This window comes from Dama dama, chromosome 20 (genome assembly GCF_033118175.1).
Source record: "Dama dama isolate Ldn47 chromosome 20, ASM3311817v1, whole genome shotgun sequence".
NCBI classification, from domain to species: domain Eukaryota; kingdom Metazoa; phylum Chordata; class Mammalia; order Artiodactyla; family Cervidae; genus Dama; species Dama dama.
In genome coordinates this window covers 83194199-83304011 of record NC_083700.1, presented here as the reverse complement: position 1 = coordinate 83304011, position 109813 = coordinate 83194199, and the positions used below count along the sequence as shown (strand labels likewise).

At 41.0% G+C, this 109813-nt stretch overlaps 1 protein-coding gene and 2 pseudogenes across 1 annotated transcript; all 3 read right to left on the bottom strand.

Moving 5' to 3' along the window:
- Positions 1 to 10431: 10431 nt before the first annotated feature.
- LOC133039982 (cytochrome P450 2J2-like) lies at positions 10432 to 57418 on the bottom strand (annotated as a pseudogene).
- On the bottom strand, positions 56947 to 98348 carry LOC133040293 (cytochrome P450 2J2-like). The gene is made up of 11 exons (XM_061120017.1): positions 98120 to 98348; positions 94328 to 94490; positions 91436 to 91585; positions 91052 to 91212; positions 86735 to 86911; positions 84208 to 84349; positions 83669 to 83856; positions 77494 to 77632; positions 72854 to 73224; positions 57394 to 57603; positions 56947 to 57038 (listed from the first exon to the last, which is right to left on the bottom strand). The coding sequence occupies exons 1-9, from the start codon at positions 98327 to 98329 to the stop codon at positions 73046 to 73048; spliced, it is 1509 nt and encodes a 502-aa protein (XP_060976000.1). The 5' UTR covers positions 98330 to 98348; the 3' UTR covers positions 56947 to 57038; positions 57394 to 57603; positions 72854 to 73045.
- LOC133041904 (U4 spliceosomal RNA) lies at positions 57869 to 57990 on the bottom strand (annotated as a pseudogene).
- Positions 98349 to 109813: the final 11465 nt, after the last annotated feature.

Here is a 109813-nt window from a genome sequence, read left to right as displayed (position 1 = left end):
GGGCCAGTATCCTGTGTCACCACGTCCTGAGTTTTCTCAGGGCTCAACATAGGGAGCGGCTGCAGTCTGATGGCTCCTAGGTGGCAAGTATTCTTTCTTTCCTGAGTTCCCTCAAGGATCATCAGCTCACCATCTGCAGTTACTGCAATCGCTGATGACTTTGACATACTTTGTTTACTAATACAACAGGAAATATTCCAATTCTCATTTGTTGTTTTGTTTATTGTTTTGCTCTATTTAGACAGTCTGTCATTCTGAGACCAAGGGTGTACTAAGGTTTATGGTTTCATTGCATCTCAGAGAGCTCCACAGACACTTGAGCTTTGTGTTTTTCAGTCACCTTCTCACCAAAGGATTGGAGCCCAGCCAACAACGGAACCGGACATTTCTTGTGAGGTACTCTCTAACAAGGGACTGAACTCTTCTCTTTATATAAATTACTTCAGTGACAAAATTATGCAGATGCATTTTTTGTTCCATTTAGCAATTAAGGAGAAGTAAACACCTTTTCAAACAAAGTTTGAAGGAATTTGTTGCTAGTTCAGTTCAGTTCAGTTCAGTTGCTCAGTCGTGTCCGACTCTTTGCAACCCCATGAATCGCAGCACACCAGGCCTCCCTGTCCATCACCAACTCCCGGACTTTACTCAAACTCATGTCTATCGAGTCGGTGATGCCATCCAGCTATCACATTCTCTGTCGTCCCCTTCTCCTCCTGCCCCCAATCCCTCCCAGCATCAGGGTCTTTTCCAATGAGTCAACTCTTTGCATGAGGTGGCCAAGTATTGGAGTTTCAGCTTCAGCATCAGTCCTTCCAATGAACACCCAGGACTGATCTCCTTCAGGATGGACTGGTTGGATCTCCTTGCAGTCCAAAGGACTCTCAAGAGTCTTCTCCAACACCACAGTTCAAAAGCATCAATTTTTCAGTGCTCAGCTTTCTTCACAATCCAACTCTCACATCCTTACATTACCACTGGAAAAACCATAGCCTTGACTAGATGGATCTTTGTTGCTAGTAGAACTGCCTTAATAATGTTTAAGGTCTTCAGAAAGAAAGATATATAGGTCAGAAACACAAATACAAATAAAGAACGTTAGAGAAACAAGTAAAGCATATTGAGTCTTACTTGCTTTTTCTTAATTTAGCTGATAATAAAAGTTTGTTCAAAAAATAGCAAGAATTTGGTGATTTTAGCATATAGATAGGTAATATGAAAGATGCAATGTTGGTTGGAGAGAAGGAAGGAATTAGGAAAATTCTGCTATAAGGTACTTGAACTTCTAAATAAGCAGTGTAATATTATTTGAAGGTGGATTTGAATTAGTTGGAAATGTATACTGTGAACTATAGGGCAACCACGGAAGTTTTAAAAAAGAAATATAACTGACTGTATGCTCAGACAGAAGAGAAAATGGATTTATACAAAATACTCTGTTAAACCCAAAGGAGAGAGTAAAAGAGTGAAAGACAAAAAAGAAACACAAATCAAAAGCAATGAATAAAAAAAAAATGACTATGATAGATAATAATCTGTATCAGTAACCACATTAAATATTTATATTCTGAACACACTTGTTAAAAGACTGTCAGAGTCCATTAAAAAAAACAGAAAGACTCCTTTCAGATGGTTCATTATTAAGATACAGAAACATGACTGATTTTTGTAGGTTTTGGATCCTGAGACTTTGCTGAATTCATTTATTATTTGTAACAGTTTTTGTATGTGTATAATCATTAGAGTTTTCTCGATACTAAGATGGGCTTCCCAGGTGGCACAGAGGTAAAGAATAGCCTGCCAATGTAGGAGATGCAAAGAGACCCAGGTCAGTCTCAGGGTCTGGAAGATCTCCTGGACCTAACGTTCCAGGTTCCAATGCAATATTGCTCTTTACAGCATTGAACCTTGCTTCTATCACCAGTCCCATTCACAACTGGGTGTTGTTTTTGCTTTGGCCTCATCCCTTTATTCTTTCTGGAGTTATTTCTCCACTGATCTCCAGTGGCATATTGGGCACCTACCGACCTGGGGAGTTCATCTTTCTGTGTCCTATCTTTTTGCCTTTTCACACTGTTCATGGGGTCAATAGATACAGCAAGTCAATAGATGCAGAAAAAGTATTTGACAAATTCCAACATACATTCATGATAAAAACTCTTATCAAATGAAAAATAGAGGGAAACTTCCTCAACTTAGAAAAGAATATCTATAAAAAACTCATGGTTAGATTCCTGTGTTGGGCAATTCACCTAGAGAAGGAGATGGCAAGTCACTCCAGTATTCCTGCCTGGAAAATACCATGGACAGAGGAGCCTGGTGCGCTACAGTCCATGGAGTTGCAAGACATGACTTAGCGACTAAAGTACCACCACCAACATCATAGTCAAATCTGAGAAGCCAGGTGTTTTCTCCATAAGATCAGTAAAAAGATATGATGGCCTCTTTCACCACCTTATTCAACATTGTACCTGTAGTTCTAGCTAATACCCTATGTCAAAGACAAGGAAACAAAAGCTATATTTAGATTACAAAGAAAGGAACAAAATGTCTATGTAGAGAATTACAAAGAATTAACGAAATGTCTCCTGAAAATAGTGAGCAATGATAGCAAGGTTGTAAGACAGAATATTGGATTATACTATAAAAGTACTAATTAAAAAAATGATTAACACAAAAAAGACAATTTCTTTTTTAAGTATCAGCAATGAATAATTGGAGTTTGAAATTAAAAACTTACTATTCAATACAAAATATTAAGAGTAAGAGAAGAATGTATGGGAACTAGTGAAAGGGTATATGGGAACTTTCTACTTTTCACTTGTTTTTTCTGTAAATTTGTTAAACAAAATTGACAATCTGATTCTAAAGTTTATTTAGAATAACCCAGAATAGTAAACACAAAATTGAAGGAGAAGAACAACATTGGGAGACTGACACCATCTGACTTCAAGACTTACTATAAAGCTGCATCTATCAGGGCATGTGGTACTGGTGGAAGAATAGACACATAGATCATTAGAAAAGAATAAAACCCCCAGAAATAGACTCATAAAAATATAGTCCTTTGACAAAGGAACAAATGCTGTTCAATGGAAAAAGGGTAATATTCATAACATGTGATGCTGGAACAACTGGATATGCCCATGCAAAAATGAATCTTGACACATACCTTACACTTTTCACAAAAGTTGACTCAAAATGGATCACAGACTTATGTGTAAAATTAAAAACAGAAACTCCTAGGAGATAACATAGGAAAATATCAAGATGACATGCAGCACTTGTCAATGATTTTCAATAAATACCAAATGCATGTTCTATGAAACAAAAAAATAATTTATACTTCATTAAGATTTAAAAAATCCTACTTATCTGCAAGTGCACTTTTGAATATTGAAGGAAGTGTATGCCATATTTCCTTCAGAGAGTAACTGTTCAGATAACTGTGGTTAAGACCTCCATTTCCTGTGGTCTATAGGAAGGACAGTAATTGCTCTGTGAACCCAGTGAGGAAGAGATAAAATGGCATAGAAGAAAGGTATAAAAATAACTAAATGCTAAGTCTGAGACAGTATTACAGCATTACAATTACACTTTATTTACTTTTTAAATTTGTTTATTTATTTATTTTCCCTCCCCATCCCGCCCCCTCAAGGTTGATACAGAGCTCCTGATCGAGTTTTCTGAGCATACAGCAGATTCCCGTTGGCTCTCTATTTTACATATAGTAATGTAAGTTTCCATATTACTCTTCCCATACATCTCACCCTCTCCTCCCCTCTCCCCATGCCCATAAGTCTATTCTCTATGTCTGTTTCTCCATTGCTGCCCTGTAAATATATTCTTCAGTACCATTTTTCTAGATTCCATATATATGTGTTATAATACGATATTTATCTTTCTCTTTCTGACTCACTTCACTCTGTATAATAGGTTCTAGGTTCATCCACCTCATCAGAACTGACTAAACGTGTTCCTTTCTATGGCTGAGTAATATTCCATTGTGTATATGTAGCACAACTTCTTTATCCATTCATCTGCCAATGGACATCTTGGTGCTTCCATGTTCTAGCTATTGTAAATAGTGCTACAATGAACAATGGTATACAGGTGTCTTCTTCAATTTTGATTTCCTCAAGGTATATGCCCAAGAGTAGGATTGCTGGGTCATGGTGTTTTTACTCCTAGTTTTTTTTAAGGACTCTCCACACGGTCTTCCATAGTGGCTATATCAATTTACATTCCCACCAACAATGCAAGAGTGTTCCCTTTTCTCCACACTCTCTTCAGCAATTATTGTTTATAGACTTTTTGTTGATGGCCATTCTGACTGGTGAGGTGGTATCTCATTGTGGTTTTGATTTGCATTTCTCTAATAATCAGCGATGTTGAGCATCTTTTCATGTGCTTGTTAGCCATCTGTATGTCTTCTTTGGAGAAATGTCTGTTTAGGTCTTTTTCCTGCTTTTTGACTGGGTTGTTTGTTTTTCTGGCTTTGAGTTGTATGACCTGCTTGTATATTTTGGAAAGTAATTCTTTGTCAGCTGCTTCATTTGCTATTATTTTCTCCCATTCTGAGGGTTGTCTTTTCACCTTGCTAATAGTTTCCTTTTCTGTGCAAAAGTTTTAAATTTAATCAGGTCCCACTTGTTTACTTTTGTTTTTATTTCTGTTATTCTAGGAGGTGGGTCCTAGAGGATCTTGCTTTGATTTATGTCATTGAGTGTTCTGCATATATTTTCCTCTAAGAGTTTTATAGTTTCTGGTATTACATTTAGGTCTTTAATCCATTTTGAGTTTATCTTGGTGTATGGTGTTAGGAAGTGTTCTGATTTCATTCTTTTACATGTAGCTGTCCAGTTTTCACAGCACCATTTATTGAAGAGGCTGTCTTTGCCCCATTGTATATTCTTGCCTCCTTTGTCAAAAATAAGGTACCCATAGGTGCATGGGTTTATTTCTGGGCTTTTGATCTTGTTGCATTGGTCTATATTTCTGCTTTTGTGGCAGTACCATACTGTCTTGATGACTGTAGCTTTATAGTATAATCTGAAGTCAGGAAGGCTGATTCCTCCAGCTCCATTCTTCATTCAGTCTTTCTCAAAACTGCTTTGGCTATTCAGGGTCTTTTGTGTTTCCATGTGAATTGTGAAATTTTTTGTTCTAGTTCTGTGAAAAATGGCATTGGTAATTTGATAAGGATCGCATTGAATTTGTAGATTGCATTTGGTAATACAGATATTTTCACAGTATTAATTATTCCTACCCAGGAAAATGGAATATCTCTCCATCTGTTTATGTCATCTTTGATTTCTTTCATTAGTGTCTTATAATTTTCTGTGTACAGTTCTTTTGTCTGCTTAGGTAAGTTTATTCCTAGATATTTAATTGTTTTTGTTGCAATGGTGAGTGGGATTGATTCCTTAATTTCTCTTTCTGATTTTTCACTTTTATTATATAGAAATGCAAGTGATTTCTGTATATTGGTTTTGTATCCTGCGACTTTGCTAAATTCACTGATTAGCTCTAGTAATTTTCTGATACTACCTTTAGGGTTTTCTATGTACAGTATCATGTCATCTGTAGTGAAAGCTTGGCTTCTTCTTTTCCAAAATGGATTCCCTTTATTTCTTCTTCTTCTCTGATTGGTGTAGCTAGGACTTCCAGAACTATGTTGATTAATAGTGGTGGAAGTGGACACCATTGTCTTGTTCCTAATCTTAGGGGGACTGCTTTCATTCTCAAACCATTGAGAATAATGTTTGTTGTAGGCTTATCATATATGAGCTTTTACTATGTTGAGGTAAGTTCCTTCTATGCCCATTTTTTGAAGAGTTTTAATCATAAATGGGTGCTGGATTTTGTCAAAGGTTTTTCTCTGCATCTTTTGAAATGATCATATGGCTTTTACCTTTCAATTTGTTAATATGGTGTATCACATTGATTTGTGTATATTGAAGAATCTTTGCATTCCTGGAATAAACCCAACTTGATCGTGATGTAGGAGCTTTTTGATATGTTGCTGAATTCTGTTTGCTAAAATTTTGTTGAGAATTTTTGCATCTATGTTCATCAGTGATATTGGCCTGTCATTTTCTTTTTTGTGTGTTTTCTTTGTCTGGTTTTGGTATCAGGGTGATGGTGGCCTCATAGAATGCATTTGGAAGTGTTCCTTTCTCTGCAATTTTTTGGAAGAGTTTTATAAGGACAGGCATTAGGTCTTCTCTAAATGTTTGATAGACTTCTTCTGTGAAGCCATCTGGTCCTGGGCTTTTGTTTTTGGGGAGATTTTTGGTCACAACTTCAATTTCAGTGCTTGTAATTGGGTTGTTCATAATTTCTATTTCTTGCTGATTTAGTCTTGGAAGATTGAACTTTTCTAAGAATCTGTCCATTTCTTCCAGGTTATCTATTTTATTGCCATTTAGTTGTTCATAATAGTCTCTTCTAATCTTTTGTATTTCTGCATTGTCTGTTGAAACCTCTCCTTTTTCATTTCTAATTTTATTGATTTGATTCTTCTCTTTTTCTTGATGAGTCTGCCTAAAGGCTTGTCAATTTTGTTTATCTTCTCAAATAACCAGCTTTTAGTTTTATTAATCTTTACTATTGTTTCTTTCATTTCTTTTTCATTTATTTCTGCTCAGATCTTTGTGATTTCTTTCCTAAATTTATTTTTAACTAGATAATTGCTTTAAAAGGTCGTGTTGGTTTATGTCAGACAACAGCATGTATCAACTATGATTATACATATATCCTCTTCCTCTTGGGCCTCCCTCCTGCATCTCACCCCTCTAGGGTTGTAACAGAGCACTGGCTGAGCTCCCTGCATTATACAGCATCTTCCCAGTAACTATTTGGGAAGCTATATTACACATGGTAGTGTATATATATCAATGCTACTCTCAGTTTGTCCCACTCTTCCCTTCCCCAGCTGTGTCCACAAGTCTGTTCCCTATATCTGTGTCTCTATTCCTGTCCTGCAAATAGGTTTAGCCACACCGTTTTCATAGATTCCATATGTATGCATTAATATACAATATTTGTTTTTCTCTTTGTGATTTACTGCACTCTATATAACAGCCTTCAGATTCATCCACCTCATTTCAATGGAATCAAATTATTCCTTTTATGGCTGAGTAATATTACATTGTATATATGTACTGCAACTTCTTTACCATTCATCTGTTGATGGACATCTAGATTGTTTCCATGGCCTATTGTAAATAGTGTTGCAATGAACGTTATGGTACATGTGTCTTATTGAATTATGTTTTTTTCAGGGTATATGCCCAGGAGCAGGATTGCTGGGTTATTGTTGCTGCTCAGTCACTAAGTCTTGTCTAACTCTCTGCAACCTGATGGGCTGCAGCATACCGGGTTTCCCTGTCCTTTGCTATCTCCCAGAATTTTCTCAAACTCATGTCCATTGAGTCGATGATGCCATCCAACCTTCTCATCCTCTGTCACCCCTTTCTCTTCCTGCCCACAATCTTTCCCACCATCAGGGTCTTTTCCAATGAATCAGCTCTTCACATCAGGTGGCCAAAGTATTGGAGCTTTAGCTTCGTGATCAGTCCTTCCAATGAATATTCAGGATTGATTTCCAGGATTGACTAAAGGAAATACTTTAGTCAGACTAAAGGAGATCCTTTTTGAGCTCCTTGCTGTCCAGTGGATTCTCAAGAATCTTCTCCAGCACTGCAGTCTTAAAGAATCAATTCTTCAGTGCTCAGCCATTTTTATGGTCCGATTCTCAAATCCATACATGACTACTGGAAAAACCATAGCTTTGACTATATGAACATTTGTCAGCAAAATGATGTCTCTGCTTCCTAATATACCATCTAGGTTTATCATAGCTTTTCTTCCCAGGAACAAGCATCTTTTAATTTCATGGCTGCAGTCACTGTCTTCAGTAATTTTGGAGCCCAAGAAAATGAAGTGTGTCACTGCTTCCATTTTCCCCTTGTCTATTTGCCATGAAGTGATGGGACTGGATGCCACGATCTTAGTGTTTCCAATGTTGAGTTTTAAGTCATATGGTAGTTTTATTCCTAGTTTTTTTTTTTTTTTTTCCCCCCTAAGGAATCTCCATATTGTGCTCCTTAGTGGTTGTATTATTTACATTCCCACCAGCAATGCCAGAGGGTTCCCTTTTCTCCACATCCTCTTCAGCATTTATTGTTTGTAGATTTTTTTGATGATGGCCATTCTGACCAGTGTTAGTTGATACCTCATTGTAGTTTTGATTTGCATTTCTCTAGTAACAAGCAATGTTGAGCATTATTTTCATGTGTTTATTTGCCATTTGTGTGTCTCCTTAGGAGAAATGTCTGCTTAGGTCTTCTGTCCATTTTTTGATTGGATTGTTTGTTTCCCTGATATTGGGTTGCCTGAGCTGCTTGTATATTTTGGAGATTAATCCTTTGACAGTTGCTTCATTTGTAATCATTTTCTCCCATTCTGGGGGTTGTCTTTCATCTTATTTATAACTTCCTTTATTGTGCAAAGGCTTTCAGGTTTAATTAGGTTCCATTTGTTTACTTTTGTTTCTATTTCCACTACTCTATAAGGTGGGTCAAAGAGGATCTTGCTGCTCTTTATGTCAAAGAGTGTTCTATGTTTTCCTCTAGGAATTTCATAGTTTCTGTCCTTACATTTAGATCTTTAATTCACTTTGAATTTATTTTTGTGTATGGTGTTAGTACGTGTTCTACTTCCATCCTTTTACATGTAGCTGTACAGTTTTACTAGCACCACTTATTAAAGAAGCTGCCTTTTCTCCATTGTATATTCTTGCCTCATTTGTCAAAGATAAGGTGATCATAGGTATGTGGGTTTATCTCTGAGCATTCTATCTTGTTCATTGAGGTACAGTTCTATTTTTATGCCATAGTATCTTGATGACTGTAGTTTTGTAGGATAGCCTAAAGTCACGGAACCTGATTCCTCCAGTTCAATTTTTCTTTCTCAAAATTGCTTTAGGTATTTGGAGTCTCTGTGTTTCCACACAAATGATAAAATTGTATTCTAGTTCTGTGGAAAATGCCATTGATAATTTGATAGGGATTGCATTGAATCTGTAGATTGCTTTGGGTAGTATAGTCATTTTCACAATACTGATTCTTTCAACCCAAGAATATGCTACATCTTCCCATCTGTTTATGTAATCACTGATTTCTTTCATCAATGTCTTATAATTTTCAGCATACAGGTCTCTTTTCTCCTTAGGTATATTACTAGGTATTTTATTAGGATTGTTTCCTCAATTTTTCTTTCTGATTTTTCATTTTTAGTGTATAGGAATGCAAGGGATTTCTCTGTGTTAATTTTGTATCCTGCAGTGTTACTAAATTCATTGATCAGTTCTCGTAATTTTCTGATGGCATCTTTAGAGTTTTCTTTGTATAGCATCATGTCATCTGCAACCAGTTAGTTTTACTTCTTCTTTTTCAATCTGCATTCATTTTATATCTTTTTCTTCTCTGATTCCTATGGCTAGGGCTTCCGAATCTATACTTAATAACAGTGGTGAGAGTGGGCAACCTTGTCTTATTCCTGATCTTAGAGGAAACGTTTCCAGTTTTTCACCTTTGAGAATAATGTTTGCTGTAGGTTTGTCATATAGGGACTTTATTAAGTTGAGGTAGTTTCCTTCTATGCCCATTTTCTGGAGAGTTTTTTTAATCACAAGTGGATTTTGAATTTTGTCAAATGCTTTTTCTGCATCTGTTGAAATTATTATATGGTTTTTACCATTCAGTTTCTTAATATGGTATATCACATTGATTGATTTTTATATTTTGAAGAATCCTTGCATCTCTGGGATAAACCCCAACTGATCATGGTATATGATCCTTTTAATGTGTTGTTGGATTCTGTTTGCTAGTATTTTATTGAAGATTTTTGACATATGTTTATCAGTAACATTGGCCTATAATTTTCTTTTTTGGTGGTATCATTGTCTTGTTTTGGTATCAGGGTGATCATGGTCTCATATTAATTGAATGAGTTTTGGAGTATTCCTCCCTCTGCAATTTTTTGGAAGAGTTTGAGCAGAATATATGTTAGCTCTTCTCTAAACATTTGATAGAATTTGCCTGTGAAGCAATCTGGCCTTGAATTTTTGTTTTCTGGAAGATTTTTGATTGCAGTTTCAATTCCAGTGCTTATGATTGGTCTGTATATAATTTCTATTTCTTTCTGGTTCATACTTGGTGGGTTGTACTTTTCTAAGACGACAACTACACTTTAGTGTATTATATGCAAAGTAAACTGTTACTTGATTTAATATAGATATATTACATATATATTTATACTACAAAAAAGTTTATATAATATATAATTTATTTCTAATATATATTATATATATAAATATTTATTAAACAAAATATGTTAAATATGAACCATAAGGGGCTCCCTGGAAGACTGACTTGAATCCTTTACAAGAATGAAAGAATTTGCAACATAGTAATGTCATCTTGCTAAGAAGAGAAAATACATTGGAATTTGGGATGATTGACATGGACCAATGTCCCTGGACACTCATCCTCAGTGCCTGCCTCCTTTCTTTGTGGTAGCTTAGCCATAAGCAAGTTTGAGTTAGATCACAGGGAGAAGAGCTTGTCATGGACATAGGCTCTCAGGTTCCCAGGGCAAACATAGAAACTCACCTAGGACACTGGCCTTGTTTCTTAGTCATCTGCCAGCTCCTGCCTCCTGTCTGTAAACACACAGGGGCCTGGGAAGTGGCTCCTCTGCTGGAATCCCTCTCTGGTGCATGTCCTCCAGTCTTGCCTGACCTGAATATGTTTCTATGCAACTCAGGGTAACCTGAGTGCCCTGCTCCTCGTCTCCTTGTAAAAGGCCAGCCTCCAACCTGACTTTAAATAACACAGCAGCCTGTGCATGTCAGTGTCTCTAAGGGAGGACAAGGGTGAAGGGAATATTCACAGCCTGGGTGCTTTCCAGTAAAATCTGCATCTCATCCACGATGTCACAGAACATGTCCTATGCTGGCGCACTAGGTGTCAGATACAGACACAAAGGAAGAGGGAAAGATGACCTGGAGCTTCCAAAATAGATGAGAATAAGAGAGCTACAAAAGGACAGAAAACAAAATCCTCATGTAATGCTTTTACAGTAGAGAATTCATATTTAATGGTCTCTGAAATATGAGCTTTGAGGAAAAAAGGAGACATTTTGCAAGTTCAGAAATTCAGCTACTCCCAGCCCTGTGTCCTGTAGCTTTCTGGTTAATTGTGATCACATGTTACTTGGGTCTGGGTCCCACTGCCTCTATTAGGGCAGGATGAGTGTCCAGGAGTTTTCCATTGATTCCATAGGGAGTAGGTAAATGTCTGCCCTACTGACTCTAGTAAACATGATTATAGTAAATCATGCAACATGCACAGCAGAGCATGAATGGACCTTGGAGATGACTCAACAGAGTTCATTTAACAGTTGAGGAGACTGAGTAGATAAGCGAAAGTATTTTGGCCAATTTTCAGTCTCCTATGAGGATGATCTGACAGCAGAAAAACAGAGTGGATGACAAGGGCTCAGATGCTCAGCAAGTTCAAGGTCTGGTTTGATTGGTTTCATTTCAGAAATATCATTTAGGGTGTTTTCTAGAGATGCAACTTTTCAAGAGGATACAGAGAAAGTGCACTCTGGTGGGCAGCTGGGGTTCTCATTTTCTACCCTAGAGCAAATCATCTCCCTGCCCTTCAGGACACGCAACCATTTCTCCCAGACTTACTCTTGACTCTTGACAGGCTCAGGCTAGCTCCAGCCAGACTCTCTCACTCCTTCTCTTGCCTTCTCTTCCTGATTCCCTTTGTAATGGTGCCATGATTTAGCTTTTCTCTAAATCCCAAGCAACAGGGGTGAAAAGGCCCATGTTCTCAAGTGCCATTTTGTTCTGAGATATTTAAATTTCTTAATTCTAACACGAGAAAAATAAACTAAAAGGTTTAGTCCAGTTTACCAGGTTTGCTGGTGTTTGTCTGCATGGGGATTGGCATCAAAACCCCATGGACCCTCAGTGGGACCTGGCCTTCCCGTTGATGCCATTTTTGCCCCTCAGTGACCACATACAGGAGGGCTATCAGGATTCTGGCATTTCTGTTTCCTTCTATACTATACTTTACCAGAGCTCATCAGTTGTGTTTAGGCTGGGAATATTTGTCAGTCAAAAGCTGACAATCAATAGATAAGAAAAGATCACAACTACCATGTTGTTAATACCAATAAGGGGGTTAGGAATAAATGCATGAGAGGATTTAAGGTAAGGAGGCACAATATAATTACAAAATATTTCCACATTTGTTTCTCCATAAATTGATTTCCATGTTTGGTTATATGTAGTGATGTCCTTCTTGGCTCTGGTTTCCAAAGCCAAGGCAGTGTATTCTTAGGTAAACCAGTGAAACTGCTTCTCCATAGAAACCTGCCTATAAATCAAGACTCTTCCTGCCCTACTGATTTTCCAGGGGCCAGTCTGAAGCAGAAGCAGGATAAGTTTGCCCAGTGCTACCAAGTGTGAGAGCCTTTCTGATTGACCTCCGTGGCTGCCCCAGGGCCCAACTTGAAACTCATATCCATCATTTGGCACCTCTTTGACCCAGGCCATCTCAACAGGCCAGAAGCAAATTTTCCTCTCAGGAAGGGCACAGAAAAGCAGATCATAACTTTTATGATGTGCTTTACAATTTACAAACCACTTAAAGTTCATTATTTTCCCTGATCTATTTTTTTTAATTGGAGCAAAATTGCTTTACAATGTCATGTTGGTTTCTGCTATACAACAGTGTGAATCAGACATGAACACACACACACACACACACAGATATATACGGCTTCCCTGGTTGCTCAGATGGTAAAGAATCTGCCTGAAATGTAGGAGGCCTGGGTTTGACCCCTGGGTCAGGAAGATCCCCTGAAGAATGGAATGGCTACCCACTCCAGTATTCTTGCCCAGGAAGTCCCAAGGATATACATATATCCACTCCCTCTTGAGCTTCAATCCTCCCACCCCGTCCCACCCCTCTAGGTGGTCACAGAACACCAGCTGAGCTCCCTGTGTTATACAGCATCTTCCCAATATCTATTTTTCACATGGTCGTGTACATATGGCAATGCTACTTCCTCAATTAGTTCTACCCTCTCTTTCCCCTCCTTTCTCCATAAGTCTCCTACTTACTCCTTTGATCTTAACAGCAGTTTTTTGTTTAGCTAAGGAATTGTTGTCCACTTCAAATCTCCTAGTTGTTGTTATTCGTTGTTCAGTCACTCAGTTGTGTCTGACTCTTTGAGACCCCATGGATTGCAGCACGCCAGACTTCCCTGTCCCTTACCATCTCTCAGAGTTTGCTCAAGTTCATGTCCATTGAATCAGTGATGCCATCCAACCATTTCATCCTCTGTCGCCCTCTTCTCCTCCTGCCCTGACTCTTTCCCAGCATCAGGGTCTTTTCCAATGACCAATTAATCAGTCGTTGGCATCAGGTGGCCAGAGTACTGGAGCTTCAGTTTCAGCATCAGTCCTTCTAAAGAGTGCTCAAGATTGATTAAATCTCCTAGATGAAATGGCAAATCACTCAAAAGTAACTGATTTCCTAAGCCTCCACTGAAGATGACAAAGCTGGGGTTTGGATCCAGTTCCTTCTGAGTCCAGCTCCCGTGACCTGTCCTAGAGGCACTGGATGCTGCTCCCTCACTTCTGAGCAGGCCCCCTGCCTTGGGGGGACACGCCCATTCTTCCTGCCTTCCTCCCCCTCTCTCTCCCCCTCCAGACAACTTCACGCCCTAGGAACAGCACAGAGGCGGTGGCTGACTGGGGAGAGGGTCATGCTCATTCTGAACTTCAGGCTCAGCTTCTCATTCTCTGGAGGCCTGAAAGTAAATTTTTGCAGAAGTGAAGTAAAGAAAATAAACAATTCAGTCCTGGCCAACTGTTCTCCAAGGCACATCCGCTTTCCTAAAAGACAAAAATATAAGATGAGTTACCCCCTCAGATGGTATCTGTGCCCCGAAAGGATGGAAATCTTCCACCACATCTTGTAAAACCTGAGCAAGGTGAGGGCCTGCCTGGGGCTTTATGCACTGTTTATTTGAGCATAACCACCTGGTGTATCCTAAGTCCAGGGAGTTCATTCCACAATCACACACTCCAGTGCCTTCAGGGGTCAGACTGGTGAGGCACAGGATGAAGGTACAGGGTGTGGATAAAACAAGTGAGGGGTTGGGTCGACCTACAAATGTTGTCAAGTCAAAAGTCTTTCAAAAATCCATTAGCAAATGATAAGGACAAAAGCAGACAAAAAGCAAAATTTTGCATTTTTTTTTTCAATTTTCAAAAGAAGACTGATGAAAAGTATAAGCAAATGAATGTCTTAAGTTTCTCAAGCAGGAGGCCCCTTCTCCCTCTGGCAGGTTTCCTGCCTTAATAACTGGAATCTCACTGTCATAGGACCCCACTCCCGCTGCCCATAGGACAAAAGTGAGACTCCGTCTCATCCCACCTGTGTTCATCTGCTCCAGGCTTCCCTCACCCACCCCCTCCCTTCATGATGTTTTCCTCCCTGACTTGGGCTACAACACCCCAAACAGGGCTCTACCACCATCTCTCTTGTGGGTGTTTTAATAACTTACTTTCTCCCTAAGTAATGCATGTTTACTGCAAAAATGAAGAAAATGTGTGAAAAATAGAAATAAAAGATGTCTGTAATCCTATAATCCAGACAAAACCCTTGTTAACATTTTGACATATTGCTTGGCTGTCTTTGAAAAGATTCTGCTGTACACCTTCACTGGCATTACTCTCTGTAGTTAATTCTGGGTGCTGCTTTTTCGTGTTTCCTCAACTAATGAAGTATTCTTGGAAAGCAGTAATGTAGCTTGCTTCCATTGTGTCCTCTGCCTGAAACCACTTGTTGAGGATATAAAATTAGAGAGTAGCTGCAAAAGTGTTTAATAAACCAAAATATGCTTCAGAATTATGCCATTTTTATATAATTCTGTTTCTATATTTCCCACCAGCACATGTCTAATCATTTCTGTTCCTCTCATTCTGATTTCTTTATCCATCACTAGTGGAACAGTGAAGAAATTGGTTCAAATGATACCAAATCAGTTGTATTGTAAATACCTAAGATTTTCCTAGAAGAATCCAGATATTGTGACAAAATTGGACCCACAGAGTCAGGAACCAGGGTTACAGTACTGGTTCCATCAGTACCCAGCTCTGGGCTATGAGTAAATCGTTTATTCTCACCAACATAAACGATTCTCACTTGTCAAACTTGTGAAGTAATCTTTCTCCTAACCACAGTATGTGGCTGGGAAAGGATACCAGTAAGACAGGAGACATGATTTATAAATAATGAAAAGTAGGGCTACTTTACTTCAAGTCTTCATCCTGGACTACGGGAAACATAGATCTTCTCCTTGGTGCTTCCACCAGCTGGCCATCACTAACCAGGTCAATTGCCTCACTAGGAATGAGAGAACTGGCCTAGGGCTTTCGAAAAAAGATCTTTCTAATCTTATCTCCTATGATCCAGTTATTTCTTTTTTGAAAATGAGGATTCAGTCTCTTGCTTTTCAAGAAGTTGTTTGCTGTTTTGTTGGATCAAAGGGGAAAACCTTACATGAAGAAAATACAAGTCTGCAATAATAGTTTTGGCATCTGCCCCTGACTGTGCATACATCCTAATTCCACACCTGATCATCTTTCCAAGAGAAAGGAAGGAGCTTTCCACATCCCATTCCTTCAAGGAAGTTTTCTTTACAAAGTGCTGGATCAAAAATGAGGCAAGGCAACAGTGCCCCGAAGACGGGAGTGTGGTGGGAAAAAACCAGACGCTGTGTTGAGTTTTTGAGTCAGTGTATTTGTCAGGTTTCTATATCCTGTTGTGTTTGGCCAGCCCTCATTCTGTAATAGCTGAGAGTATCCCCCAAATGCTTGCCTATTTCTGGATTTGACTTTTAGGCAGAAAGAGAGCTTGTGGGAACTCTTCATTGCAACACCGGCTCCAAGTTCCACCCTCTCCCTATACCCCCATCATTTGCAATGTGATTTCATAGCCCTTTCCCTCAAATTGTGTCGTTTTCCCCTTTCCTTTGACCTGGGGCTATAACCTGCATGGGCACCAGAAGGCAGTGGGGGTGATGGTCTCCAGTTCCCAGCGAGGCCTTTTGGAGGCACTGTGCTTCTGTTCTCCCACCTGTGGTCAGATCTTCCACAAGTACACCAGCTGGGCTAACATGCTAGAGGAAAAAACCTGGAAAAGAGCCCTGTTGTCCCAGCTGGGGTCATCTTAGAACAGCCTTCAGCCAGCTGATCTCCCAAACAGGCAAAAAAGCCCAGTAAGATCAATCGAGCTCCCAAGCTCAATTGTAGACTTGGGAGCAATAATACATATTATTTTAAGTAACTGAATTCTTGACTTTGTTATGTAGTAATATAATGATCAATACATATAAATATGAACTCAGTGAATCTTAAAATGGAAGTTACTTTAGGAATATAAGTAACGTTCTAATTGTGTTAGCAAGAGCACTAGATTAGAACTTAAATATAACCAACAAGGACCTACGGTATAGCACAGGGAACTACACTCAATATTTTGTAATAACCAGTAAGGGGAAAAAAAGGTATACATGTATGTATAACGGAACCACTTTGCTATACACTTGAAACTAATACAATATTGTAAATCAACTATACATCAATAAAAATTTAAAAAGAAACCAGAAACTTGAGTCTTTTGCCCTTTTCTGCCAGTTCCTTGGGCAGACGACCTTGGATGAGAAACAACTTTCTCTGAATCCTAATTTCCTTACATTGAGAGTTAGATACTGATCCCTTTATGTTTAACTGCTAATAATTGGGTTTTTGTAAGTAGCAAGTAAAACAATTTGCTTGCCAATGAAATCTATAATTAGAAGGGTGTGGTACAACTTTGAATAAAAACAACAATAACAACAAAACCAGTGAGGCGAGAATAATTTTATACTTAAATAAAGCACCTGCAGCTTTGTACTATAATAGGAATTCGGAAGCTCTTGCAGACAGGAAGACTGAAAGGTTTTCCCACATCTCATGTCTGCTTTCATGTTAGAAAGTGACTTGTCAAAGTGAGCAACGGTAGCATAGAATGAGAGTAAGAAAGACATAGAAGATCTAATCAGAATCAGTCTAGATACACGCAGGACAGAGTCCTACAGCAGGAAACCTGGGCTCTGCATCACGTCTATGTGGGTTCAAATTCCAGTCCCTCCCTTATTGTGCCTTTGCGTCATGATAAGCAAAATTATACTGTTGCAGATAATCAATCTATATTTACTTTAAATTACTGATTAGAAAACTACTATGAATTTCAGAGTGTTAACTCACTAGCATTTAGTTACTTTTTAAAGAAGACACTGCTAGGAAGAGCACAGGCTTCAGTATTTGATAAACATGTTCAACACTGAGTTCTAGCTCTGCTTCTATGAGTTTTATTACTGTAGATACCACAGCTGGCCCTTCTAAGCTTCAGTTTCCTTCCTTATCCCCAGTGTGGTGATAGGAATTTGAACCATGTAAGGTTATACTACAACATGTGGTCCATGAGAGTTGCGTTGTTTTTTCCCCCTACCTAGTTATCGTCATATCTTCCAGGCTGAATGTTTGACACAAAATAGGCGCTCAGGAAATATTTATCGAATTAAGGATTTGGGAAATTATTTGAAATGATTTCAGCAGCATACTTAACTTGTTATCTGGTATATATGGTGAATTTTGTTACTCATTTCACATTGTTATGAGTTAAAACACCCTTTTCTAACAGGCAGGCTGGGAAACATGAAAGAAAGAGTTTTCTCTGCAATCTCTTTCGTACATTTTAAGTTGTGCACCATGTAAATGTATTAACTAGATTTTTAAAGGGTTATTAGAATTTTAAAAGTCAAAGGGACCTCATCAGACAATGGATAGAGTAGAACCTCATCTACTTAAGTCCATGGCACCTAGAGTCACTTGTGATACCCATAATGATAAGGAAGCAGCCCCTTTACTGGAACCTCCTCCACCCCTTTCTTAGGAAATAGCTTTATTTTTATGTGAGTGGGCAGCCCTAAAAGGATCATGGAACACTTGTAGCTCTATGAAGATGGTGAGGTTCCAACCTTCTTTGTGGGTAACAGGCAGAGGCTAAGCTTCTGTCTCCAGTGTTCTGGGGACAGAACATCTTGATGCTGAAATTTCCATCAAGTCAAGCCAGGGCTTAGGAAGTAAGGGCATGAGTCCTGGTGATGCTCCACCCAGGGAATCCTAAGATGCAACCACAGCAAGAGTGAGCCACGCTGGGCAGGGTGATCTAGAGACATTCCAACTAAAGCAAAGCCTCACAAGGAGAAGAGTAGGGAAGGGTAAAGAGAGAGACTCTGGGTTCCCGCACTCCTGTTTTATGCTACTCACCTATTGAAAAAGGCAGAAAGGATTCCTGTTTTTTAAACTGTCCATCCTCCAGAAAATGCTCTGGATTGAACGTGTCAGGGGTGGCCCACTCTGCGGGGTCCCTGTGCAGTGCAGTCAGGTTGGTCGTGACCATGGTGCCCTGGAGAAGGCAGAAAAGACTCGTGCAAGACATGACACACACAACACATGTGTGCAACGGGGCCGCAGCCCCCCAGGCTCCTACATTAATGTTGATAGCACCCCAAATTCCCTCAAACTCTCCAACCAAGTAACTTCAGAGTCCAATCCCTACGACCCAGCTCTTTGCCATGAGTCAGCTTAAAACTGTGGACTGGAATTGTCTGTTGGGAATTTGATCAGGGAGGTATGACTACTCTTAGTGTAGAATGTATCTCTGCAGGGACGTGTCAGTGTTGAACTTGGGAGGGAACACATATGAATCAATGAACATGTATGCAACATGTATGAATCATGTGACAGTGGGCAGGCAGTTCTGGATCAAAATCAACCCAGCTGCTCAGTGAAGTGGTAACTATGGCAGTTTGCATAACAAAAAAATGTCTCATTCATCTAAGTTTCTCCCTCCATTCTCTTCCCTCCATTATCTAGCACATTCCACAGAAGGTTTAATGATAGGTCACCCAGTGGAAGGGACCACTATCTTTTTTAGTATACAGCAAGAAACCCATGAGTCCTCCTTAATGCCCCCCCTTTTCCTCATTTTGCCTTCATCCAGTCCTTCAGGCAGGCTGGTTAATTTTACTTGAAATTTCTCTTGATTCTGTCACCTGCATTATGCCCCCCACTGCCAGGTCCAAGGACAACCTTGGTTGTCCACACATTCCTACAGTAGCTCTGACTACAACTCTATATCCTCTCTTCCCTTCACTGTTCTCAACACAATGAAAGCAGAGTTAGCTTTGGACATGATTTAATCATGTTAGTCCTTTCCACCCACCACACCTGGCACTTGACAGATAGCCTTCAAGAGCTCCCATCACTCTTAGACTAAGGACACATCACCTGCCCCTGTTTGAGCCACCATCCTTCTACCTGCTCTCCCACTGCATCAAGACTCTTTCAGTTTCTCAATCTGTCATTTGTCCCTACTCCTTTCCATGCCATTTTGCATGGCAGCCTCAGGGTGTCTTCATGCCAATGAGTACGTGCTGGAGTTACCAGTGTGTTTGTCCCTGCTATGAGCCACAGCTGGCCCCTGCCTTTCCAGGAGACTCTCCAATACTAGCAGGTAGGTCTGGTCCAGCCTCTTACGAGGTCACTGCTTCTTCCCCCTGGGTCCTGGTGTGCACACCACCTTGTGTGTGCCCTCCAAGAGTGGAGCTTCTGTTACCCCCAGTCCTGTGGAATTCCAGCAATCAAACCCTGCTGGACTTCAAAGCTAGATTCTGTGGGGGCACTTCCTCCTGTTGTCAGACCCCCAGGCTGGGGCACTTGACATGGGGCTCGGGACTTCCACTTCTGTGGCAGAATTTCTGTGATGTAATTGTCTTCCTGTTTGTGCACTGTCCACCCAGTGAGTATGGGAGTTGACTTTATCCCAATTGCGCCACTCCTGCCATCTTGCTGTGGCTTCTTCATCTTTGGATGTAGGGTATCTTTTTTTGGTAGGTTTCCTTTTTATTTTTTTTTGGTCAATGGTTGTTCAGAAGATATCTGTGGTTTTTGTGTTTGCATAAGAGGGTTAAGTTCAAGTCCTTCTACTCCACCATCGTGAGCTAATCAACCAAGACCTAGCTTTCTGTGACCTAAGTTTTACCCAATTCGAGGAGCATTCTCATTGTGTATCCTTCAGCAAGTACCTGCCTTTCCTCAGCACCCAATTCTTTTCCTCTGCATTTAGTCTAGTATCACTTTCTCATAGAGGGTTGCATGTGGAGGCCTGGAAGCCAGCACTTCAGAACTCCTCAGCTTGGGGCTATGTGGAGAAGCACTGCACATGACATCCCTCAGGATGACTATTCGAGCTGCTATTAAAAATCGGTTTTACTTGGCTCCCTGGGCCTGCAGAATACTACATCAGAAAAGAAAACTTGTTATAACCAGTCTATTGACTTAGCATGGTTATTGGGAGCTAAATTAATTGCTATGAATATACAAAGATATCCTGTGAAGTCATTTAGACTTCAGATTTCACCCACAAAATGGTCAGTCAGCAAGAAAATGGTAAACACAATCATTGCAGGAATAGCTGCTTTTCCCAGCTCTGTAGGATGGGGACAAAGGGGTACGCAGTGGGGAAGTTCCTACTGTTCTGCCTTGATATCAGCCCCAGGTTCCACACACAGAGAAACTCAGACAAACTTCAGTGGATCCACAGAGATGGACCAAGGGGTGAGAAAGGAAAGAACTGTGAATGTGCAGTATGCAGAGAGGACACTCGGAGGCACAGGAGAGCTGTCTGCTGAGATCCTAAGAGTGGTGGGCAGAATGAGAGCAGAATTGTCTTTGTGAGGACAGGGCCCCACAGAGAACAATTGCAGGGAGTCTTTTTTTAAAGGCAAAATAAAGTAACCCCTGAGGAGAGAGCTTTGTGTAGAACAGAAAAAGATGAGCCTGGGAATCAGAAACACTCTGTTTCTGGAACCCAACTGTGGTCATTTTGTAGTTGCGAACTCTTTAAAAGACTAGTAACTCTCTCAGCCTGAAGTTAAAATTTGTAAAATGAGGATAACAAAATTATTCTGAGGACCGATAAAGATATTTTGAGAGAACCTAAACAGTCAATGGCACATAGTGCATGCACGTTAGTTGCTCAGTTGTGTCCAGTTCTTTGCAACCCCCATGGACTGTAGCCTGCCAGGCTCCTCTCTCCATGGAATTCTCCAGGCAAGAATACTGAAGTCGGCTGTCATTCCCTTCTCCAGGGGATTTTCCCGACCCAGGGATCAAACCCGGGTCTCCTGCATTGCAGGCAGATTCTTTACAGTCTGAGCTACCAGGGAAGACCAATGGCACATAATCACTGTTTCAAAAGCACTGGTTCCTTTCTCTCCTTTTCTGATATTTAGTACTGCACGGACTTGGATTGTTTTCCCCTGTGAAGCAGTCCCATCAAAGGGGTGTATATCAAAGCTGGAACAATACATTTGGGGATATTACGCTAGAAACATCACTTTAATGTGATTTTGGCTCAGATGGTCTCAAATATTTATTCATATTTCAATATTCTAAACCACCAGGATTGTGAAGCAGAATTTTCCAACGTAAGTGTGGCAGGTCCCTATCCTGTGAGAAGTTCTCCCAAGGCAAAGAAAAGGACCTCATGGCAAAGTCTGACTGAGAATTGCTGCCTGCTGTATCCCCACAGGAATTAACAATACACATCATGTATTAAAACACTGAGACATCTTAAATTTAAAACAGCGAGTCTTTGCCTAAATATGTTTGACCTAGGAATCCCCTTATTTTCCCACAACACCTATTAAAATTTTCTTGAACTAACATTCTAAAAACCCCACAGGAAGAAAAAATTCTATGACATCAGCAATAATATTAATATATCTCTCTCCCTATTTAAGTGTTTTCCTAAGACAAGAAAACACGTCACATTTCCCAATGAGACTCCAACCATTTACAAATATGAACTTGGGAGACCTGAGGCTATGAGAGAGGCCCTAATTACCTTGGGCAGGTGGTATCCGGCCAGGGTGGTGTCCACTGCCACCTCCCGGGGCACGTTCAGAGGGAGGATGTTCCCCATTCGCAGCACCTCGTGGATGACAGCGTTGGTGTAGGGCATGGACTCTCGCGCGGCTGTGCTTGGCTGTTGTGATTGGCCGAGCACCCTGTCAATCTCAGCTTGGACTTTTTCTGGAAAATAAGAGGAGGTTGTATTATTCTAATATTCCACAATTTTTCTTAAGCCTGGTTAAGCTAAGGAATGGAACAACCAGGATCAAAATGGCTATGTTAGGTTATCCAGACTAGCTCTTCAGGGAGGTTATGTGAGTAGGAAGTAGGCCCTGGTCTGAGACAAATCTGGTGGCAAATTCTTGCTCAACAACATTCCTGCTGTGAGTTTCTGAAGCTCTTAGAGTCTCAGGTTCCTCTTCTTAATAGTGAGGATAAATCAAATAGCACCCTTTAGAAATACTGAGATTTACATGAACTAATTTAGGGAAGTATTCTGACCTGAACCAGGCCTACCCCGTGATGTGCTCACCTTGGATTTCAGGGTACAAGGCCATGTAGAGCAGACCCCAGGGCAAGGTGGTTGAAGTTGTTTCTGCTCCAGCGAAGAAGAGGTCCAGGGTATTGTAGATAAGGTTTTCTTCATGGAAACATGAAGCAGCATTGCCCTTATGCTAGAAAGCACAGTGATTATTGGTTTATTGAGACTGTTCTTAGTTGTCACAACACAGGGGGCTTCATCCCAGACAGAACATGGGAGGAGAGACCTTCCCTGTCGATTTTCCACTGAGGTGCCAGAGGGACCCTTTAATAGTTTAATAAATCATATCACTGCGTATTCCTCAATACTTCACTGACTTTCCATGACATTTAGACAAGTTCTACATCCTTCTTCTGATCTGGAGCTCCACATGAGCTGGCCTCTCACCCTCTCTTTTGGAAAGATTACCCTGGATTATCCCAGTGTTCCAATTATAATTCCAAGAGTCTCTATAAGAGGAGGCAAGAACATAAAGAGACCATATGAGGATGGCGGCAGAGAAGAGGATACATCAATGGTTTGGAAGATGGAGGAAGGGGCCTTGAGTCGTGGAGTACAAGCAGCCTCTAGGTGCTGGAGAAGTGCTTCAACAGATTCTGCCCTAGAGCCACTGAAGGAGCCAGGCCTGCCAACACCTTACCTTGATAAATGTGGGTCTATTTAAGCCCCTGAAGTTTGATTTGTTACAGCAGCATAGGAAACCAGAATCCTTTCACTTGTTCTTTAAGAACACTACTCAGGAAACCACTTAGGTTCTCTCACCTTTTCTATTTCCTGGAGATAAGCATCAATGAAGTCTCTTGCTTCAGCAGGATTCCAGTTTCTCTTGTGGTTTTCAATCACATTAGCAACAAACATTTTAAGTTTCTCCCATTTACTAAAGAGTGTTTGCTGGGGACCCGGAAGGAAATTCATTATCCTTGGAAAGACATTGTAGAGCTGATGGAGAAAACAAAGCAGTCATGAAGACAAGAGGGTGCCAGTTTTTCATTCTTGAAGACTAAGAAACCATCGTATCTTTATTTATATTTTCTTTGCTTACACTTAACCCTTTGAGCCACCCTTGATTCATCTTCTCTGTCTCAATCCTCTTCTTTTCTCTTGGCAAAGTATTCTAGCACTTCTTCCAAAATATAACCAATTTCAGACCACTTCTCACTACTCCATGTATTTGTCATTCTAGTACTAAGCACCAACATTTCTCACCTGGATGCTGTACACCTGGAGTCTTTACAAAGACTCCATCATTTTCCTTGATTCTCCCCTTAACCCCCTTCCCAGTCGATTTTCCACTGAGGTGCCAGAGGGACCCTTTAACAGTTTAATAAATCATATCACTGCTTATCCCTCAATACTTCACTGACTTTCCATGACATTTAGACAAGCTCTACATCCTTCTTCTGATCTGGAGCTCCACATGAGCTGGCCTCTCACCCTCCTGTCCCCTCTTCTGCTATCACTTGCTGCCATCTTACTCTCTCTTTGTCTTTCTAGTCTAGCCCCATTGGTCTCTGTGATAACCTCAAGGACGATAATGTTTAGTCCTTTGCATTGGCTATTCATACAATCAGATAGGTCTTCCTACAAAATCTGTACAACACTAGCCTTATACTTCATTCATGTCTGCCGGAAGCCGTTATAGGGGGTCCCGCCCATGACGAGGTCATGAAGAAAATACCGGGCAGGCAAGGCCGTCCGGGACCCCATCCATGACGAGGTCACGAGGAAAAAACCTGACAGGCAAGGCTGTCTAGGATAAGGGACCCTCCAGGTTGGCCTCGGCCTCTACCCCACCCTGTATCCTCCCCCCTTTTCTGCTGTTGTTCTTGTTTACCCTGCTGCGGATTCTTCTGTTGCCTGCCGAGAGCTCTCCTGCTGCTCTTTCACTGAATGAGGACCAACTTAAAAGCTAATTAATAAATCTCCTGGACGCTGGTACCCTATGAAGGGGCCAGGGATGAAGGAAATGCTTCCATTCAAACATTTTGCTGGCATTCTGGCTTGTTTGATAAATGTGTGATCTCATTGCACAAAATGCTCTTGACTGTTCTAAACATCCTAAACACAGGGGCCTATTACGGGCCTAAAAATAGGGGCCTATAAAGCATAGGCCCCTTCGCGGGGTGAGAAAAGCTCCACAAATATGATAGCCACAAATGTGCCTAACAGAAAATACTTTAGATAGAGATTAGCTGGCAACTTCTTGCAGGTGGTTAACTTTTAGACTAAGAGCCTGTTTTGTGCCATATCTGCTGTTTTTGCAGTCCTTCGCATTTCTGTTCTGTAAAAATGTAATCCTATCTAGTTCCCATAGAGATGATGCTTATTAAAAAGAAAATAGATTAATTATAAGAAAAACAGGGTCGGCTATTGAAGTTGCTTAAATCACACCAGGTGCAAGCCATAAAATGTTAGCAGGCCTGAAGGCCAAATGATAAGAAAGACTCTTGTGAACGAAAAAGTATGTGGGTGACATCCAGTTTCTGTTGAAGGTCAAGTTGCTGTAATGTTTTGAGATGACCTGTGTGTAAGCAATCTGCACTTCCCCCAAAGATGTTGTTAAGGATATAAAGGGGCAATGCAAAAATAAACTTCAGACTTAGCCCCGAGCTTTGTCTCACTCTCTCTCTCATTCACCGACGCTGTTCATCCTGAGGGTTCCCCTGGATCCTGCTGGGGCTGGACCCCAGCACATGTCCACATAAGTGTCACTTACTTGGACCTGTCTTACCTGGTATCCTCTAACTAGCAGCACCCCTGGGACCCTCTTCCTATTCCCTTATATTGTTTTATTATTTTGTTCATGGCAATTGTCTCGTGTGTGTGTGTGTGTGTGTGTGTGTGTATCTTTGAGTGTGCATAAAACAAGAATATTCATGGCAGCTTTATTCATAATATCCCTCAAATTAGAAATCCCTCTAATTAGAAATGTGTTTATTAATCCCCCAAGCCATTATTCAAGAGAATAACAATCAGTGTCACATTCATGAAGTGGAAAACTATGCAGAATAAAATGAAGAACTAACAAATGAGTCAAAGCAATGTGCTGAGGGGGAGTCAGGCACAGAAACACACATCTGAGGATCATGGAGGTGTGGAGCTAGGAAGGAACGTGGAAAGGAGAGACTCAAAAGTGATGGCAATACTGTTTTTTAAGGAAAAGGATGTAAGTGCATATGTGTATATCATAAAAAGTTCTGTACTTTAAATGAACGTAAGAAATGTTTTTTATCAACAGTAAATATTTAATGTGTGTGTGTGTTAGTCGCTCAGTTGTGTCTGACTCTTTGCGATCCCTTGGACTATAGGTCTTCAGGTTTCTCTGTCCATGAATTCTCCAGGCAAGAATACTGGAGTGGGTTGCCGTTCCCTTCTCCAGGGGATCTTCCCAACCCCGGGATTGAACCTAGGTCTTCCACATTGCAGGTAGATTTTTTTACCATCTCCAGGGACAAAAACACTAAAGTCAACAGAGTGGTTGTAAACAAGTTTGTGGTGAAGTCAATTTCAAAGGTTGCATTTTAGCCTAAAACAAAAGGAAGACCATCTCATCTGTATCTGACATTAGCCCAAAGTCTTTATCCAAGACAGGAAGTGAGAAGAGGCTTACCTGGCACCACACTGATGTCCTCAGATACATGACCTCATCGAACAGCCTCAGCATCTCCTGGAACTGATCATCCTGGTAGTCAAATCATTCCCCAAAGGTGATGGAGCAAATAATATTGGAAACTGCATTGTTGATTGTGAAGTGAGGGTTGAAAAGCTGTCCTGGAGGCAGAAGAAGAGATGGAGCCTTCAGATAGGTTTCTATTTTCCAGAGAGTCTACTCTATGTGACATATGACACATCGACTTCAGAACCACATCTGAGACCGTGTCCACAGCCCTCTACACAGGGTCTGACACACAGCAAGTACTTAGTCAATGTCTGGGAAGTCAAAGTGATGACCAGGATTTAAAACCAATAATAAGTTTAATACCCATCTTCTTCTTCTTCTTCATTCTTGACCCCCACGAGGGCAGGTCATGGTTAGCTGTTCACTGTCATTCCCTCAGTGGCCCACACAGTGCCGGGCACAGAACAGGCACATAGGCTCTAACTGAGCATCTGATTAGTGAATGAATAAACCATAGTCAGTGCACCTGTCCTAGGACCTGATTACCGTTCTCCTCTCCTATTTCCTGGATGAGGTAGGCAGCCTCCTCCTGAATGCGTTCCTCTAAGCTCTTCTTTCCTAAACCAAAGTTCCTCAGAGTTGTCAGGGCAAATCTCCTTTGTTCTTTCCATACATGGCCATTGGACATGATCAATCCTGGGAAAAGAAAGCTAATGTTAAAAAAAGCCAACAAGACCCATTCAGGATAAGGTACCAGATGGAGGAAAGGAGAAGGGCTTTAAGGTGCTTGAAAACTATTTAGAGAAATAATTCCAAAGCAATAGATATAATCACTTGAATTTACTGATTGTCCGTCCTGATGGATATGTTAGTATTTCTAATGCATTGTGTAATTTAGTGTTCACAGAAACTCTCTGAGGTAGGTACAATCATTACTGCCAAACCAGCCGCCTAACTTTGATGATGAGAAAAATGAGGCATGGGAGATAAAAGTAAACTCTGCAAGGTCACAGAGTGAGTAAGCAGCTGAACAGGCATTCAAATTCAAGTCTGCTTGACTCCAAAGCCTGTCGTTTGATTACTTGTCTCATAAGAATATTTAATTACTGGTTATGCCACATACCAAGTATGAACTAATGGATTAGAAGGAGTCAATACTCATAAGTAGAAAAGATCTTAAATATCTTAAAAAGATAAATGAATCATGCTAGATAACAAACTGTGGACACTGTGCAGAAAGAACACCACAGGCAAAGGAAAACAATATGTATGATGTGTGTAATAGAACTTCAGTGATTTTATAACACAGGAGAGGCCAACATCCTCCCATTTCTTCATTCCAGGGCACTCTTCAACTCCTTCTAATGTCTCCTTCCACACTGTCACCACTTTAGGGAAATGGCCCTCCCTCAATTCAGGATCCTTTTCAACCCCATCCAGTCAGCAGCATGAGATCCTTTCTTTCTGAAACATTCTCTGCCAATGGAGCCCAGGACACCACACTCTCCATAATTTTCTGGTAATTCTATGACTTCAGAGAAATTATCATACCTTAGGTTAACTATCTTCTATTAGGTCTGAAGCCTCCTCTCTTTACCCTATCCTCCATTTCTAGGAAATCTCAATTTCTAAAATTTCAAATCACATCTACTGACAGTAAACACATATTTTCTGCCTCTCAGCTCCAGACACATGTACAATTCTCTGCTTGACTCTCTTGGCTTCACACTCAGCATATTCATGACTAAATTCATGGTTTGCTCTATACAACTCCCTACCCAGGCCAGACAACACCTTGTCCTCCTCCATGTCTTCCCTCCTTCTTTACCTACCCACTTGGGTGTCTACCTCAGCACCTCATTCTCCCTCTGTCTAGGTCATCATGTCCTATTGGAGTTGCCTCCTGAGTAGCTTAAACCCATGTATCTTCACCACTCTCCTGGTCTAAGCTACTGGACTGACGTTTCTTTCCACTCTCCTCTTCCAGGCCACCACCTCCTCTAATCTAAAAGTCTACAATAGTCTCTTGTTTCCTTTATTCCATTCTTGACACTGCAGCTTAGAGAAGTCTTTAAAATGTACCATATAAATATGGTGATTCCTTCCTCTACTTAAACCATTCAGAACCTCCATTGTTATTAGGATAAAAAGCAACACCCTTAAAAAGAACTTGCATGAACTATTTCTGGCCAAACTCAGAAGCTTCATCTTCATTTAATTATCTCCATTTCATCCCTGTGCTTCCTGCACTGGCCACCTTTCAATTCCTCAGTTCACTGTCCGTCTTCCCAACTTGGAAACTTTTACATTTTATTCCCTCTGCTGCATTGCTTCATCACTTTATTAAATGTCATTTACTTACGTAAGTTTTTCCTGAGTCTCAGGACTAGATTAGATATCCGTAATAAGTGAACCCTGCTCTTATCTTCATAACACTGAGGTCTTAAATTATTAGTGTAATTGACACTGTTTTTCTTAATAGTATGTAAGTTATAGGACAATCAAGGATTTTGTATGTTCTCCTCACTGTTCTGTCACTGGTGCCTAGCACTAGGTACACCTGGCTTTCATGGAGTGAATGGATGTAGAGTTAATAGATTAAATGTTTCAAAGAGAAACTGGGAACCATCTGGAAAAACATGGCTTCTCCCAAATCCCTGACATTAGGGCTGACCCTGACAGGTTCCCATAGTGGGTGCCTTCAGCAGGGAAATGTGGGGACTCAGCTTCCTAGAGGGGCAGGAATATGATGGGCCTGGTTCTTGGGAGTGTTGGAGACCCTTTCACAGACCACAGGAATATCAAACATACATTGTTCAAGAAACTTACCTTTATTGTTAAAGATACATATTTCAATAGGCATCAAGGGGCGGTTGGCAAAGTTTTGGTCTTGGTGGACAAGGGCTTCTTTGATTAAGGGCAATCCAGTTATAAGAACAGAAGGAAATGTACCAAAATCCATGCTAAAAATGTTCCCATATTTCATCACAAACTGAAAAATAGAAGAGTCACAGTTGAATATGCATATGTCTCTGAATCCTGGAATGGAGGGTGCATGGGGCTGGCGGGAGGCTTGTATTGAGGGGAGTCTGTTTGTCTGTCTGTGTACCTTGAGCTGTAGGAAATATGTCTACCTGTTTCCATTTTTCCTGCTCTTAACTAGACTACACTATAGGACATAGACATTCATTATACACATTCATATGCTCAATGTACTTGAATTGGGTGAGCACATGTGTCCTGAGAATAAGGCATAAAGATTAAATAAACAAGGTCTCTAACCTCAAGCCTCTTAGAGTCTAGTGAAAAGAGAGAATTCAGCCCCATGTGACTCACCAGAGTAGGCAGAGAGATGTTTAGTGAATTCTGGGGCAGGGAACAGGGACTTCCTAGTAAATCAAATCTACTATACCAGGAGAGAATGTCCCCTTACTCAGCAGGCTGTAGGTGACAGAAGTTTCGTTATAGGGATTATGGAGAGGAGCACACTAGCTGTGGAGACATGTGGAAATCTTAACTCTGTGGTTGACTAGCTGTGAGCACTTAGGAAAGCTACTTCCCTTTTTTATGAGCCTCACCTTCCCAGCTATAAAAGGTAAAAAACTGTTCTTCCCTCAAAGCTTATGTAAGGGGGAATCCCCTGGTGGTTCAGTGGTCGGGACATCAGGACTCAGGCCTTCACTGCTAAGGACCTAGTTTTGATGCCAGGACAGGGAACAAAAGTCCCACAAGCAGCACTGTGTGCTCCCTCCCCTCCAAAGAAGTTTCTGTGAGGAAGAATGAGAAGAGCAAAGTGAAAGGCACTTTGTTCCCGGGTCCCTGGCAGACGGCCACTGGAGCCTCTGTGGAATGAATGGGCTCTGTGTGCAAAGGGATGTGGAAGCCCTTGTTCAAGGGGACAGATAGAATTTTCCTCTGTCTCAAGTTTCCAAATGAATAAAATGAGGGCTATTACAAATTCCCATCTTTAGGATTCTGGGGATAGCAACCATAATACAAAGATTAATAAGAAAATTATTTATTTTTGTTGATATATTTGGGAGTGTATTTTAACAAAAAGATTCTGATAAGGTATTGACAAAGAAATGGAGGGGAAGTGGCTAGAGAGTGGACGAAAGGAGCCCAAGAGGCAATCAAGTCAGACAAGTGATACCTCATTTATAACCAACAACTGGTTTTTCCTTGAGTTGGTTACTATACATTTTTGAAGAAAGGAGGAGGAGGGTAGATATAGAAATAAGCATTGGCTATGTGCTAGTTTACCCTGGGATAAACCAATATTCACAAACTTGCTTGGTTCCTATAACAACCGTATAATGTATTCCTAGTTTTCAGAAAATGAGGCACAGAGATTTAGTGCCTAGCTGGTGGGCATAAAGTAGAGCTCTTTTTAAGTCGCTCTGTATGTCTCATCCTTAAATGAAGGCAAGGAGAAAGCATATTTTCTCTCTCTTCTGCTGAGTGATGGAACTCCCTAAGGATTAACTGGCCACATTACTTCCCAATTAACTTCCACTAGGACGTGAGTATTGGTGATGTGTGCATCTTCTGAGTCGCGTCCTTGAAGGAAATTTCCTTCTCACCACCTCCCACTTTCCCCTTCATGTTGAGTGTCGTGAGACCAGAGCAACAAGATAGAAGCACTGAGTATTTGGATAATCTTGTGGAGCAAAGCATCTTTGCTATCCTGGTCTTCCTGCCTACATCTCAACTTGTGAGAGAGAAATAAATTTCAATATTTTCACACCACTGTATTTTGGGATTTTTTTGTTACAAGCAGCCTAATGTATGTCCTCATAAAACATTTATCCTCCTTATCTATCACTTCCTGTCCTTAGTCCAATTAGATTTTTTTCTTATTCACATATATGTTCCTATAATAAGCCATATAGTTATGGTAGAGAATGTTTCAGAAATGCGGGAAATAAGGAAGGTTCCCCTTATGCCAAACAAATCAACCAGTTTCTTCACTGCCTTCTCACTTTGTTTTAGCTCATGTTACTTTCCCATTTAAAAATCTACTGTCCACTTTACTCCATGTAGCCACTTGCCTCACAGTTATTTCAAGTTCAAGAAAATTCATTTCAGCATCCTACAGAGATTATCCCCATGGCTTCTCATTCACTGAACCTACCTAATAACACCTCATTTGGTTACCATAAATTTATACCACACCTTTCATCATATACTCTATTGTACTATGCCTGTCATATGATAAGCACTTCATAAATATCTATTGGATAAATGAAACCCTGAATAAATCTGCTAACTATCTCAAGAAGTTTCAGGCAACATAAGTAGAGACTGCGGGTAGGAGTCAAGTCCTTGTTTGGCCATTATCAATTTTGAATAACTTATGCAAATCACTTGACAGTTTTTAGTCAGTTTCCTCAGCCTTAAAATGGAAACAACACTAGATGATGTAACAAGCTATATATGCATAGCCTGTAAGCGTTACAGGAAGCACTTAAAGCAGAATACAGAGACGTACTCAAAAACACTACAGATACATTAAAACGGGGTTCTTACAAAATATTTAAGTGACTCACAGAAAGACCAGAAATGAGAAATAGAGAAACAGAAAACAAAGTGAAAAATAGAAAATAAATAATAAAATGGTAGACTTAACTGTTCACACATCAGAAATTGTGCTAAATATAAAGGATCTAAGTTCACGAATAAAAGAGAGATTGGCAGAATGAAAAAAACTTATGTTATATATAAGAACTCATATAAGAACTCATTTCAAATATAATCATGTAAGTAGGTTAAAAATGAAAGACTGAAGAAGCATATGCTATGCAAATACTAATCAAAAGAGAGGTGTTTAGCTATACTGTATCAGGTAAAGTTCAGGCAAAGGAAATCAGGGATAAAGAGGGAGGTTATGTAATAATTAAGAGCCAGTTCACCAAGATGACACAACAATTTTAATGTGTGTGTGCCAAATAAAAGAGACGTCAAATACATAAAATAAAACGACCAAAACTAACCAGACTGACCAGACTTAAATGTCCAAGTACAGTTGGAGGCCTCAATAAGCCACTCCCAGTAATTGATAGAATTAGTAGATAAGACATCAACAGGGGACAGAAACACTAAACAATACACTCATTTCTTAAGGTCTGACACAGTACAGAATACTCCAAACAATGAGAGCAGAAGACATATTTTTGAAGCATCTGTCATGGGTCATAAAACCAACCTTTACATATTTGTTCAAAGTTGAAATCATATAGTTAAATGTCCTCTGACCCTAATGATCTCCAACTGTAAATCATTAACAGGTAAAGAAAACAAGAAAGGCTTCTAATACTTGGAAATTAAACAACATATTTCTCAAAAAATGTATCTTATCTTTTAAATTCTATATACTAATCTCGTCACTTAGTGCTACCAACTGGGTGTTTCTCCCAGAAAGTGATGAAGCCATCTCCATCTGAGCTTGAGTTTGTAATACAGGCTTGTGTTGAAAGTGCTCCAGGCATTTCTAGGGAACTAGAACTATTTTGAGCACCAACTATAAGCTATGTTAACATTGAACATTCCTTTTATTTAATCATCACAACCACCTACCACAGAGCTGTCTGTCAGGAAGGTCCTTGTGCTGAGAGGCAAGGAAGCAGCTGATAATTCTTGAGATAGTGTTGAGTGATGAAGGGAATTTTATGGAATTCAGGGTGGCCACAGTTAGGGAGCTCTGATGGAAGAAGACGATAAAGTGGAAAGAGGCTACAAGAAGGGATCCATGTGGCTCCCTAAGGAATATGAACTCTGGGAAGCAGCAGGAAGCACTAAGAAAATCTTGGCAGAGGAATGACATTTTTAAATGAATACTTTATTGAGAGTGGATTGTAGATGGAGGAGCCTGAAGATGAGGGGCTCTGTCCTTGTGGGGATGGGAGCAATGTGGTTGACAAGTGGTGAGGATTTAGGTGGCTCAGACCATAAAGAATCCACCTGCAATGCAGGAGTCGTGGGTTTGATTCCCGGGTTGGGAAGATCCCACGGAGGAGGGACTGGCAACCCACTCCGGTACACTTGCCTGGAGAATTCCACAGACAGAGGAGCCTGGCGGGTTACAGTCAGTGGGGTCACAAAGAGTCAGACACGACTGAGTGTCTAATACTTTCTTCTTTTTCTCATCATCATTTTACACAAGGGAAACAGAACCTCCCAGGGAAAGTATAGCTTCCCCTTTCTCTTTCTCCACCAAGGATAATAATATTAAAAGGACAAAGTGGGAGATTTCCCTGGTGGTGCAGTGGATGAGAATTCACCTGCCAATTAGGGGACATGGGTTCCATTTCTGGTCTGGGAAAATTCCATATGTCACAAGCAACTAAGCATGAGCACTTCAACTACTGAGCCCGCGATCTAGAGCCAGCAAAATGCAACCACTGAAGTCCGTACACCTGAAGTCTATTCTCCACAAGAAAAGTCACCACAATGAGAAGCCCGCACACTGAAACCAACAGTAGTCCCCACTTGGAGCAACTAGAGAAAGCCCTAGCAAAAGCAAGGATGACCTAGTGCAGCCAAAAATAATGTAAAAAAAAAGACAAAGTTTTCATACTATAAAAAGGATGTCCAGGTAATATGTAACAAGACGCAACTAAATGACTTAAAACCGTATTGTGTCTGTCACCCTCAAGGCTCCAGTGAAAGAAACGGAAGAGACAAAGGGCCACCTGGTCAGTCAAAAACATTTACTAAGCATGCAGAGCGGGTTCTGAACCATACTCTATCCGAGGATCCCTGAGAGAAGAGAAAATATGCAGATGACTAAGCTCCTGGCAGCATGTGAAGGCTTCAGATGAGTGCTTGTTGTTACTGAATCCCTAAATGGTGTTGGACACTTTGCAGCCCCATGGACTATAGCCCTCCAGGCTCCTCTGTCCTTGGGGTGTCCCAGGCAAGAAAACTTAAGTGGATTACCATTTCTTCTTCAGGGGATCATCCAGACCCAGGGATCAGACTGGCATCTCCTGCTTGGCAGGCTGATTCTTACCACTGAACCACCTGAGAAGCTACAGTTCAATAAACTTTTTCCAACAGCTAGATGGATCGAGATGCATTTTCTGTTTTGTACAATAAACTTGCACCCCACCCCCAAAGTATATCTCGTCCAGCACACTCAACAGTGAACAGTTAACAATATTTCACACGTAGAAAGCACGGTGAATCATGCCACTTGCTACAGTCAAGAGAGAGGCTCCAAGTGGCTGTACCAGGGTGCCTGCTTTAGTCTTAGGAAAGTGAGATTGTTAGTCGCTCAGTCGTGTCCAACTCCTTGCGACCCCATGGACTATATATAGCCCGCCAGGCTCCTCTGTTCATGGGCTTCTCCAGACAAGAAAACTGGAGTGGGTTGCCACTTCCTTCTCCAGGGATCAAACCTGGGGCTCCTGCACTGCAAGCAGATTCTTTACTGTCCGAGCCACCAGGGAAGCCTCCAGGAGGTCCCCCCTCCCAGTCCTCCCGCCCTCGGTAGCCTGAATGGCCCCTGTTCCGCAGGTCAGGGTCAGGACGCGCGCGGGCACCGTCGCTCGCTCCTACCCGCTGAAGCGACAGGTGCGCATTGTCAAAGTCCAGTTGGAAGAAGTTGCCTAGGAAGGGTAGGCGCGGGGGCCCCGGTGGGTAGTTCTTTGGTCGCCGGCTTTTGAGAAAATCAGCTAAGAGGAGAAAGACAACGGCCCCCAGCAAGACAGTGCCAGGACGGAGCGCGGCCCAGAGGGCAGCCGCCAGGGAGCCCAACGCCTCCAACTTGGCTGCGCTGGTCCCCCTTCCGCGGGCCGAGTCTGCGGAGGTCCCAGCGGGGCTCTGCCGCCACGCTGCCAGCACCGCCCTCCTTCCCCGTAACCGGCTTCCCAGGCCCCGCCTCGCCCGTCCCTCTGTGCAGCCGGTCTTTTCCTTTCTCTTTGGTGCTTTCCTGCCCCACCTCCTCCTGCTCTTCTTCTTCCCTCCCCGCCGCAACCCTCATTGGCCCCGCCCCTGGCGCGCCTGACTGCCGGTGACCAGGTCCGCCGGACCAGCCCTGGTTCTCCCCCAGGCCCCACCTCGCCCGCTCCCGCCAAATCTCTGCCGCATCGCTCCTTGCATCTGAAATCCGGCCTTCCTCCTGCCCACCAGCTGTCGCCATGGGATTCTGGAAAGAACACAGACTTGGGTCTTGGTAAAGGCCAGGCTTGGAGCATTTTGTTGTTGTTTTTGTTGCTATTTAGAGAGCCCGTCATTCTCTGAGACCAAGGGTGCCCTAAGGGTTTTGGTTTCATTGCATCTCAGAGAGCTCCACAGACACTTGAGCTTTGTGTTTTTCAGTCACCTTCTCACCAAAGGATTGGAGCCCAGCCTCTTGAACTTTGGTAAAAACAACAGCACCTGACAGTGAGGCTGCGTCATGACAGGCAGCCTAGATTAGGAGTAGGCCTGGTTTTCCAGGGTAACATGATTATCAGGCCACCTGGAGCCAGCCAATCAATATGCGCCCAGTAAGGAAAAGGGAGCCTATCAGGGGAAAGCTGAAAAGCCCGCCAACGCCCAAGTTTGAAAAAAGCCTGCGAAGGTTTGAGCCAATAAGATTACTTTGCAAACATGTAACCAATCCGCTTAAGCCAGCTACCAACTGCTTATGCACACCTTATAAATTGGGTAACAGCTCTGGCTCAGCGCTTTCTTACCCTGCACCACTGTGTTGGTTGTGGTAGTAAGCCCTGACTCGAGCCAGCAATAAACTTCCCTTTTTTTGCGAGTTGCATTGTCTTGGAAGCCTTCTCTCTTCCCGCTTGGGGATTCGGACATTGGGCATAACACTGATGTTTATTGTGAGCTACTCTGGAACAAGGCACTGAACGCTCCTGTTTACAAAGATTGCTTCAGTGACAGAATTATGTAGATGCCTTTATTTGTTCCATTTAGCAGTTAAGGAAAAGGAAACATTTTTTTCAAACAAAATTTCAGAAAATTTGTTGCTAGGCGACCCTTTCGAACTGTAGTGCCGAAGAAGATTCTCGAAGTCTTGAGACTCTTGGCAGCAAGAAGATCAAACCAGTCAAACCTAAAAGAAATCAACCTTGAATATTCATTGGAAGGACTGATGCTGAAGCTCTTGTACTCTGGCCACCTGAGGCTAAGAGCCAACCCATTGGAAAAGACCCTCATGTTGGGAAAGATTGAAGGCAGGAGGAGAAGGGGGTGACAGAGGATGAGATGGGTGGATTGCATCACCATCTCAATGGACATGAGTTTGAGCAAATTTCCAGGAGATAGTGAAGAACAGAGAAGCCTAGGATGCTGGGCTCCATGGGGTCCCAAAGAGTTGGACATGACTTATCAACTGAACAACAAAAGACCTGCCTTAGAAGAAATGTTAAACTAAGTTCTTCAGAAAGAAGGAAAGATATATAGGTCAGACACCCAGATCTAAATAAAGGAAGACTATTAGAGAAAAAACAAATTAAGATGTATTAACTCTCTTATTTTCTTTTTCTAAATTGATCTGTTGGATAAGAGTTTATTCAAAATAAAAACAGCACTAATGTATTTAATGATTCTAGCTTAGAGATAAGTGATATGAATGATGCAGTGTTGGAAAGGACAGAAGGGAGGAATTAGGAAAATTCTGTTACAAGGTACTTGTACTACCAATCAAACAGAGTAGTGCTAGTTGAAGATGGGTATTTGAACCAGTTGGAAGTGTATGCTGTAAGGCAACCACTGAAGGTTTAAAAAAGAAATATTCACATGCTAAGACAGAAGAGAAAATGGAATTATACAAAATACTCAGAACCAGGGGAGAGAGAAAAAGAGTGAAAGACAAAAAAAATTAACAAAAATTGAATAGAAAACAATAATGACTATGGTAGATAATAGTCTGTATCAATAACCACATTAAACATTAATATTCTAAATACTAATTAAACTGGCAGAGTCCATAAAAACACCGAGACTCATTTCAGATGGCTGTTGACAATATACAGAAACACAAATGATTTTTATAGCTTGACTATGTATCCTGCAACTTTTCAGAGTTCATTTATTATTACTAACAGAGGTGTGTGTGTTTGTATGTGTGTGGCGTCTTTAGGGTTTTCTACACTTAATATGCCAGGAAATTTGAAAAACTCAGCAGTGATCACAGGACTGGAAAAAGTCAGTTTTCACTCCAATCCCAAAGAAAGGTAATGCTAAAGAATGCTCCAACTACCGCACAATTGCACTTATCTCACATGCTAGTAAAGTAATGCTCAAAATTCTCCAAGCAAGGCTTTAGCAATACATGAACCATGAACTTCCAGATGTTCAAGCTGGTTTTAGAAAAGGCAGAGGAATCAGAGATAAAATTGCCAACATCTGCTGGATCATCGAAAAAGCAAGAGATTTCCAGAAAAACATCTATTTCTGCTTTATTGACTATGCAAAAGCCTTTGACTGTGTGGATTACAATAAACCATGGAAAATTCTTGAAGAGATGGGAATGTCAGACCACCTGACCTGCCTCTTGAGAAACCTGTATGCAGTTCAGGAAGCAACAGTTAGAATTGGGCATGGAACAACAGACTGGTTCCAAATAGGAAAAGGGTAAATCAAGGCTGTATATTGTCACCCTGCTTATTAAACTTAAATGCAGAGTACACCATGAGAAACACTGGGCTGGAGGAAGCACAAGCTGGAATCAAGATTGCCGGGAGAAATATCAATAATCTCAGATATACAGATGACACCACCCTTATGACAGAAAGTGAAGAAGAACTGAAGAGCCTCTTGATGAAAGTGAAAGAGGAGAGTGAAAAGTTGGCTGAAAGCTCAACATTCAAAACTAAGATCATGGCATCTGGTCCTATCACTTCATGGCAAATAGATGGGAAAACAGTGGAAACAGTGGCTGACTTTATTTTTCTGGGCTCCAAGATCACTGCAAATGGTAACTGCAGCCATGAAATTAAAAGACGCTTACTCCTTGGAAGGAAAGTTATGACCAACCTAGACAGCATATTAAAAAAGCAGAGACATTACTTTGCCAACAAAGGTCCTTCTAGTCAAGGCTATGGTTTTTCCAGTAGTCACGTATGGATGTGACAGTTGGATTATAAAGAAAGTTGAGCACTGAAGAACTGATGCTTTAGAACTGTTGTGCTGGAGGGACTGTTGAGAGTCCCTTGGACTGCAAGGAGATCCAACCAGTCCATCCTAAAGGAGATCAGTCCTGGGTGCTCATTGGAAGGACTGATGTTGAAGCTGAAACTCTAATACTTTGACCGCCTGACGCGAAGAGCTGACTCATTTGAAAAGGCCCAGATGCTGGGAAAGATTGAAGGCAGGAGGAGAAGAGGACAACAGAGGATGCGATGGTTGGATGGCATCACTGATTCAATGGACATGAGTTTGGGTAAACTCTGGGAGTTTGTGATGGATAGGGAGGCCTGGCGTACTGCGGTCCGTGGGGTCACAAAGAGTTGGACATGACTGAGTGACTGAACTGAACACATTAAGATAACATCCTCTTCACAGAGAGATAGTTCTAGCTCAGCATGAAAAAGAACAGGATAGTTAGAAATAAACTTAATCAAGAAGGCAAAGGATGTATACATTGAATACTGTAAAGTATTGCTGAGCAAAATTAAAGAAGACACAGATAAATGGAACTATATTTCATGTTCATGAGCTGGAAGACTTAATGTTACTTAACTGTTCACCTTAGCCCATGCAATTCCTATCAAAATCCCAAAGACATTTCTTACAGAAATAGAAAATGTATTCCTAAAATTCATGTGAAATCACAAAGAACCCTGAGTAGCCAAAGCAATTTTGGAGACCTCATATTTTCTTCAATGAGCTATATATTTTAGATGCTCTAGTGAAGTGGTATCATGTAACATTTGTCCTTCTGTGGCTGGCTTATTTCACTTAGCATAAAGCCCTCAAGGTTCATCTGTTTCTAAAATTTCATAGAATTTCCTTCTTCTTTATAGATGAATATTTTCTTGTATATGTAGTCCACATTCCGTTCATTTATTAATGGACATTTAACTTGCTTCCACCTCTTGGCTGTTATGAATAGTGCTGTAGTGAATATGAAATGAAAATCTCTCTTCAAGATTCTGATTTCTATTCTTTTGGGTAAATGCCCAGTAGTGGGATTACTAGATCATAGGGTAGTTCTATTTTCAATTGTTTGAAGAACCTCCATACTGTTTTCTGTAGTGGCTGTACCATTTTACATTCTCACCAGTGGTACACAAATATTCCAAATTCCACACTAGAGGTTGTCATGGACTAGGGGAAGGAGAAAATGAAAAAAATTCTGTTCCATGGGTAGTGAGTTTCAGTGATATATAATGGACAGTTTCTAGAGATCTTGTTTACAACAGTGTGCTTAGAGTTCACAATATTATACTGTACACTTAAGTTTTATAAAGCAAGTATATCTCCTGTTATTTGCTTTTGATCACACAAACACACACACACACAAAAGACCCAACTATATGGTGTCTAGAACAGGCCCACTTTAAATATGAAGACACAGATATGTTGAAATTAAAGGATGGAGGAACACACCATGATAATGCCAATCAAAAGAAAAGTGAAGTAGCTGTAATAAGTGCTGATATCAGAGCAAGGAAAATTATCACAAACTTTAAAAGAGCAGTATGTAATGGTAAAGGGTCAGTTCTCAAAGAGGACATAGCAATTCTATAATGTGTATTCCCCTAACAACAGAGCTTTAAAATACATGCAGACAAACTGATGGAACTGCAAGGAAAAAGAGATGAATTCAGTATTATGTTGGGTTGGTGAAACCATTTGTTTTTTTCTTTCCTGAAAAATGGCTTTAATAGCGCTTAGTTGTCTTTAACTTCTTTCTAAACAATTTTGTTACATTGTATTGTGACAGTTCTCATATCAGCATGCATTTAAAAACATTTAAATTGTGTGAATTTTTGTGTAACCATTTAATATTGAATATAGAAGGGAAAAAGCAACATTTTCAGAATATTAGAATATTATTTAAGAAAGGTAAAAATGCAACTGAAACACCAGTAAACATTCATGCAATGTACAGAGAAGGTGCTGTGATTAATCAAAAGTGTCAATAGTGATTTGTGAAGTTTTGTGCACAGATTTCTCGCTGGATGATGCTCCATGGCCAGGAGATGATAGTAATTGAAGATGATACCAATAAAATTGAGGTATTAACTGAAAACAGTCAACCTTATACCACATAGAAGATGACTGACAAAATATCCAAATCAAGCATTGAATATTGTTCACACTGTCTTCGTTATGGTAATTGCTTTGATGTTTGGATTCCACATAAGTGAAAAAAACTTTATTGATCATATTTCCATATGTGATTCTCTACTTACATGTTATGAAAAGTATCAGCTTTTAAAACAAATTGTGATGGGTGATGAAGAGTGGATACTGTACAGTGATGTGGAACAGAAGGCATCATGGGGCAAGCAAAGTGAACCATCAAGACCACACTAATGGCTGGTCTACACCCAAAGCAGGTGATGTTGGTGTATGGTGGGATTGAAAAGGAGTCCTCTATTATGAGCTCCTTCTGGAAATCAAATGATTAATTCCAAGTACTATTCATAGTTAGACCAATGAAAGCAGCACTGAGACAAAAAGTATTTGGGATAAGTTAACTGAAAATGCATAATCTTCCACTAGGATAACTCAAGAACATATGTTTCTTGATGACCAAGGAAAAACTGTTACAGCTTGGCTGGGCAGTTCTGATTCATCTGCTAAAATAACTAGACATCGCACCTTTGGATTTTCATTTATTTTAGTCTTGACAAAATTCTCTTAATGGAAAAAACTTCAATTTCCTGGAAGACTGTAAAAAAAAAAACAAAAAAAAAAAAAAAAAAAAACACTTGGAACAGTCCTTTGCTCAAAAAGATAAAAACTTTTGGGAAGATGGAATTGTGAAGTTGCCTGAAAGATGGCAGGAGGTAATGAAACAAAATGGTGAATATGTTGTTCAGTAAAGTTCTTGATGAAAACAAAAAATATGTCCTTTATTTTTACTTAAAACTCAAAGGAATTTTTTGGCCAGCTAATAATTAGAGACTTAAATACTGTTGTTCAGTCGCTAAGTTGTGCCCAACTCTTTGCGACCCCATGAACTGCAGCACTCCAGGCTTACATAAGTAATCCTCTGCCATTAATGGACAGAACCAAGAGGAAGAAAATCAGCAAGGACAAAGTTAAGCCATAGGCCATTATCTGGATCTAGTTGACATTTATAGAACTCCTCAGGCAACAAGAGCAATATACACATTCTTCTCAAGTTCATGAAAAACAGTCATCAAGATGGACCACATTCTTATAAAACACACTTTATCAAATATCAACATAGAAATCATACAAATTATGCCTCCATAACAAAATGAAAGTGAAAGTGAAAGTCTCTCAGTTGTATCCAACTCTTTGCAACCTCATGGACTATAGAGCCCATGGAATTCTCCAGGCCAGAATACTGGAGTGGGTAGCTGTTCCATTTTCCAGGGGATCTTCCCAACAAAGGGATCAAACCCTGGTCTCCCACATTGCAGGTGGATTCTTTACCAGTTGAGCCACAAGGGAAGCCCAAGTGAAAGTGAAAGTCGCTCAGTCGTGTCCCACTCTTCGCGACCCCATAGACTATATAGTCCATGGAATTCTCCAGGCCAGAATACTGGAGTGGGTAGCCTTTCCCTTCTCCAGGGGATCTTCCCAACCCAGGAAGTGAACCAGGATCTCCTGCACTGTAGGTGGATTCTTGGCCAACTGAGCTATCAGAAGCCCAATAACAAAATGGAGCTATAGAAGTCAAAAAAAGAATGGTAGGTAGAAAACTACAAGCCACTTGGCTATTGAATACCTCACATATAAATAATCATGGCTCAAAGAAGAAATCTCAAAGAAAAAATAAAAACACCTGTTAACAAATGAAAATATAACTTGTCAAAATGTGTGGATGTAGTGATCAGTGCTTTCAGGATGCACTTGGAATTTATACCATTGAATGCATATATTAGAAAAGAAGAAATGTTGAAAATAGTAGGTAGAATAGAGGTAAAAGCTTTTACCTCATGATTGTGGCAAAAGAAGAAAATATCAATTGTAAAGAAAGCACAAGAAATAAATAATAAAAATTACAGCAGCAATGCACAAAATTGAAAATAGGAAAACAATACAGATAATGAACAAAATCAAAAGGTTTTGAAAAAAAGATTAAAAATATTGGCAAACATTTAACTAAGTTAACTAAGAAAAAGAGAGAAATGGTGTAAATTACTACCATAAATGAACAAGCATCATCACTACTAATCTCATGGACATTATAAGAAAGCAATATTATGAACAACTCTAGGCCCACAAATTTGATAACCTAGATGAAATGGGCCAATTCATTGAAACACACAGTCTATAAGAACTCACACAAGGAGAAGTAGGCCTGTATCTATTAAAGAAATAGTATAAATAATTAGTAATCTTTCAAAAGAGAAAGCACCAGATCCATAAGTTTTCACAGATGTATTCTACCAAACACATAATTTAAGAAGGAAATTATAGCAAGTCTCTACAATCTCTTCCAGAAAATCAAAGCATGCAAAATACTTCCTAATTCCGTCCATGAGGCCAATTGGAACAACTGGACATCCCAATGCAAAAAATCAGTCTGAACACAGAACTTACACTTTTTACAAAAGTTGACTCAAAATGGATCACAGGACTAAATGTAAAACTCAAAAGTATAAAACTCCTAGAAGATAACAGGAAAATATCTAGATGAACTTGAGTGCTTGTCATTATTTTTCAATACAACAAATGTATGTTCTATGAAACAAGAGTAAGTTAGAATTTTTAAAGTTCGTTAAAATTAAGAAAATTTCGTACTTACTTGAAAACGCACTTTTGAAAACTTGAGGAACTGCATGCCATATTTGTTTCAGAGCAGCTGTTCAGATAACTGTGGTTAAGAACTTCCACTGGAATGTGTCCAGAGAAGACTGATTAGGATGGATAAGATTCCCAACTTTTACTGAAAGCAAAGTAGATATCAGATAATATATTTCAGAACTTTTGCCTTAATCTAATTTAATTCTTACAACTCTCTCTATGAAGTGAAATTCTTCTTCTTCTTTTACAGTCGGTCCAAAAGAGAGAAGTGTTTTTGTCAAAGCTTACAAAGGCAGAATAAACGACACGGTCAAATTAGGAACCTGGGTCTTTTTACTCAAAGAACTTTGTTAATTATTTTCAACTATGACTTTTAAGAAAATGGTCTATAGCGGCTATGAAACAGGGTACCAACAAGTGCTCAACATTACTCATCATTAGGGAAATGCAAATGAAGATGACAAATGAGCTATCCCTTCATTCTTGTTAGAATGGCTATTATCTAAAAGACAAAAGATATCAAGTGTTGGAGGGTACATGGAAAATAGGGAACCCTTGAACACTGTTGGTAGGTAAGCAAACTGGAAAACAGTATAGAGATAATTTAAAAATTTAAAGTAGATCAACTGAGTGACACAGCTGAGTGACTGAACTGAACTGAACTGAAAGCCTCTGTGTGAATCACAACAAACTGTGGATAATTCTTCTAGAGAAGGGAATACCAGACCACCTTACCTGCCTCCTGAGTAATCTATATGCTATTCAAGAAGCAACAGAACTGGACATGGAACAACACACTGGTTCCAAATTGGGAAGGAGTACGTCAAGGCTGTTTATTGTCACCTGTTTATTTAACTTATATGCAGAGGACATCATGAGAAATGCTGGGCTGGATGAAGCACAAGCTGGAATCAAGATTGCCAAGGAGAAACATAAATAACCTCAGATATGCAGATGACACCACACTTATCGCAGAAAGTGAAGAGGAAATAAACAGCCTCTTGATGAAAGTGGAAGAGCAGAGTGAAAAAGCTGGCTTAAAAATCAACATTCAAAAAACGAAGATCATGGCATCTGGTCCCATCACTTCACAGCAAATAGATGGGGATACAATGGAAACAGTGACAAAATGGGCTCCAAAATCACTGCAGATGGTGACTTCAGCCATGAAATTAAGATACTTGCTCCTTGGAAGAAAAGCTATGACATATGTAGACAGCATATTAAAAAGCAGAGACATTATTTTGCTGATAGAGGTCTGTATAGTCAAAGCTATGATATTTCCAGTAGCCATGTATGGATGTGAAAGCTGGACCATAAAAAAACTGAGCACTGAAGAATTGCTTTTGAACTCTAGCATTGGAGAAGACTCTTTAGAGTCCCTTAGACTGCAAGGAGATCATACCAGTCAATCCTAAAGGAAATCAGTCCTGACTATTCATTGGAAGGATTGATGCTGAAGCTGAAGCTCTAATTTTTGGCCACCTTATATGAAGAGCTGACTCATTAGAAAAGACCCTGATGCTGAGAAAGATTGAAGACAGGAGAAGAAAGAGACGACAGAGGATGAGATGGTTGGATGGCATCACCAACATGATGGACATCTTTGGGCAAGCTCTGGGAGTTGGTGATGGACAGGGAGGCGTGGCATGCTGCAGTCCATGGGGTCACAAGGAGTCGGATATGACTGAGTGACTGAACTGAACTGAACTCATATGTATAAAAAGGGCTTCCTGGGTGGCTCAGTGGTATAGAATCTGCCTGCCAATGCAGGAGACACAGGAAAGGCAGGTTCAATCCCTGGGTCGGGAAGATACCCTGGAGGAGGAAATGGCAAGAATACTCCAGTATTCTTGCCTGTAGAAACACATGGACAGAGAAGCCTGGCAGGCTACAGTCTATGAGGTTGCAAACTGTAGGTGAGCATGCAAGCACATATATATATATATATATATATAAATATTTCACATATTAAGTAAAATATATATACTTCCTGCAGGCAATGACTTGACTCCCTTACAAGAAACGGGAAGAAATTTGGAACACAATAGTCTCATCTTCCTAAGAAGAGGAAATATAGATTGGAATTTGGGATGATTGATATGGACCAATGTCCCTGGACCCAAATCCTCAGTGCCCATGTCCTTCTTTCTTGGTAGCTTTGAATAAGCTGGTTTAAGTTAGATCACAGAGAGAAGATCTTGACTTGCAGGTAGACTCTGAGTTCCCAGGTCTAACATGGAAACATCCAGGAAGCTCTCCTTGTTTCTTAGTCATCTGCCAGCTCCTGCCTCCTGTCTGTAAACACACAGGGGCCTGGGAAGTGGCTCCTCTGCTGGACCCCTCCCTTGTGCACGTCCTCCAGTCATGCCCGATCTGAACACATTTCTATACGACTCAGGGTGTCCCGAGTGCCCTGCTCCTCATCTGCTTGTAAGAGGCTAAGATCCAACCTAACTTTAAATAACACAGAAGCCTGTGCAGGTCAGTGTCTCTAATGCTGACAGCAGTGAGGGAATATTCACAGCCTGGGATGATTTTTAGGAAAATCTGTCTCATCCATGATGTCACAGAACATGTCATTTGCTGCCACACTACATGTCAGACACAGACACAAAGGAATAGGGAAAGGGGACCTGGAGCTTCCAAAATAGATGAGAAATGAGGGAGTTACAAGAGTACTGAAAACAAAACCCTTGTGTAATGCTTTTACTGGTCAAGAGTTCATATTTTATAGTCTCTTAATGAGCTTTGAAGAAAGAAGAGACATTTTGCATGGCCAGAAAGTTGAGCTAGACCCCATTGTGCGTCCCTAAGCTTCCTGGTAAATTGTGGTCATGCTCTATTTGGGTCTGGGTCTCACTGCATCTGTTCCACAGGATGAGTGTCCATGGGTTTCCCACTGATTCCACAGGGAGTAGGTAAATGCTTGTCCTTCTAGAGTCATGGTAAATGTGCAGCAGAGCAGGAAGGGATCTCAGAGACGTCTCAACAAAATTATATATCTTACAGTTTAGGAGACTGAGCACATAAGGAAAAGCGTTTTGGACAATTCTCAGTCTACTAGGGGGATGATCTGATTGGGGGAAACAAGAGTGGAGTACAAGGTCTCACATGTTTGGGAAATTCAAGTTCTGTTTGATTCCTTTTGATCTCGAAGTATCATTTGTGGTGCTTTCCAGAGATGCAGCTCTCCAGGAGGTTACAAAGAAAGTGTATTTGGGTGGCAGCTGGGGCTCTCACTTTCTACTCTAGCGCAAATCCTCCCCACGCACTTTAGGAAGCACAACCATTCCTCCTGGACTTTCAATTGGCTCTGACAGACTCAGGCTACCTCCAGTCAGACTCTCTCCCTCTATTTATCTTGCTCTCCACCCCTACTTCTGTCTCTCTTTCTAATGGTGCCTACTGATCTAGCTTTTCTCTGAATCACAAGCGACAAAAATGAAAAGCCACATGTCCTCATGGCCCCGTTTATTCTGAGCTATTTAAATCCCTTAATTCTAACAGCCTTAGGAAAAAAGGCTTTCTATAAGGTTTAGTGCAGTTTGTCAGGTTTCATTGTATGTCTACTTGGGGTTGGTATCCAAGCCTCAGGGACTCTCGGTGGGAACTGGCCCTCTAGTTGATGCCATTTTCTCCCCTCATGACCCCACAGGAGGGATGAGCATGATTCCTATCTGTTTAATTCTACTGTCTACCAATGCTCGTCAGTTGTGTTGAGGCTGCGAATAGTGTGTGCGTGTGTGTTAGTTGCTCAGGTGTGTCCGACTCTTTGCGACCCCAAGGGTTGGAGCCTGCCAGCTTAATACTTGTCAATAAAAAACTGACAACCAATTTTCAAGAAAAGATCACACCCACTATGTTGTTACCACCAATATGGGGGTTGGGAATAATGCATGAGAGAGGATTTAAGGTAAGAAGTCACCTCAAAGACAGACAATATTTCCACATCTGTTTCCCCCAAACTGGCTTTCCATATTCAGTTAAATGTCATGACATTCTTCTTGGCTGTGGTGTCTGAGGCCAAGGTAGTGTTTCCTTAGATAAACCAGAGAAACCATTTCTCCATAAAACTGTGCCTATCAATCAGGAATCTACCTCCCTGCTGACTTCCCAGGGGTCAGTCTGAGGCAGAAGCAGAATAAGCCTGCCCGGTGCTATCAAGTTTGAGGGCCCTTCTGGGCAACCTCCCTGCTGCCCCAGGGCCCAACTTCTAACTCTTATCCACCATTGGGCACCACTTTGTGGCCCAGTGGTAAAAAATCATCTTGACAGTACAGGAGATGCTGGTTTGAACCCTGGGTTGGAAAGATCCCCTGGAGAGGGAAATGGCAACCCACTCCAATATTCTTGCCTGGAAAATCCCAAGGACAGAGGAGCCTGGTGGGCTACAGTCCATGGGGTCACAAAGAGTTGGACATGATTGAGCACATAAGCAGGGAAGGTGACTCAGGCCATCACAACGGGCCAGAAGCAAATCCCCATGTAAGGAAGGAAGCAGGAAGGCGGCAGATCACAGCTATGACTTTCATGATGTGCTTTATGATTCCAAGCCGCTTAAAGCCCATTATTTCCTCTGATCTTTACAGTACTTTTCCCTTTAGAGATCGTCCACTTTAAATCCTCTGGATGAAAATGAAATCACTCCCAACATAATTGATTTTTTCAAGGCCCCACTGGAGACGGTAAAGCTGGGGTTTGGATTCAGTTTCCTCTGAGTCCAGTTCCTATGACCTGTCCTAGAGGCACTGGATGCTGCTCTCTCACTTCTGAGCAGGCGCCCTGCCTTGGGTAGGCAGGAGAGGGGAGGAACAGGCCCATTCTTCCTGCTTTCCTTCCCCTCCTCCTCGTGATGTCTTCTGGCCCGAGGAACAGCACAGAGCCAGTGGCTGACGGGCGAGGGTCAGTTTCACTCTGAACTTCAGGCTCAGCTCCTTGTTGTCAGGCCAGTTCTGGCCAATTGTTCTCCAAGGCACACCTACTTTTTCTGAAAGACAAAAATATGAGTTACCTGTTCAGGTGGTGTCTGTAAAAGCAAGGAGTGAAACCTTCCACCTCTTCTTGCAAATCCTGAGCAAAGGGAGGGTCTGCCCAGCCCTGGGCCTTTATGTACTCAACTTATTTGATCACAACCACCTGGGTTAACCTAAGCCCAGCAAGCTAAATACACAATCACACACTACATTGCTTCAGGGGTTAGGCTGCTGAGGCACAGGGTGAAGAAGGTACAGGCTGTGGATAGAGCAAGAGAGGGGCTGGGTTGACCTACAAATGACATCTAGTCTAAAGTCTTTCAAAAATCCATTAGCAAGCGATAACTATAAAAAGAGACAAAAAGCAGAACTCTGTTTTAATTTTTCTCAATTTTTAAAAGAAAACTGTTGAGAATTATAAGAAAGTATAAGTATAAGAGAAGTATAGGTATAAGTATAAGAGAAGTATAAGAAAGTTTCTGAAGTACGAGGAATCTTTTCTCTACATCACATTTCCCTCCTCCATGACTGGGAATCTCCCTGACGGGGCTCCATGTGCAAGGCTGACCCCATCTTATCCCACCCTCTGAGTCACCTGCTCCAGGCTTCCCCCAGCCCCTTGGCTTCATGATGCCCTCCTCCCCCACTTGGGCTACAACACCCCACATGGGGCTCTACCACCATCTCTCTTGTGGGTGTTTTATAATAACTTGTTATCTCCCTAATTAATACATGTTCAAAGCAAAAGTGAAAAAAGTTGTGAAAATTATAATCAGTTCAGTTCAGTCGTTCAGTCATGTCCGACTCTTTGCGACCCCATGAACCGCAGCACTCCAGGCCTCCCTGTCTATCACCAACTCCCGGAGTTCACCCAAACCCATGTCCATCGAGCCAGTGATGCCATCCAACCATCTCATCTTATGTCATCCCCTTCTCCTCCTGTCCTCAATCTTTCCCAGCATCAGGGTCTTTTCCAATGAGTCAGCTCTTCGCATCAGGTGGTCAAAGTTATTGGAGTTTCAGCTTCAACATCAGTCCTTCCAATGAACACTGAGGACTGATCTCCTTCAGGATGGACTGGTTGGATCTCCTTGCAGTCCAAGGGACTCTCAAGAGTCTTCTCCAACACCACAGTTCAAAAGCATCAATTCTTCGGCACTCAGCTTTCTTTATAGTCCAATACTCACATCCATACATGACTACTGGAAAAACCATAGCCTTGACTAGACAGACCTTTGTTGGCAAAGTAATGTCTCTGCTTTTTAATATGCTGTCTAGGTTGGTCATAACTTTCCTTCCAAGGAGTAAGTGTCTTTTAATTTCATGGCTGCAATCACCATCTGCAGTGATTCTGGAGCCCAGAAAAATAAAGTCAGCCACTGTTTCCACTGTTTCCCCATCTATTTCCTGTGAAGTGATGAGACCAGATGCCATGATCTTAGTTTTCTGAATGTTGAGCTTTAAGTCAACTTTTTCACTCTCCTCTTTCACTTTCTAATCCCATACCTGACTGTTTTTCCTAAGGAAAGGGATAGAGTTATATACATACCATTCCTTCAAGTAAGCTTTCTTTACAAAGTACTGGATCAAGAACGAGGGAAAGCAATTGAGCTCCAAAGATGGGAGTGTGGTAGGAATAAACCTGACAGTGGTGTTGACACTGTGACTCAGTCGAGTTTGGGGTTTCTATTTGCTCTTCTGTTTAGCTAGGCCTCATTCTGTCATGACTGATAGCATCCCCAAAGTGCTTGCCTTCTCTGAATTTCGCTCAGGCAGAAAGACAGTGAGATCACCTGATTTCAACACTGGCTCCAATTGCCCCCCCTCCCCTGAATCCACATCATTCGAAATGTGATTTCACAGCTCTTCCCATAAAAATTGTGCTATTTTCCCTTTTCCTTGAGCTGGGGCTCACAGTATGACCTGCATGGGCCCAAAAAGCAGTGGGAGTGATGGTTATCTATTCCAAGCCTGACCCTTAGGAAGCACTGTGTGCTTTTCTTCCTCCCGGGGTCTTATCTTCCAGATTTACACCAGTTGGGCTACTTTCCTGAAGAGGAAACTTGGAAAAGAACCCCATTGTTCTAGCTGAGGTCATCCTAGATTAGCCTCAGCCAACTGACTTTCCACACAGACGAGAGAGCCCAGCTAAGATCAATGGAGCTCCCAGCTCAACTGTAGACTTGTGAGCAATAATGCACACCTGTTATATTGCTACATTACAAAGGTGGAAAACTCAGTGACTTAAAATAATAATTGATACATATGATATGAACTTGGTGAATGATAAAATGGAGGGCATTTAAATGGGAAAATGAGTTACATTCTTATTGTTTTAGAATACTCGGTTAGACCTTAATACCTAACCAACAAGGACCTACTGTATAGTAAAGGGGATTATACTCAATATTTTGTAATATCCCAGATAAAGGATATATATGTATGTATAATCACTTTTCTGTACACCTGAAATGAACATAACATTGTAAATCAACTACACTTCAATAAAAATTAAAACAAAACAAAACTTGAGTATTAGGCCTTTTTCTGCCAATTCCTTGGGCACATTACCTTGAATGAGAAATAGCTTTCTTTTAACCCTAATTTCCTTACACTGAGAAAGGAGACTCTGATCCCTGTCCTCTTTAACTGTTAATAATTCAATTGCTGTAAGTATTGAATAAGACAACTTGCTTGCAAATAAAATCTATAATTAGAACTATAATTAGAACCTCTCAATAACCACAACAGCAAAAGAAATAAGAATGATTATACTACTTAAAACAACCAAAACTTTGAACAACTATCCTTACAACAACTATAAAGGAAACATGAAGCTTTTGTAGATTGGAAGACTGAAAGGTTTTCCTGCATCTCATATCTGCTTTCATGTTAGGAAGTGACTTGTCCAAGTGAGCAAAGGTGGCACAGAACCAGAGGAAGAAAGACACAGAAGATCTAATCAGAATCAGTCCAGATACATACAAAACAGTGTCCTACAGCAGGAAAACCTGGTCTCTGCATCATGTATGCTACTGCTACTGCTAAGTCACTTCAGTCGTGTCCGACTCTGTGCGACCCCATCCCTGGGATTTTCCAGGCTAGAACACTGGAGTGGGTTGCCATTTCCTTCTCCCTGCATCATGTATACATGGGGTCAAATTCCAGTCCCTCCTTTTCTGTGCCTTTTTGGTATGATTAGCAAAATGATACTGTCACAAAAATCAATCTATATTTAATTTAAATTAATTATATGAAAACTTTTATGAATTTCAGAGTGCCAACTCACTGTGGCATGTAGTCACTATTTTGGGGAGATATTGCTAGGAAGGGCACATTTTTTTTTTTTTTTTTTTTTACAGATTTTAAGTGAAAGGCAAAGCAAACTAAAATGAAATGAAAACAATGATGCTGTAGCTGTTAATACACAGATCCTTTTAACTTAAATTTGGAAACTGTTTCCTAAGGTTTATCTTAAATTACAGACTATACGGTAGACAATACAAACTGGAGTGATGTAGAAAGAAAAAAAGAGTAACATCAAACATAGATTACTGTCTGTCCTTTTAGAAATATTCTTCAACATGAAAGAGGTATGTATAATCTTTCCATAGTACTTAACCTACACATCGTGTGGTCATCACTTTCATCATTGTTGATGGTAATTATATACATAAATTAAATCTTACTTATCTCCACTTTAACCTTCAGCAGTGCCAGTTATTTTTCTAAATGATGCATCTAATCATGTCACATTCTGAATTCAGGTTTTATGTTTTATAAACCTGGTTAACATTGAGTTCTAACTTTGTCCCTGCGAGGTTTATGACTGTGGGTACCATTCTTGACCCTGCTAAGCTTCAGAGTCCTTCCTTATCCCCAACGTGATGACTGGAATTTGAACCTTGTAAGATTACACTACAATATATGGTCCATGAGAGTTGCATTGTTTTTTTTTTTTTCCTACCTAATCATTGTCATATCCTCCAGGCTGAATGCTTGACACATAATAGGTACTCAGGAAACATTTATAGAATCAAGGATTTGGGAAATTATTTGAAATGATCTCAAGAGCATATTTAACTAATTATCTGGTATATATGAAGAATTTTTCTTATTTCATACTGTTAAGAGATACACCCTTTTGCAACTGGATGACTTGAAAATGTGAGAGAATATCTCTGCTTTCTCCTTACACATTTCTGGTTGCACACCCTGTAAACGTATTAACTAGATTTTTTAAAGGTTATTAGAAATTAAAAAGGCAAAAGTACCTCTTCAGAGAGAATATATAGAATAGAATCTCATTTAGTGAGTCCATGGCACCTAGAGTGACTTGTGTTGCCCATAAAAATAAAGAAGTAGCCACTTTACTGGTGCCTCCTCCATCCCTTTCTTAGCAATTAGCTTTAGTTTCGATCCTGACCCAGGGATCAAACTGAGGTCTCCTGCACTGCAGGCAGACTCTTTACCGTCTGAGCCACCAGAGAAGCAAAGTGAAAGTATGCGTCACTCAGTCATGTCTGACTCCTTGTGATCCCATGGACTGTAGCCCACCAGTCTCCTCTGTCCATGGGATTTCCCAGGCAAGAAAACTGGAATGGGTAGCCATTCCCATCTCCAGGGGACCTCCCCTGACCCAGGGATTGGACCCAGGTCTCCTACACTGCAGGCAGATTCTTTATCATCTGAGCCACTTGGGAAGCCCTCGAGCCACTAGGGAGTATGCCACCATAAAAAGATCTTGGATCATTTAACATTCTATAAAGACGGCAATGTTCCAGCCTTCTCTGTGGGTAGCAGGCAGAGGCTAAGCTTCTGTTCCCAGTGTTCTGCGAGACAGAACAACTTGAAGCTGACATCTTCATCAGAAACAAGTCAGAGCTTAGGAAGTAGGAGCATGAGTCCCGGGGACGCTCCACCCAAGGAATCCTGAGGTGCAACCACAGCAAGAGTGAGTCACGTTGGGCAGGGCGATCTGGAGGCATTCCAACTAAAGCAAAGCATCACAAGGAGAAGGGAAGCTGAGAGCAGAGAAAGGGACTCTGGATTTTCAGATGCCTATATCTTGTTATCACCTATGGAGAAAGGCAGGAAGGATTCCCTTTTCTTAAACTGTCTGTTCTCCAGAAAATGCTCTGGATTGAACGTGTCGGGTGTGGCCCACTCTGCGGGGTCTCTGTGCAGTGCAGTCAGGCTGGTCAGGATCATGGTCCCTGGAGAAAGCAGACGAGACTCACATAGACTTGACACGCACAACACATGTGTGCAAAGGGGCAGCAGTTCCCCAGGCTTCCACACTAAGGCTGACAGCACCCTGAGGTCCCTCAACATCCCCAACCCCCCACCTTCTGAGCCCAACCCCTAGGACCTTGCTCTTTGCCATGGGAGAGCTTAAAATGATGAGTTTTATCAGGTGACTGTGATTACTTTTGAGTGAAGAATGGATCTCTGCAGGACTTAGCATAGACCTTGGGAGAGAACACGTATGCATCAATGAACATGTATGCAACATGTATGAATAATGTGACAGTGGGCAGGCAGTTCTGGACCAAAATCAACTGAGTTGATCAGTAAAGAGGTAACTATGGGAGCTTCTACAACATGGGAAAAATCTCATTCATCTAACTTTCTCCCATTAACTGCCATCCATTATCTAGCACACTCCATAGAAGGTTTAATAATAGAATCAGGTCACCCAGTGGAAGGAACCACTATTCTTCCTGGCATGCAGCAAGAAACCCAGGAGTCCTCCTTAGAGGCTCACTTTTGCTCATTCTGCCTTCATTCCATCCTTCACTGTGCTGGTCAATTTCACTTGAAATTTCTCTTGATTCTATTGCGGGTAGCATTTTATATCAATTGCAACCTAGTCCAAGTTACTACCTTAGTTGTTCACACTCCCACAGTAGCCCCATCCATGCCTATCTTCTCTTCCCCATCAATGTACTCAACATACTGAAAGCAGAGTTAGTTTCGGACATGATTTTTTTATGCCACTCCTATCCACCCACCACACCTGGACCTTTATAGATACCCTTCGATAGCTCCCATCTCTCTTAGATGAAGGACACACCACCTGCCCCTGTGTGAGCCACTCTCCCTCTGCCTGCACTGCCACTTCATCAAACTTCTTTTAGTTTCTCAGTCACACCATTTGTTCCCACTTCTTTCCATGCCTCTTTTCATGGCGGCCTCTGTGCTTCCTCATGCCAGTGAGTACTGGCTGAAGCTGCCGCTGCCGCTGCCATTTCCGATGTCTTTATCCCTGGTGTGAGCAAAAGCTGTCCCTGACCCCTTGCTTCTGCAGGGGATCCTCCAATACTAGCAGGTAGGTCTGGTCCATCTCCTATGAGGTCACTTCCTTATACCCTGGGTCCTGGTATGCACACGACATTGGGTGTGCCCTTCATTTATGGAGTTTCTTTTCCCCGCACAGCCTTGTAGAGTTCCTGGGTTCAAAAGCTGCTGGTCTTCAAAGCTACATTCTCTGGGTGCTCCTCCTCTTGTTACCAGACCCCCAGGCTGGGAAGCCTTACACTGTGCTCAGGACTTTCACACCTGCGGCAGAATTGTTATTAATATAATTGCTTTCCAGTTTGCAGGTGGCCCACCTGGCGGGTATGGGATTTGATTTTACTGCACTTGTGCCCTTCCTACCATCTTCTTATGGCTCCTTCTTTGTCTCTGGAATGTAATATATCTTTTTGGTAACTTTCTTTGTTTTTTTTGGTCAATGATTTTTCAACAGATAATTGTGACTTTTATGTTTACATAAGAAGGGTTAAACCCATAACCTCCTACCCTACCCTCCTGAGCTAACTGACCAGGCCCCAGCTTTGTGGGACCTAAACCTTACACAACTTGAGGAGCACTCTCATTGTGTTTCCATGGGCAAGAATCTGGCTTGCCCCCACTTTTTCCCTTTGCGTTCAGTCATTTCTCTTGCTCATAGAAAATTGCATGCAGAGAACTGGTACCAAGCGCTTCAGAACTCCTCAGCTTGGGGCTGTGTGGAGAAACACTGCACATGATACCCCCCCCCCCCCCAGGTTATTATTCAAGTTGTTATTAAAAATCAGTCTTAGTTGGCTCACGGGGCCTCACAGAACGATACATTAGAAAAGAAAACCCGTTAGAACGAGTCTGTTGAGCTGGGATGGTTCCCTGGAGCTAAATCAATTGCTATGAATATGCACAGATCATTTGTGAAATCATTTAGCTCTCAATGTCACCCACAAGATGGTCAATCAGCAAGAAAATAGTAAATGCACTCACTGCAGAAACAGCTGCTTTTCCTGGTTTGCAGCGATGGTGACCAAGGGAAACACATTGGGAAAGTTCCTCTGGTTTTGCTTTGAGAACAATCCCAGGCCCCACACACAAGAGGGACTCAGAAAAACCAGTGGATCCTCAGAGGTGGACAGAGGTGGCGTGCAGTGTGCAGAGACGGCACTAGGGGGCGCAGGAGAGCCGTCTGCTGAGATTGTTAAGAAGGGTGGGAAGAGGCAGAGCAGAATCGCCTAGGAGAGGACAGGAAATTTAACAGGGAATCACACAACAATTGCAGGGAGACTCTTCCAAAGTCAAAGTAAAGCAGCTCCTGTGGAGAGAACATGTATAGTAAGAAAAAGATGAGCCTGGAAATCAGAACAGGTTTGTTTCTGGAACCCAGCTCCGGTCACTTTGAGGTTGAGAATTCAAATGCAAGATTAATAATTCTCTGAGCCTTCATTTCAAATTTCTAAAAGGAGGATAACAGAATTATTCTGAAGACTGATAAAGACATTTTGAAAGAACCTTTATAGTCCATGGCACATAATCATTGCTTAACAATTCTTTTCTGTTTTTAATACTTAATGCTGCATAGGCTTGGATTCTTTTCCCTTGTGAGGTAATCTCATTAAGGGGCTGTAAGTTAAAGCTGGAGAAATACCTTTGGGGATATGTTGGAAACACTAGTTTAATGTAATGTTGGTGCAGGTGATCTCAAATATGTATTCATATTTCAACATTCTATAGTCCCAGGATTGTGAAGGAGAATTTTCCAAAGTAAGTGTGGCAGGTCCCTGTGAGAAGCTCTCCTAAGACAAAGAAAAGGACGTCATGGCAAAGGCTAACTGAGAATTGCTGCCTGCTCTATCTCCACGAGTATTAACAATGCATGTGCTTGCATGTGTGCATGCTAAGTCGCTTGTCATGTCCAACTTTTTGCAATTCCAAGGACTGCAGCCCACCAGGCCCCTCTCTTCATGGGATTTCCCAGGCAAGAACGCTGGAGTGGGTTGCTGTGCCCTCCTCCAGGGGATCTTCCTAACCCAGCGATGGAACCTGAGTCTCCTGCTTTGCAGGTGGATTCTTTCCCACTAGCACCACCAGGGAAGCTCTGACAATGCATATCACATAGTAAAAACACTGGGAAATCTCATAGCAAGGAAAAGTCAATCTTTGCCTGAACATGTTTGACCTAGGAATCCGCCTTCTTCACCACAACACCTGTTAACATTTATTTGAACTAATTTTCCAAGGACACCAAATGAAGAAAAAAAATCTGGTATCATATCAACAGTAATACATCTCTCCCTCCATTTAAGTGTTTCCCTAAGACAAGAATACATGTGACTTTTCTAGTTGAGTTTCCTACTATTTACAAATAGGAGCTTGAAGACTATGGCTGTTAGTGAACCTCTAATTACCTTGGGCAGGTGGTATCCGGCCAGAGTAGTGTCCACTGCCACCTCCCGGGGCACGTTCATGGGGATGATGTTTCCTATTCTCAGCACCTCGTGGATGACAGCATCAGTGTAGGCTTGGAGTCTGGAACGGCTGAGTTTGGCTATTGTGATTGGCCAAGCACCCTGCCAATCTCAGCTTGGACTTTTTCTGAAAAAAGCAGAAGAGCTTCTATTATTCTATTTTCCCACAACTTTCATACAGCCTTGTCAAGCTAAAGAATGGAGTAACCAGAATCATAATGGCTAAAGCTATAGTAGGCTCTCCAGACTAGCTCCTCAGGAAGGTATGTGAGTGGGAAGTGGCCCTGGTATGAGACAAATCTGGTGGCAAACTCTTGCTCCACAACATGTCTGCTATGAGATCCTAAAGCTCTTTGAGCCTCAGTTTCTTCTCATTATTAGTGATGATGAATCAAATTTCCCTTTAGGAATATTGAGATTTATATGAACTGATTTATGGAAGCATACTGGCCTGGGCCAGGTCCACCCACTGATGCACTGACCTTGGATTTCGGGGTTCAGGGCCATGTAGAGAAGCCCCTAGAACAGGGTGGTTGAAGTTGTCTCTGTTCTGGAAAAGAAGAGGTCCAGGGTGTTGTAGATGAGGTTTTCTTCATGCAAACTTGAATCAGCATTGCCCTTATGCTAGAAAGCACGGTGATTATTGGCTTATTCAGATGGTTCTTAGTTGCCACAACAAAGGGGGCTTCATCCTAAAGAGAACAAGGAAGGAGATCCTTACCCAGGATAAATGACTTTCCTTTTGGCCATCTCAGGAGGCAGAGGCTTATTACTGAAGTATCATTAGCATCCTCCTTCCCCAAATGATGGAAGGTTTTGTTACCTTTGGTAGATAAAAATTGAGTCAGTTATTATTTTTTACTTCCATAATTTGGGTGAATCTATTATTACACTGGAATATAGCCTTTGGCTCCAATATGAGCCACACCATTTACTATGTGTACAACTTTATAGGAAGTGCTTAAAGCACAGTACAAAGAGACATACTAAAAAATATTACAGATAAATTAGTTTTCAATTAGCAATAATCATGCCTCGGATAAACCTCATTGGCTACGATACTGCCACTGCACAAAGCTTACAGATAAATTAAAATGGAATTCTTACAGAATGTTCAAGTGACCCACAGGAAGACCAGAAAGGAGAAATAGAGGAATAAAAAAAAGTGAAAAATAGAAAGTAAACAGTATAATGGCAGACTTAATTGTTCAGACCTCAGAAATTATGCTAAATATAAATGATCTAGATTAATGAATTAAAAGAGAGAGTGGCAGAATGAAAAAAATGACCCACCTATATGTTACATATAAAAACACATTTAAAATATAACCGTATAAGTAGGTTAAAAGTGAAAGAATGGAGAAGCATATGCTATGCAAATACTAATCAAAAGAGAGCTGCTGTGGCTAAATTATATTGGATAAAGTTCAGGCAAAGAAAATCATCAGGGATAAAGAAGGACATTATGTAATAGTTAAAGAGCCAGTTCACCAAGATAATGTAACAATTTTAATGTGCATGTGCCAAATAAAAGAGCTGCCAAATACATAAAGTAAAACTACCAGAACCAACTAGATACAGAAATAAGCCTCTAATTATAGTTAGAAGCTTCAACATGCCTCTTCTAGTAATTGATAGAATTAGTAGATAAGAAGTCAACAAAGGTATAGAAGCACTAAACAACAAACTCATCTCTTCAAGTCTAACTGACATATAGTACAGAATGCTCCACACAGCAACAGCAGAAGACATATTTTTTTCAAGTATGCATGGACTCTATCTTGGGTCATAAAACTAACCTTTATATATTTGTTCGAAGTTGAAATCATATAGTTAAATGTCCTCTGACCCTAATGATCTCCAAGTGTAAATCATTAACAGGTAAAGAAAATAAGAAAGATTTCTAATACTTGGAAATTAAACAACATATTTCTCAAAGAAGGTATACAGGTTTAGGATCTTAGCTTTAAAATTCTATATACTAATCCTGTCACTTAGTGCTACCAACTGGGTGTTTCTCCTAGAAAGTGATGAAGCCATCTCCATCTGAACTTGAGTTTGTAATGCACGCTTGTGTTGAAAGTGCTCCAGGCATTTCTAGGGAATTAGAACTATTCTTTGCTGAGTACCAACAATAAGCTATGTTAACATTGAACATTCCTTTTATTTAATCATCACAGCCATCTACCACAGAGCTGTTGGTCAGGAAAGTACCTGTGCTGAGAGGCAGGGAAGAAGCTGATGATTTTTGAGAGTGTTGGATGTTGAAGGGAATTTTAAGGAATTCAGAGTAACCAGTTAGGGACCACTGAGGTAAGAAGACTATAAAGTGGAAAGAGGCTACAAGAAGGGATCCATGTGGCTCCCTAAGGAATATGAACTCTGGGAAGCAGCAGGAAGCACTAAGAAAATCTTGGCAGAGGAATGACATTTTTAAATGAATACTTTATTGAGAGTGGATTGTAGATGGAGTAGCCCCTCCTCCCCCTCCTCCCCTCCCCACAACTGGCCCCTAATAGATCCTTTCCCTTTCTGGGCTGTATTCCAGCCTGCCTGCTATCCACTGGATGTCAGGCATGGGATTCCCTGGAGAACATGCTTAGATATCAGAAAAAGACAGGCTGGAAGTTTTTTGTTTCATCAACTTAAAGAATATTCACCACCTAAATATTTAAAGGTATGTTTTATTTGGTGGGAATTTTTAGGACTTTCCTCTTGGCTCAGGTGGTAAAAGCTTCTGCCTATAATGTGGGAGACCCAGGTTCAATTCCTGGGCTGGGAAGATCCCCTGGAGAAGGAAATGGCAACCCACTCCAGTACTCTTGCCTGGAAAATCCCATGGATAGATGGAAGAGCCAGTTAGGAGTCCATGGGGTTGCAGAGTCAGACATGACTAAGCGACTTCACTTTCACTTTAGGACTTTGAATCCAGAAGGCAGCATCTCAAGTAACAGTGAGAGAACTGCTCAGAGGAGGTGAAGATGGGAGCCAAATTATTTAGAAGTTTTGCAACAAAGGTTAGGTAGTCTGAAAGGCAAAAGATTTATGTTAATTAAAGGAAAACCAGATATCTCAAGTTAAGAAATTTAGTACTTTTCTATGTATGGAAAGATGTAAGAGTCTGGGCTCACTGAAATCGTTCCTTTGATAGGCACCTCACCTATCTGGGGCCAGTATCCTGTGTCCTCACATCCTGAGTTTCCTCAGGGCTCAACATAGGGAGTGGCTGCAGTCTGAAGGCTGCTAGGTGGCAAGTGTTCTTTTCTTCCTGAGTTCCCTCGAGGTTAATCAGCTCACCATCTGTGATGACTGCAATCGCTGATGACTCTGACATCCTTTGTATACTGATACAGCAGGAAATACTCCATTTCTCACGTGTTGGTTTGTTTCTCATTGGTTTGTTGCTCTAACTAGAGAGTCTGTCATTCTCTGAGACCAAAGGGGCGCTAAGGTTTATGGTTTCATCGTATCACAGAGAACTCCACAGACACTTGAGCTTCCCAACCTTCAATCACCTTCTCACCAAAGGATGGAACTCAGCCTGGTGAACCTTCAGAAAAACAACAGCAGCTGACATTTCCTGTGAACTACTTTATAACAAGGCACTGAACTCTCTGTTTTATATAAATTGCTTCAGTAAAAAAAAATTATGTGTATGCATTTTTTGTTCCATCTAGCAGTTAAGGAAAAATAAACATCTTCTCAAAGTTTGACAGAATTTGTTGCTGGTAGACCTGCCTCACAAGAAATGATTAATTAAGTTCTTCAGAAAGAAGGAAAGATATATAGAACACAAACAAAGATCTAAACAAAGGACATTAAAGAAAAAAAATTAAAATATTAAATCTTATTTGCTTTTACTTAATTGAGCTGATAGAAGTTTATTTAAAATAAAATTAGCAGCAATATACTTGGTGATTTTAGCATATACATAAATGATATGAAAGATAAAATATTGGAAGGGATAGAATGAATTAGGAAAATTCTACTATAATGTACTTGCACTACCAATCAAATAGACTAGTTCTACCTGAAAGTGGATTTGAATCAGTTGGAAATACATACTGTGAACTATACAGCCACCACTAAAATTTTAAAAAAGAAATATAATTGACATGCTAAGACAAAGAGAAAATGGAATTATACAAAATACTCAGTTAAAAGGAGAGAAAAAAAGAGTGAAAAACAAAAAGAAACAAAAAACAAAAGCAATGAACAGAAAATAGCAATGAATATGGTAGATAATAGTCTGTATCAATAACCACACTAAACATTAATATTCTAAACACATTAATTAAAAGACTGTCTGTCAGAGTCCATAAAAAAAAAAAAAAAAAAAACAAGACCCCTTTCAGATGGCTTTTTATTAAAAATGTACAGAAACATAACAGTTTTGTAGGTTTTGGATCTTGCAACTTTGCTGAATTAATTTGTTATTTCTAACAGCTTTTGTGTATGTGGTATCTTTAGGGTTTCCTACATATTAATATAGTATCATCTGCACACAGAGAAGGAGAGAATACAGCCTCACCCTTCAACAGAAAATTGGATTAAAGATTTACTGAGCATGGCCCCACCCATCAGTTCAGTTCAGTTCAGTCCCTCAGTATCAGTTGTGTCCAACTCTTTGTGACCCCATGGACTGCAGCATGGCAGGCTTCCCTGTCTATCACCAACTCCCAGAGTTTATCCAAACTCATGTCCATTGAGTCAGTGATGCCATCCAAACATCTCATCCTCTGTTGTCCCCTTCTCTTCCTGCCCTCAATCTTTCCCAGCATCAGGGTCTTTTCTAATGAGTCAATTCTTCACATCAGGTGGCCAGAGTATTGGAGCTGCAGCTTCAGTATCAGTACTTTCAATGAATGTTCAGGACTGATTTCCTTTAGGATGCACTGGTTGGATCTCCTTGCAGTCCAAGGGATGCTCAAGAGTCTTCTCCAACACCACAGTTCTAAAACATCAATTCTTTGGTGCTCAGTTTTCTTTATAGTCCAACTCTCACATCCATACATGACTACTGGGAAAACCATAGCTTTAACTAGACAGACCTTTGTTGGCAAAGTAATGTCTCTGCTTTTTAATATGCTGTCTAGGTTGGTCATAACTTTTCTTCCAAGGAGCAAGTGTCTTTTAATTTTATGGCTGCAGTGATTTTGGAGCCCCCAAAAGTAAATTCAGCCACTGTTTCCCCATCTATTTGCCATGAAGTGATGGGACCAGATGCATGGTCTTAGTTTTCTGGATGTTGAGTTTTAAGCCAACTTTTTCACTCTCCTCTTTCTCTTTGATCAGGAGGCTCTTTAGTTCTTCACTTTCTGCCATAAGGGTGGTGTCATCTGCGTATCGGAGGTTATTGATATTTCTCCCAGCTATCTTGATTCCAGCTTGTGCTTCATACAGCCCAGTGTTTCTCATGATATACTCTGCATGTAAGTTAAATAAGCAAGGTGACAATATCCAGCCTTGACATACTCCTTTCCCTATTTGGAACCAGTCTGTTGTTCTGTGTCCAGTTCTAGCTGTTGCTTCCTGACCTGCATACAGATTTCTCAAGAGGCAGGTAAGGTGGTCAGATATTTCCATCTCTTTAAGAATTTTCCAGAGTTTGTTGTGATCCACACAATAAAAGACTTTGGCATATTCAACAAAGCAGAAGTAGATGTTTTTCTGGAACTCTCATCAGAACAAGACCCAGCTTCCCCCTCAGTCAGTCTCTCCCATCAGGAAGCTTCCATAAGTCTCTTATCCCTCTCCATCAGAGGACAGACAGACTTAAAACCACAATCACAGAAAACTAACCAATTTGATCACATGGACCACAGTCTAGTCTAAGTCAACGAAGCTATGAACCATGCCAAGTAGGGCCATCCAAGATGGACAGGTCATGGTGGGGAGTTCTGGCAAAACATGGTCCACTGGAGAAGGAAATGGCAAACCACTTCACTATTCTTGCCTTGAGAACCCCTTGAACAGTGTGAAAAGGCAGAAAGACAGGACACTGAAAGATGAACTTGAAAGGTTGTTGCTGAATCACGCAAAGATGCCGGGGTTCTTGGCCTCGGGAGAAGAAGAATTCAATCCAGGGCCAGAGGTGAGGCTGGATTGCTCAGAGCTTTTGTGCAATAAAATTTTATTAAAGTGTAAGGGAGATAGTGAAAGCTTCTGACATAGACATCAGAAGGGGGTAGAAAGAGTACCCCCCTTGCTAGCCTTAGCACTGGAATTATATACTCTCAAATCAGTTATTACAGTGAATCAAAAGAATGTCTAGAGGTTGTAAAGACCTCACCAGACCTACTCCCAGGATTTAACAGAATTAGCCAGAAGGTTTATTCCAGAGACTGTCCTCAAGCAGGATACATTATTGTTATATAATCCTAAGGAATGTAGAGGGGGAAAAAAAGTTTGTCCTTTCTTCCTCCTTGAGAATTCCAGACCCTTCTCTCCATGGGGACCCCTAGACTTCTTATCAACTTGCCTAGGAATTGACTCTCTCAAACTCCCCAGGCTGGTAGGTGCCCAGTATGCTACTGGAGATTAGTAGAGAGATAACTCCAGAAAGAATGAAGAGACAAAGCCAAAGCAAAAACAACACCAAGTTGTGGATGTGACTGGTGATGGAAGTAAAGTCTGACACTGTAAAGAACAATATTGCATAGAAGCCTGGAATGTTAGGTCCATGAATCAAGGCAAACTGGAAGTGGTCAAACAGGAGATGGCAAAAGTTAACATCAACATTTTGGGAATCAGCAAACTCAAAGGGACAGGAATGGGTGAATGCAAATCAGATGACCATTATATCTACTACTGTGGGCAAGAATCCCTTAAAAGAAATGAAGTAGCCATTATAGGCAACAAAAGAGTCTGAAATGCAGTACTTGGATGCAATCTCAAAAACGACAGAATGATCTCTGTTCACTTCCAAGGCAAGCCATTCAATATCACAGTAATCCAAGTCTATGCCCCGACCAGTAATGCTAAGAAGCTGAAGTTGAAAGGTTCTATGAAGACCTACAAGACCTTCTAGAACTAACACACAAAAACAGATGTCTTTTTCATTGTAGAGGACTGGAATGCAAAAGTAGGAAGTCAAGTAACACCTAGAGTAACAGGCAAATTTGGCCTTGGAGTATAGAATGAAGCCAGGCAGAGGTTAATAGAGTTTTGCCAAGACAATATATTGGTCACAGTAAAAACTCTCTTCCAACAAAACAAGAGAAGTCTCTACATATGGACATCACCAGATGGTCAATATCGAAATCAGACTGATTATATTCTTTGCAGCCAAAGAGAGAGAAGCTCTATACAGTAAGCAAAAAAAGGCTGGAACCTGACTGTGGCTCAGATCATGAACCCCTTATTGCAAAAGTCAGACTTAAATTGAAGAAAGTAGGGAAAACCACTAGACCATTCAGGTATGACCTAAATCAAATACCTTACGATTATACAGTGGAAGTGACAAACAGATTCAAGAGACTGGATCTGATAGTGTGCCTGAAGAACTATGGATGAGGTTCATGACATTGTATAAGAGGCAGTGATCAAGACCATTCCCAAGAAAAAGAAATGCAAAAAGGCAAAATGGATGTCTGAGGAGGCCTTACAAATAGCTGAGAAAACAAGAGGCTAAAGGCAAAGGAGAAAAGGAAAGATATACCCATCTGAATGCAGAGTTCCACAGAATAGCAAGGAGAGATAAGAAAGCCTTCCTCAGTGATCAATGCAAAGAAATAGAGGAAAACAATAGAATAGGAAAGACTAGAGATCTGTTCAAGAAAATTAGAGATACCAAGGGAACATTTCATGCAAAGATGGGCACAAAAAAAGACAGAAATTGTATGGACTTAACAGAAGCAGAAGATATTAAGAAGAGGTGGCAAGAATACACAGAAGAACTATACAAGAAAGATTTTCATGACCCAGATAATCATGATGGTGTGATCACTCACCTAGAGCTAGACATCCTGGAATGTGAATTCAAGTGGGTCTTAGGAAGCATCACTACGAACAAAGCTACTGGAGGTAATGGAATTCCAGTTGAGCTATTTCAAACCCTAAGAGATGATGCTGTGAAAGTGCTACAACCAATATGCCAGCAAATTTGGAAAACTCAACAGTGGCCATAGGACTGGAAAAGGTCAGTTTTCATTCCAGTCCCAAAGAAAGGCAATGCTAAAGAATGCTCAAACTACCACACAATTGCACTTATCTCATATGCTAGCAAATTAATGTTCAACATTCTCCAAGTCAGACTTTAACAGTACATGAACCATGAACTTCCAGATATTCAAGCTGGTTTTAGAAAAGACAGAGGAACCAGAGGTCAAATTGCCAACATCTGTTGCATCACCAAAAAAGCCAGTGAGTTCCAGAAGAACATCTACTTCTGCTTTATTGACTATGCCAAAGCCTTTGTTGTGTGGACCACAACAAACTCTGGAAAATTCTTAAAGAGATGGGAATATCAGATCACCTGACCTGCCTCCTGAGAAATCTGTATGCAGGTCAAGAAGCAACAGTTAGAACTGGACATGGAACAACAGACTGGTTCCAAATTGGGAAAGGAGTACATCAAGGCTGTATATTGTCACATTACTTATTTAACTTATATGCAGAGTACATCATGAAAAATGCTGGGCTGGAGGAAGCACAAGCTGGAACCAATATTGCTAGGAGAAATATCAATAACCTCCGATATGCAGATGACACCACACTTATGGCAGAAAGCGAACTAAACAGTCTCTTGATAAAAGTGAAAGAGGAGAGTGAAAAAGTTGGCTTAAAACTCAACATTCAGAAAACTAAGATCATGGCATCTGGTCCCACCACTTCATGGCAAATAGATGGGGAAACAGTGGCTGACTTTATTTTTTGGGGCTCCAAAATCACTGCAGATGGTGATTGCAGCCATGAAATTAAAAGACGCTTGCTCCTTGGATGAAAAGTTATGACCAACCTAGACAGCATATTAAAAAGCAGAGACAGTACTTTGCCAATGAAGGTCTGTCTAGTCAAAGCTATGGTTTTTCCAGTAGTCTTGTATGGATGTGAGAGTTGGGTTATGAAGAAAGTTGAGCGCCAAAGAATTGATGCTTTAGAACTGTGGTGTTGGAGAAGACTCTTGAGCATCCCTTGGACAGCAAGGAGATCCAACCAGTGCATCCTAAAGGAAATCAGTCCTGAATATTCATTGAAAGGACTGATGTTGAAGCTGAAACTCCAATACTTTGGCCACCTAATACAAAGAGCTGACTTATTTGAAAAGACCCTGATGCCTGGAATGATTGAAGGCAGAAGGGGACGACAGAGGATGAGACATTTGGATGGCATCACTGACACAAGGGATATGAGTTTGGGTAAACTTCAGATATTGGTGATGGACAGGGAAGCCTGCCGTGTTGCAGTTCATGGGATTTCAAAGAGTTGGACATGACTGAGCAACTGAACTGAATTGAAGAAGTTTAACTTGATGTTTTTTATATGTTAAGTACATAAAATGAGAGATCACTGCAATCAAGCTACATTAACATAGGTCATCTCTGAAGCTACCCTTATTGGTGTGTTTGTGTAAAGTACTATGTATATACATATATGGGCTTCCCTGGTGGCTCAGATGGTAAAGAATCTTCCTGCAATGTGGGAGACCTGGGTTCAGTCCCTGGGTTGGGAAGAGCCCCTGGAGAAGGGAATGGCTACCCACTCCAGTATTCAGGCCTGGAGAATCCCATGGAGTGTATGGTCCATGGGGTTGCAAAGAGTTGGACATGACTAAGTGAACTTCAGTTCACTTCATATATGTATATATTTGTTTATATGTATTCTTTATATTTTGTATATTCACTGAATCCTTGAAAGAGACTTATGATGTTTCCATGTCTTGGCCCTTGTGAATAATACTACAGTGGACATAGTAGTACAGATGTCTCTTCATTAAACTAATGCCCTTTCTTTAGATATTTACCCAGAAGTAGGATTACTGGATCATAAGGTTGATCTATTTTAAATTTTTGAGTAATGTCTATAATGTTTTCCATAATGGTTGTGTCAATTTACTTACTCACTGACAGTGTACAAGGGTTTGTTCATGTACTTGCCAACACTTGATATCTTTTGTCTTTTGATAATAGCCATTCTGACAAGTATGAGGGGATAGCTCATTGTCATTTTCATTTCCCTAATGATAAGTAATGTTGAGCACTCACTGGTAACCTATTTCATTACTATCACTGTTATAGTTAATTTTTTATAAGTCATATTTGAATATAGTTGACAAATGTCTTTGACTAAAAAAACCCAGGTTCTTATTTTGGCTGTGCCATTCATTCTGCCTTGGTGAGCTTTGGCAAAACACTTTACTCTTTTGGACCATCTGTATAATGAGAATAATATTTTCAGTTCATACAGAGAGCTGTAAGAATTAAATCAGATTAAGGCAAAAGTTCTGAGCTATCTGATATCTACTAGGTTTTTGGTGAATTTGGGAATTTTATCCATTCTAATCAGTTTCCTCTGGATACAGTCCAGTAGAAGTTCTCATCCACACTTATCTGAACAGCTACTATCTGAAAGAAATATGGCTAATTTTCAAAGTGCACTTTCAAATAAGTGTTAATTTTTTTAAAATTTTAATGAAGTCTAGCTTACTGTTTTGTTTCATAAGACATGCATTTGGTGTTGTATGGAAAATCACTGAGAAACTCTCAAGGTCATCTAGATAGCTTCCTTGTTATCTTCTAGGAGTTTAATAGTTTTGAGTTTTACATATACATCTGTGATCCATATTGAGTCAACTTTTGTGAGAAGTAAGATCTGTGTCCAGGTTCATTTTTTCTATAGGGATGTCTAGTTATTCCAGCAGCACTTTCAGAAGATATTACTTTTTTTTCTAGATTGAATTGCATTTGCTCCTTTGTTAAAGGGCTGCATTTTTCTGAGTCTATCTCTGGGGTCTTTATTCTGTTCTGCTGATCCATGTGTCTATTCTCCACCAATACCACACATCCTGATATGCAGCTTTATAGTAAGTCTTGAAGTCTGCTGGTGTTAGTCCTCCAACTTTGCTCTTCTCCTTCAATTTTGTGTTTATTATTCTGGATCTTTTGCCTTTCCATAAAACCTTTAGGAACAGATCATCAATTTTGTATTATGAATTTATATAAAAATGAGTGGTAAGTAAAGAAAGTTCCCATGTTTAGCTTGCATATGATACTAAGTTGTTAATTTCAAATTCCTATTGTTCTTTGCTGGTATTTAAAGAAATTAACTTTTCTGTGTTAATCTTTTTTTATTTAACACTTTTGTAGTACAATCCAATGTTCTATCCTAGAGCCTTGCTATCATTGCTTACTAGTTCCAGAAGGCATTTTGTTAATTTCTTGTGATTCTCTATATAGACATTTTGTTTCTTTCTTGGTAGTGTGTGTGTGTATGTATATATATATATACATATATATATTTTGTCTTTTGTCTCATTTTCATATTTCATTAGCTAGGACTTCTGGTACAATCTTGAATAAGCTTCTCATCATTGACTGTGATGGTAGTTAGCCATGAGTTCTCTGTAGATATTTTTTTTATCAAGTTGAGGAAGTCCTTCTCTATTCTTCATTTGCTAAGAGTTTTTTTATTACTACTGCATGTTGGAGTTTGTCAAATGCTCCTTCTGCATCTGTTGATGAAATCATATGAATATTCTTCTTTAGCCTGTTGATGTGATGGAGCCTCATTAACTAAATTTCAAATCCACTTTGCACCATAGAAAAAAATCCCACTTGATCATGCTGTATAACTCTTTGTGTAATCTCTGGATTTAATTTACTAATACTTGTTTGAAGATTTTTTCACTTATATTCAGAGAGAGCTTGATTTTTCCCTTTTTCTGATGTCCTTGGTTTTGTTTTTGTTTTTTTTTAAATTGGTGCAATGCTGGTCTCAAGGACTGAATTATTAAGTATTTTCTATGCTTTGATTTTCTGAAAGAGACTGTAGCAACTTGTTATAATTTTCTTCTTAAAGTTCAGTAGAATATATATTTGAAAGCTTCTGGATCTGGCGCTTTCCCTTTTCAAAGTTTACTATTTATTTTATTTCTTCAATAGATATAGGCCCATTGAGATATCTGTTTCTCCTTGTGAGTTTTTCTAGACTGTGTTTCAATGAACTTGCCCATCTATCAAATTTGCGGGCACAGAGCTGTTCATAATATTCCTTTCATGTCCATGAAATGAGTAGTGATGTTGCATGTTCATCTATAATAGTAACTTATACCACCTCTCTCTTTGTCTTAGTTAACTTCACTAGATGTTTGCCAATTTAAAAAAAAATGAAAACTTTTGGGTTTGCTCATTTTCTCTATTTTGCTATCTTCAATTTTGTTCACTGATGCTTTCATTTTTATTATCTATTTTCTTATGCTTTCTTTGGATTTAATTGTTTCTTCCTTTTCTAGAACCATGAGGTAGAAGCTTAGATTGTCTGTTTTAAACCTTTCTTTATTCTATATAACTTTTCCTCAAAGCACTGATTTCATTGCATCTACACATTTTGATAGCTTATATTTTCTTTGTTTAAAGATATTTTTTTGAGATTTCTTCTTTGATCCGTGTTTATTTATGTGTTGTTCAATATTCATGTAGTTTTAAGTTTTTCATATACTATTCTTTTATTGGTCTCTAGTTAACTCCATTTTGTTATGAAAGCATAATTTGTGTGATTTCCATATGATATTTGATAAAGTGTGCTTTATACTTAGAATGTGGCCTATTTGGTGAATGTTCAACATGAGCTTGAGAAGAATATGCATGCTGCTCTAGTTAGATTATGAATCTATTTAGAATTCTATATTTATTCTATATATATTCTACATTATGAATATATTATGAACCTATTTAGATTCTATAAATGTCAATTGGATCCAAGTAATTGTAATATTGCATGGCTCAATTTTGCCTTTACTGGTTTTCTGACTCTTGGTTCTGTCCACTGATGGTAGAGGGATATTCAAGTGTCTAACTATAGTAAGAAATTCATCTATTTTCCCTTGCAGTTCCACCAGTTTGCAGGTGCATACACATTATAGAATTGCTATGTCTTTGTGGAGACCTGATCCTTTTGTTATGTACTTCCCTTTTAAAGTTTATGATAATTTTCCTTGCTCTGATATCAGCACTCAGTACAGCTACTTAACTTTTCTTTTGATTGGTGTTAGGATGGTATATGTGCAGAGGGCATAGCAACCCACTCCAGTATTCCTGCCTGGGGAATCCCATGCACAGAGGAATTTGGTGGGCTATAGTCCATGGGGTCACAAAGAGTCATACATGACTGAGAGATTAACACTTTCAATTTTCAGGAGGGTATGTCTTCCTCCAACTCTTTAATTTCTTCTGTGTCTCCATATCTAAAGTGGGTCTGTTTGAGACCCATGCAAGACAGGGGTGAAAGGAATATTCACAACCTAGGTGCTTTTCAGGAAAATCAGTGCCTCATCCATGATGTCACAGAACATGTCATAGGCTGGCATGCTATGTGTCAGACACAGACACAAAGGAGTAAAGAGAGGGAAGCTTGAGCTTCCAAAATAGATGAGGAATAAGAGAGTTATTAAAAGGACAGAAAAAAAATTATTTTGTAATGCTTTTACAGATCTAGAATTTATATTTTACAGTCTCTCAATGAGCTTTGAGAAAAGAAGAGATGTTTTGCATGGGCAGAAAGTTCAACTACCCTCAGTCCTGTGTCCCCAAGTTTCTGGTTAATTGTGGTCACATGCTACTTGGGTCTGGGCCCCATTGCATCTATCAGGCCAGATGAGTGTCCAGGGGTTTTCCATTGATTCCATGGGAGTAGGTAAATGCCTGCCCTTATAGAGTAATGGAAAATGCACAACAGAGTAGGAATGGACCTCAGAGATGACTATACAAAGCCCTATATTTTATAATTTAGGAGACTGAGCACAGACTGAAAAGTATTTTGGCCAATTCTTAGTTTCCAAAGAGGATGAACTGATTGGGGGAATAAAGAGTGGAAGAAAATGTCTCAGATGTTCAGGAAGTTCGAGGTCTGGTTTGATTCCTTTTATTCTGGAAATATAATTTGCAGTGCTTTCCAGAGAGGCAGCTTTCCAAGACTTTACAAGGAAAGTGCATTTGGGTGATGCAGCTGGGGCTCTCAGTTTCCTGCTGTTGTTGTTCAGTCACTCAGTTGTGTCCAACTCTTTGTGACCCCATGGACTGCAGCACGCTAGGCTTCCCTGTCCATCACCAACTCCCGGAGCTCGCTCAAACTCATGTCCACCGAGTCGGTGATGCCATCCAACCATCTCATCCTCTGTTGCCCGCTTCTCCTCCTCCCCTCAACCTTTCCCCGCATCAGGGTCTTTTCCAATGAGTCAGCTCTTTGCATCATGTAGCCAAAGTATTGGAGCTTCAGCTTCAGCATCAGTCTTTCCAATGAATATTGAGGGTTGATTTCCTTTAGGATTGACTAATTTGATTTCTTTGCTGTCCAAGGGACTCTCAAGAGTCTTCTCCAGCACCACAATTTGAAAGAATCAGTTCTTCAGTGCTCAGCCTTCTTTATGGTTCAACTTTGACATCTGTACATGACCATTGGAAAATCATAGTTTTGATTACACAGATCTTTATTGGCAAAGTGATGTCTTTGTTTTTTAATGCTGTTTAGTTTTGTCATAGCTTTTCTTCCAAGGAGCAAGCGTCTTTTAATTTCATGGCTGCAGTCACCATCTGCAGTGATCTTGGAGCCCAAGAAAATAAAGTCTGCTAATGTTTTCACTTTTTCCCTGTCTCTTTTCCATGAAGTGAGTTCTAGTTTAGCTCAAACCCTCCCCATGCACTTTAGGAAGCACAACCATTTCTGTTTGACTTCCAGTTGGCTCTGACAGACGCAGGATAGATCCAGCCAGACTCTCTCTCTCTCACTCCCTCCCTCCCTATTTCTATTTTCCTTTCTAATGGTGCCCACTGATTTAGTTTTTCTCTGAATCCCAGCAACAGGATTGAAAAGCCCCATGTCTTCATGGCCCTTTTTGCTCTGAGCTGTTTAAATTCTAACAGCCTTAGGAAGAAAGACCTTCTATAAGGTTTAATGCAGTTTACCAGGTTTCATTGCTTGTCTGCATGTGGGTTGGCATCCCAACCCCATGGGCTTTCAGTGGGACCTGGCCTTCCAGTTGATGGCATTTTCTCTCCTTAGTACCCACACAGGAGGGCTGAGCAGGATTCCTGCATTTCTGTCTCCTTATATACTATACTCTGTCAATGCTCATCAGGTGTGTTTAGGCTGGGGATACATGTCAATCACAGTGACAATCAATTTTGAAGAAAATATCACAACCACCATGTTTTTAAAAACAATAAGGGGGTTTGGAAATCATGCATGAGGGAGGTTTTAAGGTAAGAAGTCACCTTAAAGTCAGAAAATATTTCCACATTTACTTCCCCCAACTTGCTTTCCATGTGTGTTTAAATTTGGTGACATTCTATTTGGCTCTGGTGTCCAAGGTCAAGGTAGTGTTTTCTTAGGTAAACCAGAGAAACTGCTTTTCCATAGAACCGTGCTTATCAATCAGGAATCTACCTGCCCTGCTGACTTCCCAGGGGCCAGTCTGAGGGAGAAGCAGGATAAGCTTGCCCAGTGCTACCAAGTGTGAGGGCCTTTCTGGCTGACCTCCATGGCTGCCCAGGGCCTAACGTCTAACTCTTATCCACCATTTGGCACCATTTTGATCCAGGCCATCTCAATAAGCCAGAAGCAAATGACACAGAAGGTGGTAGATCACAACTATGAATTTTATGATGTGCTTTATGGGTTCCAAGCCTGTAAAGCCCTTTATTTCCTCTGATCTTTGCATTAGTTTTTCTTTTAGAGAAGAAATCATTTTCCACCTTATATTTCCCAGATGAAAATGAAATTACTCACAACTGATTTGCCCAAGGCCCCACTGGAGACGGTAAAGCTGGGGTTTGGATCCAGTTTCCTCTGAGTCCAGTTCCTGGGACCTGTCCTAGAGGCACTGGATGCTGCTCCCTCACTTCTGAGCAGGCGTCCTGCCTTGGGGTGGGGGACAGGCCCATTCTTCTTGCTTTCCTTCCCCTCCCTGTCTTGACAACTTCAGGCCCGAGGAATAGCACAGAGGCGGTAGCTGACTGGGGAGTTGGTCAGGCTTTCTCTGAGCTTTAGGCTCAGCTTCTCATTCGCTGGAGGCTTGAAGGTAAATTTTTGCAGAAGTGAAGTAAAGAAAATAAACAACTCAGTCCTGGCCAATTGTTCTCCAAGGCACATCCGCTTTCCTAAAAGACAAAAATATGAGATGAGTTACCTGCTCAGATGGTGACTGTGTCTCACAAGGACTGAAATCTTCTACCACGTCTTAAAAAACCCGAGCAAAGTGAGAGCCTGATAGGCCCTGGGCCTTTATGTAGTTGGCTTATTTCATGGCAACCACCTTGTAAACCTAAGCCCAGTTAAATGAATCTACAATCGCACAGCTCAGCACTTTCAGGGGTCAGGATGGTAAGGCACAGCGTGCAGATGCAGGCTGTGGACAGAACAAGAGAGGGGCTGGGTTGACCTACACATGGCGTCTAGCCTAAAGTCTTTCAAAAATCCATTAGGAAATGATGATGACAAAAGCAGACAAAAAGCAAAATTCTGTTTTAATATTTTTCAATCATTATTTAAAAAAAAACTGTTGAGAAGTATAAGAAAGTGAACATCAGATGAAGCCTTCTCAAGTATGAGGCATGTTCTCTCTACATCATGTTTCCCTCCATCGTGACTGGGAATCTCCCTGCCAGGGCTCCCCATGCAGGGCCGAACCTATCTCATCCCACCTCTGCACCATCTCTTCCAGGCTTCCCCCAGCCCCTCCCCTTCATGATGCCCTCCTCCCCACTTGGGTTACAATACCCTTCTCTGATCTCCATTATCTCTCTTGTGGGTGTTTTAATGACTTACTTTCTCACTAATTAATACATGTTCACTGCAAAAATGAAAAAAAAAGTCTGAGAAGTATAAAGATATAAAAGATGTTTGTAATCCCATAATCCAGACAAAACCCTTGTTAACATTTGACATATTTCCTCACTGTCTTTCTAAAGATTCTCCTGCACACCCATCACTGGGATTATTCTCTGTAGTTAATTCTGGGCATTGTTATTGTTACTTTGGTTTTTCCCCATGTCATGAAATATTCTTCAAAAATAGTTATTGTATGTATGCCTCAATTTTGTCCTCTGCCTGTAAGCAGTTGTTGAAAAATAAGATTAGAGAATGCCTGCAAATGTGTTTAATAAATCAAAATATGCTTCAGAATTATGTCCTTTTTATATAATTTTGTGCCTGTGTTTCCCACTAGCAGTTCTTAATCATCTCTGTTCCCCTCTCTCTGCTCTCTTTACATATCACTAATAGAACAGTACAGTGAGGACATCAGTTAAAAATGAATCAAATGAAGAAATTTGTTCAAATGGTACCAAACCAGCTGTATTGTAAATACTGAAAATTCTCCTCGAGCAATCCAGATTTGTGACAAAAATGGACCCACAGAGTCAGGGTCCAGGTTTACAGTGTTTGTTTCATCAGTAACCAGTTCTGGGCTATGAGTAAATAGTCTCACCAACCTACACCATTTTCAGTTGTCAAACTTGTAAAATAATCTCCTAACTACATTATATGGCTGAACAAGGATATAAGTAATATAGGAGACATGAATTTGATTTTAAAATCATGAAAAGGAGAGCTACTTGATTCTACAACTTCATTCTGGACTATGGGAAATGTGGACCTTCTCCCTGGTGCTCCCACTAAATAACTAGATCAATCACCTCACTAGGAATGAGAGAATTGGTCTAGGGTTTCTGAAAAAAGGTCTTTCTCTTCTTGTCTCCTGTGACTCAGTGATTGTTTTGAAAAATGAGGACTCAGCCTCTTGTCTTTCATGAAGATGTCTGTTGCTCTGCTGCATCAAGAGGGAAAAACTTAAATGAAGAAAAAAAAGGAAAAAAAATATGTTTGCAATAATACCTCTGCCATCTGCCCTCACTGTGTGTGTGTTCTAATTCCACACCTGATCACCTCTCCAAGAGAAGGGAGGGAGCTCTCCACACCCCATTCTTCAAGGAAACTCTCTTTACAAAGTGCTGGATCAAGAATGAGTCAAAGCAACTGTGCCCGAAATGGAGTTTGGTGGGAGAAAAACCTAATAGTAGTGTTGACTTTTTTATTTAGAGCATTTTTCAGGTTTCTGTTTCCTACTCTATTTAAGTAGGCTGCATTCTGCCACAGCTGAGGAAAACCCCAAATTGCTTACCTTCTATGAATTTCATTCTTCTCAGGCAGAAAGACTGATATTACCTGATTGCAACACTTGTTCCAATTCCCACCCCCACCCGGTACCCACATCATCTGCAATGTGATTTCATAGCCCTTCCCATTAAAAACTGTGCTAGTTTCCCTTTCCCTTGAACAGGGGCTCATAGTATGACCTGCTTGGGCCCTGGAACGCAGTGGGAGTGATGGTTGCCAGTTCCCAGCCTGGCCCTCGGGAGGCACTGTGTGCTTTCCTCCCTCCTGGGTCTTGTCATCTGCATGTACACCCGTTGGGGTTAGCCTGCTGGAGGAGGAAACTTGGAAAAGAGCCCCACTGACCCAGCCGAGGTAGTCCTAGATCAGTCTTCAGTCATCTGACCTTCTACACAGGCAAGAGAGCCCAGCTAAGATCACACACATATATATATTTATAAATATATATATATAACTGAATCACTTTGCTCTACTACTGAAAGTAACACAATATTGTAAATCAACTCTACTTTACAAAAAAGAAAAAAAAACAACAACAAACGAGTCTTAGGCTGTTTTCTGCCAATTCCTTGGGCACATGACCTTGGACAAGAAACAGCTTTCTCTAAATCCTAATTTCTTTACATTGGGAAAGGAAATACTGACTTCTTTCCTGTCAAACTGTTAATAACTGGATCGCTGTACATGTTAAATAAAATAATTTCCTTGCAAATAAAATCTGTAATTGGAAGGGTGTGTTACAACTCTCACAACAACAACAACAACAACAGCAAAAACTTAAGGGAGAATAATTATAACACTTAAAACAGCTAAAACTTTGTACTATAATAGGAAATCTGAAGCTCTTGTAGACAGAAAGACTAGAAGGTTTTCTTACATCTCATTTCTTCTTTCAGATTAGAATGTGACTTGCCCAGTGTAAGCAAAAGTGGCACAGAATTGGAGAAGAAAGACACAGAAAATCTAATTGAATGAGTTCAAATACACTCAGGACAGTGTCCTACAGCAGGAAAGCCTGGGCTCTGGATCATGCCTACATGGGGTCAAATTCCAGACCCTTCCTCTCTGTGCCTTTGTGGCATGATCAGCAAAATGATACTGTCACATAAAATTAATCTGTATTTAATTTAACTTAATGATAAGAAAGCTACTATGGATTTCAGAATGTCAACTCAGTGTAGCATTTAGTTATTGTTTTAGGAGGCACTGTTAGGAAGAGGCACGGGCATTAGTATTGGATAAACCTGAATAACACTCAGTTCTAGGACTGCCCCCATGACTTTTATGACTGTATATTCCATAGCTGACCCTGCTAAACTTCAGTTACCTTCCTTATACCCAAAGTGGTGATTCAAATTTTAACCTTGTAAGGTTACAGGGGAACAAATGGTTCATGAGAGTTGCATGGTCTTTTTGTCTACTGAATCATTTTTCATATCTTTAGGAATGAATACTTTACACATTAACAGGTGCTCAGGAAACATTTATAGAATTAAGGACTTGGGAAGTTATTTGAAACAATTTCAACAAAATACATAACTCATTATCTGGTACATATGAAGAATTTTGTTACTCATTTCACAGTTATGAGTTAAAACATTTGGAGATTTTGGAACTTTTGGAACTGGCTGCCTTGGAAATATGAGAGAGAGTTTCCCTGCGTTCTCTTTCATACATTTCAGGTTGTGTGCCGTGTGAATGATGTAACTATATTTGTAAAGGGTTATTAGAATTTAAAAAGGCAAAATTTAAAAAGATCTCTCCAGGAAGATCTTAAAGAGTAGAATCTCATCTACGTAAGTCCATGGCACTGAGTCCCTTGTGATGCCCGTAATGACAATCAGCCCCTTTACTGGCAGCTCCCCTATCCCTTTCTTAGTTATTCACTTTACATTTTTGTGAGTGGGAGGTCCTAAAAAGATCTTGGAACACGTAAAACTACTCAGATGGTAAGATTTCAACCTTCTTTGTGGGTAACAGGAGGAGGCTAAGCTTCTGTCCCCGCGTTGGCAGGGACATAACAGTGTGAAGCTGAAATCTCCATCAGAGTCAAGCCAGGGCTTAGGAAGTAAAAGCATGAGTCCTGGGGATGCTCAGCCCAGGGACTCTTGAGGTGCAACCACAACAAGAGTGAGTCATGCTGGGCAGGGCTATCAGGAGACGTTCCAACTAAAGCAAAGCATCACAAGGAGAAGAGTACGCAAGGGCAGACAGAGGAGTCCTGGGTTCCCACAGTCCTATTTCTTACTACTCACCTATTGAGAAAGGCAGAAATGATTCCCTTTTCTTAAACTGTCCATTTTCCAGAAAATGCTCTGGATTGAACGTGTCGGGCGTGGCCCACTCTGCGGGGTCCCTGTGCAGTGCAGTCAGGTTGGTCAGGACCATGGATCCCTGGAGAAAGCAGAAGAGACCCAGGCAAGACTTGACCCACACAACATACATGTACAGAGGGGCAGCAGTCCTCCGGCACTCCCACACCTGGGCTGACAGCACCCTAAACTCCCTCAGCCTCACCAACCCACAACCTTCTGAACCCAATCCCTAGCACGGTTGTTTTTTTTTTTTTTTTTTGCCATAGGACAGCTTACAGTGATGGACTGGAATTATCTGCTGGGAATTTATCCGGGAAGTGTGACTGCTCTTAGTGCAGAATGGATCTCTGCAGGGACCTGTCAGCGGAGAACTTGGGAGAGAACACGTATGCTTCAAAGAACATGTATGAAACATATATGAATAATGTGACAGTGGGCAGGCAGTTCTAGACCAAAATTGACCCAGCTGCTTACTCAAGTGGTAACTATGGCAGTTTGTCCAGCATGAAAAATATCTCATTCGTCTAAGTTTCTCCCATTCTTTTCCCTCCATTATCTAGTAAATTCCACAGAAAGTTTAATAATAGAACAACATCACTGAGTGGAAGAAACCATTATCCTTCCTGGTATGCAGCAAGAAACTCAGGAGTCCTCCTTAATGCCTCCCTTTCCTTCATTCTGCCTTCATCCAGTCCTTCACCGGGCTGGTCAATTTTACTTGAAATTTCTCTTGATTTTATCACCTCCATTTTAGGTCCATCACTGCCTGGACCAAGTTACTACCTTGGTTGCCCACGCTCCTACATTAGTCCTAACTACATCCATATCCTTTCTTTCCCCTTCAATGTGCTGGACACATTGAAAGCTGAGTTAGCTTTGGACATGATTTAATTATGTCCCTCCTATCCCCCCACCATATTTGGACCTTGATAGACACCCCTCAATGGCTTCCATCTCTGATTATGGGCACATCACCTGCCCACTCTGAGTCACCAGCCTTCTGCCTGCATGCTTACTGCATCACGTCTTTTTCAGTTTCTCAATTTGTCATTTGTTCCCAATATTTTCCAGGCCTCTTTGTATGGCAGCCTCTGGGCATCCTCATGCCAATGAGTGCCTGCTGGAGCTGCCACTCTAAGAGTCTTTTTCCCTGCTGTGAGCTGTACTGCCCCCTGCCTCTGCAGGAGACCCTCCAATACTAGCAGTAGGTCTGGTCCAGCCTCTTATGAGGTCACTGCTTTATTTGCCTGTGTGCTGGTGTGCACACAGTCTTGTGTGTGCCCTCCAAGACTGTCCTCTTTCCTTCCAGCCCTGTGGAATTCCTGAGATCAGAATCTGCTCATCTTCATAGCTACATTCTCTGGGGGCTCCTCCTCCTGTTACCAGACCCCTAGGCTGGGATGCCTGCCTTGGGGCTCAGGATTTTCACTACTGTGGCAGGACTTCTGTAGTATAATTGCTTACCAGTTGGCAGGTTGCCCACCTGGCGGATAGGTTTCCCTGGTGGCTCAGACTGTAAAGAATCTGCCTGCAGTGTGGGAGACCTGTGTTTGGTCCTTGGATTGGAAAGATCCCCTGGAGGCGGGCATGGCAACCCACTCCAGTATTCTTGCCTGGAGAATCCCCATGGACAGAGGAGCCTGGCGGGCTACAGTCCATGGGCTCACAGAATGGACATGACTGAGTGACTGAGCACAGCACCTGGTGGGTATGGCAGTTGGTTTTGTTGCAGTTCCACCCCTCCTGATATCTTGTTGCGGCTTCCTCTTGTCTTTGGATTTAGGGTATCCTTTTTTTTTTTTTCTTTTTCATTTATTTTTATTAGTTGGAGGCTAATTACTTTACAATATTGTAGTGGTTTTTGTCACACATTGACATGAATCAGCCATGGAGTTACATGTATTCCCCATCCCGATCCCTCCTCCCACCTCCCTCTCTACCCAATCCCTCTGAGTCTTCCCAGTGCACCAGGCCCGAGCACTTGTCTCATGCACCCAACCTGAGCTGGTGATCTGTTTCACCATAGATAATATACATGTTTCAATGCTGTTCTCTTGAACCATCCCACCCTCGCCTTCTCCGACAGAGTCCAAAAGTCCGTTCTGTACATCTGTGTCTCTTTTGCTGTTTTGCATATAGGGTTATCATTACCATCTTTCTGAATTCCATATATATGTGTTAGTATACTGTATTGGTCTTTATCTTTCTGGCTTACTTCACTCTGTATAATGGGCTCCAGTTTCATCCATCTCATTAGAACTGATTCAAATGAATTCTTTTTAATGGCTGAGTAATATTCCATGGTGTATATGTACCACAGCTTCCTTATCCATTTGTCTGCTGATGGGCATCTAGGTTGCTTCCATGTCCTGGCTATTACAAACAGTGCTGCGATGAACATTGGGGTGCACGTGTCTCTTTCAGAAGGGTATCCTTTTAAAAATTTATTTATTTTTAATTTAGGGATAGTCGCTTTACAATGCTGTGTTGGGTGTCTGCCATACATCATGTATCAGCCATAGGCATACACGTGTCCCTGCCCTCTGGATCCTCCCTCCCACCCAGTCCTCCCTCTCTGTGTTGTTACAGAGCACCAGTTAGAGCTCCCTGAGTCATACGGCAAATTCCCACTGGTGTCTGTTTTGATACGTTTCAGCAGTTTTGTTAATGGTTATTCAGCAGATCCCTCAAGAAGGAAATGGCTACCCACTCCAGTAATCTTGCCTAGAAAATCTCATAGACAGAAAAGCCTAGTGGGGAACAGTCCATGGGGTCTTAAAGAGTCTGACATGACTGAGCAACTGAGTACCCAGTAGATAATTGTGATTTGTGTGTCTACATAAGAAGAGTTAAGTTGACGTCCTGCTATTTCATCATCGTGAGCTAATCAACCAGGCCAGCTTTGTGGGACCTAAATCTTACACAACTTGAGGATCACTTTCATTGTGTATCCTTGGTCATGTACCTGGTTTTCCTCAGCATCCACTACCTCATCTTCTTTTCTCTTGTTTTTAGTCAGTTTCACTTGCTAATAGAGGGGTGCATCCTGAAGCCTGGCAACCAGTGCTTCAGAACTCCCATATCAGGGCTTTGTGGAGAAGCACCGCACATGACATCCTCCAGGGTGACTTTTTAGTTGCTATTAAAAATCAGTCTAAGGAATCTCCACACTTCTCCATAGTGGCTGTAGCAGTTTGCATTCCCACCAACAGTGTAAGAGGGCTCCCTTTTCTCCACACTCTCTCCAGCATTTATTGTTTATAGACTTTTTAATGGCAGCCATTCTGACTGGTGTGAGATGATATCTCACTGTGGTTTTGATTTGCATCTCTCTAATGAGTGATGTTGAGCATCTTTTCATGTGTTTATTAGCCATCTGTATGTCTTCTTTGGAGAAATGTCTGTTTAGTTCTTTGGTCCACTTTTTGATTGAGTTGTTTGTTTCTCTGGTATTGAGCTACATGAGCTGCTTGTATATTTTGTAGATTAATTCTAGTTGTTTCATTTGCTATTATTTCCCCCCATTCCGAAGGCTGCTATATTAACCTTGCTTATAGTTTACACCATTGTGCAAAAGCTTTTAAGTTTACTTAGGTCCCATTTGTTTATTTTTTTTTATTTCCATTACTCTGGGAGGTGGGTCATAGAGGATCTTGCTGTGATTTATGTCAGAGAGTGTTCTGCTTATGTTTTCCTCTAAGAGTTTTATAGTTTCTGGTCTTACATTTAGATCTTTAATTCATTTTGAGCTTATTTTTCTGTATGGTGTTAGAAAGTGTTCTAGTTTCATTCGTTTACAGGTGGTTGACCAGTTTTTTCAGCACCACCTGTTAAAGAGATTGTCTTTTCTCCATTGTATATTTTTGCCTCCTTTGTCAAAAATAAGGTATCCATGGACTTATCTCTGGGCTCTTTATTTCGTTCCATTGATCTATACTTCTGTCTTTGTGCCAGTACCATACTGTCTTGATGACTAGCTTTGTAGTATAGGCCGAAGTCAGGAAAGTTGACTTCTCCAGTTCCATTCTGCCATGTGACCCAGCAATCCCACTGCTGGGTATACACACAGAGGAAATCAGAATTGAAAGACACACGTTTACTCCAATGTTCACTGCAGCACTGTTTACAATAGTTAGGACATGGAGGCAACCTAGATGTCCATTGGCAGACGAATGGATAAGGAAGTTGTAGTACTATACACAATGGACTATTACTCAGCTATAAAGAAGAACACCCTTGAGTCAGTTCTAATGAGGTGGATGGAACTGGAGCCTGTTATACAAAGTGAAGTAAGTCAGAAAGAGAAACACCAATACAGTATATTAATGCATATATATGGAATTTAGAAAGACGGTAATGATGATCCTATATGCAAGGCAGCAAAAGAGACACAGATGTAAAGAACAGATTTTTGGACTCAGTGGGGAAAGGCAAAGGTGGGATTACTTGAGAGAATAGCACTGAAACGTGTACATTACCAAATATAAAAGAGATGTCCAGTGCAAGTTCGATGCATGAAGCAGGACACAGAAAGCAGGTGCCCTGGGACAGCCCTGAGATGTGGGGTGGGGAGGGAGGTGGGAGGGGGGTTCAAGATAGGGTAACACATGTGTGTGCACCTGTGGCTGACTCATGATGTATGGCAAAAACCACCAAAATATTGTAAAGCAATTATCTTCAAATTAAAATAAATTAAATAAATAAATAAAATAAAAATCAGTTTTAGTTGGTTCCCTGGGTCTCACAGAACATTACATCAGAAAAAATCTGTTGGAATGAATCTTTTGAACTAGAATAGTTCTCTGCAGTTAAATATATTGCTGTGAATATGCAAAGATCACCTGTGAAAACCTTTAGACCTCATATTTCACATACAAGATAGTCAATCAGCAAGAAAATCGAAAACGCAGTTGCTGCAGGAATAGCTGCATTTACAGGCTCTGTAGGGACAGAGCCCAAGGGGAGCCCACGGGAGAAGCTCCTGTGTTTTTCCCTTGAGGTCAACCCCAGGTCCCACACACACAGGGACTCAGACCAACTGCAGTGCATCCCCAGAGATGGACCAGGGAGGTGAGAAAGCAGACTATGAATGTGCGGTGTGCAGAGAGGACACTGGGGCACAGCAGAGCTGTCTGCTGAGACCCTGAGAGAGCAGGGCAGAGGGCGAGCAGAATTTCCTCTGTGAACATGGAATTTAACAGAGAACCACTGAGAACAATTGCAGGGAGACTCTTCTAAAGTCAAAGTCCTATAGAGAGAACATGGTGTAGACAAGGGTGAGCCTGGGCCTCAGAACAAGTCTGTTTCTGGAACCCAACTCTTGTCACTTTGTAACTGAGAATTCTTAAACAAGATTAATCACTCTCTGAGCCTGGATATAAAATTTGTAAAATGAGAATAGCAGAATTATTCTGAGAACTGAATCAGACATTTTGAAAGAATATATATAGTCCCGACTGCTTTAGGAACCAAGGAAGCATTGGTTTCCTTCTCCTCTTTTGTGTTATTTTAATACGGCACAGGCTTGGATTCTTTTCCCTTTTGAGGTAGTCCCATCAAGCGACTGTGAGTTAATGCTGGAAACAATACCTGTGGGGATATTATGTTAGAAACACCAGTACTGATGTGATTTTGGTTCAAGTGGTCCCACATGTCCCTCATAATTCAACATTTTCTGCCCCCAGGACTAAGAAGCAGAATTTTCCAACATAAGTCTGGCAGGTCCCTATCCTGTGAGAAGCTCTCCCAAGGCAAACGAAAGGACCTCCTAGCAAAGTCTGTCTGAGAATTGCTGCAGCTGTATCCCCAGAAATATTCACAAGGCACATCACGGAGTAAGAACACTGAGCAATCTCGTAGCAAAGAAAAGCCAGTCTTTGAATAAACATATTTACCTAGGAATCCCCCTTCTCCTCCAAAACACCTATTAACTTATATTTGAATTAATCTTCTAAAGATCCCAAATGAAAGAAAAAAATCTAGTATTCCACCAGCAAAAATACCTCTCCCCATAAGTGTTTCCCTAAGAGAAGAAAACATGTTACTTTTCCAGTTGAGATTCACACCATTCAAAATAGAAGCTTGGAGATCTGAGGCTGAGTGAGCCTCTAATTACCTTGACCAGGTGGTATCCATTCAGGGTGGTGTCCACTGTCACCTCCCGGGGCACGTTCATGGGGATGATGTTCCCCATTCTCTGCACCTCGTGGATGACAGCGTTGGTGTAGGGCATGGACTCTCGAGCTGCTATGCTCACCTTCTGTGATTGGCCGAGCACCCTGTCGATCTCAGCTTGGACTTTTTCTGGGAGATAAGAGGAGGCTGTATCATTCTAATATTCCATAATTTTCCTTAAGCCTGGTTAAGCTAAGGAATGGAATAACCAGGATCAAAATGGCTAAAGCTATAGTGAGCTCTCCAGACTGCTCCTCAGGGAGGTATGTGAGTGGGAAGTGGGCCCTGGTGTGAGACAAATCTGGCACCAAACTCTTGCTCAACAACATTCCTGCTGCGAGTTCCTGAAACTTGTTGAGCCTTAATTTCATCTTATTAGTGAGGATAAATCAACTTTCCTTTTAGGAACATTAAGATTTACAAGAACTGATGTATGGAAGCACTCTGACCTGATCCAGGCACACACATGGATGTGCTCACCTTGGATTTCAGGGTACAGGGCCATGTAGAGCAGCCCCCAGCGCAGGGTGGTTGAAGTTGTCTCTGTTCCAGCAAGGAAGAGGTCCAGGGTGCTGTAGATGAGGTTTTCGTCATGGAAACTCGAAGTAGCATTGCCTTTATGCTAGAAAGCATAGTGATTATTGACTTTTCAGATGATTCTAAGTTGCCACAGCACAGGGGGCTTCACTCAAGAGAGAATATGGAGAAGACACCTCCTCCCTCTAGGAGAAATGACTTTCCCTTTAGCCATCCCAGGATGCAGAAACTTATTACTGCAGTATCATTATCATCCTCCTGTTCAAGTGCTGGAAGCTTTTGTTACTTTTGATGGATGAAAATGGGTCAGTTAATTTATTTTACTACCATAATTTGGGAGAATCTATTATTATCCTGGGTCTTGTGGTAAAAAATCTGCCTGCCAATGCAGGAGACACCAGAGACACCGGTTTGATCCCTAGGTTGGGAAGATCCCCTGGAGTAGGACACGGCAACCTGCTCCAGTATTCTTGTCTGCAAAATACCGTGGACTGTAGCCCATCATACTCTGGAAAAATTACTTAGACTGTAGCCCACCAGAGTCCTCTGTCCATTGTAGCCTGGTGGGCTATATCCATGGGACCACAAGAGTTGGACAGAACTAAGAGACTGCATACACACACGTGTTATTACACTGGAAAAACAGCCTTCAGTTCCAACGTTAGCCACAGCATTCACTATGTGTACAATTAGATCAATTCCTAAACCACTAATCGTGTCTATAACTGGGGTGTAGCTCAGTGGTAGAGCTTGTGCTTAGCATGCATGAGGCCCTGGGTTCAACTCCTACACCTCCAGGGCTTTAATCTCAGCCCTGAACTAAGGCCCACAACTTATCTGGGCTTCCCTGGTGGCTCAGATAGTAAAGAATCTGACTGAAATGCAGGAGCCTGGGGTTTGACCCCTGGGTCAGGAAGATCCCCTGGAGAAGGAAACGGCAACCCACTCCAGTATTCTTGCCTGGAGAATTTCATGGACAGCAGAGCCTGGCAGGCTACAGTCCAGGGGATTGCGGAGTCGGCCACAAGTGAGTGACTAACACACACACAACCCTGTTTCTATTTCAATTGCTTTTCCCATAAACGGAAAGAACAATATTCACCCATCAAGTGGCATTATGGATTATGTGAGTAGGAAATGGCATATAACAAATCCTCAACAAATGCTTTTACTGACACCAGAACGAATAAAATGTATTTTACTAAAGTACAATTCTCAGGTCTCCCCAGTTAAGCATCTCTGATTCCAACGGCCATTCTGAAAGGCACTCCAGCATCTTTACCACCTTCCTCCGGGAGCTTCAATGTGTCAGTGGTGCCCTGTGTGCTGTCCACAGCTGCACACCTCATACCAAGTGCAGTCTCCTTTCAGGAGGAATCAACGCTTCTATGAATGCTATAACAATTAGGTGAAATAGAGGAGACAGAAAAAATGCATCGTTCTTTCAACTCCAGGGAAGGAACAAACAATCTAATGAGACCAAAATGATGACACTGATGCAATGATGAACAGTAACCAGGGGGTTCACTGTGTTAAAGGATATACATCCAATTTAGCCTTTTTCCTGCTTTTTGCAAATAATACTGAAAAGTGGATGACATGGGGATGAGGGAGGAAGACAAAAGTCCCTCCCACTTGAGGCTAAACTCTGGGCATCAGACTCAGTTTCACTTTTGTATTCTGTACTGGGAAGCTTGAGAAAAGTATAGGAGACTAGGTATTGACAAGTAATAATAAAACAATGCCTCTTTTTCCTTTGTGTACAGATCTTTCACGTATGGGTAGGGGATAGAATAGATTTAAAGGAAGTATTTGGCCTTTCCAAAGATTTCAAGCCAAATGGGCTACTCCTGAGATGCAGGAGACGTGGGAAGATCCCCTGGAGAATGAAATGGCTACCCTCTCCAGTATTCTTATTTGGGAAATTCCATGGACAGAGGAGCCTGGTGGACTACAGACCATGAGGTCACAAAGAGTTGGACATGACTTAGTGACTAAGCATGCACACAAGCCAAATACTCTTTATTTGGCTTCATCATCAATTCTGAGTTAATGATATTTGTACACACTGAAATATTGCCTCTGTTTTTCTCCCCTGTGATAGACTGAATAATGACTCACAAACATATGAATGTCCTAATCTCTGGAATGGGCGAATACTTTTTGACAGATGGAGCTTTGCAGATATGATGAAGTTAAGGATCTTGATATGGGAGGATTATTCTAGATTATCCCAGTGTACCATTATAGTCACAAGAGTCTATAAGGGGAAGTAAGTAGAACATAAAGAGAAGATGTAAGGATGGGGGCAGAGAATAAGCTACATCAATAGCTTTGAAGATGGAGGAAGGGGCCCTGGTTGTTTTCAGCCCCCAAATTTGTGGTGATTTGTCACAGCAGCATAAGAAACCAGAATCCTTTCACTTGTTCTTTAAGAACACTACTCAGGAAAACACCCAGTTTCCTTCACCTTTTCTATTTCCTGGAGATAAGCATCAATGAAGTCTCTCATTTCAGCAGGATTCCAATCTCTCCTGTGGTTTTCAATCACATCGGCAACAAACATTTTCAGTTCCTCCCAGTTACTAAAGAGTTGTTGGTGGGGACCAGGAAGGAAATCCATTATCCGTGGAAAGACATTGTAGAGCTGATGGAGAAAACAAAACAGTCAAGTGGACAAGGGGCTGAGACAGTGTTCTACTTTCTATGTCTTTTCTTTACTTACACTTGACCCTTGGCATCATCCTTGACTCATCTTCTTTGCCTCAATCCACTTCTTTCCCCTCTGGCAAAGCATTTCAGCCCTTCATTCAAAATACAACCAATTTTGAACCACTTTTCACTGCTCCATGCGTTTGGCATTTTAGTAAAAACCACCACCATTTCTTACCTGGATTCTGTAAAGCCTCCAACAGATTTCCTGATTCTCTCCTTAACTCCCTTCCCAGTCTTTCTTCTACTGAGCAGCCTGAGGGATCCTTTAACAGTTTAATAGATTGTTTCACTGTTTATTCCTCAATATTCTTGTGACTTTTGAAGATGTTTAGACAAATTCTACATCCTTCTCCTGGCCTGGAGCTCTCCGTGTCCTGGCCCCTCACCCTCCTGTCCCTTCCTCTGCTGTAACTCACTGCCATCTTAAGTCTCTTTTAGTCTTTCTAGTTCATCCCCATTGGTCTCTGTGATTACGTCAAGGAAGACAGTATTTAGTCCTTTGCATTTGCTATTCTTTCAATCGCAATTAGTCTTCCTCTGGAATCTGTATAACACTAGCCTTTTATTTCATTCATCCTGATAATCCCCTAGGTAGCAGCACCTCTGGAACCCTTTCCCGACTCCCTTAATTTTGCTTTATTTTTTTTTCATGGCAATTGTCTCTAGCATAAGAAAGTGAAGTTGGACAGTCATGTCTGACTGACTGCAACCCCATGGACTGTAGCCTGCCAGGCTCCTCAGTCCATGGAATTTTTCAGGCAAGAGTACTGGAGTGGGTTGCCATCTCCCCCTCCAGGGGATCTTCTTGACCCAGGGATTGAACCCAGGTGTCCCACATTGCAGGCAGATGCTTTACCATCTGAGCCACCAGGGAAGCCCTGTCTCTAGCATATGTGTGTGTATATTGTTTTTGTGTGTGTAAAATACCACTGTTTGGCTAGCTAGCCACCTATGTTAAAAATAGATATATATTTGATTATCTGCCCATTATGATGTATTCTCCATGTGGGTAAGATATTTTTAATAAAATTAAGCGACTTTTGGATATATTTTTTCTAATACTTTCTGATATAAAATAGATAGCACAACCTAATGGAAAATTTCCTAGACTTACAATGAAACAGACATGGGTTTGACTATTAGCTCTGCTGCTTTCTCAGAAATTTGGGGAACAATAATAATGATGATAATGATGGTGATGTAATTTGTCATGACATTGGGGTGTCAGGATTACTTTCATGACCAAATCACATGAGATCATTAGTGTACCTAATGGAGAGTCAGTGGACCACTATGTGGATTTGCTTACACATTCCAATATCTGCTTGGACACATCAGGATACTTCATTTCATCCTTAAAGAATTGTTTAAATAATTAACTGAAATAAAGTATGTGCAGTTGTCTATCACAGTTGCTGAACTACTTTGTGTTTCTAAAAATGCATCGTCAGTCAGTTCAGTTCAGATGCTCAGTCATGTCCGACTCTTTGTGACCCCATGAATAGCAGCATGCCAGGCCTCCCAGTCCATCACCAACTCCTGGAGTTTACTCAAACTCATGCCCATTGAGTTGGTGATGTCATACAGCCATCTCATCCTCTGTCATCCCTTTCTCCTCCTGCCCCCAATCCCTCCCAGCATCAGGGTCTTTTCCAATGAGTCAACTCTTCGCATGAGGTGGCCAAAGTACTGGAGTTTCAGCTTCAGCATCAGTCCTGCCAATGAACACCCAGGGCTGATCTCCTTTAGGATGGACTTGTTGGATGTCCTTGCAGTCCAAGGGACTCTCAAGAGTCTTCTCCAACACACCATAGTTCAAAAGCATCAATTCTTCGGTGCTCAGCTTTCTTCACAGTCCAACTCTTACATCCATACATGACCACTGGAAAAACCATAGCCTTGACTAGACAGACCTTTGTTGGCAAAGTAATGTCTCTGCTTTTTAATATGCTATCTAGGTTGGTCATAACTTTCCTTCCAAGGAGTAAGTGTCTTTTAATTTCATGGCTGCAATCACCATCTGCAGTGATTTTGGAGCCCCAAAAAATAAAGTTAGACACTGTTTCCACTGTGTCTATTTCCATCTATTTCCCACGAAGTGATGGGACCAGACGCCATGATCTTAGTTTTCTGAATGTTAAGCTTTAAGCCAACTTTTTCACTCTCCTCTTTCACTTTCATCAAGAGGCTTTTTAGTTCATCTTCACTTTCTGCCATAAGGGTGGTGTCATCTGCATATCTGAGGTTATTGATATTTCCCCCAGCAATCTTAATTCCAGCTTGTGCTTCATCCAGCCCAGCATTTCTCATGATGTACTCTGCATAGAAGTTAAATAAGCAGGGTGACAATATACAGCCTTGACGGACTCCTTTTCCTATTAGGAACCAGTCTGTTGTTCCATGTCCAGTTCTAACTGTTGCTTCCTGACCTGCATACAGATTTCTCAAGAGGCAGGTCAGGGGGTCTGGGATTCCCATCTCTTTCAGAATTTTCCACAGTTTATTGTGATCCACACAGTCGAAGGCTTTGGCATAGTCAATAAAGCAGAAATAGATGTTTTTCTGGAACTCTCTTGCTTTTTCGATGATCCAGCAGATATTGGCAATTTGATCTCTGGTTCCTCTGCCTTTTCTAAAACCAGCTTGAACATCTGCATGGTACCCCTTCCCTTACCCCTGACCTACTACCCCATCCAACCATCCCAGGAATTTCTTTTCAGTGGGAATACTCAGCAAGGTACTCAGTGAGGTCCCAGACTTCCTAAGAGAGTAGAAAATGGAATTATTGAATGAGGGGTTATCATGATTAGAGGTGACAATACAGAATGTTTTTCAAAAATAACATTAACAATAATAATTATAATAGCTCACATTCATTATACCCCTTTACTGTACTAGGATTCATTTTTTTTAGTCACTCAGTCATATCTGACTCTTCTGACCCCATGGACTATAGCCCACCAGGCTCCCCTGTCCACGGGATTTCTCAGGCAAGAATACTGGAGTGGGTTGCCATTTCCTTCTCCAGGGAACCTTCTGACCCAGGAGTTGAACCCAGGTCTCCAGCGTCTCTTGCATTGCAGGCAGATTCTATATTCCTTTACTGTGCTAGGATTCATGCTAACTTATTCAGTTTTGGTGAGATGGGTCCATAAACTTTCAGGCAATGTTGCTTGTTAAAAATGAATGAAAGTAAATCCTCCTCTAGATACTCAAGCATTTACTTCAACACTTGGGTCTGATTTTCCCCTAGAAGTGTCTTCCAAATCCAGTAAAGGGGCTGAGAGGCCAATGGGTTGAGCAGAGGTTTTGACAGGCTCAAAACCCTAGCAGGACAAAAGGGGAGGACGGGGGCTACTAAGGAAGGGGTGAGGTTTGAGTCCCTTAAATCCATATCTCACAAGTTTAGGAAACTGATAATATCATGTGTAGATAAGAATGTAAATTGGACAACCACTTCGACAGCTTTAACTATTTTTATGTCCAGGTGTATATGCAAGAGAAATGAGTGTGTGTGCCCACAGGAATGACTGAACAAGAATGCTCATGGCAGATTTATTTATAACATCCCCAAATTGGAAATCCCCAAGTGTCCATCAATCCCAAAGTGTTTTTCAAGAGAATAAAAAATCAGTTTCATGTTCATGCAGTGGAAAACTACGCAGAGTAAAAGAAGAGCAACTAAGAAATGAATCTCAAAGCAATGGACCAAGGAAGAGCCAGGCATAGAAGCACACATGTGAGGATCATGCAGGTGTGGAACTAGGGAGGATATGGATAGGAGGAACTCAAAAGTGATGGCAATGTTATGTTTTTTAAGGAAAAAAACACAAGTGCATACATGGTTTGTCATGTAAAGTTTTGCACTTTATAAGAATGCTGGAAATTTTCTTTGTCTATAGTAAATATTAAAGAATAATACCCAAAACAGTAAAATCAACAGATTGATTTCAAATAAGCTTATGTTGAAAAAGATTAGATTTCAGCTAAAAAGGAAAGGGTGACTCCATCTCATCTGATTCTGATATCAGCCCAATATTTTTTTCAAGACATGGAATATGAACTGTTTTACCTGGCACCACACTGATGTCTGTAGACACAAGACCTTATCCAGCAGCCTCAGCAGCTCCTGGAACTGATCATCCCGGTAGTCAAATCTCTTCCCAAAGGTGATGGAGCAAATAATATTGGAAACAGCATTGTTGATTATGAAGTGAGGGTCAAAAGGCTGTGCTGGAGACAGAAGAGATGGAGCCTTCAGATAGGTTTCTTTCTCATTCCACTAAAAGTCTACTTTACATGATATGTGACATAAACACTACAGAACCACCACCAAGACAACGACCTCAGGACCCTATAAAGTGCTGGTACTAGGACAGGCATGTAGGTATTGATAAGCTTCTGGTTAGTGAAAGCATGAACCACAGTCCCTGCATCTGTCCTATGACCCACTGACCGTTCTCCTCTCCTATTGCCTGGATGAGGTAGGTGATCTCTTCCTGAATGCGTTCCTCTAAGCTCTTCCTTCCTAAACCGAAGTTCCTCAGAGTCATCAGGGCGAACCTTCTTTGCTCTTTCCACACCTGGCCATTGGACCTGATCAAGCCTGGGGAAATGAATGCAATGTTATGAAAAGCAAGGCAACAAGGTCCATGGGTGATGACATATCAGATGAAAAGAAGGAGAAGCTCTTTAAGGCACTTGAAAATTATTCAGAGAAGTAATCCCTAAGCAATGGATATAATGGCTTGAATTTACTGATTGCTTGCAATGCTGGGCACATTAGCATTTTTAATGCATTATGTAATTTAGTACTCATAGAATCTCTCTAATGTACGTATAACCATTACTGCCAAATCAGCCTTCCAATTTTGATGATGAGAAAAATGAGGCTCAAGGGCAAAAACTACACTCTACAAGGTCATAGAGTTAGTAAACATCTGAATAACATTCAAATTCAAGTCTTCCTGACTCCAAAATCCACACTTTGATTACTTGTCACATAAGCACATTTAAGAATTTGCTATGCCACATACTAAGTATGAATTTATGGATTAGACAAAGTCAATACTCATAAGGAGAAAAGATCTTATAAATAATAAAACATATAATAAATAAATATTTATTTATAAATTATTTATTTTATAAATTATATAAATTTATAATTATAAATTATAATTATAAATATAAATAAATATTTATAAATAAATAAAAATATTATAAATATATAAATATAATAAATAATAAAAGATCTTATAAATCACCCAAGAAAACAAAAAAAATGTGAACACTGTGCAGAAAGAATACCACAGAAAAAGGAAAAAAGAACATGTCTTAATGTGTGCCATATAACTGCATTTATTTTATAACACAGGTGAGGCCATCATCCTCTTATTTCTTCATTTCATTGCACTCTTCAACTCCTTCTAATATCTCCCTTTGGCCTCCACCACCTTAGTGAAATAGCTCTTCCTACTGTTCAATCCAGGATCCTTTTCAGCCTCATATTGATGTCTCAGCAGCATGAGATGCTTTCTTCTTGAAACACTCTCTGCCAATGGAGCCCAGAACATCACACTCTCCAGATTTTTCTGTTAATTCTCTGACTTCAGAGAAATTATCATACCTTTGGTTAACTTACCTTCTTTGATTCAATTTTGAAATGATGGAGCTCTTCAAGATTAGGTCTGAAGCCTCTTCTCTTCTTACCCTATCCTCCATTTCTAGGAAATCTCCTCCACGCCAAAATTTCAAATGACATCTACTGATAGTCAACATGTGCTATTGTCTCTCAGCTTCAGGTGCATATGCAACTGCCTGCTGCTCGACTCTCCTGGCTTCACATTCAGCATATCAATGAGCGACTTCATGGTTTGCTTCATTCAACTTCCCACACAAGCTAGCCAACACCTGTCCTCCTTCTCAAGTCCCTTCTTTCCTATACCTACCCATTTGGGTATCTATCTCAACACCTCATTCTCCCTCTGTCCAGGTCATCATGTCCTATTGGACTTGCCTCCTGAGTAGCTTAAATCCATGTATCTTCACAGTCACTTTCCTCTTCTAACCTACTGTGCTATCATTTCTACCTCCCTCATCCAGGACACCACCTCCTCTAACCTCCAAGACTCCATAGTCTCTTGCTACTTTTATTCCATTCTTGATATTGCAGCTTAGATTAGTCTCTAAAACGTACAATGTAAATATGGTGATTCCTTCCTCTACTGAAACCATTCAGGAGTCTCCATTGTTATTTAGATAAAAAGCAATATCCTTAACAAGAACGTGCATGAACTGTTTCTGGCCACACTCACCAGCTTCATCTCCACTTAATTATCTCCATTTAATCCCTGCATTTACTACACTGGCCCCCTTTCAATTCCTCAGTTCACTGTCCTTCTTCCCACCTTAGAAACTTTTCATATTCTATTCTGGATTGCTTCTTCACTGGATTTCTGGATTGCTTCTTTAATACTTGTCATTTACTTTATTAGCTTTTCCTGAGTCTCAAGACTAGATTAGATATCTGTCATAAGTGAATCCTACTCTTCATAACAACGAGGCCTTAAATTATTTGTGTAATTGATATTGTCTTTCCTAATCACTTGTAAGTTATAGAAAAACAAGGATTTTGTCCGTTCTACTCACTGTTATATAACTAGAGCCAAGCACTGGGTTCACATTATAGACATAGAGTAAACGGATGTAGAGTTAATAGGTGCAATATTTCAAAGAGGAATTGACAAACCACTGGGGGGGGAAAAAAGAGTGCTTTGGTAGAAGAATAGATCTTAGTTTTTCATTCAGATTTTTTAAAATGTAAGTTCATTTACCAAGTTTATTTTATGATCATTTTAAGTATTCATGCCAAACTCTTCCATTGACAGAAAACTCGAGATACTTTGTAGGCACAGCTTTAACAATAGAGCATAAGGAATTAGAAACAAGAAGGGATCACAGAGTCAGTAGGAGGAAGATGATCTACATATTTTTCTGGGGGGAAAGATTTGAAGATTTGAATGAGAAAATAGAAGAGAGCCTGAGAACGCAGCATTGCCTTTCTTCTCCTTAAAAAAACACATCACATCAATGAGTGATGAGGATACTCATTTATCAAAGCATCCAGAGTGAGTTCATGCAGGTGATGCCACTTCTCCCAAATCCTTTGACATTAGAGCTGACTGGGCCAGGTTCCCTGAGGAGGTGACTTCAACAGGAAATGGGGTCACTCAGCTTCTTTGAGGGGCAGAGATTTTATGAGAGGCCTGGTTCCTGGGAGTGTTGGAAGCACTTTCAGAGACCACAGGAATATCAAACACATGCTTCTTATTTTGGTCATGGAACTTACCTTTATTGTTAAAGATACGTTTCTGAAGAGGTACCCTGGGGCGGTTTACAAAGTTTTGTTCCTGGTAGACAAGGGCTTCTTTGATATAGGGCAATCCAGTTATAATAATGGAATGAACTACACCAAAATCCAGGCTAATAATGTTCCCATATTTCTTCACAATCTGAAAAAAAGTAGAAGAGTCACAGTTGGGTATGTACATGTCTTCGTGTCCTGGATGGAGGATGTGCGGAGCTGGTTTTTCCAGTAGTCATGTGTGGATGTGAGAGTTGGGCTATAAAGAAAGCTGAGCACAGAAGAATTGATGCTTTTGAACTGTGGTGTTGGAGAAGACTCTTGAGAGTCCCTTGGACTGCAAGGACATCCATCCAGTCCATCCTAAAAAAGATCAGTCCTGGGTGTTCATTGGAAGGATTGATGTTGAAGATGAAACTCTGATACTTTGGCCACCTCATGCAAAGAGTTGACTCATTTGAAAAGACCCTGATGCTGGGAGGGATTGAGGGCAGGAGGAGAAGGGGACGAGAGGATGAGATGGTTGGATGGCATCACCGACTCAATGGACATGAGTTTGGGTAGGCTCTGGGAGTTGGTGATGGACAGGGAGTCCTGGCATGCTGCCGTTCATGTGGTCTCAAGGAGTCAGACAGGACTGAGTGACTGAACTGAACTGATATCAAGAGAAGTCAGATAGCCTAAGTAGAGATTGGGTGTAGGATTCAAATAGTCTTAGGTTCAAGTCCTTTATTGACCATTATCAATTTTGAATAACTTAGGCAAATCATTTGACAGATTTCAGTCAGTTTCCTTAGCCTTAAAATGGAAACAATATCAGATGAGGCAGTAATGTATGTATGCATAGCCTGTAAGCTTTACAGCAAGCACTTAAAGCGGAATACAAAGAGATATACTAAAAAACACTACAGATCCATTAAAATGGATCCATTAAAAAATGTTTAAGTGACTCACAGTAAGAGTAGAAAGGGGAAATAGAGGAATAGAAAACAAAGTGAAAAACAGAAATAGTAAAACAATAGACTTTAGCATTCACACATCAAAAAATACACTAAATATATATGATCTAAATTCACCAATTAAAAGAGTTTGGTAGAATGAAATAATAACCGACCTATAAGTTACCTAGAAAAACTCATTTTAAATATAATCATAGAAGTATGCTAAAAGTGAAAGAGTGGAAAATCATATGCTATGTAAACATTAACCAAAGGAGAGCTGTTGTGGTTATATCAGATAAAGTTCAGGCAAAAACAGTCATCACAGATAAAGAGAGACATTATGTAATAATTAAGTTCATCAAGATGCCAATTCACCAAGTGCCAATTCACCAAGATGACATAGCAATTTTAATGTCTGTGTGTATGCCATAAAAGAGCTGCCAAATTTATTGGTGGCTTAGATGGTAAAGAATTCCATCACATCCACTAGCTTTGTTCATAGTGATGCTTTCTAAGGCCCACTTGACTTCACACTCCAGGATGTCTGGCTCTAGGTCCATGGGGTTGCAAAGAGTTGGACATGACTGAGTGACCAGTACATATAACACAACAATACACACACACACACCAGAACTGAATAAACACATAGACAAACCTGTATTTTCCAGTTGCAGATATCAGGACTCTTAAAGTAATTGATAGAATTAGTAGATAAGAAATCAACAAGGGTACAGTTCAGTTCAGTCACTCAGTCCTGTCCAACTCTTTGTGACCCCATGAATCGCAGCACACCAGGCCGCCCTGTCCATCACCAACTCCTGGAGTTTACTCAAACTCACGTCCATCGAGTCAGTGATGCCACCCAGTCATCTCATCCTCTGTTGTCCCCTTCTCCTCCTGCCCCCAATCCCTCCCAGCATCAGGGTCTTTTCCAATGAGTCAACTCTTCGCATGAGGTGGCCAAAGTACTGGAGTTTCAGCTTCAACATCAGTCCTGCCAATGAACACCCAGGACTGATCTCCTTTAGGATGGACTTGTTGGATGTCCTTGCAGTCCAAGGAACTCTTAAGTGTCTTCTCCAACACCACAGTTCAAAAGCATCAATTTTTCAGTGCTCAGCTTTCTTCACAGTCCAACTCTCACATCCATACATGACCACTGGAAAAACCATAGCCTTGACTAGACAAGGGTACAGACACACTTAAACAACACAAACATCTAATAAGGTCTACCTGACACAGAGTACAGAACACTCTTCTCAACAATAGCAGAAGACATATTGTTTCAAGTATCTATCATGGGTCATAAAATCAACCGTTACATAATTGTTCAAGGTGAAAATCACACAGTGTATGCCCTCTGCCCTAATGGACTCCAGTTGGAAATTATTAACAGAAAGAAAACAAGAATATTTCACAATACGTGAAAAACAACACATTTTCTTAAAAAGGGTATAGGTTAGGACTTTAATATTCTAAATACTAATTCTATCACTTAGCAATAGCAATGGGGTGCTTCTTCCAGAAACCAGTAAAGTCATGTGCATCTGAACTTTGTAATATAAGCTTGTGTTTAAACTTTTCCAGGCATCCCTAGGGAATTAGACCTATTATTCGTTGAGCGCCAACTATAAGCTATGTTAACACTGAATATTCCTTTTATTTCATCATCATAACCACCTACCACAGAGCTGCCTGTCATGAAGGTACCTGTCCTGAGAGGCAGGGAAACAGGGTTAGTATTGGGATAGATTCTTGAGATAGTATTGGGTTGAAGGGAATTTTAAGGAATTCAGGGTGGCCACAGTTAGGGAACCCTGAAGGGAGAAGACTATAAAGTAGAAAGAGGCTACAAGAAGGGATCCTGGAGTGAGCTCTAGGAATATGAGCTCTGGGAAGGAGCAGGAAGCACTAAGAAAACCTAGGCAGATGATGACATTTTTAAGTGAATACTTGAGAGTGATTGCAGATGGAGAAGCCTGAAGGTGGGGGCTCTGTCTTGGTAGGGATGGGAGCAATGTAGTTGAAAAGTGGTAAGGAGTATCACCATTTTACATATGGGAAACAGAACCTCTAAGAGCGAAAGCTTAGCATTCCCTCTCCCCCAACCAAGGATAATAATATTAAAAAGACAAAGTGATCATGCTCTAAATAGAATGCCCCAGTAATATGTAAAAAGACATAACTAAATGATTTAAAATATGTATTGTGTCTGTTACACTTGAGGCTCCACTAAAAAAAAAAAAAAAAAGAGAGAGAGAGAGACAAAGGGTCACTTGGTCAATCAAAAAGATTTACAGAGGATGCAGAGTGGGTTCTGAACCATACTCTGTCCAAGGATCCCTGACATGAGAGAAAATATGCAGATGACTAAACTCCAGTAGTCACGTACAGATGTGCGAGATGGATGACAAAAAAGGCTGAATGCCAAAGAACTGATGCCTTTGAACTGTGGTGCTGGAGAAGACTAAACAACAACAAAGCTCCTGGCAGTATGTGAGGCTTCATTTGAGTGCTACAGTTCAATATTTACACCTTTTCCATCATCTAGATGGACCAAGAAGCTCTTCATATTTTGTACAATAAACCTGTACCCATACCCCCAAAGCACATCTTGTCTAGTACACTTAAATAGTAAACAGTTAATATTTCATCCCTACGAAGCACAGGTTGAATCATGCCAGTTGCATAGGAGAAGAGAGAGGCTTGTAGCTGGATGTACCTGGGTGACCACTTTAGCCTCTGAACCCCCAGGCTCCCACCCTTGGTACCCAGAATGGCCCTGGTCCTGAAGGTCAGGGTCAGGATGCACTTGGGCACTTTCACCTACTCCTACCTGCTGAGGAATCAGGTTCCCCTTCCCCACGTCCAACTGGAAGAAGTTGCCTATGAAGGGCAGGCGCAGGGGCCCTGGAGGGTAGTTCTTCGGGCGCTGCCTTTTGAGGAAATCAGCAAAGAGGAGAAAGACAAGGGCTCCCAGTAAGACAGTGCCAGGACGGAGCATGGTCCAGAGGGAAGGCACCAGGGAGCCCAGTGCCTCCAGCATGGCTGCTCTGTCTGGTTCCTCTTTAGCAATCAGAGGCAAGGAAGGTCCCCGCACCTGTGAATTTATAATCTCTGCACAACGCCTTTCCTGCCCTGTGTCCAGGGCCCACCCCGCCCTTCCTGTCAGACCCTACCCTCCCTCCCTTCCTCTTCTGTCCTTCCCTGCCCCCACCTCTCCTCCTCCCTCCCCGCCTCCACTCAAGTGAGCCCTGCCCCTTGTTCCTCTTGGCACCTGGTCACTTTACCCTTCCATGACCCACCTTTTCCTCTCCCCTTTCCAATTTGTTGTTCAGTCCCTAAGACCCACCTTTTCCTCTCCTCTTTCCAATTTGTTGTTCAGTCCCTAAGTCCTGTCTGAATCTTTTCCACCCCATGGAGGCAGCACATCAGGCTTCCCTGGGCCATGAGTCAGCAGTGGCCTGCTGCAGGGGCAGAGGCTCTGGCAATAGCAGTCCTGGGAGCCACAGCATGTGGCCTAAGTCCCCTTGAAGATCACCATTAGCCCCACTATAGAGCCACCAGGTGGACAACTCACGAACTGGAGAGCAATTATACCAAAGAAGTTCTTGCACTGCTGGGAAAGTTCTAGGTCCCACAACAGACTTCCCAAACTGGGGATCAGGCAAAAACACTGAGGATCCCCAGGGAATCTGACTTTGCATGTCAGGGGGATTTGATTACAGAATTTCCAAAGGACTGGGAAAACAGACTCTTGGAGGGCAGAAACAAAACCTTGTGTGCACCAGGACCCAGGAGAAAGGAGAGGTGACCTCACAAGAGACTGAATCACACTTGCCTTTGTGTGTTTGGGAGTCTCTGACAGAGGCATGGGTTGACAGTGGCCTGCTGCGGAGTCAGGAGCACTGACTAAAATAGTCCTGGGAGCCACGGCATGCTTGCATAACTACTTTTGAAGGAGGTAGCAATTATCGCTGTTACCCCTACCACCTGAGGCCAAACTACAGGGAGGGAACACTGCCCCACCATCAGCAGTGACTGGATTAAAGACTTACTGAGCATGGCCTTGCCCACCAGAACAAGACCCAGTTTCCCCCACAGCCAGTCCCTCCCAAAGAAGGTTCAAACAACTACTACATAATTGCATTCATCTCACATACTAGCAAAGTAATGCTCCAAATCCTCCAAGCTAGGCTTCAACAGTTATGTGAACCAAGAACTTCCAGATGTACAAGCTGGCTTTAGAAAAGGCAGAGGAACCAGAGATCAAATTGCCAACATCCATTGGATCATGGAAAAAGCAAGAGAATTCCAGAAAAACATCTACTTCTGCTTCATTGACTATGCTAAAGCCTTTGACTGTGTGGATCACCAAAAACTGCAGGAAATTCTTAAAAGAGATGAGAATACCAGACTACCTTACCTGCCTCCTAAGAAATCTGTATGCAGATCAGAAAGCAACAATTAAAACTGGACATGGAACAACAGACTAGTTCCAAATTGGGAAAGGAGTACATCAAGGCTGTGTACTGTCACCCTACTTATTTAACTTATATGCAGAGTAAACCATGCAAAATGCTGGGCTGGATGAAGCACAAGCTGGAATCAAGATTGCCAGAAGAAATATCAACAACCTAAGATATACAGATGACACCAGCCTTAAGGCAGAAAGTGAAGAGGAACTAAAGAGCCTCTTGATGAAAGTGAAAGAGAAGAGTGAAAATGCTGGATTAAGACTCAACAGTTAAAAAACTAACATCATGGCATCTGGTCCCATCACTTCATGGCAAATAGATGGGGAAACAAAGGAAACAGTGACAGACTTTATTTTCTTGGGCTCCAAATTCACTGTGGATGGTGACTGCAGCCATGAGATTAAAAGATGCTTGCTCCTTGGAAGAAACGCTATGACAAACCTAGACAACATAGTAAAAAGCAGAGACATTACTTTGCCAAAAAAGGACTGTATAGTCAAAGCTATGGTATTTCCAGTAGTCATGTATGGATGTGAGAGTTGGGCCATAAGGAAGGCTGAGTGCTGAAGAATTGATGCTTTTGAACTGTGGTGTGGAGAAGACCCTTGAGAGTCCCTTGGACAGCAAGGAGATCATACCAGTCAATCCTAAAGGAAATCAACCCTGAATATTCATAGGAAGGACTCATGCTGAAGCTCCAATACTTTGGTCACCTGATGGGAAGAGCTGACTCATTGGAAAAGACCCTGCTGCTGGGAAAGATTGAGGGCAGGAGGAGAAGGGGACGACGGAAGACAAGGTGGTTGGATGGCATCACCGACTCAATGGACTGAACTTAAGCAAACTCCAAGAGATGGTGAAGGACAGGGAGGTCTGGCATGTTGCAGTCTATGGGGTCAAAAAGAGTTGGACACAACTGAGTGACTGAACTAACAAACGAGTCTCTCCAATCAGGGAGCTTGCACAAGATTCTTATCCATCAGAGGACAGTACGTGAACTGAGAACTGTCAGCTGTACAAGCTGGATTTAGAACAGGCAGAGGAACCAGAGATCAAATTGCCAACGTCCTGCCAACTGGCCCCCACCTGATCCTCTCCTCCTGCTTTTTTTGTTTTGTTCCATCTCCAAGTGTGTTATTCTCTGAGACCAATGGTGCTCTAAGGTTTATGGTCATTGCATCTCAGAGTGCACCAGACACTTGAGCTGTGTTTTTCAATCAACTTCTCACTAAAGGATTAAAACCCGGCCTCATGAACAATCAGAAAAACAGCAGCAGCACATTTCTTGTGAGCCCTTATATGTGAAGCACTGAACTCACCTGTTTACATGGATTTCTTCAATGATAAAATTGTGCAGATACAGTTCTTTGTTCCATCTAGCAGTTAAGGAAAAGGAAACATCTTTTCAAGCAATATTTGAGGAAATTTGTTGCTAGAAGAACTTCTTCATAAGAAATGTTAAAATAACTTCTTCAGAAAAAAGGAAAGATATGTAGGTCAGACACTCAGATCTAAATAAAGTAAGAATATTAGAGAAAAAAATTAAGGTGCATTAAACCTCTTACTTTCTTTTTCTTAACTGATCTGATGCATAAGATTTTGTTCAAAATAAAAAATATTAACATTGTATTCAGTGATTCTAGCTTAGAGATAGTGGTATGCATGATGTAGTTGGAAAGGACAGAGGAAGGAATTAGGAAAGTTCTATTATAAGGTACTTGCACTAACGATCAAGCATTGTAGTGGAGTTCAAAGTGGATTTGAATCAGCTGGAAATGTATACTGTGAACTATAGAGCAACCACTGATATTTTAAAAAAGAAATATGACTCACATGCTAAGAAAGAAAAGAAAATGGAACTATACAAAATGCTCAGTTAAAACCAGACAAGAGAGGAGAAAAAGTGAAAGGCAAAAACCCCCAAAAGCAAGGAATACAAAATAGTAATGACCACGGTAGTTAACAGTCTGTATCGATAACCACATTAAATGTTAATATTCTAAACACACTAATTAAAAGACTGTTTTCCAGAGTCCATTAAAAAAAACCAAGACTTGTTTCAGATGATTGTTTTCAATGTTCAGAAACACAACTGATTTTTGTAGGTTGATTTTTATCCTGCAACTTTGCTGAATTCATTTATGACTGTGTGTATGCGTGTGTAATCTTTAGGATTTTTTACATATTAAGATAATGTCATTTGCACACAGAGATAGTTTTAGATCAGCGTCAAAAAGAACAGGATACTCAGGAATAAATATAACCAAGAAGGCAAAGGACTTATTCATTGAAAACTATAAAATATTGCTGAGGAAAATAAAAGAAGGCACAGATAAATGGAAATATAGCTCATGTTCACAAACTGGAAGGATTAATTTTATTCAATTGTTCATGTTAGTCAAAACAATTCCTATCAAAATCCTAAAGGCATGCTTTATACAGAAATAGAAAATATAACCCTAAAATCCATGTGAAACCTCAAAACTGTAAACAGCCAAACAGCCTTGGAGACCTTACACTTTCATCTGAGTTGTCTATTCTAGATAATTGAGAGAAGCAGGATCATATAATCATGTCTTTCTGTGGCTGGCTTATTTCACTTAGCATAAAGTCCTCACAGCTTATCTATTTCTAGAATTTGATAGGATTCCCTCCTTTTTTACTTCTGAGGAATATTTCATTGTATGTACAGTCCACATTTTCATTATCTCTTCATTCATTAATGGGCATTTATTTCCATCTCTTTGCTATTATGTATAATGCTGCAGTGAAATGAAAATCTCTCTTTAAGATTTTGATTTCTATTCTTTCTGATAAATGCCACGTAATGGGATCAGTGGATCAAACGGGAGAACCTCCAAACTCTTTTCTGGGCTCACTGCACCATTTTATATTCTCACCAACAGTGCCCAATGTCCCAATTTCCCCTACACTTAGTAGTTTCCAGGGACTGGCATGAGTGCGTGAAATTCGCTTCAGTCATATCTGACTCTCTGAGATTCTATGGACTGTATCCCGCCAGGCTTCTCTGTCCAGGGGGTTTTCCAGGCAAGAATACCGGGGTGAGTTGCCATGCCCTCCTTCAGGGGATCTTCCTGACCCAAGGACTGAACCAACATATCTTATATCTCCTGCATTGGCAGGTGGGTTCTTTACCACTAGTGCCACCTGGAAGCCCCTGGGGAAACAGGAAATGAAAAATTTCTGTTCCATCAGTAGAGTTCCAGCCATGTGAGACAGAAAATTTCTAGAAGTCTTGTGCACAATACTGTCTTTAGAGTTAAGAGTATTGTACTGCATACATAAATTTCATACAGCAAATAGCTATTGTTCAGTTGCATGTCTTTTTTGGGACCCTATGAATTACAGCCCAACAGGCTCCAGTGCCCATAGAATTTCCCAGACAAGAAAACTGGAGTGGGTTGTCACTTCCTCCTCCAGGGTATCTTCCCTACTGGGATCAAACCCACATCTGCTTGGCAGGCAGATTCTTGACCACTGAGCCACCAGAGACGCTCTAAAACAAGAGTGTGCATGCTAAGTTGCTTCAGTTGTGTCCAACTCTTTGTGACCCTATGGACTGTAGCCCCCAGGCTTCTCTGTCCATGGGATTCTCCATGGACAGAGGCAAGGATACTGGAGTGGGTGGCGGTGCCCTTTTCCAGGGGATCTTCCCAATCCAGGGATCGCACTGGTGTCTCTTGTGTCTCCTGCATTGGCAGGCGGGTTCCCTACCACTAGTCCCACCTGGGAAGCTCCTAAGTAGATCTGTTATTAATTGGCTTTGATCATACATACACACACACACACAAAGACCTAACCATATGCTGTCTAGAACAGACCTACTTTAACTATGGAGACATAGGTAGTTTGAAATTAAAGGGTTAAAGGAAGATATATCATGCTAACACCAATCAAAGAAAGCTGAAGTAACTGTATTAATTGCTGATATCAGAACAAGGAGAAGTATCAAAAACTTTAAAAGGGCATTACGTAACGAAACCAGGTCAGCTTTCCAAGACGACATAGTAATTGTATGTGTGTGCACCTAACAAGGGAGCTTGAAAATACATGCAGGTAAACTGATGGAACTCCAAAGAAAAATAGATGAATGTACTATTATAGTTAGAGACTTGAATACCCCTCTACCATCAATGGTAGAAAGAAAAGCAGCAGAAAACCAGTAAAAGCAAAGTTGAACTCTATGGCATTATCGATTACCTTGATCCAATTAACCTATATAGAATTCATCATCCAAAAAGAGCAGCATGCATATTCTTCTGAAGCTCACATAGAACATTTACCAAATAGGCTACATTCTAATGTAAAACACATGTTATCAAATATCAATATAGAAATCACACAAATTATGCTTTCATAACAAAACTGAGTTGACTAGAAATCAATTAAAGAATAGCAGGTGGAAAACTTCAAACCACTTGAGTATTGAACAACATACTGATACATATAAACATGGCTCATAGAAGAAAGCTCCAAAAAATAAAAATATCTTTGAACAAATGAAAATATAGCTTATCAAAATGTGTGGATGAAGTGAAGTCAGTGCTTTGAGGAAAATTTAAAGCATTGAATTCATATGCTAGAAATGAAGAAAGGTCTGCAATAAACAATCTAAATGCAAAACTCATGATTGTATAAAAAGAAAAGAAAATTAAATCTAAAGAAAGCACAAGAAAATAAATAACAAAAACAAGAGCAGCAACGAATGAAATTGAAAATAGAAACAAAATGGAGAAATTATAGAAAATAAAAAAAAATTTTAATGTTTTTTAAATTGGCAAACATCTAGCCAAGTAGCTGAGAAAAAGAAAGAGAGGGTATAAATTATTATCATAACTGAACAAGTGCCATAACGACTCATCTTATGGACATTGTAAGAAAGGAATATTATGAATAACTATAAGCCCACAGATCTGATAACCTAGATGAAATGGGCCAATTCACTGACAAACAAGAAAGTTGGGGGGTGGGGTAGATTTAGAACAGAGTAGTCTCATCTTGCTAAGAAGATAAAATATAGATTGGAGTTTGGGATGATTGACATGGATGAATGACCGTGGACTCTCATTCTTAGTGCCCTTTAGCTTCTGTCATGGTATCTTAGCAACAAGCAGGCTTGAGTCAGATCACAGGGAGAAGAGCCTGACATGCAGGTAGACTGTGGAGTTCCCAGGTCTAACAAAGAAACATCCAGGTAGCTGCCCTTGTTTCTTAGCCATCTGCCAGCCTTCACCTCCTGTCAGGCCCCTATATATTTATATATAAGGGTCTGATAGACCCCCCTCTCTGGTGCACAACCTCTAAGGCAGGACAAGGGTGAAGGGAATATTCAAGTCTGGGGTGCTTTTTAGTAAAATCTGCATCTCACCCATGATGTCACAGAACATGTCATATGCTGGCCACACTATGTGTCAGATGCAGATACAAAGGAAGAGGGAAAGGGGACCGGCAGCTTCCAAAACAGATGAGGAATAAGAGAGTTACAAAAGGACAGAAAACAAAATCCTTGTGTAATGCTTTTACACTAGAGAATTCATATTTTAGAGTTTCTAAAATATGAGCTTGAGGAAAATTCAGCTACTCCCAGTCTTGTGTCCCCAAGCTTCTGGTTAACTGTGGTCACATGCTACTTGAGCCTGGGTCCTGCTAATCTATTAGGCAGGATGAGTATTCAGGGGTTTTCCACTAATTCCATTGGAGAAGGTAAATGCTTCTTCTTCCGGAATCATGGAAAATGCACAGCAGAGCAGGAATAGACCTCAGATATGACTCCAATACAGTCCTTTATTAAACAGACGAGACTGAGCACATAATGGATAGAAATTTGGCCGATTTCTCAGTCTCCTATATGGATGATCCAATTGGGGAAAAAAGAAGTGGAAGACAAGGTCTCAGATATTCAGGAAGTTCAAGGCCTGGTTATATTGGTTATATTCTAGAAATATCATTTGTGGTGATTTGCAGACATGCAACTTTCCAGGAAGTTACACAGAAAATGCATTCCGCTTGGGGGTGGCTGGGGATTCAGACCAAATTCTATGACCAAATTCAGATTCTGTGACAAGTTCTATGACATTCTGGATGAGACGTAGCTTTTACTGAAAAGCACCCCAGGCTGGGGTTCCAGGCCACGCCTGTCTAGTCTACACCAAGCTCTCCCTCTGTTTCCTGTTTAGGAAACAAAATCTTCCTGTTTAGGAAACAAAATCATTTCACCGAGACTTACTCTTGGCTCCAACAGGCTCAGGTTAGCTCCAACCAGATTCTCTTTCTCTCCTCCTCACTTGGTCTATTTCCCTTTCTAATGGTATTCATTGGATTGGCTTTTACTGAATCCTAAGCAATAGGAATGAATATCCCCATGTTTTCATGGTCCTTTTTGTTTTGAGCTATTTAAATTCCTTAATTCTAACAGCCTTAGGAAAAAAGACCTTCTAATAAGGTTTAGGGCAGTTTACTGGGTTTCATTTTATGTCTAAATGGGGGTCGGTATCCAAACCCCAAGGATGCTCAGTAGGACCTGGCCCTTTGGTTGATGCCATTTTCTCCCCTCAGTGATCACACATAGGAGGGCTGAGCAGGATTCCCACATTTCTGTTTCCTGCTATAAAATACTCTGTTGTTGTTGTTATTCAGTCATTAAGTCATGTCTGACTCTTTGCGAGCCCATGGACTGCAGCAAACCAGGCCTCCTCCCTGTTCTTCACTATCTCCTGGAGTTTACTCAAACTCATGTCCATTGAGTCAGTGATGCCATCCAACCATCCCATCCATCCTCTGTTGCCCTCATCTTCATCTGCCCTCAATCTTTCCCAGCATCAGGGTCTTTTCCAATAAGTTGGCTCTTCACATAGGCGGCCAAAGTATTGGTGCTTCAGCTTCAGCATAAGACATTCTACCAGTGCTCATCAGTTGTGTTTAGGCTGGAAATGCTTGTCAACCACAGCTGACAATCAATTTTCAAGAAAAGATCACAACCACCACATTGTTAACAGCAATAATGGGGTTGAGAATAAATGCATGAGAGAGGATTGAAGGTTAGGAGGCACCTTACAGACAGGAAATATTTCCATATTTGTTTCTCCTTAACCTGATTTCCACATTTGTATATATGTAGTGACATTCTTCTTAGCTCTAGTGTCCAAGGTCAAGGTAGGGTTTCTTAGGTAAACCAGATAAACTGCTTGTCTATAGAATTCTGCCTATCAATCAGGAATTTACCTGCCCACTGACTTCCCAGGGGCCAGTCTGAGGCAGAAGCAGGATAAGCTTGCCCAATGCTACCAAGTGTGAGGGCCTTTCTGAGAGACCTCCATGGCTGCCCCAGGCCAAACTTCTCTTATCTGCCACTTGGCATCACTTTCACCTAGGCCATCTCAACAGGCCAGAAGCAAGTCCCCATTTAAGGAAGGAAACAGAAGGAGGCAGATCAGAGTTATGACTTTTGTGATATACTTTATGGTTTCCAAGTCACTTGAAGTCCATTATTTCCTCTGGTTTTTATAGCAATTCATTCTTTAGAGAAGGATCATTTTCTACTTTATATTTCCCAGATGAAAATGAAAGTTCTATGAAGTTCTGCAAAATCTGAGCAAAGGGAGGGGCTTTATGTACTTGACTAGGCCCTGGGGCTTTATGTACTCGACTTATTTAATCACAGCCAGCTGGGTAAACTGAAGCCCAAGGAGCTAAGTCCACAAGTGCACACTCAGTACCTTCAGGGGTCAGGCAGGTGAGGCACAGGGTGAAGATGCAGGCTGTGGACAGAACAAGTGAGGAGCTGGGTTGACCTACAAATGACATCTAGCCTAAAGTCTTTCAAAAGTCCATGAGCAAACAATGACTATAAAAACACACAAAAAGCAAAATTCTGTTTTAATTTTTTTCAATCTTCAAAAGAAAATTGTTGAGAAGTATAAGAAAGTGAACATCAGATCAAGCCTTCTCAAGTATGAGGCACCTTCTCTCTACACCACATTTCCCTCCATTGTGACCTGGAATCTCCCTCCCAGGGCTCCCTATGCAGGGCTGACCCCATCTCATCCCACCTCTGCATGATGTACTCTGCATATAATTTGAATAAGCAGAGTGACAATATACAGCCTTGACATACTCCTTTCCCTATTTGGAACCAGTCTGTTGTTCCATGTCTGGTTCTAACTGTTGCTTCTTGACCTGCATACAGGTTTCTCAGAAGGCAGGTAAGGTGGTCTGGTATTCCCATCTCTTAAGGAATTTTCCACAGTTTATTGTGATCCACACAGTCACAATCAAAGGCTTTAGCATAGTCAATGAGGCAGAAGTAGATGATTTTCTGGAATTCTCTTGCTTTTTCTATGATCCAGCAGATGTTGGCAATTGGATCTCTGGTTTCTCTGCTTTTTCTAAATCCAGCTTGAACATTTGGAAGTTCTCGGTTCATCTATTGTTGAAGACTGGCTTAGAGAATTTTGAGCATTACTCTGCTAGCATGTGAAATGAGTGCTTCTATGCAGTAGTTTGAACATTCTTTGGCATTGTCCTTCTTTGGGATTGAAATGAAAACTGACCTTTTCCAGTCCTGTGGCCACTGCTGAGTTTTCCATATTTGCTGGCACATTGAGTGCAGCACTTTAACAGCATCATCTTTTAGGATTTGAAACAGCTCAGCTGGAATTCTATCACCTCCAATAGCTTTCTCTGTAGTTATGTTTTTTAAGGACTACTTGACTTCACACTCCAAGATTTATGGCTCTAGGTGAGTCATCACATCATCGTGGTTACCTGGGTGATTAAGATCTTTTTTGTATAGTTCTTCTGTGTATTCTTGCCACCTCTTCTTAATATATTCTGCTTCTGTTAGGTTCATATCGATTTCTGTCCTTCATTGTGCTCAAATTTTTAGGTTAATTTAAACATGTCTGCTTCTATCAGCCATTCCTCATGGTACTCCAGCATCTTTCCCACCTTCCTCCAGGACCTTCAAAGTGTCAACACTCCTCACTGTGTGTTGTTCCACATTTGCACACCTTACAGCAAGTGAAGTATCCTCCTCTGAGGAGATATCAATGCGTCTATTAATGGTACGCCAAAAAGGGGAAATAAAAAAGGAGCTGCAAAGAAATGTACAATTCTGCCAACTCTAGGAGAAGGAAGACATAATCTATGTCAAAGATGATACCACCTATAGTGATGTGTATTAACCAGAGGGGTTACTGTGTTAAAGAATATACATACAATTTCACTTTTTTTCCTGCTTCTGACCTATAATGTTGGGAAAGTGCATGACATGGGGATGAGGGAGGAAAGCAGAACTTCCTCAAGTTTAAATCTGGCATCTGACTCAGCTTCACTTGTGTTCTGCACTGGGGAGCTGGGGGAAGGGGTAGGAGACTGAGTATTGATCCAACGAACCATGAAACAATACTTAGTTCTCCTTTTGTGTGTATCTTCTTCAGATATGGGGGAAGAATAGAGAACAGACCTCAAAAAGGCAGTATTTCAGCTTTCCAAAGACTTCAAGTCAAATACCATTAAATCTCTATCTTTATTTTTACTTGTATCAACAATTCTGAGTTACATTATTCCTACACTCTATGAAATATTGCCTATATTTTTCCTTCCCTGTGGTAGGCTGAATAATGACCCCCAAAGATGTCCATGTCTTAATCTCGGGAACCCATGAATGCTAAATGAAGACAGAACTTTGTAAATACAATCAACTTAAAGATCTTGATATAGCAAGATTATCCTGAATTATCCTAGGGAGCCGAATACAATCACAAGAATCTCATAAGAGGGGTACAAGCAAGGCGTAAAGGGAAGATGTGAGGATGGGAACAGAGAAGAGGCTATTTTGATGGCTTTGGAGATGGAGGAAGGGGCCCTGAGTTAAGGAGTACAGGCAGCCTCTACAGGTTGGAAAAGTCCATCGATGGATTCTACCCAAGCGCCTCCAGAAGTAGCAGCCCCGCCCCCATCTTGACTTCAGTCCAGAGAAACTGGCTTCAGACTTCTGACCTCTGGAATTACAAGAGAATAAATGTGTTTTT

Excerpts from the sequence above, each read along its gene's own strand:
- LOC133040293 (XM_061120017.1), bottom strand. The coding sequence starts at position 98,329 with ATGCTGGAGGCACTGGGCTCCCTGGTGCCTTCCCTCTGGACCATGCTC. Across the intron at positions 86,912-91,051 it reads AGACATCAGTGTGGTGCCAG|CTCTACAATGTCTTTCCACG; the intron begins GTAAAACAGTTC and ends TTTCTCCATCAG. Across the intron at positions 73,225-77,493 it reads ATTTCTGCCTTTCTCAATAG|GAAAGCGGATGTGCCTTGGA; the intron begins GTGAGTAGTAAG and ends TTTGTCTTTTAG.